Source organism: Trichosurus vulpecula, chromosome 3 (assembly GCF_011100635.1).
Source record: "Trichosurus vulpecula isolate mTriVul1 chromosome 3, mTriVul1.pri, whole genome shotgun sequence".
Taxonomy (NCBI): domain Eukaryota; kingdom Metazoa; phylum Chordata; class Mammalia; order Diprotodontia; family Phalangeridae; genus Trichosurus; species Trichosurus vulpecula.
In genome coordinates, this window is record NC_050575.1 from 404,270,095 (window position 1) to 404,414,273 (window position 144,179).

The 144,179-nt window shown below is 41.6% G+C and overlaps 1 protein-coding gene, 1 non-coding gene and 1 pseudogene across 3 annotated transcripts; 1 reads left to right on the forward strand and 2 right to left on the reverse strand.

Annotated features, from left to right (window-relative positions):
- Positions 1–33,163: 33,163 nt before the first annotated feature.
- Positions 33,164–96,948, reverse strand: ST3GAL5 (ST3 beta-galactoside alpha-2,3-sialyltransferase 5). Of its 2 annotated transcripts, XM_036750844.1 has the most exons (7): positions 96,816–96,948; positions 74,436–74,556; positions 64,316–64,427; positions 54,618–54,961; positions 48,003–48,189; positions 45,490–45,648; positions 33,164–35,762 (listed from the first exon to the last, which is right to left on the reverse strand). In XM_036750844.1, the coding sequence occupies exons 2-7, from the start codon at positions 74,552–74,554 to the stop codon at positions 35,514–35,516; spliced, it is 1,170 nt and encodes a 389-aa protein (XP_036606739.1). In that variant the 5' UTR covers positions 74,555–74,556; positions 96,816–96,948; the 3' UTR covers positions 33,164–35,513. The 2 variants fall into 2 exon arrangements, with proteins under 2 accessions (XP_036606739.1, XP_036606740.1); XM_036750845.1 differs by lacking the exons at positions 64,316–64,427; positions 74,436–74,556; positions 96,816–96,948 and adding an exon at positions 51,122–51,177 and having other exon boundaries at positions 54,618–54,706.
- Positions 96,949–114,647: 17,699 nt separating this feature from the next.
- On the forward strand, positions 114,648–114,749 carry LOC118845165. The gene has a single exon (XR_005010031.1). It is a non-coding gene; the product is annotated as a U6 spliceosomal RNA (small nuclear RNA).
- Positions 114,750–118,826: 4,077 nt separating this feature from the next.
- LOC118844067 lies at positions 118,827–119,503 on the reverse strand (annotated as a pseudogene).
- Positions 119,504–144,179: the final 24,676 nt, after the last annotated feature.

Consider the following 144,179-nt stretch of genomic DNA (forward strand, 5'->3'; position numbering starts at 1 on the left):
AGAGTGCTCTGGGCAGAAGCTCTGACCCAGGCATCAGCTCTCAGGAGCTCCCTGTGTTTTCAGTTTCATTGCTCACAGCTTCTGCCTGGTGACAAGTCAGGATGAGGTGGCCTGTTCGTGAGAGCCGGATCCCAGGACATCTCATGACAGCTGTTTTCTGAAAGCATTTGGAGGTCCTCACTGCTGGGGTGTTGGACCCGTTTATCATCTTACACCAGAGGGCAAACAGCTGCTGTGCTTCTGATCAAAGTCATTGCATCGGCCTATGATCTGAGGCTGGTAAAACAAAACAAAACAAACAAAATAAAATAAAATAAAATAAATTGCTTCCTCGACTTTCCCTGAGATGGTTATTTTTGGGAAGATGCTGCCCTTTGGTGAAGTGGAAACAGCTCTGGACTTGGAATCGGGAGGCTGGCATTTGAATCCTGCCTCAGACACTTCACAGCCCTAGGAAAGTTATTTCACGTCTTCCAGCCTTCGTTTTTTCATCTGCAAAATGGGAAGAATGATAATACTACCTGCATCACAAGGTAGTTGTGAGGACCAAACGAAATATTTGTGAAGCGCTTCACAGACTACAAGCCCTATGTCTGTTGTTATTGCTTTACAAATTGCCTTATAAATAGAAGCTTTTGTTATCATCGTGGTCAACATCATGATCATCATCCTCGGTCCAGACTTGTGATTTTATTGGTGTAGGGAACTCTCAGAAAGAAAAATCCTTCCGTAAATCAGAAATTGCTGTCACACAGCCAGTATGTGTCAAAAACAAGACTCGAATCCAGATCCCTAGGTCTTCTTGACTTCAAGACCAGTTTTCTACCAATCACACACTTCAGTCATCATTATCATCACCATCATTCATTTTTCCTTTCTCTTCTCCTTCCTTTACTCCTCCTTCCTTCCTGCCTCATCTTCTTCTTCTTTCTCCTCCTCCTCCTATTCTTTCTCTTTCTCCCTTTCCTTCTCTCCTACTTCTCTTTCTTCCTCTCCTTCACCTCTTTCCCCTTTCCCCACTCCTCCTTCTTTTTCTTCTTTTCCTCCCTCTCCCTCTCCTCCTTTTCCTTCTTCCCCTCTTCTTCCTCTCACTCTATTCCATTCTCTCTCTCTCTCTCTCTCTCTCTCTCTCTCTCTCTCTCTCTCTCTGTCTCTCTCTCTGTCTGTCTCTCTGTCTCTCTCTGTCTATCTCTCTCCCTACCTTCCTCCCCCCCACTCCATCCCCCTCCCACCCCTTCCCGGATGGAGCGCTTGCCCTGGAGTCAGGAAGACCGGTATGACCCTGGACAAGTTACAGAACTTTGTGTCTCAGTTTCCTCCTCTATAGATGAGGGACTTGGCCTCGATGGCCTCTGAGGACCCTTCCTGCTCTAGTCCTGTGATGCCAAGTCCATTCTCCATGGTCAGCTGTGCACTCTTGAGGAAATTGCTTCCCCTCTCTGGGCCTCAGACTCCATGCCATCGAATGAAGGAGTAGGACCGGATAAGCTCTAAAGCTGCTTCCAGCTCTCATGTCTTTGATTCCAGCCCTGGTTTTTAGAAGCCAATAATCCTGTGCACAATAAATGAATACTCGTTGAAGAAATTCCTTTTCTTTGACAGTTTTAAGGGGATGAAGAGAGGGAAGACAGGGGAGGAGGGTAAGGTTTGGAAGATAAGGTGAGAGAAAGAATCCCCCTCTCTGCCCCCCACCCCCATCACAATGGTGTAAAGCCCATTGAAGACAGCTGTGCTTGTCTCTGGGGAGCAAAGAAGCTCCCCAAATGAAGTGGAAGTGGCTTTCAGAGAATCCTGGCTCCCAGGATCACCCCTCCCCCTCCCTATAGCCTCTTCCTCCCTCCCAGTCCTTAACGCCACCCCCCACCTATGTTTCTCAGTTGCTCATCTCCAGAGGAGGTGGGGGTGGGGGAACGTGTGTGTCTACACGTGTGTGTGGCATGTGGGTGTTTCTGGGCCTTGATTGTGTTTGCGTGAGTGAGTGTGTGTGCGTGTGTATGCACTGTGTCCCCCACCAGATTTACAGCTCCGCGGTTACTGTGTGGGCTGTTTTGACTCTGTGCTTGTAGCCAAGCCCAGACAAACCACGTAGGGCTGGAAGCCATTCAAGCTTTTACAGGCCTTCAAATTGGGGCTGGAGCCGGAGAGGAAATACTAAAATCCTGTATATACAACTTCTGTCTGTGAGCGGGAGAGAAATTCCATGAAAATGAGGAACACAGTGGTGGTGAATGTGCGCTGGAGTTTAAAGGCTTCTCTCTCTCTCTCTCTCTCTCTCTCTCTCTCTCTCTCTCTCTCTCTCTCTCCCTCTCCCTCTGCCTCTCCCTGTCCTTCTCTCTCTCTCTCTCCGTCTCTCTCCTCCCTCTCTCTCTCTTCTCCTCTCTTCTTCCTCCCTCCCTCCCTCCCCCCTCTCATCTTTAAAATAATAAGATAAGATTAGTAATAGTGGGGTTTATGAGTAAGTAGGGGTGTGGATGGCTATTTAGACATGGCCAAAGAGTTTGATCTGCGCTCTGTAATTAACGAGTCTTCTGAATAGATTTTGTAAGAAGCTGATTTGATTGAAAAGCGTTAGGTGAGCTCAGCTAGTTTTTTCCTCCTCCATCTCCACACACACACACACACACACACACACACACACACATACACACTTGCACACACTCACTCCCACCCCCACCCCTGCCTCCCCACTACTCCAAAAACATGCCAGCTGCACAGAGTAAGCAGGATTCTACAATCCTTTGGACCCAGTGGTCTCTCCTAGTAAACTATGTTCTTCCTAGACATCTCCCCTCTTTGCCTCCTCTTTTCCCTCAGCAAGAGGAGACTTGGAAGAGGCTGGGCCAGGAATGATGTTCATAGCTGTAGGGAATGTCAGAGCTGGGAGGGGTTACAGATAGCATCAGATCCAGGCCGAAGGCCCCCCAATGCAGTAAGCTCCCCAGGGCCCACACAGATAGCTAATGGGAGACCCAGGAGAAGTGAGAACCTTGTCCTTCTCTCTCCCAGAGCAGACCCATCTCCATCAAACAATGGCGCTTTACAAGTACAACCCAAGGCAATAAGGATTTGTGAAGAACCTACCATGTGCCAAGTAACGATAATAAATAATAATACTAATACCTAGCATGTACATAGTATTTTAAGGTTTTCAAAGTGCTTTGCAAACATCATCTCACTTGAGCTGAACAATAACTGTGGGAGGTAGGTGCTATTATCATCCTCACTTAACAGAAGAAGAAAAGGAGGTCAAGTGACTTGCCCAGGGTCACACAACTAGTGACCATCTAATGGTAGATTTGAACTCAGGACTCCCGGTCTAGTGCTTGTTATACTCTGAGAGTGAGGGCAGGAATTGAGCCATGAGGCTATGAGAAAGGTAGATTGGAGGAAACTGCTGCTGTTCAATCATCTTTCAGTTGTGTCCGACTCATCGACACTCCGTTTGGGGGTTTCTTGGCAAAAATACTGCAGTGGTTTGCCATTTCCTTCTCCAGCTCATTTGACATATGAGGAAACTGAGGCAAACAGAGTTAATTGACCTAAGTGTCTGAGGCTGGATTGAGTTGGCCTGACCAGGCTGGGCACTCTATGCCCTCTGGCGCCCCCTAGCTGCCTACTTGGCACAGAGAGCCCTTAAGTCTTTGTGCCCAATTGACTATGTCCTCTTTGGTAGCTGTCATGCAAAAGCGCTAGCCTAGGATTCAAGAGACCTGGGGTCTAGTGGCAATGGTGGCGCCAACTTTCTGCGTGATTCTGGGCAAGCTGCCTCACCTCTCTGTTCTCACCTGCAAAGGGGGTGCGGTGATGGGGCGGGGGGAGGGGGGCTGGGCTCCATAACCTCTCAAGTACCTTATCGTGCTAAGATTCTCTGATTCCCAATTACCTCAAGCCTCCCTTAGCTCTGGCTGACAGCCGGTGACCCTCCCTTTATTTTTAATACCCAACTTTGCCCTTCCTTCCATTACCCTCACCCCCTCCCAGTAGACAGAGTGCCTGTCCACTTCCCACCCTCATTCTCCAGTCATGAGAACCTTTCTTTTGCCTTATAAATATAAGGATAAAATGCAGACCCCTCTGCTAGACACTTAATGGGCTGGCTCCAATCTCCCTTGCCAGGCATGCATTCCTCCCCTTTTCATGCTCTGTGGTCCAGTTAAACTGGCCCACTTGTTCCCTGTATATGCTATTCTATCTCTTGCCTCCGTTCTTTTGCACAGGCCGTTCCCTCATGCCTGGAATTCCCTACTTCTCACTCCCCACTTCTTGGAATCCCTCCCCAGCTCCCTCCTAGGCTCAGCCCCATTGCTGCCTCTGACAAGGAGTCCTTTCCTGATTGCCCCAAGTTGCTTCCCTGAAAAATTACCTATATAGTTTGTGTTTACTTTTCTGCCTGCACGTTGTATTCTCCTAGTAAAAGGAAGCTCGAGGGCAGGGACTGTTTCTCCCTTGTCTTTGTATGCCCAGTACCCAGCATGGTGCCTGGTGCATCGCAGGTGCCAAATAGATGCTTGCTGAGTGAATAGTGGATGAATGGCCATCCCGGGACCTCTGCCCTGGTATCAGACAATCTCCAAACATTGTGAAGTGCCAACTGTAAGCCAGGGACCGGGAACAGGAAGACAAAAGGAGAATCCCTGCTCTTAAGGAGATCCAGTTGAGTTCTAGGAGAAAACTTCACCTGTGGATGTTGGAGTTCTTCCAGCTATAGTTCTTCATTCTTTTTTTGTCATGGACCCCATTGACAATTGGTGAAACCTGGGAACCTCTTCTCTCAATCCTGTTTTTAACTGCATAAAATAAAACAAAATACAGAGTATCACGAAACCCAATTCTATTGACATAAAGATGTCCTTCCCTGCCTCAGTCAAGTTCATGGAACCCCTGAAATCTATCCACAGACTCCTTGGAGGGGGAGGGACTGTCGACACTAGGTTTAGGGCCTCCGCCTTATTGGATCATCGATTTAGAGCTGGAATGGAACTTGAAGACCATTAAAATCCAACTCCATTTTCCAAATGAGGAAACTGAAGAATAAAGAATTAAGCGACTTAGTGTCATACAACTGTAAGTGGAACCTGGGTCATTTTAGGTCCAAGTCTACAGCCCCATCTAGTGCTCCGTACTCTTTCTCCCTAATTGATTCCAGGCTGCTCAAGAGAAAAAAGGCAGAAAACCACTTGCCTCTGCCCTGGGGGGAGATGATGCCCAGGGTAGAGAGATGGACAGACAGATAAATGGACAGATAGATAGATAGATAGATAGATAGATAGATAGATGGATGGGTGGATAGACAAATATATAGACAGACAGAAATAGATAGGTAGGTAGATGGACAGATAGATGGATAGATAGATAGATGGATAGATGCACATAGAAACATGTATGTCTACATATGGATGGATGGAGAGATGGATGAACAGATAGACAGATAGATGTAAGGCTAGACAAATAGATGGATAGATAGAAGGATGGACAAATGGATAGATGGATGAACATAGATAGACAGATAAATAGATGGACAGATAGATGGACAGATGGATATACAGAGAGACAGATGGACAGATAAATAGATAGATGTATGGGTAGATAGATAGATGGACTGATAGATGAATGAATGAAGGAAGGAAGGAAGGAAGGGAGGAAGGAGGGGAGGAAGGGAGGAAGGAAGGGAGGAAGGAAGGAAGGAAGGAAGGAAGGATGGAAGGAAAGAAGGAAGGAAAGGAGGAAGGGAGAAAGGGAAGAAGGAAGGAAGGAAAAAAGGAAGGAAGGAAGGAAGGAAGGAAGGAAGGAAGGAAGGAAGGAAGGAAGGAAGGAAGGAAGGAAGGGGTTGAACTCAGTGACCTCTGAGGTTCCTTCTAGCTCCAAATCTATGCTCCTTCAATAGACGGCAAAGCTGAAATTTGGATCCACATGTCTGTCAAACTGAATTAATCTCATATTATGGATCCCGAGCACTTTTCACCAAGCCCCATAAACCTCACTCTTTCACCCTATGGAGAGAGAATAAATTGCTAGCCAGGAAGCCTTTAGGTTAGGGTATCACCTTTGCCCTTTGTACGTGCATTGTGCCATGGTGCCTATGTGCATGCCAGGCTGCCTAGGAGTTTTTCACAGCTTCTAGTAATAACTCCAAGTTCTATCCTGCCTTTCTGGTCTTCTCTCTTCTTTCTCTGTTTCTCCCCCTCTACTCTGGTCTTTTCTCAGTGAACCACGCCAGTAATTTTGAGTCAAGTAGTTCTGACTATTCAAACAAGGTACTGGCTCCACCTGGTGGCAATGTGCTAAAATTGTAGATTCAATTCTTTTAAAAGGGGTTGAATGGAAGTCATGGAGGTAGGAGCTGTTAAACGAAGCCTCCAGAGTCAGAGAAGACACAAAATGCTTAAGGCAGAAGGGAACACCTATATCATCAGGTCCTCGTGTTCTAGATGGGAGAGGCGAAGCTTGCCCAAGGTTGAGTGGCATTTGCTGTTCCAGCTCCATGTCTTTGCAAGGGGCTGGCTCCTACACCTGGAATGCTCTCACTCCTCATGTCTGACTTTTGGAATCCCTACTTTCCTTCCTACAGGGCCAAGAAGACCTGGGTTCAAGTTCTGGTTCTGACACATGACCTTGGACAAAACACTTAACCCGTCACAGCACCAGGCAACTCTGTAGGGCTAAATTATGGATGCCATTGGGGAGGGGATTTCCACCTGGGAAGTTCCCCATACTGATGAAATCACAGATCCAGACCTGAATGATGAACAATGGAGAGGGCGAAGGGAAGGGAACGAGCCTTTAGTAGGTGCCCACTATGTGCCAAAGACCATACTAAGCACTTTACAAATGTTACCTCACAATGTACTGGTCTGGGTCTGGGTACTAGGAATAGATTTGTGCTTTTTTTAAAAAATAAAAGCTCCAGAACCTGGGCTTCTTAATGGGAGATGGACCACTCCCTCCCTGTTCCTGTCTCCCTCCCACCTTGCAGGTCTTAGCTTAACCTTGCAGGTTAGCTCCCACAGACTGGGTTCCATCCTGGGAAAGTGTGACCTCTAAAAGAGGGATGTCATGTTTTTTTTACACTCTCTGGCTCATTATACCCCAACTCCAGAGCTCCATGGAAAATATTCATTTTGGTGCATGTCTAGGATCGCCCCAAAGAGATTAACAGGGTTATTTCTAAGAAGATGTACAAAATAAGTCAGGTATAGTGGGGGACTGGACACAGAGCCAGTCCTTATGAGCATGCCAGGGCACCATTGATGCGATTTTTAGCCACTATTTCCTCACTGTCTATAAATACAACATGTTTCCCCTGTCCTCAAAAACCCATTGCTTGATTCATCCATCTCCATTGACTATCATTTCAGATTTCTCCTACCTTTTACAGCTGGGATCCTGGCGGAGGCCATCTACAATGGGCGCTTATACTTCCTTTCCTCTCCTTAACTCTCTCCAGCCCTACTTCCAACCTCATTGTTCCACCAAAACTGCTCTTTCCAATGTTACCAATGATCTTTCAATTGCCAGGTCCAATGGCTTGTCCTCAGACCTCATCCTTGACCTCTTTTTAGCCTTTTGATGTTGCCAATCACTCTCTCCTACATGATATTCTCTTTTCTTTTTTAGTTTTCTTAATCTCTCCCCCAAATTTATTCTGTCCTTTTTTTCCCTACTGAACAGTATTTTATTTCTTCCAAATACATGTATTTCTTGGAGGCTTTTGGTGTAGGCTCTTGGACTTTGTTGACTTCTTCAGGCTGTATGTTTTGGTCTTCTTTGTCACCAAAGAAGGATTCCAAAGTCTGAGACTGAATCTGGGTGTGTTTTTGCTGCCTGGCCATGTTCCCAGCCAACTTACTTGACCCTTGAGTTTTTCGTCGGGGTATGACTGCTTGTAGAGCAAAGAGTACTTTGTTCCAAGCTTGAGGGGATGCACTGTTGATTTCAGAGCTATTTCTATACAGCCAGCTCTGCCACACCAGCACTTCTCCTTCCTCAAGAACCACCAACCTGGACCTGACACAAATCTTCAGCAGGCTCTGCACTCCTGCTCTGATCCGCCACTTAATTCCTCCCACCACGTGGGCCTGGGGCCGGAAGTAACTGCAGCTGTAGTTCTGTAGCTGCACCTCCCCCACTGCCCCTGGGGCGGTGGCTGAACCTCAAACTCTGTCCCCCCGCAGCTTTTCCCATTAACCTTCTCTGTTGTCTTTGGTGTTTGTGGGTTGAGAAGTCTGGTCACAGCTCACTGATTCAGGGTGCTAGGGCCTGTCCTGCCCACCTCCTGGTCTGGTTGGTCCTGCTGCCTCCCACGCTGAGCTCTGCTCCGCTCTACTCCGTCCCAGCGACCATCCAGGCTGTCCTGGGCTGGGCTGGATCCCTGCTTCCCTCTGCTATTTTGTGGGTTCTGCAGTTCTAGAATTTGTTCAGAGCCATTTTTATAGGTTTTTGGAGGGATGTGGTGGGGAGCTCATGCAAGTCCCTGCTCTCCAGCTGCCATCTTTCCAAATACATGTAAAGACAGTTTTCAACATTCACTTTTATAAGACTTTGAGTTCCAAATTTTTTTTCCCTTCACCCTCTCCAAGATGGCAAGCAATCTGGCATAAGTTATACATGTACAATCATATTAAACATATTTCCACATTAGACACTCTCTTTTCTCTAGGTTTTTGGGACACAGTTCTTTCCCAATTCTCCTTCTACCTCTCTGACCACCGCTTCTCAGTCTCTTTGGCTGGACCTTCAACCTGATCATACCTGCTAGCCATGGGACACCATGGGGCACCATGGGACACCACAGGACACCACAGGGTCCTCTTCTCTCCTCCCTCTGTAATATTTTAGATGGTGATTTCATCAGCTCCCATGGATCAATGATCATCTATGCTGATGATTCCTAAATCTACTTATTCAGTCCTAACTTCTCTGCTGACCTCTAGCCTTGCATCTCCTGTTGGACATCTTAAACTAGAGGTCTCAATGACATCTTAAACTCAACATGTTCAAAACTGAACTTACTATCTTTACCCCTGAAATCTCCCTCCTTCCAAACTTGTCTACCACAGTGGAGAGCACCACCATCCTTCTGGTCTTCCAGGCTCAAAGCCTAGGTGCCACCCTTGACTCCTCATTATCTCAACCCCCCCCCCTCCAATTTGTTGCTAAGGCCTGTTGATTTCTCCTCTGTAACATCTCGCGAATGTATCCCCTTCTCCCCTCTGGCACAGCCATGCTCTAGTACAGGTCCTTGTCTCTCCACACCTGGACTATTGCAATAGTCTGCTGGTTGTTCTGCCTGCCACAAGGTTCTCCTCACTCCAGTCCATCCTTCATTCAGCTGTCAAAGTGATTTTCTTAAAGGTCAGACCACCTAACTCCCCCACCCCTCCAATTCAATATACACAAGCAGTCCCCTATTGTTTCCCAGATCAAATATAAAATCCTCTGGCTTTCCAAGCTCTTCATAACACGCCTCCTCCTCCCACCTCCAATCTGCTTACATAGTACCCCCTACCATGGATTCTTCATTCCAGTGACACTGGCCCATTCCATGAACACAGCATTCCATCTCCTGACTCTGGGCATTGTTTTCTGGCTATCCTCCATTCCTAGAAATACTCATTTCTGCCTCTTAGCTTCTGTCAAGTCCCAGCTAAAATCCCACCTTCCCCTCTATTGATTGTTTCCAATTTAGCCTCTCTATGCTTTGTTTGCACATAGTTGTTTGCACTAGCCTGCGAACTCCTTATAGATAGGAACTATCTTTTGCCTTTCTTTGTATCCTTAAAGTACATAAAGCCTTTAATAAATGTTTATTGACCAGCTGACTAACTGAAAGAGCCTGGGGAGTCTGTTTCCCAAAGAGTCGTGATGTTGCATAATAAAAGTGCCTTAGAGAGACTTTGGAGTACGAGTGGGCATTCTATAACCACTTCCAGTCTGTTCATTACATCTGAAAAGGAGCCTTTTGGATTGGCTGAGGATGCATTAAAAATGGACTAGCTGGGCAGAACCTTGGCCTTTCTTGGTTGGTCTTCTTCCAGTGTGGCAGAAACCGAATGAGACAATGCTTCGAGGGGAGAAGCTTTAGGTCCTTCCCATCTGAGGCCAACGTGTGGCTTGCTGAATATTGGCTCAATTTGTTTTCCCAAGAATCTGCTCTTTCATTTTATGTGAAGACGATGGATTTGACCTTGTGCATTTTGAAAGGACAGGAGGGAAATGCTCTTGAGACCCAGGACGTCTGGGTTTTGCCACCAATTCAGCTTTGAAGCTCCAAAGAATAAGGAACTGCCTTTGAGATACAGCCCAGCAATAGATGAGACAAGATAGAGAGCCCTTCAGACTTGAACTGGGTGGAACCAAGACTTACGTAGAAATGGAATTAAATCTGAGCCTGCTCTCCTTAGAGATCAAAGTGGTGTAGAGGAGAGTGTGCCCTTCGAATATTGAAAAATATGTTTGTACTTCTGTTCATGCTTTTTCTGTGAAGTAAATAAACCTTTGTTAAAGCAAATTGGTGTTAATTGGATAAATAAAACTGGAGCATTAGTTATTGGTATCTACAGTTGTGGGGGGACATCTAGAATAAGGACCTGGATTAATGGCATTAGAGAAGAAACACTCTGATCTCTCAGGGGCACCCTTAGAACTTTGAGGAAGAGATGTAGTAGTCTGTCTCTGAGACAGTAAACCCAAAGCATATTTACTACACACTTATAGGATAGCTATTCATTTCCTCCCACTAAGGAAATGCTTAAAACACAAGAGATTCATAAGTATGCATTGAGAAATACTTAAAATATGAAACCATAACCTTTAACTACTCTCCCAGGAAGTTGACATTTAAAACATTAAAACACAAAACATTTTGCGATATTGCTAAACAGAGAGGGTCAGAGATGATAAAATGAACTATTTTGGTTACGTGAAATTAAAAAGTTTTTTACATAAAAAACCCAATGCTCTAAAATTATAAGAGATAGAGTTAAGTGGGAAAAAAATCTTCACAGCAAGTTTCTCTCATAAACACACACACACACACACACACACACACACACACACACACACACAGAATCAGTTCAAATTTATAAGTAAATACCATTCCCCAACTGGATATGACTAGGCAGTTTTCAAAGAGAGAAACCCAAGGTGTCAACATCCATATGAAAAAAATTCTCCAAATCATTAATTATTAGAGAAATGTAAATTAAAGCAACTCTGAAGTTCCACCTCATCAAATTGGCTAAGATGACAAAAAAGGAAAATGGCAAATGTTGGCAGGGCTGAGGAAAAATAGGCACACGATTGGTTGTCTCAACTTTCCTTCTGGAAAGTAATTTGGATTTATGTTTCAAAGTCACTAAATTGTTCATACCTTAAACAAATGATGCTACTATTAGGTCTATACTTCATTTATTCTTTGAGGAGAGAAGGCAAGGCAATGGGGGTTAAGTGACTTGCCCAAGGTCACACAGCTAATAAGCATCAAGTATCTGAGGCCGGATTTGAACTCAAGTCCTCCTGACTCCAGGGCTGGTGCTCTATTCACTGTGCCACCTAGCTGCTTCTAGGGCTGTACTTCAAAGAGATCAAAACAAAGAGGAAAAGGACCCATATATAGAAAAATGTTTATAGCAACTCTTTTTATAATGTCAAAGAACTGAAAACTAAGGGAGTGCCCATCATGGAGAACGGCTGAACAGGTTATAGCATATGAATATAGTGTAATACTATCGCACAAAAGAATACTGTGGTTAAGAAAGGGATGGACTCTATTATGGGGGCCCAGCTGATACACCTTCTTCACAGGTTAGCCATTTCCTAGCCATGTTTCAGTCTTATACTTTATTCTCTGCACTCCATGATACAGCGACAATGGCCTCCTTACTGTTCCTTGAACACGACAATCCATCTGCCTACTCTGCTTTTGCGATGGCCATCCGTCATGCCTGAAATGGCCTCCCTTCTCCCTTCTGCCTCTTCATTTCTCTGCCTTTCTAAAAGGCTCAGCTGAAATCCCACCATCTGTAAGAGGCTTCTTCTGTCTCCCTCCTCCCTTTATCCCCACCCTCTCCAGCTGATAATGCTTCCCCCCACCCCAGTTACCTTTTAGATATTTTGTATGTTTCTAGTTACTTACATTTTATTTTGAGATAGTTAGGTGGCACAGGGTAGAGAGTTCTGGGCCTGGAGTCAGGAAGACTTGAGTTTAAATGTAGCCTCAGACATTTCCTAGCTATGTGACCCTGGGCAAATCACTTAACCTCTGTCTGCCTTGGTTTCTCCATCTGTAAAGTGGGGATAATAACAACACCAGGGTTGTTTTGAGGATCAAATGAGATAAAGTGCTTAGAACAGCGCCTGGTATGTAGTAAGAGCTCTAAAAATGATGGCTATTATTATTGTTTTTTCCATTATAATGTAAGCCCTTGAGGGCAGGGACTGTTTTTGTCTTTCTTTGTATCTCCAAAACCAAACATGGTACACTTAATAACCCAATTGTATTATAAGCATAAGATCATAAGATGTTAGCTCCAGAGTGGAAAAGGAACATAGAAGTCAACTGATTCAATTCTCTGATTTTACGGATGAGGAAACTGAGGCAAACCAGGTTAAGTATGTAGCTAGTATGTATCTGAGGCCACATTTGAACTCAAAAGATGAGTCTTCCTAACTGTAAGCCTATTACTCTGTGCACAATGGTGCCACCTAGCTGCCCGGACCTCTTAGTGCCTTCAGGAAGCTCTAAGAGTATAAATTACAGATGTGTGGCCAATCTGCTTTATTTAGTGGGAGTTTCCACACATTGATTTTGCCAATGAAAATTTCCATAGCTGAAGAGAAATACCAAGTAATAATTAATTGTTGTCTTTATAAGGCCCTTTGTTATAATGTATGTGTGTCCTAGGAAATGGAAGAAGGGTCCTGTTTCTAGCTCAATCCCCTTCATCTCCATACCCCAGGCATTTTCTCTGGCTGCCCCCCAAGCCTGGAATGCCCTCCCACCTCCTCGTCTTGATTTCCCGGGCTTACTTCAAGGCCCAGCTAAAATCCTGCCTTCTACAAGAAACCTTTCCTGATCTCCTTTAATGTTAATGCCTTCCCTCTGATAATTGATTACCTCTTTTATCCTGTCTATATCTTGTTTGTACCTAGTTGTCTGCATGTTGTCTTCCTCATTAGACTGGGAGCTCCTTGAGGGCAGGCACTCTCTTTTACCTTTCTTTGTATTTCAGTGCCCAAGGTCACACAAGTAGTAAGCATTAGAGGCAGGATTTGAACCCAGACCCTCTGATTCCAGAGGCAGGGCTCTTTTCCAGTGTACCATGATGTGTTCAAATCCTGTTTCCAATGCTTGCCACCTGTTTGAACTTGAGCAAGTCTCTTATCTCTATAGACCTTGGTTTTCTCATTTGTAAAACGGACTTGATGGCCTCTGAGATCCCTTCCAGCTCTTAAACTATATTTTTGGTCTTTGGGTTTCCATAGCAACTTGGTTGGTTTTTGTTGTTGTTTTTTTTAATCCCATGATACAATCCTGTGATCTATAATCCAATTAACATTACATGCCAATTTGCTTGATTGTCTTCTTCATTAATAAGCATCTTATGAACTGGAAAATTTGAATTTTGAATTGAATTGAGTTGGGACATTAAGGCAAAGATGGAAGCATGTGAGAGCTCCAGGCATGAACTCTGCCTTCTTCTAAGGCTAACAAGTAAGTCTTCATGAGGGATTTATGTGTTGATGATTCAAGAGTCAGATGTAGACTCTTATTTGTTTTGGCAATAAAGAGCTGCCTAGATATATTTAAGGAGCTAAATGTGGTTCATGAATCACTGGTACCTAACCCTTGCTTTGGGAGATCTAAAAATCTTAGTTACATTAATCTTTTGACCCTGGTTTCTGACGCAACTTAGCTGATTTCCCTTTTACCAGAACCACAGACTAGAGACTCTGTAGAAGAGGCCTCAGAGGTCAACTAGTCCACTGTTTCTTAAACTGTGGGTCGGGATTCCACGTGGTCGTGTAACTGAATGTGGGTGTTGAGAAAAGTTTGGCAAAGACTTCTGAACATGCAATGACCAAAAATTAATTCAAAATCAAACTAGTAATGAATCTGTTTTTGGTAGCACTCACCCTCAGTGCACTGAGCACATGACTTCACAGTAGCCTTGGTTCTGAATACACAGCACGTGCACTTTGCACTGAGCATGCTGTCATGCCACGCAACGCCAACAAATGCTACCAGAAACACCTCAGCTCAGATTTGAGACTATTGTATGTTATAAATGCAATGTTTTTAACGTACATACAAAGTTTTCTGCTCTTATAGAAACATAATGGTTTAATTACAGAAAATAAAGAGTTCTAAGATTTTCCTAGCATTACTTCTCAGCATGTAAGTATCAAATTAGTATATCATTGGATTATATTGTATCAGAATGTTTGATTTTTAAAATTGCTGTTGTCTCCTTCTTTTACAGAAACGTCAGTGTTTAATTGCAGTAAAGACAAAAGCCCTTTATTAATATTTCTCCACATCACTGCTGTATGTACATGTAAGTATGAACATCAATTTTTTAAATTAAGCACAAATGTAATTTCATAAACCAAAGCTAGTATTTATTTGAGAAATTATTCTCAATATTTATCTATATTTTAAGACAAAAATATTTTCCAGTTATGGATAAGTGACTAAATTCAGACAGAAGAGGTTAAAAATACTGATGACAATGTGATAGAATCTTTGCTATCAGGTTGTAGTACACCTAAATTGACAAGAAAAAGAAATTATGTTGGATAATTTTTGCAATATGGATTTACTTCTAATAATGATGATGGTGTAGAAAAACCTCTTTGCTTAATTTATAATGAAGTTTTGGCTGTGGAGAGCATGAAATCAGTCAAACTAAAATGATATCTTAATATCAAGCATGCAGTGCACTGCAGTAACCCAATGGAATATTTTGAACGACTTTTAAAATCTTCAAATAAAGAAAAACAATGTTTTGAGAAGTTTGTTAGTCAATGAAACGTATTTACTTGCATTTTGTGAAACTTCTTATTTAATTGCAAAAACTAAAAAGCCATATGCAATAGGAGGAGCTGTTGTGTTATCTGCTGCTATTAAAATGTCAGAAATGGTTCATGGGGGGAAAAAAGTATGGGGGTGAAACTCACATTTCTTTATCAAATGATACTCTTTCCAAAAGAATTTCTGAAATTAATAATGACCAATTCCAGCAGCTTATTGCCAGACTTAAGGGCAGCACAAAATGTGCAATTCAGTTAGAGGAAACAACTGATATTTCTAACATGGCACAGTTGTTACTTTATGTAGGATATGTTTATGAAGGAAGCATACATGAGGAATTATTGTTTTGTCACCCTTTGGAAAGGCACACAAGAGGGGAAGATACGTATCTTAAAGTCAATGAATTTTTCACAAATGAAGGTTTACAGTGGGAAAATTATGTGGGAGTCTATACAGACAGTGCTGGAGCAATGATGGGCAAGAATGTTGGATTTGTAGCAAAAGTTAAAGCTGGTGGCAATGAACATACCACTTTTACTCATTGCATGATCCATCGGGAAGCACTCATAGCCAAAGAAATATTACCAGAGTTAAATGTTGTGCTTTGTGATACTATCAAAATTATTAACTTCATTAAAAACCATGCCTTTAACAGTCATTTGTTTTCAAACCTTTGGAAAGACATAGACTCTGATTACAAAAGCTATATGCAGAAGTAAGGTGGCTCTCAAGAGGGTGAAGTTTAAACGGATTATTGAAATTGAAAGATGAAGTTGTTACATTTTTGACTGAGCAGAAATTCAATTTTTTTTCATAATGACTTATAGCTTTTAAGACCGTGTTATTTGTCAGGTATTTTCAAAAAACTCAATGATTTTTTTCAAGGAAAAAAAACTATAACCTATTTATGTTAAAAGATAAAACTGAAAGTTTTACTAAAGAAGTTAACATATGGAAGAATAGGATGGAAAATGGTTTTTTAGAAATATTTACAGCTACAGATGATTTTATAATTGAAAATAACCTTCCCAAAGATTGAATTCTAAGAGTTATAATTGATTATCTAAAGTGCCTGGAAACTGGAGACACAGCTTCAGAAATACTTCCCTTCAAATTTTGATTCTAAAAAACTAAGTTGGGTTCATGAACCATACTCAATTGAAATGAAAAACATTAGTCATCTGCCATGAAAAGTTCCAGAAGAATTTGCCAAGTTATCAAGCAACACGGGTTTAAAACTTGGATTTCCTAAGAAATCATTAAATGAATTTTGACTTGGGATTAGGACAGAATTTCCAAAGATTTCTGAAATGGCCCTAAACATAATACTCCCACCATTTTGTACTATGTATTTATGCGAAGCAGCGATCTCAGCATTGACTATTATAATATCAAACTATCGATCAACTCTGAAAAAACAGTGAAGATGCTCTACGTCCCACAGAATCAATATTTAATTCTTTATGTAAAAATAAGCAAGCACATCCATCTCATTAGTATGCAAATTTGCTTTCATCTTTAATAAATGGCAAAATTATATGTATACCAAAGAATTGTTTTAAAATAAATTTCTTCAGATTTATCATCAGTAAATGTGTGATTTGTGTACCTACTTTATAGACCTATGTACCCAGGGTCACATAAAAATTTCTTGGGCAAAAAGGGATCACGAGTGGAAAAAGTTTAGGAAGCCCTGATCTAGTCCAACCTAGTCATTTTAGAGATGAACAAACTGAGGCCAAGGGAGGTGGACTCACTTGCTCAAGATTACACAGATAATAGGTAGCATGGGTAGGATCTGAATCTAGAGTCAAGTGTGCTGTTTCCAGGTTCTTTTTCTTGCCTGACCTTGTTGCTTAATACCTTGTGAGTCATACTGGCTGACTGAAGAACATGCAGCCCTCAGTAGGCACTCCATGGTGTCAGGCTTATGCATATTTATAACCAATGATCTCTTGAGCAGTGCAGGAGCTTAATAAATATTTGTTAATTGATTAAGAAAGCTTCTTTGGGGATGTATCATATTTCATTTAGCTTGAGCTTGCTACTAGAATTTTACAGTAACTTCTCTATCGGCCAACACCAAATACTGGTGCTTACTCCCCACATGCACACATGATGGGAACAAAATCTAACTGTTGAATGTGTGATTAGACAAAGAAGAAACCACTAGTCATTTGTAGCCCAAAACTGAGAGCCTTTTGATCTAGAAGTCCTCCATGAATGTCTCAGGCAAGTTTGAAGGTCTATATTCCCTGAGTGATGCTGCTTCTAGACTGTGGCCACCTTTATCCAGTTCTTAGTCAGTCATTAAGCAAGCAGTTCCAGGCCTGTGCTAAGTGCTGGGCATGGAAAGAAAGTCAAAAGAGAGTTTCTGCTGTCAAGGAGCTCAAAGTCTAATGGAGGAAAGAATAACTATGTACAAAAAAGATATAGGTGGGACAAATTGGAGATATTCCTCAGCCGATGTCCTCTATCATTGCGTCTCCAGGGGCTTCCAAATAATTTCTATTGGGCCTCAGCTCATTCCCATAAATACAAGAGAAAAGATACTAGGGTAATAAATTATGCAAACCATGATCTGAGCTCCAGTTCTGAAGCTCTATTACCATGGCCACGGAAGAATCACCAATCCAATAGCAAAAGCATTAAATCAGGATATAAAAAACATTATAAAATATAGCATGAGGGAATCAAGCGGCAGAGAATTATTCTCTGCACCCATTCGTAAACAGGTACACCCTCCCCCAGTTCCAAACGGGATGGATGGCGAAGAAACTTCCCAGGGAAAAGTTACGAGAGAGTGTGAAACCTGCCCACGGACAGATGGAGGCACCGAGTGAAGAAGCTGCTTCGGCTTTCTCTTCCCAGCAGGATGACGATAATGAAGATAATAATGATGGTGCTAATGATAATAGTGTTTAATAGTAACAATTAAAACTCACATCTATATAGTGCTTTGCAATCTACAAAATGTTTTCCGTGAGTTATCTCATTTAATCCTCTCATGATAACCCGGGCTGGTAGGTCCCCATTTTGGAGGGGAAAAAGGAGGATATGAAGTGACTTTCCAGGGTCACACAGATAAGTAAGTGTCTGAGGCTAGATTTGAACTCAGGTCTTCCTGACTCCAAGCCCAGTGCTCTATGGCACTATCATGGGTATTGCCCTCTACGCTAGTCCAACTCTATCTAGAGTGTTGAGTGTAGAGTTCTAGCTTCCACAATTTGAGGAGGACATGGGCACGGTGAAGCAGCTAGGGGAGTGAGCAGGTGACGGCATGTCACAGAACATGAGACTTGGGAGGGACCTCAGAGGCCATCCCATCCAAACCATCCATGAAAGGAATCTGCCTGATCCCTCTGCAAAAGCTAATTGCTATTAATTGGCTAAATGGAACTGAGGCTTTAGTCACTTGTGACCAACTACTCAGGGGCATCCCTGCCACACTGAGGGGGTTATTTAGGAACCTGGCATTGAAATAGGGAGTTCATGAAGCATTGACTACATACACTCACAACAAGTCTAGGAGGTAAGTGCCCCATTTTACAGTTGAGAAAATTGAGGCAAAGGTTAAGTGACTTGCCCAGGGTCAAAGAGTTAGTAAGCATTTGAGGACAGATTTGAATTCAAGACTTCTTGACTCCAAGGCCAGCTGTCACCTAAATGTAAGAAAAAGAAAAACTGAAGCAGAATTAAAGAAAGAACTGCCTGATAATTTAAGCTGTCCTCAAATGGGATGGATTGAAGTAGTGAGCTCCCTGTCCCTGGAGACCTGAAAGCATTGAGGATGGGATAAAGGCAGTCAAACTCACAGGTGTTTGATGTTGCTTTCAGCTCTAGAATTCTATAACAAGGGGATAGCGTGCATATGTAGTTTGCAAAGTAGTTTCTTCACAACAAGGTTGTAAAGCAGCTGGTTCAAATATTATGCCCATTTTAGAGATTAAGAAAATATGGATTGGAGAGGTTGTGACTTGCCCATAGGTCTAGTAAGGAAGAGATACAGGACTCAGATCCAGGGCTTCTTACTCCAGGTCTAATGCTTTTTCCAATGATCCACCCCCTATGACTCCAGGACACTAAATTCAAGGCTTGATACACAGGAATTAGGAGCAGTTTGGCTAAGCAGTGGATAGAACGTTGGGCTTAGAATCAGGAAGATTCAGCTTCCTGAGTTCAAATCTGGCCTCAGACACTCACTAGCTGTGTGACCCTGGGCAAGCCCCTGCATCCTGTTTGCCTCAGTTTCCTCATCTGTAAAATGAGCTGGAGCAGGAAATGGCAAACTACTCAGTATCTTTGCCAAGAAAACCCCAAATAGGATCACAAAGAGTCGTACACAACTGAACGACAACAAGAAGCAGGGAAAAAGGTGTCCACCATAACTTACACCTATTTAAACCTTGTCCTAGTTATCTTGCATCTTTTTAAAAATAGTCTTATTAATATTGAACATTGATACTAATAGTGACTATTAATGCTGATTATTAAAATAGCAAAGCATGAACATTGAAAGGCTAGGCTTGGAAATCAGAATTGAAAACATAACTGAACAGGTAAACTGTATTTGTTTCGCTGCTCTTTCCCAAGGAGCCTTGTTTAATGGAAGCCTAGCTCTTCAAATTGAAAACATAACAAAAAGTATCTGGTAATAGCCACTCCAAATTGCAGGCAAAGTTACTAAGAAGAAAATAAATAAATGTATGATGCAGATTGATTCCAGAGGTCAGATGATGAAACGCACCTTCATTCTCCAAACAGAGAGGTGGGTATATGAATGTATACACTACCATGCTGTTTTTTATTTTATAACAAGGAAGGGGTCTATTGTGGAGTATAGAGTTTGGAACAGTTGTGTAGCATAAAAAAGTACAAAAGGCATACACAAAGCTTGGGGAAAAGAAGATAATCTTGACTCTGAGAACAGAAACATGTATCAGAGAAAACACAGTTAATGAGCCAGCGATAAAGGGAGGGCTGAAAGGAGCCCTGAATTCGGACTTTCAGTCCTGATTGTGCTATTGCGTGATCTTGGGTAAATCATGTAACCTTTCTGGGTCTCAGTTTCCTCATCTGTAAGAAAATGGGTTTGGACTCAATCAAGTTCTTTTCTAGCTAAAAATCCAGGATCCTATGAAGCATCTTGGGCCTTATAAGCCCAAGTCTGGGGTGATGATCAAAATGTCTGTTGAATGACCGCAAGATGGAGCTATTGTTCCATGAGACAAGGGTTAAAGCTGAACAAGGTCTGGGTAGAAATGCAAGTTCTGGAACAAGGAAAGAATGGGATGAGCTAGTAGGATGTAAGGGATCTCTGTTTTCTTCTACCGGAAGGACTTTTTACTCCTAACCTGAACCCAGGACATGGGTTGTAAACCTTTCAATTGGTTTAGAGATTCAAGGCTTAGGGAGTTAGAGAATTAGGTTAGGAAAATCATTGGATCCCTAGGCAGAGGATTAACTTAAGTCCCTTTACCTTAAGATTCATTCATTCATTCGTTTGTTCATTCATCAAACATTTATTAAGCTTCTAATATGTTTTAAACACTGTGCCAGGAGGTATCTAGGTGGCACAGTGGTTAGGCGTGCTAGGCTTGGAGATAGTGCAGTCTTGAGTTCCGGAAGGATTCTTGGAAGCCTTTTCTTGCGGTCTCAGGCCACATGGCCTCCAGAGAGGAGAAAGTCCAACTGCTGGTAGACAGGAGGAGGGCATTTTGTCACAAAACTAGAGTTAGCCAATCTGGTTAATAATTGTTTTGGAGATAATTTTTATTGATTTCTTTTGTATTTGGATCACCTATATTTCCCAATGTATCCCTTCCCTTATCCTCTTTAGCTATTTCATACAACAAAGAATGAAAAAAAAAATTAAGTTCAGTGAAACTAATGCATAAAAAGTTGACATTACAGGGAATGCTCCACACGCATTGTCCCTCACCTCTCCAAAGAAGTCTGGGGTATGGATTGTCACATCTCTTCTTTTGGTCATAACCATTTTGTAGCACTCAGTTGCAATACTTTCATTGTTGCTTTTTCTATTTACTTTGTTGCAGTCATTGCATATATCGCTGTCCTGGTTCTGCTCGTTTTACTTTGTATCAGTTCATATAAAGCTTTCCAAGCATCTCTGCATTCATCACAGTAATACTCCAATTACATTCCTGTACCACACGTCATTACTCAATCAATGGACATCTCTGTTTTCATCTCTTTGCTTCCATGAAAAGCGCTCTTATAAATATTTTGGCATATTTGGGGTCTTTCTCTATACCAGTGGTGTATGCCTCGTAGTGGAATCTCTGAGTCACGGAGAACATTTTAGTTATTTTGTTTTTGTCATTCCTAATCACTTTCCAAAATGGTTGTCCTGAATCATAGCTCCACCAACAATGTATGAATGGTGCTACTGGTTTTAGCGTCACCATCTTTAGTTATAATCACCAGCACTCACGTAATGCTTTAAGGATTGCAAAGTGCTTTACAGATACTATTATTATAACCACTTTGTAGATGAGGAAACTGAGACTCAGAGAGATTCAGTGACTTGCCCAGGGTCACATGGCTCATTCCTAAGGCCAGATTTGAACTCAAATCTTCCTGACTCTAAGCGTTCTAAGCATTGTGCCACCTAGTTTCACCTCCTTCCAACGTTGACTAGTTCTCTTTTTTGTCACTTTTTGCCAATTTGTTGGGAGGAATTTGAAACTTCAGGGTTGTTTTGATATATATTTCTTCATTACTACTGATTAGGGGTATTATTTTATGACTGTTAATACCTCTTCTCTCCCACACTTTCTTTTGGAGCGTCTCAAACACTGAGCTAGGTCTGGCAGTGTGTGTACATCAGCCTCATCACCGATGTCTCCAGAAAGTAGCCAAGGTAATGGGGCAGATGAAAGTAAACTGGCTCCTCACCACCTCTCCTCAGGAAGATGGAAGGCTTGGGATCAGAGGAAGGTCTGGCTCCTCTTCTCTGCAGCTATGCCCCTGTTGCTGTTTTCCTTCCTCATACTAGCCTCTCAAAACAGAACCTCTTAGCTAGAGACCTAGAGCTTGCTCTTGCTTCTAGCCTAGACAGGATTATGACAGATGCTTCTGAGGATGAGATCTGGAAATAAAGGCTCAATGAGTTGGGAAGGGGAACTTTGTAAGAAACTTTAAGGCTCAATTCTTGTTAACCTGCTACCTAGATTGCAGATAGAACAAGAATTAAGTGATAGAACTTTTATAAACCCTATCGATCCGTAAAATTATTGTTATGATTTTATCCTTCTAAATATCTTTATGGTTCTTTTTTTAAATTAAAAAAAGTTAATCTGCTTCTTATATCATTATAGTATTCCAGGTATCCCTTCTCCTCCCCTTCCACAAGAGCCATCCCATATGACAAATACTGTGGAGGAGGGGGGAAAAAGTCAGCACAACTGATCCATACATTCAGAAAGTTGAAAACATGTGAAATGTGTGATGTCTCCATGAATTCACCTTGAAGAAGGGATGAATTGAAGGTGTTCTTTTATATCTATTCGTTTGAGTAATCCTTGATCTTTATTATTTTGTTACATTGACTTTCGATTTTTTGGTGTGTTTTTCTGTCCATTTACATTGTTGTAGTTGTTGTGTATATTATTTTCTTGGTTCTGTTTACTTCACTCTGCATCAGTTCATGTAGATCTTTCCATGCTTCTCTGTATTCATCACACACATCATTTTTTGCAGCACAGTAGCATTCTAGTACGGTCATGTACCGCAATTTGTTTAGCCGTTCCCAAATCAATGGGTATCTACCTTGCTTCTGATTCTTTGCTATCACAAAAAGTGCTACTATAAATATTTTGGAGTATAAGGGGCCTTTTTTCTTATTGATGGCTTCATTAGAGTATAAGCCCAGCAATGGTGTCTCTGGTTCAAAAGGTATGAACATTTTTGTCACTGTATTTGCATAATTCCAAATTGCTTTCCAAAATGATTGTACTATTTCACAGCTCCACCAATGATGTATTAGTGTGCCTATCTTCTCACAACTCCTTCAACATCGACTGTCGCCCTTATTGTTAGTGATTTGGTATATTTTTTTCATGTAGTTGTGGAGTTCTTTTTTTGGAGAACATTTTGTTCATATCCTTTGGCCATTTATCTATTGGGGAATGGCTAATTTATATTTCATATAAAAATTTCATATAGATTGGATACAAAACCCTTATCAGAGAAATCTGATACAAAAGGTTTTTCCCTCCATTTAACTTCCCTTCTTATCCTAGGTGCATTAATGTTGTTTGTGAAGAAGCTTTTAAGTTTCAAGTAATCAAAGGTATCTATTTTATCTTTCGTAATTGCCTCTATCTTTGGTTAAGAATACATCTCTTACCTATAGCTGCAAGAGGTTTATAACCTGTTTCTCTTCTATTTTTTTTTTGTAATATTAAGTTTAAGGTTAATTAAATTAAGGTTACACTAAATAAAATAAATTAAGGTTACAAATCCATTTAGAATGTATTATGGAGTATGGTGTAAAGTATTAGTCTAAGCCTAATTTCTGTCAGGCTGCCTTTCAGTTTTCCCAGCCATTTTTATCAAATAGGGTTTTTCCCTCTAGATAACTTACATTTTCTGCTTTATCAAACATTGGATTATTGAGGTTTATTATTTCTGAACCTCCCTTGTATAGTCTGTTCCATTGATCTCTCTATTTTTAAACCAATATCAGATGGTTTTGATAATTGCTGCATTATAATGTAGTTTGAAGTCTAGAAGTGCTATTCCCCCTTCATTCTTCTTTTCATCATATCCCTTAATATTCTAGATTTTGTTTTTCCAAATGAATTTTATTATTCTACCAAAGTCTGTAAAGTATCCTCTTGGTAATTTGATTGATAGGGTATTAAAAGTATAATTAATTTTGGTAATATTGGCATTTTTATTATATTGGCATGGCCCAACCATGAGCACTTACTATTTCTCCTGCTATTTAGGTTGTTCTTTAATTCTTTAAGGAGTACTTTGTAATTTAATCTATGTAAGTGTTTCATGTGATTTGGGAGGTTGATTCCTAGATAGTTAAGCATTTTGCAGTTATTTGGAATGGGATTTCCTTTTCTATTATTAGATCTTGTGTGTTGTTATTATTACATAGAAATGTTCTTGATTTTGAGGATTCATTTGGTAACATGGACTTTTGCTGAAACGTTTGTTTCAGTTAGTATCTTTGCTGATTTTCCTGGGGTTTTCTAAGTAAACCATCATATCATCTGCAAAGAGGGATGGTTTTATTTCCTCTTTATCAGTCTTTATTCTTTTAACTCTTTTCTCTCATTACTTCTAGCATTTCCTGAACTTTATCAAATATAGTGGGAGACTGGGCATCCTTGCTTCACTCTCATATTTATTGGAAAAGGTTCTACTGTATCCCTGTCATATAAGATGCTTACTTCTGCCTTTTTACATACATTTGCAATATGTGACTTATACATGGTCAATTTTTATAAAGTTCCATATAGTACAGAGAAATATGTATACTCTGTTGCTGTCCCATTTAGAAGATACCATAAGTCATAACTCTAGTTTCTTCAGAAACTTGTTTAGTTCCATATTTTCTGTTTTGTTTATCTTTGTTAGACTTATCCAAAACTGATAGAGAGATATTGAAGTCTCCTGTCACTGTTGTGCTACTGTCTTTGTCTTCCTGAATCTCAGATAATGTTTCCCTTAAGAATTTGGATGCTAAGGTATTTGGAGGGTATAAGTTTATTATTGATATTGGTTTATTGTCTATGGTTCATTTCAGCATAATATAGTTTCTTTGTTTATCCCCTTTTATTTTTGAATGTTTGTTTTGTTTTGTCTGATAACATAATTCCTGATTTTTTTGGAGTCACTTGATGCATAGGAAAATTTTTCCCCATCCCCTCAGTTTTATTTTGTGTATGTCTTTATTTTTTAAATGTGTTTCTTGTAAGGAACATATTGAAGGGTTTTGTTTTCTTATGCAATGTCACTCTATTTTATTAGATTGTTTAATCCATTCCCATTTAAAGTTATGAATTAGGTTTATATTTTCCCTCTATCTGTCTGATAGCATGATTACAGCTCTTACTCTTTAGAATCACCTGATGCATAGTAGATTTTGTTCTGGGTCTATCACTTTCATTTTGCAGGTCTTTATTTTTAGATGCTTTTTATTTCTGTGTGTGTGTTTTAAATCTGCTTTGGCACTTTCATGTTGTGAGGTATTTAATCCATGCACATTTAAAGTTATGATTATCAGGTTTGTATTTTTTTTTCAAAAAATTATTCTCATCCTTTAAGATAGAATTTTTCCCTCTGCAAATATTTGTGTTTACACTTTGCTATTTATTCCCACAAGGCTCACATGCCCAAAGTTGGGTTTAGTCCCTTATCACTTCATGTCTACATGATCACAATAGCCCCCAAATTGGTCTCCTTGCCTCCAGTTTCTCCCTATTCCAAACCATGTTCTATATGGCTACCAAAGTGATTTTCCTAATGCCCAGGTCTGACCATGTCGCTCTCCTACTCGATAAACCCCAGTGTTTCCCTATTGCTTTTAAGATCATGCATAAATTAGATTGGCTTTTAAAGTCCTTCATAATCTGACTCCAAATTCCCTTTCCAAATTGTTATACATCACTCCCCTTCTTGCACTCTGCTTTCTAGCCTGACTGACCTTTGTGCTGTACCTGACTCCCCAAACCTACCCATTCCTATGCAATTGGAACGGGCTATCCCCTATGGCTGTAGTGCATTCCATCCTTTTCGAATCACTTGTTGTCCTTCAAGTCTTAGCTCAAATGCCACATTTTGCAGAAGAATCGCTTTCCTGGTTCCCTCAGCTGCTGTTGGCCTCACCCGAAACAATTTGTATTTATTTTTATATACATTTACATATGTTTAAAGATATGCATGTTGTCTTATCTGACAGAATATAAGGTCCTTGACAGCAGGCATTGTTTTCATTTTTTTTTCTTGTATCCCCAGAATGTAGCACAATTCCTGACAGAGGAGAGGCATTTTTATGTGGTTAGCTCATACCCAACAAATAATTGGAGGGTCCATGAGAAATCTTTAAAGGTACACCTATTTCATATTTTTTATTTTTAATTTGTGCTTTGGGGACTTTATATAAGGCACTGATTAAGAGCATATAATTAAACCTGTATAGTATGCTCTGTTCATTTTTGTTTCTTTTTGTAATTTTACCTTGCTCATTTTTCATTTTGGTAATTTGGTTTTCCTCCCTCTTTTAAAAAAAAATCATGCTTGCTAAATGTTTCTTGATTTTGTTGGTCTTTTTAAAGAATGAGCAGTTAGTTTTCTTTGTCATTTTATGTAGTCTTTTTGTCTTCCATCTTATCTTTATCTCCTCTCATTTTCAAGATTTATCCTTTGGGCTTTGCTTTGGTTTTACCTGATTTTCTAGTTTTAAAAAATGCATAGAGGCAGCTATGGTGTGATGGGTAGAGAGCTGATCATAGCATCAGCAAAATCTGGATTCAACTATCACTTCACACAATTGGCTGTGACACCAGGTAAGTCACTTGACTTCTCAGAGCTCTCAGCAAGTCTCTAAGTCTATAAATTGCAGAAGAGGTGCCAACCTGCATTTGCTGAGGAAGTTTCATGATCCTAATGCTCTCCATATCAATCACAGGCCCATTCTCTATCCGTATCCTAAATTTCAATTTCAAGTCCATTAATCTCCATTTTTCTATTTTGTCAATTTATATCTTCTGAGATATAATCATTTCCCTTGAGGACTTTATTGGATGTATCCTGGAAATTCTGGCATTTTGACTCAAATCATCATTCTCCTTCACACAAGTATTGTTTCTATGATTTGTTTGTTGACCCACTCATTATTCAGGATGTCATTATGGTCTCTATTTCCATCTATATCTTTTGTGAAAATTCCTGTTTTATTATTCGTGTTATGGTCTGTAAAGTGCCACATGTTGCTGCGAAATGTGTATTCTTCAATACTCCCATCTAGAAGGTGACATGAGTCTTTCAAATTTAAGATCTCCAAAGGGTTATCTAGTTTTATATTTTCCTTTTTATTTTTCTTTTTTATTAGACTTATCCAGCCTTGGAAGAAACATTTAAATCTTTGGTTCTTACCAAAATCCAAATTTTTTGTTACTATCTTTGACTTTTGCCAATTCACTTAACTTTCCCTTTATCGATTTAGATTCCATGCATTTTGCAGAATATATTCAGTGTTAATATTGGTTTCCCTAAGCATTACATAGTTCTCCTGTTTAGCTTTCTTGATGCTCCCAAATACTCATCTTGATTTAACAACTTAGTAATGCAGAGCATAGCCCATGTATAGCTGTTGATGCTGTTCAGGAGTCCAACCAACACACTGGAGGCCTTATATGCTTTGTCCTGACATGGTGAAGGCATCAATGAAGTTCTCTGGTTCTCCAATTCCGTGATGACATCTTCTACTCCTGTTCTTCTTTGTAGTTTCTTGGTGGTTCTAAGTTTTACCCTGTTCAGGCTCACTATGTACCTTTCCATTGGCTTTCTCTTGATGTATTTAATTTTTATTTTAAAAAAAAATTCTACTTTGTCTGGTAGCATGATTGCAATTCTTACTTTTCTGGAATCATAATAGATTTTGTTCTATTTTATCATTTTCAAGTTGTATGTCTTTATTTTTAGATGTTTCATATTTATAGATTTTTAAAATCTGTTTCTACCACTCATTATATTTTAAGTCATTTAATCCATGCACATTTAAAGTTATGTTTATCAGATTTGTATTTTCTTTTATTAACTAAAAAATATTCCTTTCTTCTTTTAAGATAGAATTTTGTCCCTGCAAAGAGTTTTGCTTACACTTTATATTTATTCCCACAAGGCCTCCCTTCCATGCCCTCATTTATTTGCTCTATATAAAACCCTTTAAATTGCTTACTACATTGTTAATTCTTTTAAAAAAGTATCTCCTGTAGTTTGATGCTTTTTTTCCCCATCCAGTTGTGTGGCTCAAAATCTGCCACCCCAATCTACTATCTTAAGTAGCATTTTTTTGCTGCATCCTCCCCCTACCAAAAAACAAAACAAAACAAAACTTTCATTTGCTTTATCCTCATTATTTCTCTTTCCTTCTAGTCTATTCCGAATTGTATTATTTAGTTTATAGGTTATATACCCTTACATATTCCTACTTAACTCTTTCCCTTTTGGGAGTAAATTTTAAGTACCAAATTTGAATTCTCTCTTCTATCCCATGTCTATGTATGTTTTTAGCTTTTCCCTGACCTTCCCTGTATTCTGCTATTCCTCACCCTTAAAAATAACAATTTATAAAAGAAGCATTCTCGGAGGCACCCTTTGCCTTCTCACTTGCTTCTTCTCCCGATGAGCCCCAGATTCTATTCAAGATAACCTAGGAAACAGTAGAAAAATGTGCTTCCACTGAGGCACCCTTTCCCTCTTGCTTTTCCCTTTCCCATGAGCTATCTGAGTGCTCATAGAGCTTAGATAATAGTCAACAACTATTTCTTTGGATGTGATGAGGGATCTTCATTTCCCCTGCCTCTATGCCCTGGAGTTTCCAAGCACTGCCATTCAGCTTATTTATGGACCTTAAGAGCTCCTGGGTCTTCCCAGCTGAATTTTTGTTTAGTATTATCTCCCTCAATTAGAGAGTGAGCTCCTTGAGAATAAGAACTCTATTGATTTTTCTATTTGTAGCCCTAGTGCTTAGCGCGGTGCTTCATTCATTCACCAAATGGAAGCAGCATCCTATGGTGGGAATCACTCTGGGTCCTAAGTTATGATGCCTGCTCCTGCCCCTCCCCATTCTTATCATAAGCAGAGCCCACTTGTAAGGTGTATTATTATCTTACCTCTGCATCTATGTTCTGTCCCTTTGCCTACTCTCCTCCCACTTGGGAACTCATAGGTCCTTTCTCCTGATGTAGGATGCAGTATGGGGGGGGGGCAATCTTTTCTAGGAAAAGACGGTCTTCTCATGTGCAGGTACTCCTCCCCCCCCTGAAATGAAAATGCCTCACAAGGCCCTCTCACTTCCATATGCTTCCTTCCCCATGTTACCCTTTCCTTTCCCCTTTGGGGCAAGCTCCCCCTCCCCAGTCTGAAACTCTCCCATTTACTGCTTTTATGTTATTCTCCCACATCCCCGACTCTTATACCCTTTCCACAGTGTCAGATTCAGTATCTGCTGCCTCTCATGGAGTGGGAAGGGGGTGTGTGTGTCAGGCTATGTCACTGACATGAGGGGCCGGGGCAGGAATCCTCACCATATCCAGCAGTGGGTTGAGGGGTAAGGACAGTGAGGAGGACTTTTGAGTACTCAAATTATCTATTGGTAATTTCATGCTTTTATCTGATGTGGTAATTCTGACTTTTAGTCTGGGGAGTAGGGTTCAGCTTTAGGTACACTTATATTTGGTGCATGGTTTCATTCCATGAGGTTTGTGGATTTGCAAGAAAACAACTACTTAGTCATTTTGCTGGTCACCCTAAAGACAACTTCTAACACCCAAATATTCCTGCAGACATACCCAAAACAAAAAATTCCATTGGAAAATCAACCTTTATTTAAAAAATAACCTTTAGAAACAAAAGGAGAAAAGTAATTCTCAGTACAGAAAAGGCTGTATTAATTGCTGGCGATTCCATGAGCTTTTAAATAGCAAGGAAGACGGTGACAATGGACCATTGCCTATAATCAAAACGAACTGTACAATGTGATTGAAGTAGATTCAGCACACAAGCTCCTTAGTGCATCTCGTGTCTCTTTCATCTCTTGGTCTGCAGATAGATGTGCGTGTCTGTTTCCTGTTCTCTTAACCTGACCACACTTTAGTACTAAAATAAGTTTGTTGTACTTAGCAAAATTTTGTTTTTCACGTTCTTCATTTTAAAAGCCAATGAGAGTGACTTTTCACATTTCTTTATAACAACATCACAATCAGTCACGCTGTTCTGGCTGCTTCATGTGCTGTTTTCAATGATGGTTGGAACCAGTCCTTTCTTAGATCTTCCACTGGAGGAACTCAAAGCACATTAACAATAGTACCCTATTTTCTGAACATTTCTGTGAGGTAGATAGAATTATACAGGATGTACACTAAAAAACTAAGTTGGGCCATTTGGCAGGATTATACATAGTTTAAAAAAACCCAAGGGCACTTTCTTCTACCCCCACCACTTTCTAAATTACTGCATTTGTCCTGACAAAGGAGAAGTGCCCAGAAAAGATCGTCCCTTATTTTGGGCCTTCAATAACTAAGAGAGGATGCTGGAAACGAACAGACAAGAAATGATCAGACCACAAAAAGGCATGCTGGCTTAGTTTCTAAATACTGTACGATAAATTCCACTATTAACTACCTTTGATGCAAAAATCTAATTTCTCGTACAAAAAAAATCTTCCAGTTAACAGTCTGAATGCCAATGCAACACATTTCCATTTAATTTTTCACTTTTGTAAACCTTTCAAGAGGTAGGGTAAATCTCAACTCCACATGTAATGTCTAAGCTTTATTCACAGGATGCCTGGATCCTTATTCGGTCATTGTAACTACTCAGTTATTTTTTTCCCCTTTAAAAAGTCACTGTGATTTCCAGACTTAAGGGGGAAATAGTTTCATTATTTATTGCTTTCTCTGACCCACACTCCATCCTTACCCTGTGAGTGGGGGAGTCATGTTCAATACAATTGGTTAGTATGATATGTACCATTTTAATCCAGATTCAACTATAGTTTTTCAGCTGATAATCAAACCTGAACAAGTGTTTGCTGAGTATCCACAATGTACAAAAGATATGAACTCTCGAGGAAGTTCAGATCTATGTTGTTCATTTAGGTTCAATGGTAATTAAAAAAAACACACACAACTAAACTAAAGTAAATCTCCAATGGTCCTGCTAGGGTTGACTGTTCATTTACTATGAGTAACTGTGCTGTTCTTGGGGGACTCTCCCAGCACTTTCTTCCAGACCATCACAGAAGTTAATAACACTGTCTGGAAGTTAAGGCTAATCCTTTCTTCCAGGGCTTACTCAGCATTTTAAATGGACATACAATCTTGTTTACAATTTTCCCGGGAACTGGTTTTCTCCTGAATGAGGAAATACTAGATAGATACATAGATCGATAGGTAGATGGATAGATAGACAGAAAGATGACAGAGTAGACAGATAGACAGACAGACAGGCAGACAGTCAGACAAATGATAGAGTAGATAGATAGACAGACAGATAATAGAGTAGATAGACAGTCAGACAGATGATAGAGTAGAAAGACAGACAGACAGATAGACAGATAGATAGATAGATAGATAGATAGATAGATAGATAGATAGATAGATAGATAGATGGATGGATAGACAGATAGATAGACAGGCAGAGATAGACAGATGATAGAGTAGAGACAGATTGCCATTTTAAAAGTTAATTCCCAACTGTTAGCAAACAACCAGATCTCATAGTGTTGCTGCCATGAGGTGACATGGCGGAATATACAATTTGTCCAACAGCCTACTTTCTGAAAAACAGATCAGCTTCATTCTTACCCCAGAGTACAATAGATAGAAACCATTGTATTTGGCAGGTCTCAGGCCTCCTAACACATAAAAGTAACACTTTCCATTTTCTCTGGGTAGAAAATGATTTAAGAATGATTCCCAGATGCTATTTTCTTAATATAATATCTTTAAACATGCAAACCTTAATCAGAGGGTTTTTAAATTAGAAAATCAAGAAATTCCATTCTATCAATTCCTTTCTGGTTGTTTGCCATATTATTACTAAGGTGAATAAATAAATATTGACTATTACTCAAATTAGAAAGACATTTCTTTCACTACAATTCTACTTCTGTGCCTTACAGTGGCACGAAGATAAGCCTGCGTCTCTGTGTCAAGGTAACACAAACTCTGTCAGGATCTGCAGGCCTGGCTGTGTTTAAAGAGGCTTATTTCCACGTAGTTGGACATTAGGCAATGTAGCTTTTCAGCTACAGAAGTTTGTGAAGAGCCATCTCTGACGTGGAGAAGGGTTGAGAGCTCCATCCAAGGGAGAAGACTCATTCACAAGCTGAAATCACAAGTCCCTGAAGCACAAAAGACGTCAAGGCTAACCTTTAAAAGGACAGATAATGATTTGCCTATGGGTTCACTGTGGTTTCCTGATAATTTCCAGTCCATAAAAGCTGCCCACATGTGCATTGATTCTGATGTCACTAAGCATCACTAGCCTGTTTTATGTATCTCACACACTGGTTTTTTAGATCGCAAGGAACCAGCATCCTGCGTGGCTTTTCTTGCTTTGTAAGTGCGAATGTACCTGGGATACATGGTCATGTCTCAGCTGTGAAGTGAGACGTAAGTGAGCTGCCATCTGGTAGGATCGTATCACTGTGGTGTGTACCCTGAGATCCATCCACCTTTTTTCATGCTGCTTCGTCAAATTCTTCATATGACATTCAAGTCATCACCCTCTAAACAGGAAGCATGAGAGGTCTGGCTAACTCACTATGGAGGAGGGAGACTGAAGAGGAACCAGGGGCTAGCCTTGCTCTAAAGCTGAAGAAAGTCCCCTTTCATCAAGGGCATGGGAGCAGTTGAAATAACCAGGAGCAAACAAGGGGGGCCTTTGTTTGAGGGTGACCTTGGTTCTTCAGCTCTGGATGTGTGTGTGTACATGTATGTGTGAGAGCACAGATTCACCATTATAACATTCGGACGGTGCTAAATAATTACACTAAGGAACCTGCTTCACACAAAAGGAGTTTTCACTTGCAAAAATCATCGCAAGAATTACGAATTTTTCCTCCACTCTAAGCTATTTATCTTGGTATAGGAATCATTTTTGAAAACTGAAGAAATAAATTCCACATAAGGTGATTTTGTAAGAATGAAAATAAGGAATGATCCTGAGAATAACTGACTAGTTTTCAGCCTAGTTTTAGCTATTCATACCTTTGCTTTAAAAGTATCCGGAGCAATTAGCAACCTACAAAGAAAATCCAACAGTTCTTTGTGTAATATGCCAAAGAGTCGCTAGTCTATTATTGAAATAAACAGATATCCTTTGTCAACTGTTTTTAAAAACATATCATTAGACTCAAAATTCTGTCATGGCATTCTTTTTTATGAACGCATATCTAGACACACAAGTCCAGGTGACCATTTTTGACCAATCTGACATGTCATATCAAAAAACTTGTTTGACTAAGAAAATGAAAAAGGTTTTTTTTTTTTAATTGGCTTATGTCAATACTATTTGTGCATATAAACATAGTTTCTATTATATTAATTTATAAAACAACATAAATAAATGATAAAAACGTCATTTAACAGACACAAGTAGATTTCTAGAAAACTAAAAGTGCTTTGTTAAGAGCTTGGCTTAATTCTGCTTTTAAAAAACTAAGAGACTATATTTAGATCTATTTATCCCCTTATCCCCCAATGCATTTTTCCAAGCCCTGTTCAGGGTTCTGAATACAGTCTTTTAAAAAATAGCTACTAATTAGTCTGTATTTTCTAGTGCCATCAAAATGTAGCCTGAGATAGAGAAAAGGAAATTTTTTCCAAAGATGTTTCAGAACTAACTTATTTTATGTATGCCAGGTTGTTTTGTTTTGTTTGGGGGCATGTATGTGTGTGGTAAACAACACAAAATGATCATAGTCATATTATAGCTGTATAGCACCCTTAAGAATCCATGATGGCTCTAGACTCTCAAGTAAAAAAAATATTAAAGGGAAGAATTTATGATTAAAAGACTAAGCTTCGATAAACAAGGAGCAACAGAACAATAAGAAGAGAGCTAGACTCAAAAGATTCCAGTGAGAACTGCCAAGAGGCTGTGAAAACCCCAGCCCTGTGTGCTGGGCATCCACGGGCTGGTAAACATCCACAAAACTGGCCTCAAAGAAATGACCCCCAGCAGCCCAGGAGGCACAACGAGAGGAAGCAAGGGAGACAAAAAGGAAAGCGGTCTGTGAGCCGAGGGAGAGAGCAGCAGCTGGGGGGAGGTCAGGGGCACACGAGGAGCAGCCGTGGGGGTGGCAGAGAAAAGATTCAGCGACTGAGAAATGAGGGCATCTCAGGAGCCCGAGGCGGTTGGCTGCAGAGGAGAGGACTGTCTGTACTTCAGCATGATATAGCCCAAGACGAAGCCTAGGCAGAGAACATGTGCGTGGGGAGTGGGGACCTGGGGACATGGGGCAGGAAGAGAGTCAAGTGCACTTCCCCAGGAGTTCACAGTCCGCCACCAACCAGGCCTGTTGTTTACCAGACTAGGGAAGTCATTCGCTGCGTGTGTGTGTGTGTGTGTGTGTGTGTGTGTGTGTGTGTGTGTGTGTGTGTGTGTGTGTGTGTGTGTGTGACAGGGAGAAGCAATGAAGTGAGTTCATACTGACTCTATCTGCTTCTATCCTTATACCTCGAGCAAAACAACATCTGAAGGTCAGGAAATACCTAGCATACTCTAGAAAGATTTCCATCAGCTAGAAAAAGCTGCAGTGGAAACTCTCATCTATATAAAAAAAATTTATTTTTTCTGGAATGGATTATTCTCTAGAAATTCTGGATAACAGAAGTTTCATTGTACTTAACAAAAGCAACAGTAACCAAATAAAGGTCTTGTTTATGAGCACAAAGCAGGGCATCTTGAATTAAGAGAGTGACGTAGAATTATCAGAAGTGAAAGGGAAAACAACAAACTACAAACATTAACCTAATTCAAGTCTCTAGTACCCCCATTTTGGGCTGCCAAACAGTCACTATTTCTGGGAAGACTGAGGGTTTGTCCTAGTCAGTTATTTAGGTGAAGATGGGGAGACTGTCCCAGCCATCCTGGACTCCCAGTGCAGTATCCCTCAGCCTCATCCAGATAGGGTATTACAAGAAGTGCTGTGGCCATCATCAGGCAGGATGGCTCTCTTTGCTCCACTACCAGCCTGTACCCCAGCAAAGCTGCACCCCCAGCTCTGCTGGCCTTTAGCCCCTCTCCACAGAGCCTTGGCAGAATTCCATGAATTCATACAACCAAGTAAAATAACACATTAGAAAATAAACATGTAAAAACCACCAGAGAATGACTGACACCTTCTCCCTCCTTCCACCTAATCACATGGTATGCTATGTGCAGTATAGAGACAGATTTCAAAAATGTAAATTATTTTCCAAAATAGAATAAAACAATATCACATAAATTCTCTTTAAAAATCTTTCCAAGTTCAGTTCTTAAAATCAACTTACACAAATATTGTGCAAAAACACAAACACTGACCTCAAATAAATAACACAAGAAAATAAACTTATTTTTTTAAACAGTAAGAAACCCCCCCCAGCAATTTTTCAAACTGTTAACACAATGAAAAAATATGAAGAAGGTGGTCAGCAACCTGCTTGCAGAGTCCTATTTAAAGCTGCCCTCTCGGGTTAAACGGCAAGGTTCCTCTTTTTCATCTTTAAAATTCACAATGTATCCCTCCACTCAGGTCTGTCACAGTTCCTTCTTTCACGAGCTTTTGCAGAAATCTGGTTTCTGTTGTCAGGTTATGCATTGTTTGTTCATTCATTGCGGCCATGCAGAGGTTGTCAAAGTAATGTAAAGGGGTTTTGGGCTGATTGAGATCATATCCAAAACCTGCCAAACTGACTTCATCACACAGATGGGTGGCCAGGACCACAGCAACGATACCCATGGTGGGAACATTCTGGAAAGGGAAAGAGAAGATCTTTTATTAAAAAGATAGCCCAGTTCACTCCTTTAACATAGTTAGCACCACACCACACCACACCACACACCATACCTCAATAACTCTTATTAAATGTATACAAATGACATGTGTCTCAAATTGCAGAATGTCTCCCTGCAGTCTTCTCCTCTTCATGTAGGGCACATCTCTGTTCCTTTAAACACTCTGCATTTGTTAGGGTTTCTAGGGCCTTCAAAATCCCGTGTGCTCCAATAGCTCTTAAAATGGAGGTGGTCTGCTCAGAGCCATGTATGATGGGATCCTCGCTCCCCCCACCTTCATGCTTTCCTTAATGTGACCTATGATTCTGCTTGATGTTCAGCTGCCAGTGTACACTGTTGACCCCTGCTGAACATACGGTCAACTAAAACCTCAAATTTTCACATGAACTGACCCCCAACCTACCTTTATGCAACTGATTTTCTGAACCAAAATATAAGACTTTACATTTAGAATCACAGTATCAGACCTTTAGAACTGGCAGGAACCTTGGAGAACACCGAATCCAACCCCTTCATTTTACATATGATGCCTCTGAGATGGAGAGAGATTAAATGATTTGCTCAGGATCACACAACTAGGATATATCAGGGGAAGGATTTGAACTTGGGTATTTCTGATTCCAAGTACATCACTCTATTCTCTGTACTGCTGAACTGAAATTTATACCCATTAAATTTTATCTTCTTGTTTTAAAGCTATCATTCCACCCACTAAGGGCTTTAAAAATTGTTTTCCATCAAATTACTTATCCCTCCAAGCTCCACTTTATCTGCAAATCTGATAGACATGCTGTCAAGTCTTTGACAAGAATGGATAATGGGAAAGATGAACAAGACGGGGCCCAAGGAAGAATCCTAGATCATGTTAACAGAGACTGCCCTTCCAGGGTGAGTGGTCCAATTAACTAATATTCTTGGTACAGCTGTTCAAGCAGCTTCAAATGTACTAACTGTACTACTATCTTTCAACCTATATTTCATCAATTTCACAAGAATATCATGATGCTTTATCAAAGATCTTACTAGAAATCAAGACTCATTTGTCATTTCCTTGATTAAGATTCTAGTAACCCTGTCTGAAATGAAAATGAGATTTGTTCATCATCAGTAAACCACACAAACTCCTTTATAATCCATTTTATAATCCTGCCAAGAATCAATATCGTGGTCTGACATTTCCAGAAATCACCTTTTCTTCTTTTTTTGAACAACAGAACAAGAAATTCTCCAGATTCCCAGTTGTTGTTCAGTCATTTTTCAGTCATGACCAACTTTTTGAGACCCTATTTGAGGGTTTTTTTGGCAAAGATACTGGGGCAGTTTGCCACTTCCTTCTCTAGTTCATCTTACAGATGAGGCAAACAGGATTAAGTGACTTGCCCAGGGTCACAAAGTTAGTGTCTGAGGCCAGATTTGAACTCAGGAAGATGAGTCTTCCTGATTCCACACCTTGTACTCTATCCACTATGCTACCTAGCTATTCCTAGATTCCCAGTACACAAGGTCAACCGGCCAAGAATTAAATTGTTTCCTGTTCCCTGAGAGACCAGCCCTGTTTCTCCTTTCCAGCTGAACCTGCAGATGTCTTGAGGAGAGACAGCTGGAGAGGATCACAACATGCTGAAGAGAGATTCAGACCTAACAGGAGCTGTCTCTCACAAAGAGAAATAATTCTGATGAAGAAAGTAAAAGTTTTCTGGAGATGCTGCTGCAGGTGCAGAGTGAGCTCACCAGCCAAGTTAGATGTTAAAGGCTAACAGTAGAAGAGGAAGCAAGTTTATTCTATTCTATTCTTTTTTTTAAGCTGTAGGAAAAAAGAATCAACAAAGAATGGGTTCTGTGGCTTGGGGGGTGGCAGAGGGGGAGGAGATGATGATACTGATAACTGAAATAAGATGGGGTGGCTGAATTCTTTATTTTACTTCAGTTTTCTCTACTGATAAACTGTAAACTTGAAAATGAGAAAGGATAGAACAAGAAAGGGCTCCAGCCAAGAAGGACACTCACACCTGATGAGTCAAGGCCCAGAAGAGGAAGCAGCTGTAACTGCTGAACCACTGTCAGGGAAACCTGAAGGATCATGGAGAAAAGGAGAGTCCATTTCCTGAGGAAGGTTCACTACTTTCTCTTCTTAATTACTTATCCTCCTGCCAATTCTTTCTTCCAGGGGCTTTTATTTCATTTGTTATCTCTTCCTTCATTTCTTCTAGGTATTCATATAGTATTTGTGGAGAATCTATTTCTTTCTTTGAGTTTATGCTTGCAATTATCACTGAGTTATTTGCTCCTTTGTTTTTGGGATCCCTACATTTGCAATAATAATTTTTGATACAGGTTGAAATGCCCTTGATTTTCTCATCTCTTCAGCTTTAGTTCCCGAATTGGGGCTTTGTGCCAGGGCCAGGATCCTGTCCCGCTGCTGCACTTTTGGGTGGAATGGTCTGCCCCTCTTTCTCAACCTGGGCTTACCTCCCACAGTTAGCATCTCATATGTTAGGATTCTCAGAGCCACTGAGCCACTTTGTATGAAGGCTCTGGCCATTACCATCACTGCTTACTGCCTCTATTCTCTAGCACTTCCAAGGTCTCCACCTTGGGGCTTTCTTGGGGCCCTTCACTCTTGCTTCCTGCAGGCATGGAGCTTTGCAGGCTCTATGTGTTTCCTGGCTTGTGTTTCATCACAGTGGAACCTCTTCTGTGTTGGCATGGGCTGTGTTGATAGATCCCTTTTCCTATTGCCCTCTGGCTTTGAGGTGGGAAAAATTAATTACTGTAGTTTCTCAATGGATTTCTTGATTGGAGAAGGGAGCATAATAGCTTTCTTCAGTCATTTGAAGGGCTGACACATGGAAGGATTAGACTTGTTTTGTCTGGTCCCACAGGGAAGGATTAGGAGCAATGGATGGAAATTGCAAAGAAGTAAATTGAGGTCTGGTGTCAGAAAAAGCATCATGACAATAAGAGTTGTCCCAAAGTGGGATGGACTTATTGAGGACATCATGGGATTCCTTTAGTGAAGGTCTCCAAGAAAAGGCTGAATGGTTACTAGAAGAGGATATTGTATGAGCAATCTTTGGGAGGAGGGATAGATTGAATTAGAAGGCTGCCAATGTCTCTTTGGATTTTGAAATTCTGTAACTTAACCAGAAGAACAGAGAGAATATTAGAAAAGGAAGACTTTGAAGAGAACTGCTCGTAGCTTTTAAGAGAATTTTTTTAAAAATAAGGAACAAGAGCTAGAATCAGGATAACACAAGATTTAGCAGCTTCTATATTAGAGAATCAGAGGACATGGAATACAATATTCCAGAGGGCAAAAAGAGCTAGGATTACAACCAAGAATCACCTACCCAGAAAAACTGAGTATAATCCATGAAGGGAAAACATAGACATTCAATGAGATAGAGGAATTTCATGCATTATTGAGAAAAGACCAGAGCTAAATAGAAAATCTAACTTTCAAATACAAGACTCAAGAGAAACATGAAAAGGTAAACAGGAAAGAGAAATCATAAGAGACTTATTAAAGTTAAACTGTTTACATTCCAACATGGAAAGATGACATTTGTAACTCATAAGACCTTTCTTATTATTCAGGTAGTTAGAAAAAGTATATATAGGCAGAGGGCACATATGAAGGGATGATATCTAAAAAATAAAAGTAAGGGGTGAGAAAGGAATGTATTGGGAGAAAAAGTAAGGGGGAGGTTGAAGAGGATAAATTATCTCACATCTTGGCAAAGAAAAAACTTTTACAATGGAGGGAAAGAGCAGGGAGGTGAGAGGGAGTGAGTGAACCTTATTCTCATCAGAATTGGCTCAAAGAGAAAATAACACATGCACTCAATTTGGTATAGAAATCTATCTTGCCCTACAGGAAATTAGGGGGGAAAGAGATAAGAGAAGGGTGGGTGATAGAAAGGGGGGGCAGATTGGGGGAGGGGATAGTCAGAAGCAAAATACTTTTGAGGAGGAACAGGGTGAAAGGAGAGAGAGAATAGAATAAATGGGAGGTTGGATAGGATGGAGGAAAATAGAGTTAGTCTTTCACAGCATGACTATCATGGAAGTGTTTTACATGACTACACATGTATAAGCTATATCAAATTGTTTGCCTTCTCAATAAGGCAGGGTGGGGAGAGAGGAAGGGAGAGAACTGGGAACTCAAAGTTTTTAAAAAAATGTTAAAATTGTTTTTACACGCAACTGGGGAAAAATAAAACACTAAATGAAAAATTTTTTAAAAGAGTTAAGGAAAAAAAAAACAGGAACAGATTCTCCTATGGGTGAGAGAAAGCTTTTAAAATAACATACCATAGTATTCAAGAATAGTTTCATCCCCTTAGTAGCTTATCCTCATAATTTATAAGTAATTTAGTAATTTGTCCTAAAATGGGGAGAGTATCTTGTCCTGAAATATTGGATGAGGACTCAATGAAATTGCCTTTTAAATGAACAAGCAATCTGATAAGCATTTGTTTAGGATAGTCATTCAGACTTTATATTACAAACAAAGGAAATACAATTCAGTTAGAAAGAAGAACAATTTTAAAATACAGCTAGAATTTGAAATCTTAAAAGCATAGGATTAGATGAGATCTTCAGAGGTCTTTAACACGTTTTATAGTGAAACCATTTTATTCAACTTAATTTTTTTCAACTACCATTTACTGTAAGCCTTGTATAGTGCTAGGCACTGGAGATACAATGACAAAATATGAAACTATCACTGCCCTCTAGAAGCTTACATTCTACTGGGGAGGGAGACAGTATATAGATAGATACAGAGATTGACAGATAAATAGACAGATAGATAGATAAGGAATTACACGGTTATTTGTTGTTGTTTGTCCTTCATTCTCCAAGAGGACCATGACATCAGGGAGGTGATGCCATGGCATGCAAGCGAATTTGATTTAAGTGAGGGAAGCTTATACAAAGTCACCAGCCTCACTTTCTTCTCCGGAGCCATCTGGTTTTTGAGGAAGCCACGAACATTAACTGTGGGGCTCAAGAATGTTCTCCTGCTACGACTTCAATGAGACTGAGGCAAAGAAGGGGGAGGTTCTCAGTTCAGGGACAGACTATGCAAAGGCACAGACGGGACATGGCAAGTCCAGTGCACACAATGATTAGTTGGCTTGAGAATACCTGAAGGGGAATGAGGAGCTGCTGCAGTAGGTCTGGAGAGGTATATGAGAGCCAGATTGTGGAAGGAGGAGGAATTTAGAGTTTATTCCAAAGGTGATCAAGATCCTCTTAAGGTTTTGAGCAGGGGAGGTTGATAGGGTCAGATCCATACCTAAGACAGATTATTTTGTTGATTCTATGAAGGAACAATTGGAGAATGAAGCAAGGAGTCTAACCGTGAGGGCTGTCAACAGTTTAAGTGAGAGGTGGTGTCTGTGAATGGAAAGAAGAGTGAGAGGGCGAGAGATGTGGAGGCAGAATCGGCAAAAGTTAGCAAATGACCAGATATTGGGAGGCGGGGAAGAGAGAAGGGAAAGTCAGGAAGGAGACTCTAGGATCACAAGCCCAGCTGACTGGAAGGGTGACAGAAAGAAGCAAGTTTGGAGAATGAACTACAGTCGTTTGGGGAGGAATACGGGGACCATCTGGGATATGCTGAGATCGAGGTACAATCAGAGAGTCAGGTGGAAGTCAGTCCAGCAGACAGCTGGCATTACAGGACTGGAGTCCAGAAGAATAACAAGATTTAGGGAGTCTCCAACACAAACAGGATCAGTGAATCCATGGGAACTGATGGTCTCACCAAGAGAGACTATCTTTAGAAAAGGTACAAGAAAGAGATTCGGGGAACCTAAACTAACTAGGCCTTGGCAAGGAGAAGGGCCCTTTGGTTGAAACACCTTAAGATCTATTTAAATGCTGTTTCAATTGTGATGCTCATAAATAAGTTGACAATTTTATAACCCTAAGCTCTGTATAAGAAATTTTAATTTAGAAATCGTTGCTGGTTTTTTTTTTTAAACCTCACTAAGTGGGAAAGCATGTCAACCACCTTTATAGGAAGTTTGGCTATTCAGCCCAGAAGGTCATGACTCTAGTACTACTGCTCATTTAAAATACAGCCAGAGACTCAGATTCAATCTAGCTCAGTAGATTGAGTCTGGCCCACTTGTGAAAACAGGCGTCACAAAGGGTGGGATTTCTTAAGACAACCCATTATGGCAAACCCTTAATAAACTTTGTCTTTTTCCTTGGCTGAGAAGACTTGGGTCAAATTCTTTCAGCAGGCCCTGGCATGTCGGTATTTTGGGGTCTCGAGCACCCCTCAACCCCAAACCTCTTCATTTGGTTCCCTGACTGGGAATGCTGCCAAACTCAAGTTCTTCTCCAGCCAAGACTGGAAGTTAGAATTATACTGTCACAGAGAAAGAAAATGGATAGAAGTTGCCTACATGATGACGTTCATGGAGCTCTCTTGGAACCCATCCTCAAAAAAGACTGTAAGATGCCTGTAGCTAGAGCTGCCCCACAAAGGGGCAATGAGGGTGAACAGGACATTTTGGATGACCCCCTTCTTATGGCCCCCAGGGCTTCAGCCCCTCCCCCTTCAGCGACTCCTGTTCAGGTCCCAGCCACCAGTCTAGCTGAGGCAGCTCCCCCTTCAATCCCTCTCCCAGAGGTGGCCCCTACTGAGGTTCCAGCCCCAGGCCCTGCCCCCATGGCAATATCTCTACCCCTAGCCTCTCTCTCTGAGGTGGCACCCACTCGGGTCTCTGGGGTATCTTCTCTTCTGACCCCTACCCTTCCTCAGGTATCAATTGATTTTCTCCCTTGTCAGCCTGATCCCCTGGCCTTGCAGTCTAATCTAGTTCAGCCAGCACCCCCCAGCCCCTCCCTCACAAGAAGCAGGACTTCCTATATCCCTCCCCAAACCTCAGTTCCCATAGCACCTTCAGGGCTTTTTTCCTTGAGGAAAGTACCTGCCTCCCCTATTGGGACAAGGAGAGTACGTATTCCATTCTCCATTTCAGATCTCATTCAAGTTAAAGAGAGACTGGGGAGATGCTCAGAATATCCCACTAAGTTTACAGAGGGTTTTAGGGATCTGTCCCTACAATTTGAGCTTTCTTGGGGTGATTTGCAAATCCTTTTCTCTACCTATTGTACCACTGAAGAGAAGAAGAGAATCTGGGAACAAGCCCAAAAATTTGGGGATAGTTTGGCTAGCGATAACCCAACTAAATACCTCCCAGGGACACCTGCTGTTCCCACTAGTGACCCAGGATGGGACTATCAAAAGTGAAGATGGGGAAAGAGAGATCATACGGTAAATTGCCTGTTAAAAGGCCTAAGAATAGCCTTTCAAAAGCAAATAAATTTTCAAAAAATTGGAGAGGTAACTCAGGAAGAAAAGGAAAACCCTGCCCTTTTCCAAGACCGGCTAGTAGAAGCTATTAAAAAGTATACAAATTTGGATCCTGATTCTATAGAAGGGATGGCAATCCTTAGCATGTATTTCATTGATCAGTCTGCCCCAGATATTAGGAGAAAACTGCCAAAACTGGCAATGGGACCCCAAACACCTCAGGCCCAATTACTGGAGACGGCCAACAACAGAGACTTAGTCAAGGCAGAGGAAAGAGCTAGAGACAAAGAACATGCTCAACTCTTGGCTGCTGCCATGGCCAGGAAATGGCCTGAGGGTGCTTCTGACAACTCTGGCAGAGAGGAAACCTGCTTCCCATGAAACAAGGAAGGCCACTGGTCCAAAGAGTGCCCCTCCAGGGCACCCCCCAGGAGGAAGCCCCCAGGACTGTTGCCTCCAGGACCATACACAACATGTGACCAGGAGGGACACTGGAGGAAGGATTGTCCCCGAGGATGGAAAAGTGGTAGAGCCACCTCCCAGTACCCTGTCCTCCAGTCTTCACAGGACTCGGAATGATGGGGAAGCCTAGGGCTTGGCATTTAGGGTTAGGGTTTCTCCATCTCTCTCGCTGAGCCTTGGGCAGATATCGAGGTCGAAGGGACTCCAGAATATACCTGTGAGCTCTTGGAGGACCTCAAGCTACCGTTTAGAAAGACTCCAGTACCCTCCAGGGAACAGGTGGATAAGAAGAGGCTCCAAGCCATCAACTTCCTGATGACTGCTCAGACTATGTACCCCTTGAATGGGACCCATTACCATGCCCCTTACCAGTAGGAAGAAATTTCAGAAGCTGAGACCTTCACCCTTCACCCCAAAGGAATTTGGGTCCCATTTGTTTGAGGAGGGAATGATGAGGGCACAGTCTCTGGGAACCCCTTTGAACTCTCCTTGAATCTTCCCACTTGATCTGGCCTTGGCCTGAGGCTATATCCTTACATTATCACTAGGCCCAAATCTTTACCTAGCCTTACCCTGTATTGTCCAGCTACTTCCCACCCTTAATTCCATTCTCTCAGTTCCTGGAGGCTGACCTCAGGTCCCATCAACCAGGTCCCATCAAGCTCCTCCTTAGATTCCTCCTCAAGACCCTCCCTAAACCCCTCTTCTAGTCACCCCAGACCACCCCTCAATCCCTCCCACAATTTTTGTGTATATAGGTTTTATCTTGCCTCCATGAAGGCGCTCAGATTCAATCTAGCTCAGATTGAGTCTGGCCCGCTTGTGGAAACAGGCATCACAAATGGTGGGATTTCTTAAGATGATCCATTATGGCAAACCCTTAATAATCTTTGCCTTTTTCCTTGGCAAAAAATAAAATAAAATAAAATACAGCCAGAGTATCTAAGAGAAAATAAACAGGCTCCTGAGTGCTGGACACTAAAGTGACACCAAACATCATGCATCCTACAGAAGAAAGTCAAATTTCAATTTAGCAATCAAGGTCCTTTACAAACCTGGCTACAACCTATCTGTCTAGCCCTAATATTCTCCTAAAAGTATTTGATATTCCAGACAAACTCAATTATTTACCTGTTCCCCAAATACACTCTACGTTTTCCTTTGCACGTGCTGCTCTCTATACTGATATCTCCATCAGCTGGGTTCTAATGATTTCTATTCCTTCCCTGATTCCTCCCCATTCCCAATCAGCCACATGTGATCTCTCTCCTCTTTTTCTCTTTCTTTCTCTCTCTCCTCTAAATTCCCGTGAGACTTTGTATCCCTTATCACGCCCTGCAGTGTGATAACTATTTATATTTCTATAACAGGACTGAAACAACTAAACAACAAAAACAAAGCTATTTTTCCTACTAGATTCTATGTTCCTCAAGGGCAGGGTCTGTTCCGCATTCATCTTTGTATACCCCACACAGGCATAGAACCTTCATTAAACGCCCCTCTGCTTTCACACTTGATACACACTGTATGAGACAAAAGTTGTATTTTATTTTTCAAACCAATAGGCACCTTTTAGTGTTCTGCACAGTCATGTACAAAATTGGGTCTTGTAGCAATAATATCCTAAAGAATACAATAGTGATATAAAAGTTATATTGTGCTTACCCTTAGGAGTTCCCAGTCACTGAAGCCCAATAATCCACTCAAATAGTAAAAAATGGAGAATCTTCTATTTAAGCCACGGAGTTATGGACATCCACATGTTAACAGATGTCCTGGGGTGACCAGCAAGCACTAGGCACTAAGTCTTTACGACACAAGTGCTAACTGTGGTCTTCCCCAGAGATGACAGTTTTTGTTTTTTTTTTTTTCAAAAGGACTTTACCTGACTCCAGCCCCAGATTCTTGGTTGAGGTTCTGAGTAGTGCAGCATGTCCATGGCAGTGTTTTTAATGATGACCGGATTCAGAATCCTAAACTGTTTTGATTGAAGTGGTATTTTCTCAGCGACATGCTTCCAAAAGAACAGGCGTACCCAAAGTGGCTGAAAAGAGGAAGTAATTTTTCATAGTATCAACAATAGTGATTTGTGTTTACATAAGAGGCAATGCACAGAGTGCTGCCTTGGAGCCAGGAAGATCCGGGGTCAAGTCACACTTCAGACATCTACTGGCTGTCTGACCCTGCACAAGTTCTCAGTATCACAGGTCACTAAAAGTTGCAGAGACGTATCCACTACATTGGTGGCCATTTCCTCATTTGAGAATATCATATAACAATAAAATCCCAAGTCTGGTCCCTATCCCCTATTTATAGAGCATATTTTTGTCATAAGGGGATCATTTGAAGGGGCAGGGATTACTTAACTTGAAAAAGCAATGTGAGGGTTGAGGCGGGGAGTGGGGGCATTACATGAGACAGGTAGTAAGCATGTTTTTGGCCCTGGGACGGATCTAAATGGATGGAAGTTGTACTGCAATAGATATAGGTGTGATAAAAGGAAAGACTTCTAACAAATTAGAGATACCCAAAATAGGCTCCCTTTGAAGACAGGGCCCTCACTTAAGGTCTTCAAGGGTAATACAAGTGATCACTCAGTGGAGTTTTGTAAAAGGTACTTGCAATCAGGTATGGATTCAGATTAGATAGCATTGAAGGTCTCTTCCAACCTTGAGAGGCTGTACCATGCCACTCTGCCCATTTCTCAAAACAAAGTGCATTTCTCAAATCTGTGAGGTTGGTACTTCAAGAATTATTACTTCCAAATTTATAGACGAGGAAATTAAGACAAGTGATTTGAGCACAGAATGAGTTAGTATCATACCTGGTACTAAAACCTTGGTCTTCTAACTCTAAATTCCATGCCTCTTTTCACTTACCTACAGTGTTACACTACAACTCAAACCTACAGAAAAACTTTATTGTTCTCATGATCGATCTATGCCTAGTTTATCAAGAGGGGTTATTTGTACAGAATAGACTGCCTTCCAAATGGTCACTAGCAATTTAGGTCAAGCAAACAGTATATATTATGCTTTTCTTTTTACCACTGCCCCCAACTTTGGAAGAAGGGGGGCTATTTTTTCTTCCTTCCTTCCTTCTCTTCATTCATTCCTCCCTTTCTCTTCCTTTCTGATTCTACTCAAGGTTTTTTGTAGAATGGTATAGATCGAGGGATATATAATTCTGATTTCTAATTTAAAATCTTCTTCAACGCCAGAGAAAATAGCATCCTAACTGTCTTATAGAAAAAGATGACAATTTTGAAAAACTTTGAAAATCTAAGTTCCCCATGGGTATATAACAATCTGGTATGCATTTGAAAGGTTAAATAGAGGTATATTTTAAAACTTTTATATCAAAGGCTCCAATTTCATATGGATAATACTTACACATATCTATAAATATACAAAAATATATTTGTTGTTGTTCAGTCATGTCTGACTCTTCATGACCCCATTTGGGGTCTTCTTGGCAGAGATACTGGATGGGTTTACAATTTCCCTCTCCAGCTCATTTTACAGGTGAGGAAACTAGAGCAAACAGAAGTGACTTGCCAGGGTCACCCAGCTGGTAAGTGTCTGAGGCCAGATTTGAACTCAAGTCTTCCTGACTTCAGGCCCAGGACTCTATCCATTATGCCACCTCACTGCCCCTCAAAATATACAGACATACAAAAAACCCCAAAATGTATAGACGTACATATATGCCCCTGTAAAAAGTTACTCTTTTACAAGCAATATTATGACTTGGGTCACATATATGAGCTGTGACAATAAAACAGTGCATCTTTTTATGTAAAAAAAAAACAACTCTAAATGATGTTTGCTTTCCTAAAAAATATTTTTGCAAGTTTTCTTTAGGAACTGTCTTTATAACTTGTATTACATACTTTTAAATATACTCAGTGGCAGTATATTTTTATCCTCTGAGGGTAGACTCAATTTTTGAGAGTGGCCAAAAGTCATTTGGAACCAATTCTGATAAATGACAGATGATTAAACTGGGGAATGTAATTTTTTTTTATACAACTAATGTAGTGATGAGGCTAGTTTTTTTCTTTATTGGCTCAATCAAGATTCTGAAAGCAACTGACAAAGAAACATCCCCCCAAAATAAGTTGTACAAACTCTTCATCTTCAGGATCAGTGTATAGCCTCCCCAAGGGGACCACTTTGAAGGATAATTCATTTAAATGAACAAGGTCTGGCATGTTTGTTTTTAAATCAGTCCACTGCTACTTCAGACCCAGGTGATAGTGAAGTCTTAGTGTCAATTTCCTCATGGTAAAATGAAGCAGTTGGACTGGAGGGCTCCTAAGGTCCCTCTTCCAGCACTAACTCTCAAACTTTATTTTAATCGAAGCCTATATTTTATAGATGAATTTTCATTCCTTACCACTGTTTCATTTTTTATCATTGCTTCAAGCCAGTTGAAGTCAACACTCTTAAATAAAACCGCAACAAACAAGTCATTAGAATAATACTCGAGGTCAGACAGTGGAGCTCCCTCTGGATAAGTCATCCTTATAGTAGTTTTGTTCCCAACATGGTCTGTGTATCCCTGAACTGGTGCACTGTTTAGCCTATTTTTAAAAAAAAAAGGAAAAATAAATTTTAAAATAAATACTACACCTTTATCACACTAATTACCTGTCATTGACCTTTGTGTTATTCAAACAAGCTGTGCCAGTTAAAATCATAGACACACATTTAGCAGTCCTTTCCATATCATACATAAATTTAAGAGTACCATTTAACTCCGCTGAATCAAGTTTTCTTCATTTTTGTTTTTTTGTTCTTATCATCAACAACAATCTAACAGTGGGATGGTGTACTTTCTGCACTTCTCAGTCAGCTAAAGGTGTGGCTGGTTAGAGCAAATCTTTACAGAAGCCTGACTGTTTCCTTCTCATGTTTTCACAAATAATACCTGACTCATACACAGACCATCCTCAAAAATTTTATTTATACAAAAAAGGAGGCATGTAGGTCAGTAGTTGTTAATATTGTCTTGGTCACCACTTTTTTTTGGTAAGACTAGTAGGAAGGAAAGAAGGAAGGAAGAAAGGAAGGAAGGAAGGAAGGAAGGAAGGAAGGAAGGAAGGAAGGAAGGAAGGAAAAGAAAGAAAAGAAAGGAAGGAAAGAAAAGAAACACAAAAGTATGTATGTATAAATTATATATACATATACTGTGTTGTTATTAACCTTCTCTCATAGATACTACTTTCTAATCCTGTAAATCAACATTCTGGTTTTCTAATTTTGCCTCTCAAAGTCTAAAAATGGATACCGTCCTTTTGTCTATATTAATTGTTTCTGCACTCCTGTTTATTCATTTCAATATCACACACCCCTTAAAAATATCGCCCTATTATTTACCATCTATATTCTTTTTCAGTCTTTTGAAGTATTATAGTCTTTGAAATATCTTGAAAATCAGTCCCTGATTATCTTTAAAATGGTGCTGTCTACAGCATGGATTTCTTCTGTTTGTATATATTTTGGTCATCTTTCCTACAATCTCTTTAAGTGCCTTTTTACCTTCCTTACTAAGAACTTCAGGCACTTAGGCAGTAAAGTCAAAATTATGAAAAGGGGCGGCTAAAGAAATGCTGGCAAATCTGTCCCATTTCGCACCTATGTGTCATCCTACTTGTCTGGCAAGTCCTCAGTCTTTGCTGGATTCTTTACTGACATCTCATTTTCTAAGTGTGAATGCCCCTCAGCCTCTGCCCTGGGTCCTTTTCACTATCCAGTCTTTCTCTTGATAATCTCAACCACTTCTGCAGGTTTATGATATTCCTGTATAGTAACTCCCACATTTGGATAGCCAACCCTAATCCTTCTCCTCAATTCTAGTCCCACAGTCATAGTCTCATAGGCTCATAGATCTTCATCTTCATATCCACATAGGTTCATAAAGCTGGAAGGGACCTCATATCATCTATTCCAATTTCCTTCTGGTCACCTATCTACAGTATAACTTCACCAGGATGTTCCATTTGCATCTCAAACTCCAAATGTCTCAGAGACGACATATCATCTGCCCCTCCTCCAAACTTTCCTACCTCTGTTAAGGGCATTACTTATCCCTCAAATAGGTTTGTAACCTCAAAGTCATCCTTAACCTTTCACTTTTCCCTTATCGCCATAGCTAATCCCTTGTTGAGTCCTGTCAAGTTTATCTCGGCAATACCTGTAAAATCACTCATCTTCTCTCGAATGACATATCCAAAAGCCTAGTTCTTGGCTCCCATGACCTCTCTCTCCCCTAGACTAATGTCATAGTCTCCTGGCTTCCAGTTTATCTTTTTTCCCATCCATTCTCCACAAAGCTGCTATGATGATCCTAAGGCACATATCTCACTATGTCACTCACTCCCCTGCTTTGCCTTCCCCAAATTTGGCTTTAGGGTAAAATACAAATGCCTTAGCTATGCACTGAAGGACTTTTACAATTTGGCTGTCACCTTATTTCACATTACCGCCCCTCATAAACTTGAATTTTTAACCAAAGTTATTCTTCATAGTCAACATTCCATTCCATCTCTTTGTGTATTTGCACAAACTGTGCCCCACAAGCATGGAATGCATTCCTTTCTCACCTCTGTTTCTTGGAAACCTTATCTTCCTTCGAGGCCTCATTCAGGGGCCTGTTCCTCCATGAAGCCTTTCCTGATCCCTTCAATCGCTAGTCTTCTGTCCTCAAATTGTCTTATATTTGTTTGTTTTAAGTCTGCCTTTTCATAGAAGATTGTACTCTCCTTGAGGGAATGGATTGTAATACTTTTTTCCTTTCATTCCCAGCTCTAGATGCTTGCACATAAGTCAGGGCTTTGGTGAATAGAACTAAATCTCTAAATGTTTTGGGGATGTCTTGGCTTTGCTATGATTAATGTCAAGTTTTCTGTAGGCTTCTTTTCCCATATGCTGACTTTTACTGTTTTATAAGGCAATACTTCTCCATCCTCCTCTGGAATATTTTGAAAAAGGAGCTTGTTCCCTAAACCAGTGCTGCCTTTCGTTGCTAGATATCCCTTTTCCGCTGAGCCAGTTTCTGGGTTCCTTTGGTCTCCTTGCTGTGGCATCTGTTTCACATAATTTAAACTTATCTCAGTAAAGGTGATAATCAGTCAATGACTTTACTTCTTTCACTTTCCATTTTTCCCAGTGTTAACAGTTTGTTTAAATCAGTTGGACTGGAATTGTGGAAACTGCACAAAAGATTTTCTTCTCATTTTAAATTTTTTCTTTTAATTTGGTTTTATTTTGACTTTGCTTTAACCAGTGGATGCCTATGACCAACAGCTAACTTGGGACTGAATCCCATATTGGTAGTTATTTCCTGTCTGCAAAGATAGTTTCATTTGTGCGTGAAATTGTTTACCATGTTTACCACATTTAGTGTCTTCTTTCTGAAGAAGGTATTTGTGATATAGAATGTATTGTACAGTGCGGAAAGCCTGTGTGACCTCAGGAAAGTCACTCAAACTCTGTGAGCCTCATTTTCCTCACCTGAAAAACTGCAGATTGGACTGGATGACCTCTAACATCCTTCCCAGCTCAAAAATCTATGAAACAAACATTTGAGTTCTTTAGTTTTGTATCTTAAATCTTATTTCCCAAAAGGAGTTTTCATTCTCCACTTTTTTTGAGTGAATGAAATGAATGAAAAAAGTGTTTATTAAATGCTTTCTATATGCCATACTTTGTGCTAAGCACTGAGGATACAAATTCAAGAGTAAAGACAGTCCTTGTCTCAAGGAGTTGATACTCTGATGAGGGAGGGAGGAAGAGAAGGAAGGAAAGAAGGAAGGAAGGAAGGAAGCAGGGAGGGAGGAAGAAGGGAGGGAGGGAGGAAGGAAGGAAGGACAGGAGAAGGGAAGGAAGGAAGGAAGGAAGGAAGGAAGGAAGGAAGGAAGGAAGGAAGGAAGGAAGGAAGGAGGGAAGGAAGAATGGAAGGAGAGAAGGAAGGATGGAAGGAAGGAAGGAAGGAGGGAAGGAAGGATGGAAGGAGGGAAGGATGGAGGGAAGGAAGGAAGGAAGGAAGGAAGGAAGGAAGGAGGGAGGGAGGGAAGCAGGAAGCCTTTAATTATGTGCAGCAACTGTGCCAAGTGCTTTACAAATATCTTATTCAATGAAGACAGTCCATATAAGGAGTGGTGACTGAGGAGTGTTATTTCGATTGGGAAAGTTACAGAAATGGTGAGTGGAGCCACAGGAGAATAGAATGTCACACACACCCTAAGTGCAATGACAGTTGATTTGATACCAGAACTAGAAAGCAAGGGTGAAGAGTGTGGGGGACTTGGAGGGGGTATGTATATAGGACCATGCTAGAGTTGGGCCTAAGTGTAGTGGGCGACTGAAGTAACCACTAGTGCGGACATCTTGTTCATCCCCTGTTCTGGGGGTGAAGGGCTCATATCCTTTGGGGCTTGGTTTCTGGTCTGGGTTGCATGGTGGCTGACAAGATGGCCAAGGAGTAAAGTCATTGTGTATTAAGGAATGTGGTAATTTAGTTTAGAGGCCTTTGTGAAGTTTTTGAGAAAATTTTTCTCTTCCTCTATTCTCTGCAACACACATTAAATACAATTATCTTCAGAATATCCTTTTTGCTTAAGCTCATCACAGACACAAGGTCGAATGACCAAATAAGCCATGAAGTGGTTTCTTATTACTTTGTGAAAAATGGAGAATCAACTTCACCCACTCCTAACACCAGCCCACTCAGAGGAAAACCTGTGAACAGTCAAGTCCTGTTTCTCAGTCCTCATCCTTCTTGGTCTCTTGGCAGCCTTTTCAATCACCCTTTTCTCCTTCATACTGTCTTCTCTCTAGGTTTTCATGATCCTATGCTCTCCCAGGTACTCCTCCTATGTGTTGGACCATTTCTCAGTCTCCTCTGCCGAATCTTTGCCCAGGTCACACCCATTAACTGTAGATGTCCCTATCCTGATACTTCTTCCTTTCTCCCCACATACTGTTTTCCTTGGTTCAATGACCATTTTGTGCTGATTATTCTCAGATCTACTTATCTATTAACCATCCATCACTGGATATCCCATAGCCATCTTAAACTCAATATGTCCAAAACTGAACTCATTAACTTTCCTCCCAAGCCCTCTACTCTTCCTAACTCTCCTATTACTGTTAAGGGCACTATTATCCTCCCACTTACTCAAGCTTGAAACCTAGGTGTCATCCTCAATTCCTCACCCTCTTTCTCACCCTCATATTCAATCTATTGCCAAGTCCTGTCTATTCTACCTTCATTACATCACACACACACACACACACACACACACACACACACACACACACGTATATGTATCTTCATTACACCTCTCCTCTAACACTGCCACTATCCTAGTACAAGCCCTCATTAACTCCCACCAAGACTACTGCCATAGCCTCTGAGTGGGCTCCCTAAGTCAAGTCTGTTCCAACTCAAGGCCACTCATGAGTCTTTATGAGTGGAGACTCAACTATCAAATTGATCTTCCTAAAGCACGGGTCTGACCGTGTCACCCCTCTATTCAATCAACTCCAGGGGCTCCCTATCACCTCCAGGATCAAATCCCCTCTTTGGCATTCAAAGCCCTTCATAACCTGGCCTCTTCCTACCTTTCTAGTCTTCTCATATGTTATTCTTCAAATGTACTTTATTATCAAGTGACACTGGCCTTCTTTGCCACTCCTCTCATAAGATGCTCCATCTCCCAACTTGGGACATTTTCAATGGCTGCCCTCATGCCTGAAATTCTTTCCCTCTTCATCTCCATCTCCTGGCTTCCTTCAAGTCCCAGTTAAAATCTCGCCTTCTACAGAATGCCTCTCTTCACCCACCCCCCCGATTCTAGCACCTTCCCTTTGTTAATTATCTCCAATTTATTATATATATGTGTATATGTATGTATATATATATATGTGTATATATATGTATATTCCTCCATTAGATGGGAAGCTTCTTGTTAATTATCTCCAATTTATTATATATATATATGTATATGTATGTGTATATATATGTATATATATATATATGTATATATATATATATATATATGTATATATATATATATGTATATTCCTCCATTAGATGGGAAGCTTCTTGAGGACAGGAGCTGTTTTTTGGCTTTCTTTGTATTCCCAATGCTTAACATGGTGCCTGGCACACAGTAGGTGCTTAATAAATGACTGTTGACTTCTTTAAGCTTCATGGTCACATCAGTGGTGAGCAAGTCAAAATAGTAGTGGTTCTGTATTTTTAGGACTACATTAACACTAACAAATTCTTGTCCCATCCTGCCCCCTTTTCTACAACCCTTCCCCTGCCAAGGCAGAACAGGGTAACAAAGGATGGAGGGTGATCATATCTGGTTCATGGGTCATCATGATCAGAAAATTTATTCCTTGGGGACGACCTGTTGGTGATGAGGTTTTCTACACTTACTTTGGCCGGTCCTGAGGAAGCAGACATAGTCTGTTGCTAGGGCTGAACCCCAGACCTTTCTAGCTTGGTGGAATCTGATACGTCTCCACCGGCAGAATGTTCAGAACCTAAGGCTCCCCTCCATGGTGGCCCCATGAGGAAGTGGAGAAAGAGACTGTGCTACCTGAATCATCTTTATAAAGCACCAGATTCAGTATGGTGCCCCTCTAAGAACTAACTGCACCAAGCACCACCTCCTTGGCCAGGCTCTCAGTACCTGCCATGTCTTGGTCCCATCTTTATTTTCTACAAGTCCCTAATAAGAGCCTCCCAGCTGCTTCTCCCACATTTCTGTCATTTTTCCTACTGTATTTATATCTGGGTTTGTTATACCTCTAATTACCTAATGTCCTCAATTATTTCATGTGTATCACACCTTTGTCTAATTAGGGAGCAGGACTCCGTGTGTCCCACACAGCGTTTAGTACAGTCCTCATCACACAGGAAAGACTCAGTAAGCACTTACAAATAAAATTCCCTAAGAAACAAACTCAATTTTAATAGCAGACTAGCACATACCTGATCACAATATCAAACTGATTCAATATGTGGCCCAGTCCAAGTCCATTTAGGATTCCACCATTTCCCATAACAACACAATGTTTACAATGTTTTGCTTTCAGGTTTTCGGGCAAATCGTGCTCAGGCAAAAGTTTTAAAAGGTTTTGCAGTTTACTGGAGAACTTGCGAAATCCAAATGGAGGATCATATTTATATATGTCTTCATTTGTTTCCATATTTTCTTTCACAAAGGGAGATGAGTCCGTGCCATATTTCTGACCAAATAATCGTTCCATCTCCTTTTTCACAAAACGGGGTCGACATTCCCCTTGCAATACTTGGCGAGCATATTTCTGCGCTCTCTAAAATAGGGAAAAAGCAGAACTCGATCTGAGAATAAGTTTTAGATATTATAAGCATTCAGTTATACATACCAAATGTCTTAAAGACTGGCCTATCTTCTATGTGATTCTTTTCATTTAATAAACATAAAATGTATTTTTTCTCAAGCTAACTATGAGGATTTATGTATAAGAAAAAGAACTTAGAGGTTTAGAGCTATAAACAGACAAAACTATTGATCACTATTTCATGAGTACCCACTATTAAATCGATGGTGTTAGGTCAATTACCAATTAAACTAAGCGAGTACAATCCAACCCTGATAAGAATTTTATGAGCGCCTCTAAAACAAACTGAGATTTAAAAAAAAAATTTACATTTAAGTGTTAAAGACTTTCAAGTTTGCTGTTTAGTGTTATAATATCCCATAACAGGAGTGGGGAAATCGCCATAGAAGCTTCCTATTTTTAGGGCATGTCTTAAATTCATTCAGGCTGTAAAACAGAAACAAAAACAAAACACAAAAAACCCCTCAGTCATCACCAACACCCTTGGGACCTTTGTGTTGACAACGTTGGCATAACTGTCAAAGGAACAGAGTTTCACCCATAAAAGGTATCAAAAGGTATCTATCTTCTTCATGACTGTCAGCAAGGTAGACAGATCCACCTGGTCATGCAACTTAACAGCTTCATGGCCCTTGTACCCACAGGCTTACTCCAAATAAGTATTAAGAAGCACAGGCTTTGCACATAACTGGGTTCACATCTCCATTCCCCCTGCCTTCAGTTGCCACTGGAATCTACCTTTGCACCATTTAAGATTGAGAGCTACGTGTACCTGGGGCCAGATCTGGGTCAGATGGCACCATCCAAACTGGCACAGTCTGTGTCTGTGAAAGGCCAGAGATAAGGGCAAACTGTAGAAGCAGGAAGGGATCCATTACCAAATTATCTGGAGCTGGGGGGAAAGGGCAAAAGGTGCATCTATTTGTGGGAAGGACATGGCAGTAACGAATGAGGGGGATCTAAAGGAAAGAATAGAAGGGCCTTTGTGAAGCCAAGGAAGAGTCAACAAAATCTGGACTCCACATCGATCAAGGCAAGGGGTCTGAGGCTGAGCCAAGGGTCCCCCACCCTTCACCACACAGCTGAGTGTCCTGGCAAGGGCTGGGTCTTGGGTAGATACAACTTTGTCTCCCCTCAGCTCCTCCTTTCTCATGAGTCACAGATGGCTGAATAGGCAGCAGCTACCAGCACAGGCACGGTCCAATACTTAATATGTGGTTTTTGAGGGAGTTACAATAAGGAAAATAAATCTATAATACTCTGCGTATGATACATACCTGAAGCAGCCAAGTGGCTCAGTGGATAGAGCACCAGGCCTGCAGTCAGAAGACCTGAGTTCAAATTTGGCCTCAGATACTTCCTAGCTGTGTGACCCTGGGCAAGTCACCTCACCCTGTTTGCCTCAATTTCCTCACATGTAAAATGGTTGTTGTGAAGATCAGAGATAATAAATACCATGTATTAGGTGCCATATAAATGACAAACAGGAGGAGGAAACAGAAAACCTGAATTCTAGTCCCAGGTGTGCCACGAGCTAGCTGGGTGACCTTGGTTAATAATCTCTCTCTATTTCACTTTCCTCAGCTGTAAAAGAGAAGTGAGCTATGAAAATAGGTGACTTGCCTATCACTGTTTTTCATGCTCCAAAGCAGCGAAGGGTTTTTTTTCATCAGCTCACATTAATTTAATTGAAATTCCTCTTGCTTTATCTGTAAACAAAGCCACACTTGCATTCTGCCTGGAGTCAGACAGGACTTCACAATTCTTTCGGGAAATACTCTCCTGTCCTGTTGCAGCAGGAATTTACTGGAATGTGAAACAATATGCAAAATTCAAGTGGCCCTACGGCCATGGCGATAGGACAAAAAATTTTCCCTTGTCCCTATTTATTCAGTGATGTGATTCTGCAACTATCCAAAAAACAGACAAATGAGAATCTATAACTTTTCAATAGAGCTGCTGTCATTCAGTTGTGTCTGACTTTTCATGATCCCATTTGAGGTTTTCTTGGCAGAGATACTGGAGTGGTTTGCCATTTATTTCCTTCTCCAGCTCAGTTTACAGATGGGGAAACTGAGGCAAACAGAGTTAAGTGACTTGCCCTGGGTCACACAGCTGGTAAGTGTCTGGGGTCAGATTTGAACTCAGGAAGATAAGTCTTCCTGACTCCGGGCCTAGCGCTCTACGCACCATGGAACACCCTGGCCGCCACCTTAAAAGGGCTACTCTATGCTTAATAAAGCATCCTGAAGGAACTAAGAAGCACTTTGCCTTAGACAGATAAAAGAATAAGGACTCATCACATTGACAGGAAGAGCCCAATTGGCACACTATGGACTTACTAAAATATACCTGCACAGGTACCAATAGAATCAGAAGACTGAAAAGTAACTTCAAGATTACTGACTTCAACCTGAAAGATGAATCTCCTCCAAATCTAAACAATATGGGAGACGCCTATAAACAATATGGGGACGCCTGCACACCTGTGCTACCAGAAAACTCCCAGTCCTTAAAGTCTTGCGCAATATGCAATGTTAGGGTTAAAAACAGAAGAAATTACCTGGTTTTCTTCCAAATATTTTTCAGAGCAATGTTCTTCAATCTTCCAGGTGTGGGGAACCTGTGGTCCTGTGTGGCCTCAAGGCCACAGGTTCCCCATTCCTGGACCAGACCATGCAAGAAGATGGATTTCTGACGTGTGATGACCTTTATGAGATCTCCACTCACAACACACACACACAGTAAAGGTTTGACTGATGGAGAGTACTTCCCAATACAAGCTACAGGTCTTTGGCTTAAGTGATCCTTAAGAGACCACATCTCAGAGAGGGCCCGGTGATGATGACTTCAAATCATAGCCCAGCCGTTATCTCGCTGTGTTCTTGAGCGAGTCACTTTACCACTGGGATTTCCTCATTTATAAAGTGAAAGGGATGGATATGATCTTTCAGATCCCTTCCAGCTTTAAATCCTATGACCTTAGGCATACTACTTAGGGTTTCTCAAAAAAACCATTACAAAAAAACCCCAACTAATTGAAGTTCTACATTGCCATGTTAAGAGTTAGGGATTTTTTCATTTGTTAAGAAGTTATTAGCTAGCAAATCCCCATGTCTCTGGAACAGAATTTTGGGTTGTAATCAAATAAAACTCACACAGTTATTTTGTCACATGTTTAACAGTAAGCATAATAGTAATTGTGCCATACATGAGCTGTCAAGCTCATGGACCCAGACTACATGTTGTGGCAAAACTGAACCAGATAAAAATGTAATTGAGAAGTGTTTAATAAAATAAGTAAAAATACAGTATTACGCAGACAAAGTTAATTTGTGGTTTTCTAAGTCAATATGTGGCCTGCAGGGATCCGTTTCTCTTTGAGTCTGATATCACTGTGGGTCATGATAACTGAGCATAAACAGTAAGGAGAATTTGTCTAAAGGAATGTAACTTCTGAATGTGACTTTTACACAACCAAATTGAGATTTTGCAGTTTTTAGAAAATCTTTATTAGCCGTTCAGAATCTATAAATAGTGTCAGTGAATCTTTAATCCTCATCTCGTGTGGGCATTCATCAAAAGACAAAGGTCCTTGATCCCATAATAATGATGACACCAACAGCAAGAAGAGGCAGTGACGTAATGTTTTAAAATTGTCCAAGTGCTTTATATATGGACGAGAGCCGTTGTGGCAGTGTCTAGCACACGGAGGAGCTGAGCTGGGAAGACCCGCTTTTCAACCTGTCTTAGATATTTGCTATCTGCGTGTCCCCCCAGAAGTCGCTTAACTACTTCCCTGTTAAATGAGGGAGTCCAGATGGGATGGCCCATCTCCTCCGAGCCTCATCTCGACCTTAGGAGGCAGACAGGAACGGGCACTAGCCTTGTGATTTCTTTGGTCTAGCACCTTCTCAGCCCGTTAGAGAAGTCCCGGATCACGCAGCCACTACGTGCTGGAGGCAGGGTTGAACCCAGGTTCCCACTGTGCAAAGCTGTAATTATCCCTATTTTGAAGGTAAGCCTCTCTGAGGCTCAGAGAGGTCAAATAAGAGTCCATGGTCACACAGATCGCAAGTCGTCCTCACCCCAAGAGCAGTATTGTGCTTACTACAGGATTTCCCACACAACCTCCTGGATTCCCTTTTCCTCTCCTCCTAAAAGAGCTTTCTGAAGTCTTCCCTGGTTTTCCTTCTTTCTGGCCCCATCCTCTGCTTCTCTCCTTTTCCATACTCTCTCCTCCAGAACCCAGTCTAGTCATCCTTATGCCCTTCCCACAAGGCCCAGCCCTGAAAGTCCTGGGCCCTGGAAGCTTAAGGCATAAAAGCTTTGGGGTGGCAGCCTTTGGACAGATGAACAGTGGGGTGACAGACAGACAGAAAACAGAAGGGGCAGAGAAGTGGAGTTAGAAACTGAGATCTGGGATGAGTGAGCTCACAGATAAGTGCTGGAAGGTATAAAGCTCTTTTCCCAGAGCCCCCTGCGACAGTGGAGAAGGACTCTGGGGCATCCAGAATATCGATTCTGGATCCTTGGGACTTCCGGGAGCTCCAGCCTACGCCCAGGCATGATGTGTGGAGGCCCAAGAACCAGCTCATTCATATCAAACTACAAGTTATAGCTCTCAGGAAAAACAGGGCTGAAAGTTTACAAAGAGCTCACCCTAAGACGCTCTTAGGAGGCAGGAGATGCGAGTGCCATTATCCCCCCTTTATAAGAAGGGGCTAAGACTGAGAGGGATGAAGTTCCTCACCTCCCTGGCCTTCAAGTCAGTACAAGATGCCAGGTCTCATGGCTGTGAACCCAACACCAGGTGGTCTTTCCATTTCATTCTGAACGTCTGACATCAGCTCAGGTGAGGAGGAGAGAGGAGTGGGGCTGAGTGTCTGGAACAGACACATGAAGGATCCATAGGGCCAAGAGCTTGGGGCGAGGACTTTCACCTTCGTCTTCACAGCTGCCCCATTCTTTCCCTAACCTGGCACCTGGACAACCCTGGGCTGGCAGCACAGTGCTCATGCTCCTGGAGGCCAAGGCTGCAGAAAGCAGCCCCAAACCTGCAAGATGCTGTTGGAGTCAGGTTTCCACTAGATTTACCTCTGCATCAACTCGGGCAGAACCAAAGGCAAATTAAGCTTCCCTCCCAGGATATTCCACGAGGATAAGAAGGATGGAGGAAATGGTGAAGACCCAGACAGAGTCACACCTTTAACCAAGCCTACCGTACCCCCTTTCTCAGACTCCAGCTTTCCTCTGAGGCACTGCCGTCCACATCCGCCTCCTGCTCCTCAGTACCCCAGATTGTATTCCTGAGTCATGAGGATGCAACGGCAGCCAGATCCAGACCTAATGGCACTCTGTACCAGGTAGGCTCTCTCAACACTCCCTCAGTCTCCAAGGCAATATGCCCTGAAGGTGGAACCTCTCTGAGAATAGGAAGGAAACTTTTGCTGCTCTTCTCTCTTAGGGTAAGTCTTCTCTTCCTCCTCTCTGTGTCTCTTTCTCTCTCCCCATCTTTCTGCTGTGTCTCTGTTGTCTCTCTCTCCCTTCTGTCTCTGTCTCTGTCTCTCTCTCTCTCTCTCACACACACACACACTCCCATTTCCCTCAGGGAGAAGAGTCACTCACTATACCAACGGAAGAAAAGGATACAGAAAGAAAATATGGAAAACCAAACATCTACTTGAAATCTTGCCTAGGGCTGGGTATCTTTAACCTGGGGTCCATAGACCCCCAAAGAGTCTGTGAACATTAATGGGAAAAAATTACATCTTTATTTCATTAAAATTGGTTTCCTTTGTAATCTGCTGCATTTTATTTTATGCATTTAAAAATATGATTCTAAGAAGGGGTCTGCAGGGTCTACCAGATTATCAAAGGGGTCCATGACACAAACAAGATTAAGAATCTCACCTTAGACAGATAAAAGCTGTGTGCAGAGCTGTATGAGGTCGCAGGTAACTGTGCACATGCACATACCAGAGGAAATGCTGGTAACAAGTTGGCTATGCACAAAATGCAATCCCAGGCCAATGTGTGGCCTCCAGCTAACTGAAGAGAAGGCCAAGTCTCTCACTGACCACAGGGCCAAAAACTTACTGACATCGACGTGCCCTTCCCCCCAATAACATTTCAATGTACTTTCATATTAGAGCCACCCTTTCAAAGTACATGGACTTCTTCCCTTGAGAGACTGGTGTTGGTCTTTAAGACAAGCCAAGTAAGAGACACAGAAAACCACAATCACCACAACAATGCATCCTCTTCTATTAATAAGGTGCAGCCTGGGAATATCCCCAACATCCTGTGAGAGAATGGCTCAGTCTTTAGAGATTCTTACAGCATCCTGACAACGCTGGCCTTGCTTCTCTCCCAGCATCCTCCCTGGCCCCTCTCCTGTCAAATGCTTCTGATGAGATCAGGCACAGGGTGAGGGCCAGGTGACACAGCTTTCCTTCTCCGTATGATTTCTTATGTTAAACTTTCCTCCTGGCACAAGGGGCCCAAATCACTGTATGTTAGCTTTAGAATAAAGCAGGATGCCTAGATTTTCCCTGCACTCATTTGTTTGGGGTTTTGTGAGAATGTTGAAAATCATTTTATTTGTTTTTAGCCTAAAGATGGAAAGCCTACAGTACAATCGAGAAGCTACTTTTTGGTGGGTATAACATCACCATTTAAAAAAAAACTGTTGTATAAAACCATATAAAAATGTAACTGGGAAATGTTTAACAAAACAAAGTACAATACCACATAGAAAATGTTAATTTGTGGTTTTCTAAGTCAATATGTAGCTTCCGGGAACGTGTTTCTTTTTTAGTTTGACATTACTATGCTATATGATAAGTAAGCAATCAAGAAATTTGTTTTAAAAACAAACCTTGGCTGTACTAATAAGGGGCTAATAATTCCTATGGAAATACAGGAAACTATGTCAGGTAAGAAAAGAAGAAAAAGAAATTCCTTCATAAAGAGGGAACACAAGCGAATTCTAAGTCTGAGGAACAGAGTCTTGAAGAGGGAATAGGGGTGGCCAAATCGCACGCCCCTCCATAGCTGTCTTTTTCTCAAACACTAGTCTATGGCTATGTGCTATTGGGGGTGGGCTGGGGGAAAGGTTAACGCACACCTCAGTTTCCCCAGTATTCTGGCCAACAACTACTCCACCAAAATATAGAAAAGATTATTGGTTTTAATTTGTAATATATCATTTAAAATTTGCCCTGAGGGATGCAACACCATTCAGCGAGTACTTGTTAAAGACCTAGTATGTGTGGAGCCCATGATAGGTACTAGGATGAATAAAAGACTACCTCCATCCTCACGGAACTTCTGGTCTAGTGGAAGTGGTGAATGCACATGTCCAAATCACTACATAAATATGTAATGTACTATTTTATTGTACATGTTACTATTCATCTCTTTCTGCTGATGGAGAAGTTGAAACTCAGAGAAATTAAGCGGCTTAAGATCAAAGATACAGCGACTGCAGGCTTGGGTCTTCTGACCCCAATGCCATTAGTATTCCCACTATACTATACCACATTGTGTGTCCCTAAGCCAAGGACCTGGGCATGGGTGACAGAAACAGGAAATCTGAGAGGAACAGGGCTAGGATGAGTTCAGTTCCAGGTGCTGTTAGGACACGCAGCTGGGTATCAGCAAGTGTAAATGTAGGTCTAGAACTGGGGAGAAAGCCAAGGTGAAGCTGCACCCGTAGATTTGGGAGTCAGCCACATAAAGATGAGTTAAAGCCATGAGAGCAAGTGAGGCGGCCAAGGAGAAAATGGAGAAAGAAGAGGAGAGGGCCAGGAACAGAATATCAGAAAACGCTAATATTAAGAGGTGGGGAAGAACATGAGTAAACAAATGAGTCAAGATTAGGAGTAGAAGGAAGACTATGAAGAAGGTAAAGGTCAACAGAAGCAAATGCTACAGAAGTGGAGGAGAGAAGGGAATAAGTGTTTATTAAGTACCTACTATGTGCCTCTTCGAGAACAAAGGACAAACACAACCTGTGAGTAGCCGCCTTGTCCTCCCCTCCCCTGTGCCCTCCCACTTCCACACCCGGGCCTCCTCTCCATGCTCCATTTCCATGGCGAAAGGCTGCCTCCTTAACTTTGGGTTTACTGGCTAGATTTCTTTCTCAAAAACCAAGCCTTAAACCCAACTCACTCTGCAGCTTAGAGACTGGACAATAGGTCCTTGCCCTCCTAGCACAGAGTGAATGCAAATACCAAAAAGTAACTGTTTCTCTTTTGGCCAAGAATCCTGAGGGTCTTCTCCTCCCAGTTAGATTTTTTTTAGAGGAGCTTTGATTAAAGGGGCCATCCCTTGATCAAATTCTTAAAGAGACCTATTCACTGAACAGGTGTTACCTCACTCAAAGAGAGAACCTGAAAAGATCTTGGCCTGAAAGGGCCAGGATTTCCCAATGCATCCTGGGCCATCTCCGGTCATCCTAGTGAATATCAGGCCACTGGACCCAGATGGCTCTGGAGGAGAAAGTGAGGCTGGTGACCTTGCACAGTCCTCCCTCACTCACTCAAATCAAAGTCAACTGCAAGTCGTGTCATCATCTCCCTGCCGTCATGGTCCTCTTTGGGAACAAAGGACAAACACAACAACTATGTGCCAGTCACCATGCTAAGTGCCTCACAAATACTTTCTCATTTGATCCTTACAAAAACTGTGTGATGAAGGGTTACTTTTGCAAAAGTATTTTTTCAAAGAGTTTGGTGGGGACAAGGAGGGTAGAGATGGGCTAATTACCTGAAAGAGTAGAAAGATTGAAATAAAGGGTGGGTTTGTAGTTGTTTTGTTCATTTGTTTGTTTACTTTAGCTTGGGGAGACCAAGACCAGTAACTGAAGGAATTTATTGAATATTTGAAAAAAATTCATTGTAACCTTTTGGTCATGGCATTAACTGTTCATATAGTAATCCTGAAACATGCTTAGCTCATCCAACCATTAGCTCAATGATTCAATAAAGTGCCTCCCTAAACTAAACTGGCCATAGATGCACTTCCGGGAAACATTCTGATGGAACCTAGAACTACTGGTTAGGAAGGCTGGGAAGTATAGAATACGATGAGGAAAAATGAAGAGGGATCAGTGACACTTTAGAGCAAAAGAGGAGATAATGTCTATTTTCTTACTAAACATTTACCTTATATAATAAACATTTAATATTTTAGAGGCCAGATGCTACTAGCATTGGAGTCTTCTTAAGGAAAATCAATTCACATGCATGGAACAAAGTTTCAAAAATGCAGACAAAGCAAAACAGTTAAGAACTATCAAACCTTTACACGCTCAGGATCCACATAATGCACTCTTTTCATGTCACATTCTTCAACACTATAACTTAATTTGAGGATATAAAGGATCCACACTCCAAACACAAGTAGCAAACATCTGTGGCAAAAAAAAAAATTTAATTACTTATTTGTGTACAATTCAAGAGTGGTAATCCTAGAATTATACATAGAATGTTAGAGATAAAGGACCCTGGAGATCATCTAATAGAAGCATACTTTCCAAGAACAATAAAATTGAAACATTAAGCAAAGAAATCATTCAAATCAAAGCTTTAACATGACATTTCTGTTTCTGTTTCTTGTTTCTGTTTCATGTTTCTGTTTCCCCTGTAAGTAGATGACAGAGCCTTGAGAACAGGCACCATCTTGCTCACGTCATGTCCCCATGGTGCTTTGCACATAGTAGAGAGACACTTAAAAACGACTTTTTTTCTTTCATTCATTCATTTAGAAGAGTTAAAATCTTTAAAATACTTCAGCTGGGGAAGCATGGGACAATTTTTTTTCTCTTGACTAATTCCCATGAGTCAACTATTTGCACGTTTCCTTTTTGTAAAAATGTTGTTAAAGGGTACATTTAATTTTGTAATACAGTTCAAAATTTGCCTTCTAACCTGCAGCCATTTCAAAATTTAGTTAGTACTCATAAAAGAATGATGAAAAACAATACACACGCTGATCCTTGTTTTAACATTCAGCATGGGCTACTTTAAGACAAATTAAAAGCATTTTAAAGATTCAATAAAAGCCAAATACTTAAGAAACAGCTTAAGTCATTCTTATCATTAGAAGAAAAAAAACACAGAGGGCAAACACATTAAAAACAAAGGTCGTCTTTATTTCTAAAGAAATTGAGCTGTATCATTGTTATGAGGCAGTCGGGCAGAATGCCTCTGTCTTTGATGATGATAGCAGGAATTGGCTTAATGGCTTCTAAGTTTCCATTATGATAGACTTCCCATGATAATCTAGATAATTCTTCTCCTCTATATTCCCTATGAAAGAGTAATAAGGGCGTGAAGACCAAGAGCTGGGATCAAACTATTCTGAAGATGAAATGTTAATGTACACCCTCCTCAATGCAACTTTCTTCTTTCTTCCACATCACACAAAACTAAAACTAAAAGATGAAAGGGTGCACGAGTTTTAAGATTACTTAACTTTTATCTTCTCATCGCTTAAGGCAATTTTCTTTGTTTATGCTGGACACCTCACTATTCCTAAATACAAGGTGATATTTAAAAGTAGGCTTGTTGAATAAAAGAAGCTTTTACATTAGACTGCTTTTCAATGACCCAACCACACTACATCCTCAGTCTTTGAATCCTTTTCTTGTAACTTTCATCATTTTAAGGCTTTTCTAATCCGTTTTACCATTTCCCCACATCTTCCTTATAGATAGCACCAAACTTAAGGATCTAATCTAGACCACTGTGCAATAGTTTTTAAAGTATTTCTTTCTTACCTCCACAAATTAAGTCTGTATAGATTTAGTTACATCTGTGTTGTACACACACAAACATGTATAATCTAAAAAAGTTCTACCACAATACCTAGTTAGGGCATGGAGGTGGCTCTGGGTTTTTCAAAAGCTTTGTCAATAAAATGGAAGCTCTGGCAGGCCCTCTGAAAAGGTTCTGTGTGGGTCAGAGACCACTACCTATATTAAAAATAGACAGAGACCGTTCTTGAGAAAAGGCAAAAAGGAATTTATTACTTTCTCATGAGAAAGGACACACCTCAGTGTGGCCCAGGATGATGCCAGCGTGTGTGTGTGTGTGTGTGTGTGTGTGTGGCATACAGCTCAAAGCAAGTTATATAAACCCTAACACAGAGTTCCCCCAACCCCCACTGGCTCCTCTTCCCATTCACTGGATTTGGAGCTCACATTCTAAACCTGGAATCTTTTCCCAGCAACAGAGAACAAAGAACAAAAGACAAGCTTAAGACCAGGGAAAAGGGAGTAAAAGCTAGATAAAACAGGACCTTGCAGGTGTCTGTCTACTGATGTAATATCTTATCTCTACTTTCCCAGCAGAGCAGTTCCTAAGAATATAGAAGGGGTGCAGGGCGGGGGTGGGGGGACGGTAGGAGAGACAAGGTTTTTTCCCATGCTGGCGCAAGCCTTCACCATTTCAGTGTTCCGTTCAATACCACACTCAGGGGGCTTCACTATTGCAGTATTCCACTCAGTTCCAAGTACGGCTTGTATGGATCATAGATTTAGAGCTGCAATTGGTCTTGGAAATATTAAATTCAATCCCCTCATTTTACAGATGAGGAACCTGAGACATAGATTTGTGAAACTTTTAAGCTTTCTATATTAGCATTCCTCAAATTTTGTTCCATGCATTCCTGGGTTAGAAAGTTCATAAATAAATGTCAAGGCTAATTGTCTCATAAGTTGATTTAGAAGAATAGTGAAGACCTCAGGGCATAAGTGTCTTAAGCTCTTTTTAAAAGAGTAAGCACCGAAGGTGGTTCTAATATCTAGCAGAGAGAACTGATAAACTGCAGATGATGTGAGTAAATCCCAGAGCAAATTTGAGGAAACTTGAGGCTTTAATGCCCCCACACAGATTCTAGTACCTTTCCTCTGTTGATTATTTCCTACTTATCTTGTATATAGGCTGTCTATACCTGGCTGTTTGCACCCTCTCCCCCTAGGCTGTAAGCTCTTTAAGGGCAGGAATTGTCTTCTGCCTTTCTTTGTGGTGTTCCAGTGCTTGGCACATAACCAGCATTTAATCAATGCTTACTGACTGACTGATTATGGGAGAAGATTCTATGCCTTTGGTAAGCAGAGTGGGAAAGCACCCAGGGTTTCACTGACTTTACTTGAATATGGAGTTGATGACAACTTTGGGGCTGCTGGGCTGGGCCCAACGGCTCCAAGGAAGACCACCAAAGTCAGAGGATGTGTTAAGGGGACACTAGGATCCTGCCTCAAGGTTAAGCTGCAAGAAGGGAGAAAGTCCTGATGTGGTTTTCTGGAGCTCGCCATGAGCTCTGCTAGGGGCACTTGAAACCCCAGCCAGACCAGCAAAGGAAGCCCTCATTTCACTTCTGCTAAAACCAAACCAAGGTTGCTTAGGGAGAACAGTAGGTCCTGGAATGACAGTACAATGTTGTGGAAGGAGCTTGGATTCCAGAAGTCCTTGGTTCAAATTCTATCTCAGGATTAATTTGTGACCATAGGCAAGTCAGTTAAACTCTTTAAACCTCAGTTTCTTCATCTGTAAAACAGAAGTAATAATCCAGGTAGTACCTATCTCGGAGGGTTCTTATAAGGATTAAATGGGATAATGTATATAAAGGACTTTGCAAACTTTAAAGCCTCACATATGGAGGTGTCAGTTATCATTATCACCCCAAATTAGCCCTGGCCTCCTTTGTGCCTGGGGTGTCACTGGCACAAGCACACAATACACATCTGTCAAACTGTAAACAAGCTGTGTTCCACAAGTATGTTTATTCAGTTGTTTGGAACTCGGGACAGTTTCCCAAAGAATACTTTACAATAAGCCAGTAAATCTGTGATCTCATCAATGTGGATACTTTCTGCAGTGGTGCAAATTGCAAACCTTCTCATCTTTTACAACTCATGTCCATGCCTTCCCATAAATCCCCCATAAAGGTTGTGCCCAACTTAACTGAGGCCTTCCTCAAGAACTCTTACCCTTTAGCAGGTACCAGGCAGCCCTAACATTATCCAGAGGTTATACTTAGCTCTTCATACCCCAACTGAATCAATCATCCCAACCTAACTAAAGTAGCCAACAAGATTATCAAGCTTGATGCTTTTAACAGGTGAGAACATCTCTACTGAATCAGTCAATCAAAAACATTAAACTAAGTCCATACTGAATTTGGAAAGAACAAAAGCCATTGGATGAAATAAGATGATCCTACACAGGATATGTATCAGGATTGTTTGAAGAGATTCAGACACGCCCTGTGGGTCCAAGATGATAAAATAGCAATCCAATATGGAACCCAAGAATTCCAACTGCAGGCCATCCCATGGTGAAAGCAATTCAGGCCAAGGCCTGGAGAGGGCATCACTTTGTGGGCAGGAGGAAGTGAGCGAGCCTCTGTTTCCTTCTCCTCACTCCACTTCCACTCACAGGGAGTGAACTTTTCCAATCCTATGAACTTCACAAGTTCAGAAGATGCTGGCCTTCCCATCTGGACCAGTAGCAGCATCCCTGGGACAGGGCTGGCTGATGGCAAGGTCTGTATCAGCAGCTAAGGACAAATTAGACATATTGAAGAAAGGCACCTTTTGGACTCTGGACTCTGTGGAAGGAGAACAGGACTTCCAGAAACCAGCAAGTGTGCGGTACGCTTTTTCCACATGTGCTTTTCAAGCATGAACCCATTTTCTTCTGAACTCTGAACGTGCTTGAGGTGAGACGGTGTCCCTGGTTGAGGAGGGAGGGATGTTGCTGTATCAACCCTGCTTATATATTCCACCTTAGTAAATATTCCTTTTCTCAAACTTATGGGGAGCTGCCTAATTGATAACAACTGATGTCAATCAACATCAGCTTACTGAGGGAAGCTTGCAGGCAATACCATTAGAAAGAAACCTCCCCACCCCCCCACTCCCCAGCCACCCTCTGGCAACCCAACCTACCAGTGCAAGTGGAGACTGCGAAAGTGAGCAGTGGTTAACTTTCTTTGTGTCATGGGCCTCTCCTCAGAATGTTTTTAAATGCACAAAGTAAAATTCATAGGATTACACTGGGAATCCATTATACTGAAATAATTATTTGATTATTAAAAACAAACAGGCTCATTCATGCAGCCCAGGTTAAAGCCCCTTTGTCTAGAGCCTGTACGGCACATGAATGAGTAGGTCATGTCTTGTTCTACACATGTATAGATCTTTGCACAGAATATGTGCTTACTCAGTTTGCTGAATTGAATTGTACATCTCCTGGATGAAATCTTTTATGTTCCCTCTTGCGTACAAGTCATCACTGCTAATATGCATTAGCTCACATCTCTCCATTGTCACGCGGATGGTCCATCATTTTGATTCTTCAGTGATTGTGGCATTCCATGATTCACAGTCAGTGAATCATAAAGGCACAATGGTGTTTAAAACCAACACACCTATTGGCAAGTCCTCTACAAAGTCTTATCCCTATGCTTTGTCATAGGGTGAAGGTGACCCTTGGTTCTCAATGGCTATGTTAGAGGAGTACAAGCTCTGGGAGATTCTACCCAGCTGGAAAGGCTTCCAGTGTGTTTCTGGTGACAGACTATGTCAGCTCTCTGAGGAACAACAGAACTAGAGAAGTCCATAACCAGTTGCTTGGCCACCAGATGATGAATTCTTGGTTATAACAACCTTCAAAAGAAAGAAAAATTAAAAGCCACCCTCAGTCCTATGTTGGCCACCTCCCACTTCTGTAACAATGGTGGGAGAGAGGCAAAAAGTGGGGCAGGGGGTCCTAAGAACCCCAGTTTGTAGACTGTCTACCAACTGGTTCTATATCTTAGGAAAACTTTATCACACGAATGTGACCAACTGGAGGAAATGCACCTTTTAAATGTTGCTTTCCTCAGTCTAAATAAAGCTGGAAGAGAGGAGGCTGTGACCACAACATGGGAGGACTGCTCACAGGTTCTTGGGAGAGATAAAGCAGCCAGGGGAGTTGATTTCATCACAGACTCGAGGGAGATAAAGAAACAGCTTGGGGTCCTTTAATTAAACTGAGGAAGCCACCGCACAGTGGATGTCCCCTGCCTCAGAGTTAGCAAGACCTGCCCCAGACTGCCAGTGAGACCTCAGGCAGGTAGCTCTACCTCTCCATGTTCTGGGTCACTCTAAGACCATACACTGCAGAGAAGATGAAGTTCCAGGCCCAGGACTTATTCCCTCTCCTCTAATTAGACTGAAATGTCACCACTGAACATTCAGTTTTTTTGATCTGCAGTGATTATAATGACCATCAGTCCTTCCCCAAGAAATCCTCTATGAAAATAACTCTTTGCATGCCAACAGCCGCTGCAGAAGATTATGATGATGTAGAAACATCTCACAGAGAACCTCCAAACCAAGTAAACAAACCACTTAAAACTCAGTGACTATGCTCTGAGAGGACAGTCAAAAACAGGTGGGAAAATAATCTGGTTTAAGGATAGGAAGAAAAAGAGGCCAAAGGATCGTAGATCCCCCGGCTCCATGTCAGTGTTTCACGAATACTCTCTTCCAAAGAGAGTCAGAAAGCAGTATACATGATGCAGCCCAAACATCAGCTATGACTGCTCAGAGATGTGGTCGTCCACACGCAGACAGAATGTCAAGTTATACCTGACAGTAGCTCCAAGGCTGGAAAGTACATTAGAACATCAGAAACCACTTATTCCAGCCCTCCCATTTTAAAGAAGAGGAAACTAAGACTCAGAAATGTTAAGTAACTTGTCCAAAGTCACGCGGGCGATGAGCGGCAGAGCCAGAATTCAAACCCAGGCCCTCCGACTCCCAAACCCACAGTGATCTTTCCTCCACTATGTCTCTGTAGCAAAAGTCAAGATCAACATCAAAATGGAAGAAATGATCAAGATGAAAAGATAGGGCATGCAATCACAAAAGTTCCACACTGACCTAATTTAATAAGCTACTGGTACCAAAAATGGGAAATGGATAAAGAAACATCACAAGCTATCCTCGCTGTGAAACAACAACCACAAAAAGGGCCCAGAAAACATGTCAGCCCACAAATGCTGGTCAACAGCAGATAGGAAGGCCAACAACAGCAGCTTAGGAGATAAACTCATTGAAGAAGACAGATGGGGAAAGATTAGAAGCAACTTCCCACAGAAACAGTGCTATTAAAAATGTGTGTGTGTGTGTGTGTGCCCGCGCGTGCGCGGCAGGGGGATGGGTAGGTGCCCAGGCAAGTTCTGGGGTGTACTCAAGTCTCTGTGTAATGGAGCTATAGTAACATGCTACTATCACCTCACTCCTCAGCTGTTACTGCTCTTTCACTCTTCTCAAGTTACCTTAATTTTATCTGTATGTGTGTATCCATGCCACTACTGCCCACCCCCCCTCCAGGAGAATGGACGCTCCCTGAGCTCTGGGATGGATCCACTTTGTGTTTGCAGCCTCAACAGGCAGCATAAAGACTTGCACATAACAGATACTTAATACATGGGGCTTTTTTTCTTTTAATTTACAACTTTGTTTCCATGGAGAAATATAGGGTAAGTTATATATCAGGACCTAGTCAGTGAGAGTAGTGCTTTCTCTCATATTCTTCCCCCAGGCCCCTAAATCTACAATTGACACATTATCTGAAGTACAATTCACAGGGGTTCCAAGAGGCAGGAAGGAGGGTTAGTGACAGTAGCAGAGGCAGAAGAGAGGAGGCTGTTACAACCCAGAGGAGTCACAATGAAGCGCCAGTAGTAACCCTAGCAGTGAGGGGAGACAGTGGCTAGTAGACAGAGAAGTAAAGCCCTAACTGGAGCAGCTATTTGTATATACAGCTGCATCTCTGCAAGTTATACCTTCCATTAGTATTGGTGGGAAGGGCAAAACAGGAGGGAGAACGGAGTCAGAAAGGAAAGAGGATAAAAAAGAGAGGGGAGGGGAGGGGGGGGAGGGGAGGGAAGGGGAGAGAAAATGAAGGAAAAGATGATGGATAGAGTTTAATGGACAGCAATAAACACCCAGCTGATTTTAATGTATAAATTAGCGGCAGAACAACTAAAACTATGCTAACCATGGTGAAACCGCTACAGTTGTTCAAGAAGCATTTTCTATTTCCTGCCAAATATTCTGCTTTTTCATATTTGCTCAGCTGAAGGGAGATTACTGTTACTATGCATGGCTGAAAGTGTATAGTGTTGATATCCTACTTAGATCAGAAAAACCCCAGTCCACCCCCACTCCCCAAGTAGAATTATTTATTCTCCAAAGGCCGTCTGGTAGGTGGGTCTATATATAGCACAGTGAGAGCTGCTGGGCAGTGTCCAGAGAAGCAAGAATGACCTAATACCATGGCTTCTTTATTGAACAATTAAACACGAGGAGCTATCAAGCCCAATTAATAGACAACATTTAAGAATAAACAGCTCCGCTATAATCAGAGAGCCCATCCTTTGATCTGCTTGTATCTCTTGTGTCCGCCTCAAAGGGTCACAGAGTCAGAGCTGAGAAGGATCTCCAGGGTCAGTAAGTCCAACCCCCTCATTTTACAGATGAGGAAACTGAGGCCCACAGAGGTACGTATTTGCCCCAGATCTTGTAGGCAATCCATGGCCTCTGAGCTAGCATCTCTGCTCCAATCCATCTTATGAGCATTGCTGGAATAATTTTGTTGTGAAAGGGGCTTCGCAGAGGAGGGAGCAAATACCCAAGGTGAGCCCAGAAGGAGCCTAGAGGTTCAAAGAAACTGAGAGAGGTGGGAAGAAAGGGCACTCTAGGCATGGAGGACAATCCACGAAAAGGTCAAGAGAAGGAAAGATTAGAGAAGAGTGAGGATGAAGGAGGGATCTGAGAGATCACCTCATTCAATGCCCTTGTTTTCCATGAGTAATCCCTCAAATTCCAAAAGTTTGGTGTCCATTTAAATCAGTTTCATCATTTTTCAAGCCAGGTTCTATGGATGCATTGATTGAATTTACAAAATTTGATCAGTGGTGGGAATTTCCTGGTGGGAAATTCCAAGTGTGTTTTTATAAAATTCTGTTTTATTAATTAAGGGATATGGTGATAGACTCAATGTCTATTCTATACAGTCTACCAAGTTGTAGCTGAATTGCAATCTACGTCAGCAGAGAGAAAGCCTGTGCCTTGGAGGTACTGTTAAGTGACACCCCAACTTCCTACCTCATTTAGGCTAATCTGGCAACCTGATTCTGAGGAAGGGCTAATAATTAGGATGTGCATGTAATGAGATATTGTGTCATCAGAAATAATAAATAAGAAGCTTTTAGAAAACCATGGAAAAGGTTGTATGATTTCAGAATGAAGTAGAACCGAGAGAACAATCTGCAAAATGACCACAAGAATATAAAGAAAATGATAGCGAAAACACCAGAACGCTGATCAATGTAGTGCCCAAGCTTGACCTCCAAGGACTGACTGATAGCAAAGGGTGCCTCCTTCTTCCAGACAGAAGGTCTGCCAAAGGAAGGTGCCAAAGGAAGACTAAGTTGACAGACAAAGCTGATGTGTTCATTTGTTTTGATTTATTGGAATGCTTTGTTACGAAAAAGGATGAAGAAAATCATCGAGAAGTAACAGTTCTAAAGGAAAGAAAAAAGCATGAGGCAGGCCCTTCTTTCTTTTCTTTTCTTTTTTTTTAACAAGAACCAATCTTTAGGTACGATACGGATGAGCTTCACCAATGGCACCATATGTTAACATACGTCACCTAGGTCACTTCATGCCCACCTGTAATCCTTGGGCAAGCATATGGTCAGAACAGTTTGCAGGGCCCCCCAGAGGGTCCCCATAAGGACTGGGCCAATGGAACATGTTGTCCCCAAAGCACTGCTGCTGTGGACACTCTCCCCAATACAAGCAGCAGCACACATCTCAGATTTTGATGCAGTCCTTTACAGGAGACTGTTGAGGTCTCGAATGTCCAGAGTTTGCTGTGCCAAAATCCACATTTTCCCCCCAAGCAATGATTTTTTTTTGTTCTCCATAGCTCCAAGGGATGTAGAACCCATGGACAAAAGAGAAGTGATTACATAAGAACGGAGGTTGGACAGCATGTAGCTGATGGATGGACTGCATTAATTTTCTTCTCTGGTAGATAGAGTGAGGTAGGGGAAATGGAGGGGGGTGGATAAAGGAGGGGGGAAATAGAGAAGGGAGAATGGAGGAAAAGGCCAGTTTTCATAATTCAATTTCAATCACATAAAATGCTTACTTTCCTTATTAGCTATGTAAGTAAATTAAAGCAAAGTATCCTGATTAACATCTATAAATACTTGAATTTCTGATAATACATGTCAAACTAGAAACAGTTATCAAAATTAATTACCATCAAAATTCATGATATTTAACATTCAAAATTACACAGAATGATTTTTTTCTAATCCTTTTCAGGATTTCTATGATAAACTGACTTACTTGAGAATGTCTTTTAATAACAGGCTGGGTCTTCTCATTTTTTTTGGAGGTTGGGCATACCATGGCAGGGAAGGAGGGCAATCACTCTTCAGTTTCATAGAGTTATATTCATTTGGCATTGCTGTTAATAGATAGAAAAGAAGAGAATGAAAAATAGAGAAAATGGAAGAGAGCTAGAAGAAGGAAAAGAGGGAGAAAGGGGAGGAAAAAAAGATGTTAATTTACTTACAATTTACAAGCAAAATGATGCTTCACATTCAAGGTCTTCTCAGAATATTTATTTCAACTGAACAGGTTTATTTGGTAACCACTCCATTATAAATGGTGGATTTTCTGCCTCAAAACAGAAACCCTAAATATGAAACGGCCTTTTTAAGGCACCATCATACCAGCCACAGGCCAGACCAGACCATTGAGCAGAAAGATTTCCATCCCACACTAAAATGATAGGCTGCCCTCCCAACGATCTACAGCCGTGGAGAATGTCCAGTCCAGCTTCCTTTCCCAAGCCCTCATGAGGAAGAATGCAAAGGATTGAAGGAGAGTCTAAAGTCCTTTTGCTCAAGCCTTGGCTTATTGCTTCCCAGTCTGTCCTCAGTGAAGTTACAAACGTTCTCATCAAGTGCATGAAGCTGCCTTTCAGAGCATCCTTGAGTCAGCTCGGCAAGGAACCTGAGAAAACCAGCTAGTCCGATGCTGTCATTTTACAGACAAGGGCACTGAGGCCCCAGGGACAGCAGGTGTTCCTGGTGTGAGGCAGTAGGTCCCCAAACCCAGAGTTTGCTCCATCCTGTCAAAGTTGCTACAGGTCTCCATGCGGCCTTTTCATTGCTAGACTCAAAAGCACGAGAGGCAATACAAGAGTATAGCGGAAACACTGCTGCCCTTGGCGTCAGAACATGTGGGGATCTGAAGTCCACCTCAGATTCTTCTTCTGGGACCCCATATATGCCATTCAGAGCCTCAGTCTCCTGATCCACTGCGGCAGCATTGACTACACCTAAATTGTTAAAATGCTTTACTTGTCTAGTCTTGGAGGCCCTATATCTCTGTTAATAATGTTAATAATGCTCAGATTTGGCATGGGGAATTTTAAAAAATACACATATTTTTTCCAACATTTGCTTTTATAAAATTTTGAGTTCCAAATTTTTTTCTCCCTCTCTCCCTCTCCCTCAGGCCATGACACTAGAATTCTTTAGCTGCAAACGCAAACCTTCCTCTGAGAACATAACAGAATGACATTACTTGCTAGAGAATGTGTGTGTGTGTGTGTGTGTGTGTGTGTGTGTGTGTGTGTGTGTGTGTAAGCGACATTGGTAAACTGAAGCCTTATCTCCCTAGCAGAATCCTTGTGAACTCTCCCTCTCCTCTCTTCCCACCCCCCTCTCTTGCTTTCTCTCTTGCTCTCTTTTTCTTTCTCTCCCTCCCTTCTACCCTCTTCTGTCTCTCTGACTCTCTCTCTCTGTGTCTCTATGTGTCTCTGTCTGCCTGTCTGTCTCTCAACACACACACACACACACACACACACACACACCCCCTGCTACCCTCTCCCACTCCCACCCTCTGCCCCTCCTCCCTCTGGGGAGCATTGGGATGTAGAACCCAAAGTGAACGCAGTCATTCTGAGCCAAGGCTCCACTGTTCACCCTAGACAGAAAAAAGCCCAAGGCTATTCACTTAGGCTCAGGTCAAGCTACTTAGAGACAACCAAAAACTCTTTAGGATACTTGGATTTCCTCCTTAGTCCCCCATCCTTACCTAAGCAAGTTCACTATTTTGCCTAACAAAAACAGGTGGGTGGCTTAATGGATAGAGAGTTTGATGAGAGCCAGGAAGACCCAGTACAAATGCGGCCTGGCACACAGCTAGCACTAAACAAATGCATGCTTTATTTCTCTATCCACCCCTCAAGTCTGCACAATAACCTTTCCTCGCTCACTGCCTCTCCTCAGAATTGTTATTATCCTCCCTTTCCAGGGCTGATCCAGGCGCCTTGGTCCCTGCCTCACCCCCACCACCACGCCCCGCCCCCCCAGCCGTCAGAGCTTTCCCCCTCCTCATGCTCATCCTGTAATCATGTGTACACACTGTAGCCCCTCTCCTCTTTAGGAACTCTTGGATGGCAGAGACTGTTTCACGTTTGTCTCAGCAGTCCAAGCGCCTTGCACGTAGAAAGTGTAGAATAAATGTTGGTTGATTTGAAATTTAAGGCTGAAGGGAAAAACCAGAAAAACAGCCTACACAATAACAACATAGAAAGAAAGGAATCCTATTCAATGACAGTGAGCAAGACTGGAAAAGGAAGACATCCACCTCTCTCCCACTCTTCAGAGGCAGCACCCCTCAGCGGCCCCTCAGGCAACTCAGCACAAAGGAAGACCCACCCTAACACACTCCACAGTGGGCATGAAGGCCCACAGGGCAGAGAGTGTGGCTGAGCCATTCCCTTAGGACAGCTCTCCTGTCAGGAAGCTTTCTTTGACGCCCAGCTTTACAATTTCTACCCATCGCTTCTGGTTCTGGGCCAAACAGAGCCAATCCCAGGCCTTGCCCACATGAAAGCCATTCAGATACTTGAATACAGCCATCATGTCTCCCCTTCCTTGTTCCCTGCCCAACCAAGTCTTTTTCCCAGGCTAACATGCCCTGTTCTTTCAACGTATCCTCATGTCATGAACTCACCATTCAGGTGACATTGTCCAAAGCCAAGGTGCCTAGAACTGAGGTGAGACAACGGCAGAATACAGTGGAATTATGATTGACTTGTTCCTAGAAATGATGCCCCCTAATGCAGCCCAGTATTGCTACCACGCCACACTGCTAACTCCTATTGAAAACGTATTAAAAACCCCCAGACTCTTTGCAGAACAACTGCTGGATCTCCATGCTTCCCCCATCCTCTACTCGTGAAGTTGATTCTTTTGCAGCCACTGAATTTCATTTTGTTAGATTCAGCCCAATACTCCAGCATGGCAAGGTCCATTTGGATCCTGATTCTATCATCCACTTGTTAGCTATCTCTCCCAGCTCTGTACCACGTGTAAATTGGAGGAGCTCACCATCTACACCTCTATCCATGACCTCAATAAAAGTATTAAGCAGCACACAGCCAGGTACAGATCCCTGGAGTTCTCCACTGGAAAGGTCTTGCCACAATAACATTAATGATGACTCTGAATCCGGCCATCTAAACCTATCTGACTGTATTATCACCAAATTCCCTCTCATCTACTAGTTTAGTAATCATGTCAAAAAAAGGAAATAAAGTTATTCTGATATGACTATGGATGGGGAACAGAACATATATGGTCAGGCTGGCTGGGTAGTTTGGCTGACCTGCTCCCCTGCTTCTTTGTTATGAGAGATGGCTCCACTTAGGTCTGTGGGGAGAATGGGTCTATTTGACAATAATGGTCATAAAAAAGATATCAACAAAATTATTTTTAAAAAATAAATTAAGGATGATGCATCCCAAGATGCCTAAGCTTGTAAAAAGTATAAGGGAAATCCCTGACTAAGCCAAGTTCTCATACCGCATAATTGTGTGCTAGAGAAGTAAATTCTAGAAGCCAAATCCACCGCAACAGAAACTAGTTGATATCAAGACCAGACCAGAGAAAAAGGAGGCTAAGAAGAGTAGGTCATGTGTTGGAGCTGAAGACCAAGCTATGACACAAGAACTTTTATAACTTATGAAACTGGTCAATCTCAAGTACGAACATCATACTACCTTATCCCTAATACATGGCACATCTGAATGTTCCCCAAAACTTCTTTACCATCCCCTTTAAAGCTCCTAAGACAGTGGCTCCCTTCCAAATAGGAAATCCCTCTAAAAAATGTCATGGACTCACCCTTCCCAGAGGAGGACCAGAAGTTGGACCAGAAGTTATCTGCTGGTTGAGAATAGGTAACAGCAAAAAACAAACAAACAAACAAAAAACCAAAAAACTACCATGCTTAAATTATTTTGTATTTTATTAATCACTGTAGAGTTACATAAACTTTAAAATAACTATATGGCTGTGAGACATTTCTCATTCAACCTTGAGATGCCTGAGAGCTTTGTAGAGTGTCTGATACAGAGTAACGATTAACTAAATGTTAGATATTATTATCATCACAATTATCACCATCATTATTATTATTTCTTATGCTGAGTCATTTCATGAGATGGACCCGTTAAATGAACTTTCCAGCTCCTATAGGTAGGAAACCAGTAATTGAAGGACTCAGTTGTGCTATTATGGGGGAATAGTAGAAAGTGTGAGTGAGGGTGAGGGTATGGGGGATGGAAGCAGGAACATGGCAAGTGAAAACTCCTGTCATTTTTCCCTTGAAAGGATCATAAGAGGATAGATTTAAAACCAAAAGGGGCTTTAGAAGTCATTAAGTCCAAGCCACTCACCCTGCAGATGAAGAACCTGAGATACAGAGAGTTAATTTGCCCAGGATCACACAGGTGTGTCTGGGTCTCGGTCTCGGTCTCTGTCTCTCCTTCTGTTCTCATTCTCTCCCTCTGTTCTCGTTCTCTCTCTCTCTCTCTCTCTTTCTCCCTACCCCTCTCCTGTGTCTCTGTCTCTCTCTGTCTCTGTCTCTGTCTCCCCCCTCTCCCTCTTCTGTCTCTCTGTCTCTCTCTCTCCCTCCCTACCTCCCCCCACCCTTTGTCTCTTTCTCTATGTATTCATTTTCTTTGTGAAGTGAAAGCAGGAGAATGGATAAGGGAAATAAAACCTGTCAGAAAAAATCTCCAATCTATATGCCCTCTGCTTTCACTGTACTCCAGGAGTATATTTCTAATTCCCATTCAGGGAGATAACTGCTGTTTAGATGTCCAACAAATAAAAACCAAACATGTGAAATGAGGATAAAAAAACCACTCTGCCTACCTCACTGGATTGTTACCAATCAATCGATCAACAAGTGTTAATAAACTTAATAAAGCACTTTCTATGCACCAGGCACCAGGCTGAGCACTGGAGATACAAACACAAAACATCAGCAGTCTCTGCTCCACAGGAACTCCCATTTTAATGGAAGACAAGATATGTAAACAGAGAGGATGGATGGTCACTCTTGAAGGGATAGCACTAGCACCTCACAAGAAAGGCTCCCTGGGACTTCCAGCCAAGATGGCGACCTGAACAGAGGCAGCCCATCAAAAACCTAAAATCTGCACCAGACTGAATACTGACCAAGAAATACAGTGAGAAAACCAGTGATTTCTTCCACCCTAGAACTGAACAAAAAGTTAGGAAGCCCCAAAAGGAAAGGGAGCCACTAGCAAAGCTTGCACCAAAGAAGGCAAACAAACCAGCAGTCTCTCAGCAGGACTCACGAAGGGCCAAGGTCACATGTGCAAGACTTGGGAAAGCCCCAAGCAAGTCAGAATATACCAGAGTGGGAACCTCAGGTGGGAGCAGGCATAACCAAAGCAGAATAATAGTGCTCAGGGCAGGTCCAGGGACTCCAAGGTCCCTGACCCCAAAAAAGGTCCTAAGCATCCAGCATTCTGAACCTCAAAGATAGGGAAGTACTAGCACTGGGAGGTAGAGGTCAGCACTGAAATCCAGGGGATCCAAACCAAAACTAAATAGGGCTGACCATCCCTCACAAATGTACAGTAGAGGGAGGAGCCTCGGCCTCCCCACAAAGTTCCAACTCAGGAACTAAAGCTGAAATGATAAGTAAATCAAAGAACAAAATACCTCTCAAAAATTATAGCAAATCTAGAGATCGGGGCAGCTAGGTGGCGCAGTGAGTAGAGCACCGGCCCTGGAGTCAGGAGGACCTGAGTTCAAATCCGGCCTCAGACACTTGACACATGTACTAGCTGTGTGACCTTGGGCAAGTCACTTAACCCCAATTGCCCTGCCAAAAAGCAAAAAAAAAAAAAAAAAAATCTAGAGATCACCAAAAAAGAAGTAAGAAACTCCATAATAATTGGAATAAGAGACTCAAAGGAAAAAATGGATTTTCCATGAGAACAACATGAATACCTAAAAGAAATGAAGCAAGAAATTTTTAAAATAAAAATAAAAAGCCTCTGGAGGAAAGAATTAGAAGAATAAATAGTTTAGAATAGAAATGGGTAAACTTTACCCAAGAAATTGAATCCTTTAAAGTTATACTAATCAGACATAAATTAATGCTTCTGTGGGGGCAAGAAACATTAGGACAGATTGAAAAGATGGAAAAAAGTAAAAGAAAATATAAGAAATCCTAGATCGAAAATACCTGACTAGGAAAATTAGTGAAGGAGAAAATTTAAGAATCACAGACCCCCTAAAAACTATAATAAAAAAGTCTGGACGCTATATTTCATGAAATCATAAATAAAAACTGCCCAGTTTTGCCAGAGGGCAAAGACAGTGTCCACCAATCACCTCCTGAAAGGAATCCCAAAAGGAAAAGGTCATAGAAATGTCCTAACCAAAATCTAGAGCTTCCAGGTCAAAGGAAAAAAAAAAGATGACCAACATTCAGAAAGGAACAGTTCAAGTACCAAGGAATCAGAATCAGGATCACACAAGATCTGACAACTTCTAAAAAAAAAAAACCTAACAGTGATCTTAGAATATAGCATTCCAAAAAGCAAAAGATATAGGCTTACAACCAAGAAGAACTTACCCAGAAAAGCTTGCTCTAATTCCCCAGGGGAAAAAAGTAGCCTTTAATAGAATAGAGGTTATTGTTGTCAGTCATGTCTGACTCATCATGACCTCATTTGTGGTTTTCTTAACAAAGATACCGGAGTGGTTTTGCCATGTTCTCCTCCAGCTCATTTTACAGATGAGAAAGTGAGGCAAGCAGAATTAAGTGACTTGCCCAGGGTCACACAGCTAGCAAGTATCTGAGGCTCAATTTGAACTCTGGTCTTCCTGACTCCAGGCCCAGTGCTCTGTTCCCAACACCATCTAGATGCCTCTAAAGTAGTGAAATTTCCTTCATTTCTGATACAAAGCTCAGAGCCTGAATGGAGATTGAGAAAATAAGGAAATACAAGCACAAGAGTTCCAAGAAACCTAGAAAGGTTAATTTGTTTAGGAAGATGATGTATGATGAGCTAACATTTCGATAGGGGGAGAAGAACCCAAAAGCATCCTCAGAACCTCAATGTACCAAAGGATATTGAGGAGGTTAAATAAGGAAAACAGAGGACCTGGGGTAGATTAAGTTGATTAGTTTTGAGGCTCTGAAGAGGAGAAAGAGAAGGGAAAGTAAAAGGAGGAAGGCAGGAGTAGAAAAAAGGAAGCAGAAAGTAGAACTTGTATTTCTCATAAATGGATGCATGAGAAGAGTCTACCAACATGGAATAAGGGGTGGCTGATGATCCTAACCCCCATCAGACATAGACAACGGAGAGTTGAGCACACATACACAGAGTTGTAAAAATGCATCAAACTCAACAGGAAAACAGGAATGAGGTGTGAGGGGTGGGGGTAGTTAAGAGGAAGGATAATGAAGAAGATAGCCACAAGCAAAACAAACTTCCTGATCCTGAAGAGGAAATGAAAAGGGAGAAAATAGAATTAGAAGAAATAGAAACAAAGTTAGAAACAAAGTGAGTGCTCATCAATTGTGGAATGGCAGAACAAAGAGTGGGGTATGATGAAACACATTACCTCCCTTCTAACAAAACAGTGATGGGCTCAAGGTATAGAAAGAGACATGCATTTGGACATGTCCATTATGTGGATTTGTTTTTTCTTGTTTCTTTGTTTTAAAGGATTCTCTCTCTCTCTCTCTCTCTCTCTCTCTCTCTCTCTCTCTCTCTCTCTCTCTCTCTCTCTCTCTCTCTTTCTCCCCCCCCCCTTTCTCTCTAACTGGGGAGGGGTGGATTTAGGTTAGCAATGGTGATGACAAAACAGAAAGCCATTTTTTAAATGGCAGAAGGTAACATGAGCAAGCTAGTTTTCAAAATAACATGTGGAATTTTTAGATACTTTTTTTTTAAACGAGGGTTGTGAATATTCAGTTTCACATACAATCCCCTTTTATGTTCTGCTGTGTATACAGAAATGCTCTTTTTTATTAAAAAGTTAAAAATAAGATTAATAAGGCATTACCCCCCCCCCAAAAAAAAACCATTAAAAAAGAAAGCTCATGAAACAGGCGCTGCTTGAGTTGTCTTAGATTGTAAGAGTTAGAAAATGGGAAGAAGAGTATTTGAGGCATTAGAAATTGCCATTGGGAAGGCAAGGACAAGGGAAGAAGAAAAGCAAGATGGTCAATGTAGCTAAATCCTAGAATTCATGGAGGAGAATAGAATGTATGAAGCTTGAAAAGGTAAGAAAGGGCCTGGCTATGAAGAACATTAAATGCCAAACAACTGACCCCATACTTAACGCTGGAGGTACCAGGGAGTCACGAGAGTTTATCGGTGGGAAAGGGAGAGAGGGAGAACTCCGTTTTAGGAAAATCACCTTGGCAGCTCATGGGGGATGGTTGGGAGCTGGGAGAGAATTACTACAGGGAGACCATTTAGAAGACCACAGCAATGGTTCAGGTGAGAGGTGATGAAGGCTGTCTGCATACAGAGAAGGGCATATGTGTTAAGAGATGTGATAGAGAAACAAATGACAAGATTTAGCATCTGGTGGACCACGGAGTGACTGAGAGAGAAGAGTCAAAGGTGATACTGATATTATGAACCTGGGTGACTGGAGGAAGGATGGTCATGTCCTTGACAGTAAGATGGGAAGTTCAAAAGAGCAGAGGCTTTGGGGCAAAGATAGTGAATTATGTGTTCAATCTGAAGGTAGTTATCATGCATCCAGTTCAAAATGTCCAATAAACAGCTGGTAGTGCAGGATGAGAGATTAGGACTGGATATATAGGTCTGAAAATTACATACATAAGTATGATCAAATGAACCCATTAGAATTGATGCAGGGATCATCAAATGAGGAGTACAGAAAGAAAAGAGAGGAGGACCCAGAGAAGGATGGGGTCGATTGGATTAAGAAGGGTTTGACCTGGCAAGAAGGGCTACTTCATCCTTGGAGACCAGAGGGAAGAAAGAGATAGTGAGAGATAACGTCCCAGGGATATGAGATGAGGAGTGAAGAGAAAGTTTTTATGGAATGGTCTTAACTTTTTATGGGGGGAGGGGGCAGAGGGGGGGGAAGTATGAGCTAGGCACTGAGCTCATTGAGCAAGGAAGAATGTTCTGGGAGTCAGTGGATAACAGCTACCAGAATATGGGCTAAATGACAAACTTAGATTGAATGAACCTCAGAAGAGAGAGTGCTGACTAATGTTGGTAGAGGGAAAGTCTGGAAGTGGTGATGGGGATCAAGATGTCTTCTAGCTCCACCACAATGACCAATGAGTCAGGGAATATGAATGAAAGGGCAAGCAGTCCTGGGAAGGGTAGCCAGAGAGGATGTGACATCGGCAGGCAGACGATTCTCAGTGGGTGCTAAAAGAAAGAAGAGATGAAAGAGCAAGAAATTTAAAATAAAAGAAAATTTGTTAATCATGGAACAGGCATTTTAGAGGGCACACTCGAGTGGGTAGGCATACATCTGGAGTGCAACACTGAGAGGAGGGAGAGGACAAGAACGAAGAAGCAGATATGTGAAGTCTGGGAAAGGAATTTGTCTTTTGGCAACTGGGACGTCAGTATCACAAGGATGGGGAGAGTAGTAAAGGGGAGGTGTATGCTAACCATTGGTGAATGAGTCCAAACAGAGTAACGCTGAGGTCTACTGGTGAAGGCAAGGTTGTGGAAAAACACTGTGTAATGTGGGCAGTTAGAGGCAGCCGCATGATACTCTAAAGTGCACTAGATTCAGGGTCAGAGGACAGGTATTTGTGTCTCCATTTTCTCGTTCAGTCATTTCAGTCGTGTCCAACTCATTGTGACCCCATTTGTAGTTTTCTTGGCAAAGATACTGGAGTGGTTTGCCATTTCCTTCTCTGGCTCATTTTACAGATGAGGAAATGGAGGTAAACAGGGTTATACTCATACAGATAATAAGTGTCAGAGGAGGAATTCAAACCCAAAGTCATCCTGATTCCAAGCCCAACACTCTATCCTCTATGACAAAGGTGTCAAACTCATGGGTGCCCTGCAATACTCTCAAATGCAGCCAGAACCAGATTAAAATGTAATTGGGAAATGTTTAACAATATAAATAAAAATATAATCAATCAGAAAATATGTTCATTTGTGGTTTCCTAAGTCAATCTGCAGCCTGCAGGGATCCATTTCCACCTCTACACTATTGCTCTCTGCCATATTAAATCAATGGAAGGTTTTTAAAAAGCTACTTTTTAAAACACATTTTATTCATCTTACTTCTTGGAGTCCTGTATCAACTTATTTTGGTGGTAGTGTTTCTTTCTTTCTTTGTTTTTTAATTTGGAACGGAGTCAGTCCCATTTAGGAAATTAGATACTTCCATGCCATTCAAAAGTGGAATGGGGCCTGTGAGTGGTCACTGAACATGGGTGAGATTGGAAGACCTTGTCTCAAAAAAAAAGATAATGAAAAGGAGAATAAAAGCAAGTTTGAAAGAAATTACCTGATTTGCCCAAAGTCACAGACCAACATATTTTCTGGTTATTAGTCAGTTTACAGGGCAGGCTGGGTTTGCTGTCCCTGCTACACAGCCTGAAGGTGGGACGGGAAGGAGATGGTACTTCAGGGATCACAGTGCTTCCTCATGGCCTTTATTCTCTGCCCTCCCATGGTTTGTATTGATTGCTTGTAACTCACATATAACACTGCTTAATCTTGATAATATTTTTCTCTTTGGACTCTTCCTTCGAATTCCCAGCACCACCCCTGGGGGGACCAGACAAAGGCCTTCCTGGTATCTTTAATGGAAGTGAGTGTGTTTGTCTTCAACCTTTTGTCATCTCACATCCCTGGAACAGGATCCCTTCTAACTTCCCAAAGTAATGCCTGGAGCAGAGCTCCTTAAAATTCCTATAATTGAACATCTCTCCAACACTGAGGATCTAGATAATGCCTTAACTTGATGTGTCTAAGAGCTCCTGTTACTGTCTTGGAAATTGGAGCAAGAATTCCTAACCTGGTGTCAGTCATTTTTTTTAAAAAATGCTTAATTACTCCATTTCAATATAATTGGCTTCATTTGTATTTTATTTTATGAATTTAAAAATTATTCTGAGAAGGGGTCCATAGGCTTCAACCAATTGGCTGTCAAAGGGCTCATGATACAAAAAGGTGAAGGATCCCAGTTTTACAGAGCTCTGTAAGATCCTGCTGGCTCTGGGCTAGTCTGAGCTCCAAAGCTCCAGGACCCAGGTCATCCTGTAATGGGAAAAGGCTAAACCAGGAATGTTGCCCTGATACATTGTTTCCTTTTTCAAGAAATTCAAAGGTTCAGTAAATTGTAAACAGGCAGCACTAAACTAGCAGAAAATATTTTTTCCCATGAGCCCAATACTTTGCTCATTTCCCTCTCCTCCACCTCCCTGCCCCCCTCCATGAGGCCTCAAGCAAATGAAACTTTCGGAGGACCCTAATGGAGTAGGATCCATTACCATGCTGGGAGGGCTCAGCCCTTTGACTGATGGGACTCACATTTCTCTGATTTGTTGTACTCTCCATAGGTCAGTAAACATTAACTTACATCTGCTACACAAACTCCTGAGGACTGTAGATTTGGAAATACAACAGACGTTAAGTGCCAAATCCAACACCCTCATTTTAAAATGGAAGAAAATGGGTCTTTGATTTGGTTAGATGACCTCTTTAGGATCACACACACCAGCTACACACGGAGCCAAATCTTAGAATTTGTAACCCAAGTCACAAGGAGAACAAATATCTGTTTGAAAGAAGATGGGGACCAATGAATTCCCAGCTTCCCCAATGGTGTATTCATTGGCGGGCCTGTCTTTCCACAGCCCCTCTAACACTGACTATCTGTGCCAATCTTCTGGATATGAGCAGAAACCTCAGCTGTTTTGTTTTGCATTTATCTTGTTAGTGATTTATGGTTGTTAACTGTTTGCAAGTCTTTTGAGAACTGTTGGTTCATACCGGTAGACCACTTATCCACTGGGGAATGAATTGTGGCATGATATATATTGCCTAAGTTTCCCCTAGAACTCGGATATCAGACAAAGGTGACAACAAAGTACAAAATGTAACAATAAGCAAAAATCGACCTGCTCTTTGAATGAAACTGGTGCTATGGAGGAAGCATGCTGAAGACAGCCCTTTGGAATGTTCCCATTGTTGTGATGTGGTAATGTGCTAAAAACAACGGGTGCTGCCCCTAAAAACTCTAAATAGCGTCTCTCTTAAACTTGGAAATGGAATTTTCTAACTCTTCTAAATATTTAAAAAATATTCCAAGTGAAGAGTTTCAGTAGGTTTTGAGCCCATTTGTGAACAAGTAAAAATGAACTCAGAAAAGTAAAAAAGAATTCATCTACCAGATAAGGTTTAACAAAAGCCTCTTTGTTCACAGGAGGATAATGAGTGTCATAACTTACTAAGTGCAGCCAACAAGACACTTCTTCCATTAGAGCTTGGTCAGATATTTTTTGGTCCCACCTAAGACAGACATTAAAACTAAGTATTGAAATAAATTAGCCAACCATAGCGGAGCCTCTCAACCCACTAATGAATGGAGAGAGGTGGAGGCCGGTGGATCTCTTGAGCTTGGGAGTTCTGAGTTGCAGTAGAGAGAAGGCGATGCATGATTGGGAGTCCACACCAAGTATGGCATTAGTAAGATGAGCCCTGAGAGCAGGGGACCACCAGGCCACTTCCAGAGGGACAAACCAGCCCAGACCAGAAACTGAGCAGGTCTGAGCTCCCATGCTGATCGGAGTGGTACCAGGCCCTGCACTTCAAATCTGGGTGAAATAGGGAGATGCAGTCTTAAAGGAAAAAAAAGAAAGAAACTAAATTTCAAACCTCATACAAGGTTAAATAAACATATACTGGGTGCATGCTCAAAGGTTTGGAGTCCAATTGTCTGGGGTACAGGATGCCATCTCCTACCTATTATCTGGGCAAATGGATTAATTATAGACTTCCCAAAGGTTACATATTGTCTATACCAGGGGTGGAGAACCTGCAGCCTCAAGGCCACGTGTGGCCCTGTAGGTCCTCAAGTGCAGCCCTTTGACTGAATTTCAATTTCACAGAACAAATCCCCTTAACACAAGGATTTGTTCTGTAAAACTTTTACTCACTCAAAAGGCTGCATCCAAGGACCTAGAAAGACACATGTGGCCTTGAGACCACAGGTTCCCCACCCCTAGTTTCTACCTTCTCCACCTCCTCAGGAGAGTGCTACATGTTTTATACTGTTACATCACTTAGGCTCCAGTCTTCACTACTTCACTATATGATTACAATCCCCCCCACCATGCCGCCGTCCTCTTCCTTGGCACAAAGTTCACCAGTGCCCTGACCTTGGTGGGGAGGGGCAAGGGGCAGTTTTTATAAAGACTTTTTTCTTTTTTTTTTTTTTTGCAGGCTCTTCCATTCTTTCTTCATCCGTGGCATAGATTGGTTGGAGGTAAGCACCATCATGGAAAACAATTCCAGGAAGTGGGAAGTTATATGAGTAATATGTGGGGGAAGGGATTGCCCTTCTTCACTCAAGTCCTCCTGAAGCTCCTAATGTTCTACGGACATTTCTAAGGGGTCTCTTTTGCAAGGATGCTCTCTCTCCTCTCAACTAAAACTGACAATCCCCTATAGTTCTGTCCATTGAAGGGGGAACCCAGAGGACACAAATACCAGTTTCTCATTCTAATTTAGGATTATGTCTCAACCAATCTATTTCTGATCCCTCTCAGCTACTGCCATCCATTGCAAACTACATAACCATCACGCATAGCCTTTTATTTACCGAGTAAGGGGGAAGTCTTTGGCAAGACAAGGGAGGTCCAACTACTGTCCTGTCTTGTACAGTCATCCCTTCTTTGAAAGCATATATTCTTCTCTCAGTCAAATGCCCCAAGTGGAGCACATGTCCTCAAACAATATAAAAACCAAATGTACAGGTGTTAACCAGGTGTCCATGCCCCTGGTATAGTAACCACCTGCCACCATCTGGCTACCCTTCCAGCATTGGTTTCTTTTGATAAGACTTTGGAGCATCTGGTAAGGATCACTTCCTCTCACCCAGAGCTCTTCTGCAAGTCAGGTTAGTAGAATTGATGGAGCCCAGCATGGCAGGAGCTGTATCTTGCCAGATAGCAGGGTAACTACGGGCTCTAAAAATTTAGCTCAAGATGCTTCTAATTCTCCAGAAGGGGGTTCAGTTTTTCTATCACTATTAAAAACCAAACCAAAACCAGTTCTTCCTAAAAGGCCAATCACAAATATCATCTGTATCTAGTTCATGATAAAGGCACAAGTCAAATAGGCAATATCAGCTCCCAGAAAATCCCAGAAACCTTTGCTCCTCCTCTTTGCTTCTAGGGAAAGAGGGTGCTTATCAAGTATGGTATAAATGACTGGCATATCCTTTATCAACTGGTCAGGGATATAATTATGATTTTTTTAAATGAACAAGCAGATAGGATTGTGAGGATTTACATCCCTTGGCTTCTGGATTTGTGGGGGAGGGAAGGGAAAGGCATGAAGAAGTGAAAGAAAGAGCCTCAAAGGAAGGAGACAAGGTAGGAGATGATTAAAATAGTCAAGCCTTCCGATGATCCCTATCTGAATGGTGGCAATGGATCAAGGGGATGGAAAAAAGAGATGAATGTGAGAAAAAAACTTAAAAACAGAGAGATGTTGGTGACTTACCATGGGGGGTGAAACAGGGATGAGGAGAACGGAACAGATGAAAAGGAGGTAACTATGAAGGGGTCCAATATGATTCCAAGGTTTGCAAGCCAAATCACTAGAAGAATGTTGGTACCATTTACAAAGACAGGCAAGGTGGGAGGAGAAGGTGATTTGGAGGGGAAAAAAATAAGAACTTGGACATTTAAGATGTCCATCTCTTAGAATAGTCGGCTTCTTCAAAACTTGGGCAAAGTAAGTACTGGGCGTAATGGTATGTTCCCTGTAGTCCCTGTTACTGAGATGGAGGCTGGTGGCTTGCTTAAGCTTGGGAGTTCTGAGCAACAGGAGGCTAAACTGATTGGGTATCCACACCATGTGCTGCATCATTATATATGACAACACCCCCCCCCCAAAAAAAAACCAGGGGCCACCAGGCTGCCTAAGGAAGGGTTGACTGGCCATGGTCAGAAACAGAGCAGGTCGAATTTCCCTATCAATATTGATCAAATGAATAAAAGTGCTTGGCAAACCTTAAAGCACTATGCACTATATAAATGCCATCTATTACTATTACCGTTACTGAAATTGGGTCTAAGAGTGGCCAGTACACTTCTGGGCAAGATAGGGAGACTCAATCAGAAAAGGAGAAAAGAGAAAAGGGAAGGAAAGAGAAGGGAAAGAGAAAGGGAAGGGGGATGTGTGTGCCCGTGTGTGCATGCGCCATTGATTCATTTTGAACAGGCAGCCTACTAATACCCCTAGGTCTTTTTCACATAATCAATGTGCCCGAGTGTGCATGCGCCATTGATTCATTTTGAACAGGCAGCCTACTAATACCCCTAGGTCTTTTTCACATAATCAATGTGTAGGCACACCTCCCCACTAACACCCATAAAGTTGATTTTTGTGGGAAATCCTTTTCCTTATTAAATGTGATCATATTTGATAGATCCCTTGATCCAGTCCGTTGAGATCTTCATAGGTCCTGACTTTGTCATCCACCACATTAACTATGTCTCCCAGATACACATAATTTGAACACTCAGTGAGCACCTTCAAGGGTTTCACTGAAATCACTGACTAAAAAAAGGACAGATCCCTGGAGTACACTACTAGTGATCACCCTCTGACTGACATAAATTTGACTTAAAACTCATATTCCCTGTACCACAAAACCATGGCTAACTCAGCTAAGCCTATACTGATGGTTTGCTTCTCCCACCCCTTCCCCCCAAGAATGAAAGTTTCTCAAGGGCTTCTCATTCTCCATCTCCATGCATCCCCAGGGCAGTGCTTTGCACACAGTAGGTGCTCAATCAATGTTTAATTCATTTTGCTTATTCCATATGTACATAGTTTGTCTACTATAATCTCTACCTTGCTTAGACCTCTAGTTGCTTTCTGTATTTTTTTTCCTTGTCTCCTCAACTCTTGGAGGGTATGGACTAATAAGTGATCACAGTAAAAACTTAAGCTATTACTGAGTGAATTTCAAACATTCAATGAATGATCCTTCATTATAATACCCGTTGGCACAAATAAACCTACTCCTACCACTACTGTCACAGAGAACCCAAACGAAATGTCTTCTCACTGCCATCCTCACACTAAGTGAAGCCATGACTTGAAAAAAGAACATGTCTGTCTTTAGGGTACCCTAGTGATTCTATTCTCGATACGCTAAATAGCAGAGAAGAGAAGAGGCTAAAATAAAGGAAGAGGCAGGAGAGCAAAAATACTTTGTTTTATTCAGCTAAGATTTCTACCTTTAATTCTTAAAACTTATGACAATCGTATTTTTGACATGGTAAGGCAATTCTATTGCTGTTAAACGAAATTCTTATGCTCAATAGTCTCTGGGTAATGCCATCTGGCTACAAACCATAGCATACCATAATTAAAATTACAAATAATTCAAAGGAAGGAGAGCTCACTACCTTATGAGGAAGAATAAAGATATATGATGGGCATAAGCAAACTATTGCACGTTGTCAATAAAGACTTGCCCTCAAAAAGGCACAAAAGACACGTACAGCCACAATTATCCAAGCCATGGCTGCCCAGAGAAGACAGTAGGCCATTCATACAATAAGAATGCGAGACAGCCTGAGTAACACACTAGCGTACTTTCAAGATGCCCAACAAACCACATGGAATACCACTTCCCATTCTTTCTGTCTCTGTACCTGTGTCTCTCTCTGATTTGGTCTCTCAGAAGAAAAAAAGAGACACAAGTCACCCAGGATGAGAAAGCATGGAAGGTTTACAACATGAAGAAATCACAAACTGAAAGTATCAAGGAACAGTTCTTCATGGACTCTTGGAGCCAGAAGGAACCTTACAAGTCCGCATACATGAAACAAAAAGCATCCATGTGGCACAACAGGAAAAGTGATGTCTTTGAAGCTAGAAGGTCTGGATTCAAATTTCTGCTCTGTCACCTATTCTGCGATCCTGGGCCCCAATTCCCTGCTTCATAAATAGAAGAGTAGATAAGATACCTGTTGGCTTCAAGTCTATGATTTTATCATCTCCATCAAGCAGCCATTTAATTTCCTCTGAACACCTCCAGAGATGGAGATCTCGAACGCCATGGGACAGGCCATTCTATTTGGAACAGCTCTAATTATTAGCAAGATCTTTCTTAGAGTTGGCCAAAAGTTGCCTCACTCTAACTCCTACCCATTGGTTTGAGTTAATTGTGCAGGTCAAAGTCAACAAAGATTAAATCTATTCTATGTAATAGCTCTTCAGATATCATGTGCTTCCTGTCACCTTGTATTTAGGTTAAAGATTCCTAGTTCCACCCTCCTCACGTGGGCCTGTTCTGAGCCTTCTTCCCATTTCTGCCTCTCTTCTGAATACACTTCAGCTTGACAATGGCTTTTTTATGTTTCACACATACCAAAAATTCAAAGAAGTATCTTTTTGTGATAGCAAAGAAATGAAAACAAAGTAGATGTCCATTGATTGAGGAATGGCTCAATTATGGCACACAAATGTTGACTGATGAATGTAACTGAAACATTACTACGTCATAAGAAAAAATTCAGATAAGCATAGGGAGACATACGAACTGATGAAGGATAAAATAAGCAGAACCACACATATAAAAATTATTTCATATGTATGTGTGTTTATATATGTGTGTACATATACATGAATAAAATAATGTAAATAGAAACATCTAAGAATATTCATTATGATAAACTGGATGAATTGGTACTGGAGAAGAGATTTTTTTAACAAGTCCCTCCCTCTTACCTTACGGAGGTGGGGGATTATAGGTGGGGAATATCACATCTACTATCAGATACAGTTGATTTATTGGTTGGTTTTGCTGAACTGTTTTTTTTTTCCTTATTTCTACTTTGATTGAAGGGAGGGCTCACTGGGTGGAGAAGGAAAGCTTGTGTTCAGAAATAAATGTGATATAAAAACAAAAGATATCAATAAAATTTGTTTTTAAAAATTGTTTTTAAAATGTTCCTCTTCAAACACAATGCCAAGAAGCAAATACACTGTCCAGATTCCTAGGGATTAAATGATAGGTGTGGATTCAGGAGACGGATGTTCAAATCCCCAACTGTGACACTTAGTTTTGTGACCATGGAGACTCGAGTTTTCTCATCTGCAAGATGATGATCATTCTGCTTGCACTACCTACATCATAAGGTTGTGAGTAAATAACTTTGTAAACTTAAAGAAATATATAAATGAGAGTTAATGTTATCTGACCAGAGAATTCGGTAGGATTATCAATTCCCTCTCCTTGGCCACTAGGATTTTTAGGAAGGGTTTAAAAAATTGAACATTTTTGTTAATATTTTTGTTTGCCAAGTAACACTTCTTTCTCATATTGAATTTGCTGTTGATTAAAATTTTCTTACAAGTATTTGTTTTCTGACCATAACTCTCATATCAGTGCAGCTGATTTTTTAAGATACTTAAGAACTTTCCCCCACTTTTTTTCCATTCTTTGATCTCACTGATTCCTCCTTTTTCTACCTTTTTTCCACCTTGAGGAATTTTGACCATTTTCATAAATTTCAGGAAGGCCACTGGGCCCAACAAGGAACAATCCTGGATTCTTCAAGTTATCCTAGGTCCAACTGAACTAACAGATATGAAAATTCTAACTACAGTCAATAAATAACCACATTTATAATAAAGGGTCAAAGCATTCTAGCAACTTAATAATAATAATACTCTCTACTGGGAAGGGCACTAGATTTGGAAGTCATTTGGCTTCTCTGAGCCTTGGTTTTCTCATCTGTAAAATGGGGGATAATATTATCAAAAGAGGATCAAATGAGAATGCAGCAACAGCCCCTTGTAAGCTTTAAAGCTCTAGGTAATTATTAGTTAATGATTCTTTCAATTAACATATTGTAGCATGTGATGTGGAGTGGTAGGGAGGAAGGAATAAGCATTTATTAAGTCATTTATTAGGTACTATTATGTGCCAGGCACTGTGCTAAATGCTTTACAAATATTATCTCAATTCTCACAATGACCCTGTAAGGGAAGTCCTGCTTTTATTCCCATTTTATAGTTCAGGAAACTGAGGTTGACAGTATCTGAAGAGAATCTGAACTCAGGTCTTCCTGACTCCTGTGCCACCTAGACCAGAGCAATCTGGAGACCCTGGCTCAAGTTCCAGCCATTCAGCTACCTAGTCAATTTGATCTTGGGGCTAAATCTACCTGGCAGCTAGGTGGCTCCAGAGTACACAGAGCACTGGGCCTGGAATTCCTGAGTTCAAATCTGGTCTCAGACTCTTACTAGCTGCGTGACCAAGAAACGCTCAGTTTCCTCATCTGTAAAATGGGCTGGAGAAGGCGATGGCAAACCACTCCAGTATCTCTGCCACGAAAACCCCCAAAGGGGTCACGTGGATGCTTTGGAGCCAGAAATATAGGAAAGCTCTCAAAAATGTCAGATTTTCAGAATTATGTAAGTAAAAGCATAAGTTCAGCTGACCGATGGAAAAGGCTCCCTCCCACTTAAGGATGCCCTGACCAGCATGGTTTCACAATGTCAGCGGTACACTATAACCCAAATTCTGTGCAATGTTGAAAATCTCTGCTGTAACACTGTTTGGTCAACCACACATTTGGAACATTGTTCCTATGAACTGACTGCTCCCTGTAACACTGTGTCACTCACCAGCAGAAGCTATAATTGACAACAGCGTGTGACTAGATTTTTTTTCCTCTATGTAAGTATGTAAAGCATTTCTGGAAATTCTTCCTTCCATAGAAGACAATTTACAATAACGAACCAAACACTCAGATAATAAGACAATGCAACTTTTACAAACCTAGTGTGTGGATGGGTAGGGTTCTGGACTTAGGACTTCAGGGAAATGAGTTCGAAATCCACCTTGGATGTTTATTAGCTATGTAAACCTTGGTGAGTCATTTAGCCTTGTTGAGTCCTAGTTTTGTAATACAACCTCTTCATCCAACTACTAGAAAATACATCGTGGTATATAATTGTAACAAACAATGGCTATTTTAATTATGCAGAAACATATCCTTGAAATGAATGTATCATGTGGTCACTTAATTGCCACAGAAATTTCTTACCAGGTAAATATTCTACATCAGTGATTCAATAACCATTTATTAAATGTTTGACTATTTGACTAGCATTATTAGTAAGCCCTGCAGATATAAAAAGCAAAGGTCTATACCCTCAGGGAGACATTCTAACATGGGACATGTTTAGGTATGTATATGTATGTATATAGTCTTCTAATTAAATTTCCCTTAATTCTATTGCCTTCCCTCTGTTAGTTATCTCCAATTTATCATGTCTATATCTTCTCTGTACATAGTTGCTTACATGTTGTCTCCCCCATTAGACATTGAGAACCTGGAGAGCTCCCGGCCTCCCCCCACCCCATTCCCAGCACCTATCATGCCTGGCACATGGTACTTACTAAATGTTTGTAGACTTGACTTTCTTGATTTAACTAATTAATGACAAAATGGCCATAAGAAAACAGATCTCAGTTCATGTTTCATTTTCAAAGTTTTTTTTTAAAACTGCATCTCAACACATTTTCATTTGCTTAAAAAAATCCTTTATATATGTGTGTTATTTCTAAAGTCAAACCACAATTTAAATGTGTCAAAGATGTCAAAATACTCATGGAACTAATGAGCATATTTAAAGTCAGGATGAAGGGGAGTAGGGGTGGTTCTCTGGCTCCTCTGTATCTATCATCAGACAAACACACGTGACAGCCTTACTTATTCTTTTAAAAGGCAATTTTAAATGCACCTTGAGAAATTGTATAATGTTTCAACATTATTTCTAGTTTCTCCCAGTTATTAATTCCCCCCAACATTCCATATTCATTTTGTGTATATCCAGTATTTACATATTTGTGGACAGGTACCCCACTCCCTTAATGAAACAGAAACTCCATGAGGGCAGCTCTGTACCCCAGAGCCTGGCATTAGTAGCCAATTTTTGTTCTATATTGATGAAAGGATCTGTATATTTTGGGGGGCTTTTTGTTTTCATTTTCCCCCACAGTATGTTATTTTTTCCAATTACATATAAAGATAGTTTTCAACATTTACTTTTAGAAGATTTTTGTGTTCTACATTTTTTCTACTTCCCTCCTCCCTCCCCAAGATGGCAAGCAATCTCATATAGGTTATACATGTACAATCATATTAAACATATTTCCACATTAGTCATGTTGTGAAAGAAGAATCAACACCAAAGGAGATAAGCAGGAGAAAGGAAAAACAAAATAAAGTGAAAATAGTACGCTTCGATCTAGCAACCAATTTTAATAAATGCCTGCTATACCATTAGAAATTCCCCCAGAACCTGTTCCAAATGTTTTCTACAGTCCCTTGCTACCTCTGAATTCCACAAGCAGGCTATTTAGCCATGACTTATAAATCAACAACAAGCATTTATTAGGCGCCCATTATGTGCCATGTACTGGCTAAGCAGTAGGTTTTTCAAGAAAAAGCAAAAACAGCTCTGATCCTCAAGTCTTACATTCTAATGGTGGGGGGCAGGACAAGCATCTCAAACCACATCGAGATAAATCCCGGAGAGATGCAGGTAACTTTGGCGGGGAGGGCACATCGCTAGGGGCAGCTGCTAGGCACAAACATTAAACCAGCTGGAAAGGCTCCACGTGAAAAGGGGAATCTTCTAAGAAATCTGTAACTGGTGGCGGTTACTCTCACTCCCTCCAACCAGGTTCTCTGCAGTTAATCTCACTTCCTCCGCAACAAGGAGGCTTTGACACCTGGCTCCGACACCTCCTTAAAAGCCCTGTTCCTCCCAACTACGCAGCTACACAAAGATGCGTGCACACAAGCACACATATGCACATGCACACACACCCAGGTACACGCACATGCATGCACGCACACACATCTATGAAAGAGCAGCCTCCGGGGATGGTAAGAGGGCAGGGAAGAGGTGGGTGCAGACACGCTTCGCGAGCTCACTCAGCTCCGGAGGCTTTTCTCAAACACTGACACCTCCTCTCCCTGCGGGATCCCTCGGACGCCCGCACCCCCAGCCCCGACCCGCTGCCCTTGGCTCCTTCGTCTTTTCCCTGCCTCCCGGAGGAGCGGACCCCGGCGCCCTCTCACCTGCCCCGCGCCGCCCGCGGCAGCCAGATCGCGGTGCTCCGTGCCATACCGCCCGGGCCGCGGTGCCCGCGGTGCCCCCGCGCCCCGGCTGCCGCAGCTCCAGCACGAGGGGAGAGCGAGGAGGAAGGGGGAGGGGGGCGGGGAAGGGGCGGATGGGGGCGGCGCGCGCAGGAGGCCGCGGGGGCGGGGTAGGGGCGCGTCCGGAGCCTTGCTCTGAGCCGGCTCTGCTCCTCTCCGCCCCTCCCCACCGGCCCGCGGGGATCCCCGCTCGCTCGACGACCCAGAGGCCGAGCCGCGCGCGCCACGCACGCGGGTGACCGCTCAGGGGGCCTGGGAGGCCGGGCCGGCGGTGTCCGCTACCCGGCTGGCCCGCGGGGGCACCACCCACCTCGGTCGGCAGGTGCGGCCGCCGCAGCCTCCGGAGCCGGGGCCGGGTCCCGCGCGGGCCGCGGAAGAGCGCGTCCCACTCCGCCGCCGTCCCTGGGCTTCCTCCTCATAATAATGCCCGGAAGGGTCCGGGGCCCGCGCGGCTCTAGCGCATCCCCAGGGCGGCCGCCCGCCCGCCGGACCCTCCGGGACGGGTGACCCAGCCTCGGCACGCGCTGGCTCGGCAGAGCCGGGTGACCGCCGAGAGGCGCGCGCGAGCCGCCACCCCCTCCTCCCTCCGCCCCCTCCCTTCCCTCTTCCCCTCCCCCTTTTCTCCTCCCTTCCCCCCTCCCCTCTTCCCCTTCCCTTCTTCTCTTTCCCTCCTCCCCCTCTCCTCGGGGGCTCCCCCGCCTTCCCGAGGATCCCTGCACTGAGCCAGAGAGGGGCGGTCACGGGGAGGCAAGCCAGCCACTCAGAGCCCGGAGTGGGCTTCTGGACCCAACCATCGAGACTGATGTGGGGACCCGCTTGTTCATCCAAGTTCACTCATTCGTAATCGACCCGATTAAGGAGAGCCCCGAATGGACACGGGGGGTCACGGGCGTGACCCAAGTCCTGCTTCCTAAAGAATTATCACCGTCATCGGCGGCGACAGCAGCAGTTATTGTGACAGCTAACATTTCTACAGAGCTTGGAGGCTGGCGGAGGGCTTTCTTTGCAGACCTTCCCAGTTTCGAGCCTCATGACAGGGAGGGGCTGTTATTCCCATTTTTAAAATGAAGTCCTGAGGCCACCCCTGAACGAGAAGCAGCTGGTCGAGGGTTGCACACAGGGATGTATAACAAGCCCCTCTGGGCGTGTGGGGAGGATTACCCACGACACACTTTTAATGTGCTTTATTAGCATTTTTCTATCACTTTCTTAAGTCTAAACACCCAATAAATTTTTTAAAAGCCCCAATTTGTAAGAGTTGCGGATTTCCCGGATGTAGATGTTCACACTAAAAATTAACATTCGACTCTTGAGAGTCCTTTCGAGCTGGTTACGCAGAAAGTGACAAAAGCAGGTCATCCTGACTCACCTCTTCAAGCCTCGTTTGCTAGACGAAGGGATTGGATTAAATGGTCTGCGAACCCCACTCTCTAGTTTTCCATCTCTATCTACTGACTGCTTGCCTGCTAACTACGAACACGCCCCCTCGTCTCTTCCCCCAGCCATCCATCCTTAAAAACTCGCTGGACCCGAACATCTCCACTGCCGTTTGCATTCGCTACCTCCTCCTCTTCGTAGCCTCTTACTGGATTTTAAATCCTCTGGCTTCGAAGCTCATCAACTTAAAGACCAGATATGATGGTCTTTCTCAAGCCTCATCCTTCTTGCCTTCTTTGAGAGCAGGGATTGTCTCCTGCCTTTGTAGCCCTGATATATAGCAGAGTGCCTGACACACAGTAGTCGGTTAATAAATGTTTGTTGACTGACCTACCAGCATTTGACAAAGTTGATTTCTCTCTCCTTTCTGGATTTTCCTCCTAAATATTTGTCTGCTTTTTCGCAGTCACCATTGCTCTATTTAGAAGACTATTGCAATGTTGTAGGTAAGAGTTGATCAGGGCTAAACTAGGATGTTGACTAAGAGAGAAGGGAATGTATGCAATCCACCTCAAGGTAGAAGAAACAAGATTTGGCAACTGATTAGATACGTGGGTTGAGGAAAAGTGAGGGATTGCATGTGACACGTCCAAAAAAAAAACTCATTATTTTCCCCCTTCTCTCCCTTCCCCCACAAAAATCACTGCTCTTCTGAATTTCCCTGTCGTTATCAAGTGCACATTCCAATCACCTAAGTCCTAAAAACCTTTCTGTCTTGTAAATGATCCCGCTACCTTCTCTCCCCCACCCCGCCCCGCCCATTCTCCACACATTTGCCAAAGTGACTTTCCTAAAGCACAGGTCTGACCATACCCACCCCACCCTCCACTCCATTCAATAAACTCCAGATTCTCCCTGTTACCTCTAGGATCAACTATAGACTTCTTTTTGGCATTTAAAGTTTTTCACAACCAGGCTCCTTCCAATCTTCCGGTTTTTTTGTTGGTTCCTCTGTTAAAATATAAGTTCCTAGAGGTCAGGCTCTATGATTTTTCTTTGTTTCCTTAATAAATGCTTATTGATCTTTACCTCCATGTCTTTACACAGACTGTCCTTTTGCCTCTAATTGCACACCCTCATCTCACCTCCTCTCTTGGAATCCCTGGCTTCCTTCAAAACACAGCTCAAATACCACTTCTGCATGAAGCTTTTCCCGGCAGCCTATGCTCTCCCTCCAGGTCAAATTGAGTATTGTTTTTGCCTAGTTGTTTTACTTTGTCACCGGGAAAAGGTTAAACCTGGTAGGAGATGTTAAAATGATGTGAAGTCCCCAACTATACCCCATTAGAATGTAAGCTTCTTAAGGGCAGACACTGTGCTGTTTCACTTTTGTCTTCCTATCTCCAGGTAGTACAGTGTCTGGCACATTAGTAGGCTCTTAACAGATGCTTTCTAGTGATCGATTGACTGATTAATTGAAATACTATTCAGCCTTCCAGAGCAAGCTCAAATACTACCTCCTTCAGGCAGCCTTGACTGTTCCCTCTCTATGAACTATAACAGCATCTTATTTGTGTCTTTCATATAAGGACCACATTCTACTTTATATTCCAACTATTTGGTTACATAAGTCAACTTGAAATAAAGAAGACTACCAAAATAGCAGCAACAAGGATCTTTAATTGAGGTAAAAGGATTGCAATTCGAGGCACCACACAGGACCAGAGTGCAGGAGAGCTGGAAAGGAGCAGAAGGGGCAGGGTTTAAATAGACTTCAATAGGGAGGAGTTAAATTGTTTTGCAAAATAGCCAAAGGCTGGGTAGTAGCTGACATCTGGTCAGAACAAAGGGCTCCAGGTACATAGTTTCCAGAGATATCACAAGACCTGCTCCAATCCTGGTGTCTGCAAGTTTTAGATAACCCCATTTTGATCACCACATTCACCATATATTCACAGCCCTACTAAATTGTCAATTGTTTGAGAGTAGGGATCGTATCGTTTTTCTTTGTATCTCCCTGGCACAATTCTCCATACATAGAAGGTGGCCAATAAATGTTTGGTGCACTGAAATGAATTCTTGCATTTGCCTAGCCCTCTATCACCTAGTATCCAGTGTGTGGGCAAAACCAGTGGGGAAGATATTTGGAGGTGAAACCACCCTTTTGAAACTTAAATCGCTAGACAGAAGCAGCTGCCTATTCTTGTAGATAGCACTGAATTTCTATGCAACCTTCCCCTCCTTAAGGAGAGTCTTTCATTCTGCGTTAGCCACCAAATATGTCTTTGATCTCTAAGCTTCAGAATTCTAATTCTTCAGAATTTCAAAATGTCAAGCCAAGGTTAGAACACCAAGTTTTGCAAACATAAATTAATCTGTCCCCAGATGACCATGGCAACTAGGTGGTGCAGTGGATAGGGATCTGGGCCTGAAGTCAGGAAGACTCATCTTCCTGAGTTCAAATCTGGCATGAGACACTACCGTGGGCAAGTCATTTGACCCTATTTGCCTCAGTTTGCCTATCTGTAAAATGAAATGGAGAAGGAAATGGCAAACCATCCCAGTATCTTTGCCAAGAAAACCCCAAATGGAGTCATGGAGAGTCAGGCACGACTGAAACAACACAACAACAAATGACCATGGCTGATTTCCACTCAGTTTCACAAAATTCACAACAAAGAATGCACAATTCTCGCACCATTTTGGTTGCTGTTATAAACCTGGCAATATTGGTAAAGGATAGCTCAATCAATTGATAAACTGATTGATTGATAAATTGATAAAATTGATAATTATTATGTGCTAAAGTGCTGGGGATACACTTTAAAAAAAGAAAGACAGCCCTGTCTTCAAGAAACTTCCAATGTAAAGGAGGCATACAACACACAAAAGAAATCTTAAAAGGGGGAGAGGAAAAGAAGGTACCCTGTGGTACCTTCACTAGCCAGTCTTTCTCTTCTATGAAAGCTTACAAATCTATCAAATGACTGCTGCAGACTAGGGTGCATATAAAGATAACTGAGAGGTTCTGCACTGTGCAAAGTGGAACTCATATCTGCCAGGGCTGATCATTGCCAATCCTAAAATGCTGATGTAGTTCCTGGGGATCAGCCTTAGGACCCTGTATGCAGTCAGTTTCAAGATCTGAAGCAGCTTTGATAGAATTCCAAGTACAAGCAGTACAGTTGGTAGGAAATGAAGAGTTGGCTGGTCTGGGAGCCCTTGAAAGGCTTCCAATTAGAGGGGCAGAGAGTCCTGAGGGGCCTGAAGAAGAGGGGGTGCCAAAGCTAATATAATCTCACTGGATATTGAGTTTACTAGTGAAGAGGTTTCTGGGGAGCATGATGATGATGGAGTCCAAGTCTAAGGAGGTGGGAGAGATTTTGCATGGGAATGGCATGGTCATGCATTTCTCCCACTTATTTTCAAGATGGTTCTTAGCATGAAAAATGTCCCTTTTCTGTCCTGGAAGTCGAGGCCTGTGATTTCACAGGGTTAGAAAATTCCTTCTACCAACATAGTTTAGCATCTTTGCTTCAACTTAAGAGTCCCAGAGGGTTACTTGTCTTAGAGCACCAAAATATTATGAGATAGTGTGTGTTGAGGCAAGACTTGAACCCCAGGTCTTTCTAGCTCTGAGGTTGCCTCTCTCTTCTCTGTGCATGGGTAGAATAATGGATACAAAAAAGAGGCTCAGCCAAAATCTCCCTTATGATAACTAAATTCAATGGTGAAACAAGTAATCACATGTAGATCCTTTATGGAGCTGGGAATGGGCAAAGAAAATGCTAAAACCAGGTGAAGTAGGCATGCTTCAAACCTTGAAATGAAATGCATCCCAGAACCCAAGGCTGATCCCCAGGGGCTGTATCAGCTTTTTAGGATTGGTGGTTATTAGCCCTGGCAGATGTGAACTCTTCTTGGCACAGTGAGGAGGGCCACCCCCACCCAGCATTGTCTCCATATGTGCTCTAGTCTGCGGTAGTTGCTTGGTAGTCTTAGAAGCTTTCACAGAAGAGGCAGATTGGCTAGAGATGCTAAAAAAGCAAGAGAGCTTTATTATGGATATGTTTGACCACCTCCTCACTAGACACACACACACAGAGAGAGAGAGAGAAAGAGAGAGGGTGGGGCAAACTTAAGGATTAACTTGAGACATCCAGGGGCATTAAGGGGAGGAATCAGGAAGAAGGGCTCAGAGCAAAGGATATGTGCAAATTTTGGTCCCTATAGGGGTGGGATACATGTGACTTTCAGATACCAGATATACAACTTGATCTTAATCACAGGAAGTGAGTGACAGGTCTCAGATGTGATGATCTTTAGGCCACAGAATAAGGAAGAAGATGATCTTGTTGGGGAGGGGAGGGGTTGCCCTTTGCATTTGGCAAAAACCAAGGTTCTACCAAACTCTTTACTCTTCTTTTACTAGTTTGTTAGGAGAGCTGGGTTCTCTTCTGTATATATCAGAACTGCTCAGAGGTATAGACAAGGGCCAGGAGGGTTATGGAGAGAGAAAGTCTCACTTAAGCACACCTGATGGTTATTCATCTTTAATGTGAGAGGTAAAGAGATCCTGGAGAGTGAGCAGGGAATGTCCTCTTCCTATCCCCTCCCAAATCATGACACATAGACATTTCCAGTATGGAAGATCCCAAATACAGAGAGTTCTAGAAAGAAGGCAGAGTTAGGGACTTTGTTTTATTTTAGAAAAGGTGGGGGGAGGGAATGGAACCAGTTTCACTATGGAGAGATTGGTAGAGATGGGGTAGAACCTGGAACTCCAGCTGTTAATTTAGGAACTGACAAAGCAGCAAAAAAGCCTGGGGCAAAGCATATGGAACACAATACATCCCCATTACTGTTTTGGGGGGAAAAGGGAACCAAGTGAAGAGCCCAGAGCCAATCAAGCCAGGGTGCATGAAGCTGAGGCAGACAAGATCATCTGGCACGGATTTAGAGAAAGAAAAGCTACAAGAATCATACTTTGGCAGGAAAGGTGTGGAGATTGGCAAAATTTCATCTTATAAAATGGAATCTGAATAATGGGGATTTTAAGAGGAATGCCTGGGAATGAAGAAGAGCTCCAGAACCTGCCAGGGGCAGTGGTGAGCCACAACCAAAGAGATGGCCTAGGGGAAGAATAAAAGTATTCCAAGTAGAGAGTTCAAGGAAAGGAAGGGTCCAATGATATGGAAGGGAAACAGGTTACTGTTCAGTGGAATGAATGTTGGCTATGGATGGCCATTGGACAAGGGTATAGATCCTATCTCTGCTACCTAGCAATCAGTCAACAAGTATTTAATAAGGGTTTACTATATATCAGACCCTGCCTCTAAGCTCTGAGGATACAAAGAAAGGCAAAAATACAGTCCCTACTTTACACAGGAGCTTACGTGACCAGGAGAGAGACAATAATTGAATGTAACCCCAGTCCCAAAGCCCATTGGTATGGGGTGCATTGATAGAGATGAATGCCCTACCCTATATGACGGGCAGGGCAGAGCAGGAGAGGTCCAGCCTGCTTCAGTCTTTTGGGGAATTCTTCAAGCTTTGAGTCACTTAGAGTGCTTTTGGCTTTCAGCTTTAAGAGGAGAGATAGAAGAAGCCAATTCTACTTCAGGTTGCTGAAGGAAAAGATTTTTGGAAGGCATAAGAGGAGCTGGCAGGCTTCATTTCATATATATGTGTGTGTACATATGTGTATGTGCATGTGTGTATGTGTATGTATCTGTATCTCTATATCAATATCTCAATATCTCTATATCTTTATCTATGTATGTATATGTGTATATATGTATATATATACATATACACACATGGGCACGCGTGTGCACACGTGCGCACACACACACACACACACATATCCAGCTTGATACTCTAGAGACTTTAGAGAGTTTCCATTTAGGTGAGATCTAAGACATTCTCTTGGTTGAGCCAAATTATCTTGCTCCCAATGGCAGAATTCCTTCATTCTGTGTTGTCTGGCATATATCATCTTATCATACTTTCTCTCATTTCTATTTTGCTACAATTTGGATAAATGTATTTCTTTGCTTTTCACTATGTGTGTTATTGTGGAACTTGTATTTGGTGGGAAAGGGTCAAGCCTTGGATATAGAGCTTGGGGTCCTGCTTCCCCCCAATAATGACACAACAATGAGGAGTTAGACTGAACCCGATCACATTCCCTAGATTAACAATATTTAAGAGAGCAAATTCTAGCCTAGTATCCCCTCTCTCTGAGGAAAGCAGAGTGGCTACTGGCCCCGACTACCTGCTTCCTCTCCTGGCAGGAATTAAGGCTTGGAGTAGAGAATGGTGGAGGGAGAAGAGTCTAGAGATATCTACTCTGCTTTCCCACTGAACCACAGAGATGCTACATGTGGAGGGACAGGCCCTTGCTACATGTGAGACAATCCTCTACACAACTATTTAAATAAAAGACATACAGTGTAAATGAAAAGTCATCTCAGAGGAAAGAATTCTCTTTTCCCCAGACCCTACATTCTTTTGAACTTCTGTATGATTGAAGTGGTAACCCAGGTACCCGATCTATATGTTATCCTTGGCTCCTCCCTCTCTCTCTTACCTTTCATATCCAATTTGTTGCCAAGTCCTATTGATTTTACCTTTGAAACTTCTTTAACATATATCCCCTTCTCTCCTCTGAGCACCCCCGCCCCCACTCACCCTGGTGCAGACTCTCATTACCTCCCACCTAAACTATTGCAATAGCTGCTGGTGGCTCTGTCTGCCTCAAGTTTTTCCCATTCCAGGCCATCCTAGACTCAGTCTTCAAACTAATCTTCCTAAAGCACAGGTCTGACCCTGTTATCCATCTATTCAATAAACTCCAGTGGCTCTCTATCACTTCCAGGATCAAATATAAAACCCTCTGTTTGCCATTCAAAGCCCTTTATGACTTGGCCCTCTCCTACCTTTCTAGTCTTTTTAGAGCGTACTATCCTTCACCTCCACATACTGTGCAATCCAGTGACACTGGTGTTCTTGCTGTTCTTCCCATAAGACATTCTATCTCCCAGCTCCATGCATTTTCACCAATGAATGTTAACTCCAGTGACTGAAATGTTCTCTCTCTTCATCTCCACCTCTTGGCTGCCTTCACGTCCCAGCCAAATTCTACCTTCTACAAGCAGTTTCTCTATATCCCCTTTGATATTAATGACTTCTCTCTGTTGATTATCTTCAGTTTATCTTGTATAAATCTTGTTTGTACATAGTTTTTTTATGTTGCCTCCTCCATTAGGGCTTTTCCACCTTTCTTTGTATCCTTAGTGCTTAGCATCGTGCTTGGCACATAATAATAGGTATTTAATATTAATATTAACACACCATTAACTTGATATTAATAAGTAATATTAATGTTAGTAACGATAATATTAAACTTGATATATTAATCATGAATACGTTATTGTAATTAACTTGATATTAACATAATAATAGATACTTAATATTACTACCAACAGAATAATATCTCAATACCAATAATTAATATTAATGGAAATATTAATTTTTCTATATTAATAATTAATATATTATGATTAACATAATAATAAGTTCTTAATGCTTGCTGATTGATTGACTGACCAAGTTCAGGCAAATGTGAGGTTTCTGATTGACATAGTTGCAAGCCCTCAGTGGTTTCCACACAAGGAAAGAGAGGACTCAGGGACAAACCAACAGGCCCAACCTTTAAAGTCATGTGATTAAGCAAAGGGAGTCCATGTAATCTCTTTTCTGATCACTAGTATCTATGCCTGTCTGATTGAGTCACAAAGGACTGCTCTGCTGAGCCAAGAGCCTTCCCTCTTCTCATCCCTTGGAATCATTAATGAACTTAAACATCCCCTATAGCCTTGATGGAACCTCCTAATTCCCAGGCTCCAGCTGTAGCACATGACACATCCTATAGGTCCAAGCCAAGTTCAGAAAAAAATTTCCATTCACGTGTACCACAATAATTATCTGCTTTTAAGCCCAGAGGAATATAATGGCCCCTTAGGTCAATATATTTCCTTCCTTTGCTGCTTTAGAGATTTATATTAAATGAAGTACAATTAGGAAAATTCCTAATATCTAAGCAGAGGTTTGGTTCTCTTTCTTAATTTACATTTGTATTTATCTCTAGCTAATCCTTGCCTTTTTGTGATTGAGGCAAAATTTGGGTTACTAGAAACATTTGGCTAAAGAAGCAAATAAAATATATTATAATGTCTGTTAACAGACAGACACTAGGAGGGAGAGCTAGGGAAAGAGAAGACCTTTTTTTGGAACTTCATGAGGCAAGTACAATAGGAGGTTTCAGCCAAGGTCCTCTACTCCAAAATGCCTGTAAGGCCAATGACCCTTCTTAATCTCTCATTTATTTGGCATAGTTCATTTCTGCTTTCTCTTTCACCTTTTGCCTATTGCCCTGGCTCAATCCCTACCTCTCTACTGCCCCCATGAAATCTGATTCGGAGATAGCTCCTAGTTTTTTCAAGTTCCTCAGAGGAAACCTCTCTGGCCCAATTAAAACAGACTTCCTGTTACACTTAACTGAAATGTCTTTGATTGACAGCAATAATAATAATAATAATAGCTGTCATTTATGCAGTACTTTACTCTTTCTTGAACTTACAGCCTATTTTCCCAGGCAGAATGGCCTCTAGTGACCTAGCCCTCAGGGGTTCAATAAATTTGGATAGGGAAAAAAATGACATTGTTTTCACTAACCTCTAACTAAAAAATTAACATTTCCTTCCATTATAAATATAGTTGACAATTATTCTGAGAAATGGTCTTTAGGTTTCATTGGAGTGAAGGCACAAAGGTCCCAATGACCCTCAAAAGGCTAAGAACCCTTGTCCAAGTACTTGAGCTGAGTCTAGAAAGAAGGTAGGGCTTTTAAGAGGTAGAGGGAAGGAGAGAGAGCATTTCAGACAGTTCAGTCTTCACTAGGAACTTTGGTGTTTGAAGTAAATTCAGTGGAATACGGGGAAGAAGAAGGGGCTAACTCCTGGAAAGGGTTGAGGTAGGCAGACTAGAGACAGAAGTTCTGGGAATCAAGGAAGGGAAGAACTGGGAAGCCAGGGTGTTTGAAAAGGCAAGATCTGGCTCAGAGCCAGGTGCATGGCCGAGTCCTTCAAGGTCTATGTGCCGGACTAGTAAAAAAGAGAAAACTGCTTAATGGACTATTTGCTCAGCTATTTACAGGTTAAAAAAGATTCCAGAGGACTTAGAGTAGGTTGCTTATAAAAGTTGCAAAAGATAAGTTCCCACATGGGAGGTCCTGTGTCTTGATAACACTCTAGTGAGTCTTGGAGGTAACTTCCTTGAGATAACATAGATCCTGACCTGTAACATTCTACACAGAGGAGCTTAACATGCTCCTGTCTGTCCCCCAGGTTCTTGAGGTGACTCTCTTTGCCAAGCTGAAGAAAATACTATACTGTGACTCCAATCAATGCAGTTCAGTCCATCACTCAACAAGTATTTATTAGGTACCTGCTGTGTGCCTAAGAGAGAAACAATGCCTACTATATGCAAGGAGGAGATCTGTTTCTTCATGCGGAGGAGGAATGACTTAGAGGTCATTTATGTTCCCAGCGCTTAATACAGGACCTGGCATATAGTAAATGCTTGAAGGATCTGGACAGGATGGAGGGACCTCAAGAGGAAGAGAGGTGATTGCTGAGTAATGGGAGGGTCCAGATGTGACAGTGGAAGAGCAATGAGCAGACCTCCACCTTCTCTCATCCTGGTATGTCCTGGGAAGGGAGAAAAGACACTGCCAGCCATAGAGAGGGGGCCAAGAGATGTGGTGTCTCCAGCACCAAAGATGGTGCTGAGATAAAAGAGAGGAATTTGTTAACCCTAGAGGAGGGCTCCTGAGGGAGGGCAGAGGATAAGGCCTTGGCCTAAGACAGTTTTTACTAGGCAGGAGTGATGAGGAAGTCTAGGCCAGCCTCACTCCAACTTTACCACAATAATGTTCTTGTCTGATCTCTTGCTTACCCTGAAAGTGACAGTCCCACCCCCCCCCCCCATCCACCCCACTGTGAGGTCCTTGGGCAAGGTAGACCTAGTTGTGGTACTGCCACGTCAAAAGGTATACACAGTTGTACAAACTTTTGGGCATGGTCCCAAATTGTTCTCTAGAATGGTTAGATCAGTTCACAAATCCACCAACAATGCATTAGTGTCTCAGTTTCCCCATACCCCCTCCAACATTTGCCATTATTTTTGTCATATTAGCCAATCTGATAGTTGCGAGGTAGTCTCTCAGTTGTTTTAATTTGCATTTTTCTAATCAATAGTGATTTAGAGCATTTTTTTTTCATTTGACTAGAGATAGCTTTCATTTCTTCATCTGAAAACTGCCTATTCGTATCCTTTGACCATTTACCAATTGGGGAACAACTTCTATTTTTAGAAATTTGACTCAGTTTTCTATATATTTGAGAAATGAGGTCTTTATCAGAAATATGTTTCAAAAAAAATTTTCCAGTTTTCTGCTTTCCTTTTAATTTTGCTTGCATTATTTTTGCTTGTGTAAAACCTTTTTTATTTTATATAATCAAAATTATTTATTTTACATTTTGTAATACTCTTTATATTTTCTTTGGTCCTAAATTCTTCAGGGACATTTCTATAGCAGCCCTGGAATTCCTTGGAAGGGGGCTATAGGCATAGAAGGAGGTTTAAGAGTAGAAGAGGTCATGCCAGACTAACTTCATTTCCTTTTTTGACAGGAATTTTAAGATTAGGATTCCTAAACCAGCAGATGGTAGATACACTGGGAGAGGGGTGCTGTGGATATAGCTCATTGAGATTTTCACAGAGTTTATGATAAAGTAGCTCGTACCCTTCTTGTGGAAAAGATGGAGGGATACAGATCAAGCAATAACAATTACATAGACACAGAACCAGTTAAATGACTGAACTCAAGAATAATTGCTAATGGTGCAATCATCACATCTGCAATGGCAGACCCCAGTGATCTATGTGTACTTGGCCATTTGCTGCTTAACATTTTTATCAATGAATTGAAGAGTTTACTTAGATGGGTGCAGTGGATAGAGCACTGGGCCTGGAGTCAGGATGACCTGAGTTCAAATCCAGCCTTAGACACTTCCTAGCTATGTGATCCTGCGCAAGTCACTTAACCCTGTTTGCCTCAGTTTCCTCATCTGTAAAATGAGCTAGAGAAGGAAACAGCAAACCACTCTGGTATCTTTGCCAAGAAAACCCCAAATAGGGCCAGAAAGAGTCAAATATGACTGAAAATGACCAAACGACAAAAAGAGATGGAGAAATGACTGAGACACTTCTCAAATATAAAATAATAAACACAGGGACACCAGGTGGAAAATTTAACACAGGTACTCCATCAGCAGAGTAGAAGGAGGAGAGGGAGCTCGGATGTTGTCAGGTGTTGGGAGGAGGGGACAGTTGTGGCTCAATCCCTCCCTTTCCCTCCTTTCCACAAAGAAATTCCCAACCTGCCCCAACCTGTTCTTTTCTGAGGCTGTCCCTTCCCTTTCTCCTTTTCAGGCAAAAGAACTTCTGTCCAGCTGTCCCTCTGAAAGCAGCAGGGTTTCATCCAAGTAAGAATGAGCAATAATCCCAGCATTGCCTTCCTCGACAAGGCTCTTCCAAGGGACAGAAATAGCACAAAATTATAGATCTTGTGGTTTCAACTCGATGCCCTCTGGGCAGCAGGGCAAGGTGGAAAGCCTCCTAAATTTGGAGTCTGAGGACCTGGGTTCAGATCCCAGCTCTGTCACTTACTACCTTGGGCAAATCACAAAATCTCCCTGCATCTCAGTTTCTTCATTTGTAAAACGAAGATAATGACAACATCTACCTCCCAGGGTGATTGTGAAAATAAAATGAGATGATACTTAGAAAGCACTTCGTAAACCTTAATGTTTTGTATCCATACTTTTCTAATTTCATAACATAATAATTTTTTGTAATTTTTACAATTTTATAAATTATTTTGTTTTGTATAAATTCATTTATAAAATGAAGTGATAAGAATGGATGGCCTCTGAGGTTCCTCCCAACTCTGTACGTGTATATTATCTATGTGTATGGGGGGAATGTCCTTTCCTACTCAAGAGATTTTATCCCTTGAGTCACTATAGTAACAGATTCTCCCTCTCCCTTAATTGAATGTTTCTTAATTCTTGTGTGGTTTTCACATTGTCAATTGCAGAGCCAGTTTAAGGGTGTATTTCATGCTGCCCTCCTCAGGCACCAAAATTGATAGTTATGTTCTCCCTATTTACTGCAAAAATATATTCCCACAGAAGTTCTCAGGGGACCTGTTTACTCTTAGTCTGTCCACTTAGCCCTCTCCAAGTACTTTCTACAAAGTGCTCTTCGATTATGAACTGAACACATTTTCCTCTCCAGTGGCCTGACCCACGCCAAGGGCAATGGGAGAATGACCTCACCCTTCCTCCCTTCTCTGCTCTTCGAAGAATGTCACAGATGCAAGCTGTGTCTTTTCCCCCTCTTCACTGCAGCATTACACTGATGGCTTGTTTTTAGCACTGTAATTTACTCTGATTTCTACATCCTTTCTGGCTGCATGTGCCTACAACCATTACTTCCTGATCTTCTATTTGCGCGCTTTATTTCTCATTTCAGATGGTCTGCCCTGTAGACTCTATCTGAATTACATTCCAAGTGTCTTTGTATGTACTTCTACAATTTACCAAGGTTGGCTTTAATCCTGTCCTATGCTCCTAGGTACCCACAGTAGTTCTGTGATTTTATTTTCCACTTACCCCAGTACAGGACTGATTCCCCCAGAGAAGGTCAGACAAATCTGAATACGAAGTGTCCAGAAGTGGCAGGACAGCTGCTACTATCCCTCACCCCCTCTCCCTACTTATCCCTCCTAGCCACAGACCTTTAGGGTTCTGTAATTCCATCTCTTTGGGTATTTCTTTCACTGATAAAACCCACGACCCCTGGGGAGGCAGTTAGTAGGTGGTCTTTAAAAGTTGCAGTGGTTGAAAAATTCAAGACCCTGTGACTAACAGTTCAATGAGCTCAGCTAGTGCTTGGATAATATACATATATATGGTCCATCACTGGGTCTGGACTTGATGACTGCCCAGCTTTGAAGAAAACTACCAGAGAATCATTTTCCCCCAGTATAGCCTGCAAGAACCCAGGACTATCTCTAAGGTTTAATCATATATAAGGAGAAGACTGTATGGAGGAATTCCACCTTAGCCCCTTCCCCAGTTTTCACCTTTAAAAAAATGTAGAAAAGGTAGATTACCTTATATGTCACCGGGCAAGTCATTACAGGCAGCTAAATGGTATGGTGAACAGAACACTGGGGCTGGAGTCAGGAAAACCCAAGTTCAAATACTTCCTCAGACACTTAACAGCTGTGTGACCTTGAACGAGTTACTTAACCTATCTGCCTCAATTTCTTCACCTGTAAAACCAGGCAAGAAACATTTATTAAGCACCTACTATGTACCAGGTACTGTGATACATTCTGGAGATATAAATTTGAAAAAGAAACACAGTTCTTGTCTTCAGGGAAGATACCCCTTCAGGGCAATGATGGGAGAGTCCAAAGGAATGCAACTGAGTGGGAAATGAAGACATGGCGGCCTGAGCACCCTCCTCAAATGGAGGTTTGAGGAAACATTCTCTGTGCCTTCCCATTAGAGGGACCCCAGGGACCCAGGTACTGATAAGTTGTGAGTACCAAGGCTGACTAGATCTTGCAGGATGATGATGTTTCCAAGGCACAGCGGGAAAGTTCAAAAGCGCATAGCTAAGGTGAGAAACAGGAATGATAACAACACCTCCCTCTTAGGGTTACTGTGAGGGTCAAATGATGTAACACATATAAAGTGCTTTGGAAACCTTCAAGTACAGTTTACATATGTCTGTACAAAAATATATGTATGTATTATGTACATATAATTCACCTTTCTCTGTTATCTTGCTGAAAGTATTTAGAGATATAAATTTAGAGACTAGAGATAAAGTATTTAGAGATAGAAATGTCCTCAGAGCTCTGGCTACAACCCTAAAATTCTGGTATGTTGTCTCCTTGTTTTCATTAACTTTATCGATGATAATGATTTGTTCTTTAGCCCACCAATTCTTTAGGATTAAGTAATTTAGTCTCCAATTAATTTTTAATCCCTTTTTTGCAGCCCTTTATTGAATTTTTTTTTGCATTGTGATTAGTAAATAGGTAGGCATTGAATTGGGCAGCTAGGTGGTGCAGTAGATAGAGCACCAGGTCTGCAGTCAGGAAGATTCATCTTCCTGAGCTGAAATTTGGCTTCAGATATTTACTAGCTGTGTGACCCTGGGCAAGTCACTTACCTCTGTTTTCCTCAGTTTCCTCATCTGTAAAATGAGCTGGAGAAGGAAATGGCAAACCACTCCAGGATCTTTGTCAAGAGAACTACAAACAGAATCATGAAGACTCAGATATGACTGAAAATGACTGAACGACAACAACATAAAGGAATGGGATAGGTGAAAGAGGAGACAGAGGACATGTCCTGGTGAACAATAAGAACAAAGACATGGAAGGGAGAGAGTTTAGAGTCTGTTCAAGGGTTATCCAACTTTCTGATCTGGCTCAAGTGTAGAGGCTGGGGAGAATAATAGTATGAGATGTCTGGAAATTAGGGTAGTGCCAGGATTTCAACTTGGAAAGCACCAGGTTATCAAATATCAGAGCTTGAAAAGAACTTTGTCATGATCTATCCAAGCCTACCCTCCTACTCTGCAGATAAGCAAACTGAATCCGATGGGGTGACTTGTTCAAGGTTCCCCAACAAGGATACCAATGAAGTATTCTTTCTAGGTCAGCAGTAAGCAAGGAACACGTTCCTGAGGGAATGAGGAGCAAAACTGCGAAGTTTTGACGGGTAGTGGAGCTGTACGAGGGCATAGAGAAAGGAATCTCAAGAACATGGGGTTCCAAGTAGGGAATGCACACTAAGTATCCAGGGCATGGGGCAGCCCTTTCTTCCTTGTTCATAACCAGGAGGCTATGTCAATCCCTGAATTCAATCATGCCAAGCTAAAAGAGAGCCTGCCAGCTCCTGGGGCAGTCAGCAGCCTGAGAGACATTGGTACCTCTCTCTGCACAGGGAGTCTCCTTATGCATCTGGATTCCTGCCTGCCCTCTGGGAGGACTTGGCATGGTTCTTCTCAACTGCCTCTGCCCTCGCATGGCTTCCTGCCAAGGTCGAAACTCTCTCTTTCACAGACCTCTTCTCGTTTGCTGAAGGAATATACCACCAAATAACTCCCTTAGCAGAAATCTTTGCAGTCCCTACATGAGATAGGCTCTATGGGGATTATTATACCTAGTTTTGCTTTGGTTTTTTTTTTTTTTGGCCTGAAATTTTTATTCCATTGATAGAGAGCTCCTTCCATGGAAATAGATCAGTCTTCTACAACTGGTCATCTTAGAGAATTGCCTGTAGGTGTCAAAGTAAGGATTCGAACACAGGTTTTCTTGACTCTGGCGCTATGCCATGATGCCTCTGCAGTTTTACAGATGAGGAACTGAGGCTCAGAGAGATTAAATGTCTTGTGCCTGGTATGTGTCAAAGGCAGATCTTCCTGACCCCAAAGTCACCCTCTATCAACAACATCAACATCACCACCAGCACCACCAACAACAATGACAGCTACCATTTCCAATGTGTTTTAAGATTTGTAAAACTCTTCATCTGATCCTTACAACAACCCTGTGAGATAGGTGCTTACAGATGAAGAAACTGAGGCAAATAGAGGTCACACAGGTAGTCAGTGTCTAAGGAAGTTTCAAACTCAGGTCTTCCTGACTCAAAGTCTAGCATTCTACCCACTTTTATCACACAGCTATCTATTATTGCACAGTGCCTCTGCCATTTCTACAGATGAGGAAACGGACTCCGGGAAGCTAAGGGATTTGCCCATGGTCATATAGCTAGGAAGTATAAGGGGCAGAATTCAGACTCAGCTCCTCCACACTCCAACCCCAGTACTGTTTCCACTCTCAGTCCTATTATGAGTAGAGAATTGTCACAACTCTCATTTACATGTTTCTTCGTGCTTACAAAGTACTCTCTATATATTATTTCATTTGACCTTCATAAGTGAGGGAAGTGGTGCAAGTGTTATTTTACAGATTAGGAAAGCCAGTGGATAGGCAACTTACCCAAGGTAAGGACTCCTAACGAGGCCAGCTTCCAGACCACTGAGCCTTGACTTTCAGCTCAGTCAGACCGGATTCCCTTGTTCTCCCAGGCATGGCTGTCTCCCCAGTGCCAGGAGGAAACAGAATATTAGACTTTCACCTTGGAAAATGTAATCACTGGGGCTCAATTCAGTAGTATGCGGACTAAAATCAGAATGAAGCAGAAATTAGCATGGCTCCTGTGCAAAAATGACACGCCAATTCTTGAAGCATTTCTTATTTTTCAGAATAAGATATATTTTCAGATACAGCCAATGTGGGGATTTGATTACTAAGATTAGAAGGAAGGCAGAAAGTTGAGAGAAAATTTTTACAGCAAGTTTCTCTGATAAAGGTCTCATTTCTCAAATATATAGAGGACTGAGTCAAATATATAAGTATAGAAATCACTACCCAATTGATAAATGGCCAAAGGATGTGAACAGGCAGTTTTCAGATGAAGAAATCAAAGCTATCTCTAGTTATATGAAAAAATGCTTTAAATCACTATTGATGAGAAAAATGCAAATTAAAACAATTCTGAGGCACCATCTCACACCTATCAGATTGGCTGATATGCCAGAAAAGGAAAATGATAAATGTTGAAGGAGATGAGGGAAAATAGGTACATTAATGAACTATTGGTGGATCTGTGAACTGATCCAACTATGCCCAAAAGGCTACAAAACCGTGCTTACCCTTCGATCCAGCAATACCACTCCTAGGTCTATATCCTAAAAAGAGCAAAGAAAGGGGGAAAGAACCTGTGTATACAAAAATATTTATAGTGGCTCTTAAGTGGCAAGGAATTGGAAATCGAGGGGATGCCCATCAATTGGGAACTGGCTGAACAAGTTGTGATATGTGAATGTAATGGAATATTGTTGTGCTATAAGAAATGAGGGGCATGTAGATTTCAGAAAAACCTGGAAAGACTTATATGAACTGATGCTGAGTGACGTGAGCAGAGCCAGGAGAACACTGTACACAGTAATACCAATATTATATGACAAACAACTGTGAATGACTCAACTATTTTTAGCAATACAATAATCTAAGACAATTCCAAAGGACTTGTGAAAAATGCTATGCACCTCCAGAAGCAGAACTGATAGAATCTGAATGCAGATTGAAACATACTATTTTCACTTTCTATATTTTTGTGGATTTATATTTTTTGTCTGTCTTTTTTTATAACATGTCTAATATGGAAATATGTTTTGTACAATTGCACATGTATAACCTCTATCAAATTGCTTACGATCTCAGGGAGCTAGGAGAAGGGGAAGGGAGAGGGAGAGAGAATTTGGAACTGAAAATTAAAAAAAATGAATGTTAAAAGTTATTTTTATGTGTAATTGGGAAAAATATTATTTAAAAATCACAGCTAAATTGCATCAACTTATTTTTTTAATTTTAATTTAATTTTTGCATCAATATTCATTAGGGAAATTGATCTATAGTCTTCCTCTGTCTTTGCTTTTCCTGGTTTAGGTATCAGCACCATATTTGTGTCCTAAAAGGAATTTGGTAGGACTCTTTCTTTGCTTATTTTTCCAAATAGTTTATATAGCATTTGAATTAATTGTTCTTTAAATGATTGGTGGAATTCACCTATGAACCCATCTGGCCCTGGGGATTTTTTCTTAGGGAGTTCATTGATGGCTTGTTTAATTTCTTCTTCTAAAATGGGGTTAAGTATTCTATTTCCTCTTTGTTAATCTGAACAATTTATATTTTTAAAAATAATCATTCATTTTGCTTAGTTTGTCAGATTTATTGGCATATAATTGGGCAAAATAGCTCCTGATCATTGCTTTAATTTCCTCTTCATTGGTGTTGAATCCATTCTTTTCATTTTTGGTACTGGTAATTTGGTTTTCTTCTTTCATTTTTTAAAATTTATTTAATATTTTAGTTTTCAGCATTGATTTTCACAAGAGTTTGAATTACAATTTTTCTCCCCATTTCTACCCTCCCCCCAACTCCAAGATGGCATATATTCTGATTGCCCCATTCCCCAGTCAGTCCTCCCTTCTGTCACCCCACTCCCCCCATCCCCTTTTCCCTTACTTTCTTGTAGGGCAGGATAGATTTCTATGCCCCACTGCCTGTATATCTTATTTCCTAGTTGCATGCAAAAACTTACTTATGTTGTGAAAGACTAACTATATTTTGCTCCTTCTTATCCTATCCCCCTCTATTTAATTTTCTCCCTTGACCCTGTCCCTTTTCAAAAGTGTTTGCTTTTGATTGCCTCCTCCCCCAATCTGCCCTCCCTTCTATCATCACCCCCCTTTTTTTATCTTCTTCCTCCTTTTTTCCTGTGGGGTAAGATACCTAGTTAAGTGTGTATGGTATTCCCTCCTCAGGTCAAATCCGATGAGAGCAAGATTCACTCATTCCCCCTCACCTGACCCCTCTTCCCTGTCAACAGAACTACTTTTTCTTGCCACTTTTATGTGAGATAATTTATCCCATTCTATCTCTCCCTTTCTCCCTCTCTCAATATATTCCTCTCTCATCTCTTAATTTGATTTTATTTTTTTAGATATCATCCCTTCATATTCAACTCACCCTGTACCCTCTGTCTATATATATATATTCCCTTCAGCTACCCTAATACTGAGGTCTCATGAATTACACACATCATCTTTCCATTAGGAATGTAAACAAAACAGTTTAACTTTAGTAAGTCCCTTATGATTTCTCTTTCTTGTTTACATTTTCATGCTTCTCTTGATTCTTGTGTTTGAAAGTCAAATTTTCTATTCACCTCTGGTCTTTTCACTGAGAAAGCTTGAGAGTCTTCTATTTTATTAAAAATCCATATTTTGCCTTGGAGCATGACACTCAGTTTTGCTGGGTAAGTGATTCTTGGTTTTAATCCTAGCTCCATTGACCTCCAGAATATTGTATTCCAGGCCCTTCGATCCCTTAATGTAGAAGCTGCTAGATCTTGTATTATCCTGATTGTGTTTCCACAATACTCAAATTGTTTCTTTCTGGCTGCTTACAGCATTTTCTCCTTGATCTGGGAGCTCTGGAATTTGGCGACAATATTCTTAGGAGTTTTCTTTTTGTGATCTTTTTGAGGAGGCGATCAGTGGATTCTTTCAATTTCTATTTTACCCTCTGGCTCTAGAATATCAGGGCAGTTTTCCTCGATAATTTCTTGAAAGATGACCTGCAAACTCCTTTCACTCTGTCCCAGCAGCTTTTCCCACTAACCTTCTTTGTTGTCTTTGGTGTTTGTGGGTTGAGAAGTCTGGTAACTGCCACAACTCATTGATTCAGGGCACTAGGGCCTGTTCTGCCCAGCTCCCAGTCTGGTTGGTCCCGGTGTGGCCCACACTGGGCTCTGCTCCACTCCACTCCCAGGTCCGTGCGATAGACCTTACCCAGCAACCATCCAGGCTGTCTTGGGCTGGAGTCCTGCTTCCCTCTGCTATTTTATGGGTTCTGCAGTTCTAAAATTTGTTCAGAGTCATTTTTAATAGGTGTTTGGAGGGTCCTGGGGGAGAGCTTTAGGCAAGTTCCTGCTTTCCAGCTGCCATCTTGACTCCGCCCCCTTTCATTTTTTTTAAATAAAATTAACCAATGGTTGGTTTATCTATTGGTTTTTTCCATAAAACTAGTTCCTAGTCTCATTCATTAGTTCAATGATTTTCTTACTTTCAATTTTATTAATCTCCATTTTGATTTTCAGGATTTCCAATTTGGTGTTTAATTGGGGATTTAAAATTTGTTCTTTTTCTAGTTTTTTAGTTTCCAATTCAGTCCCTCAATACCCTGCCTTCTAGCAATCTCCCCACCCTTCTGCCTTCCCCTCCCTTCCTGCTTCCCTGTAAGGTAAGATACATTTCTATACCCAATTGAGTGTGTATGTTATTCCTTCTTTGAGCCAATTCCGATGAGAGTAAGGTTCAAATGATTTTCCAGATCAGCTGTTTTTCCAATGAAGTATTTCACATTTTCTTCTATTTTTTTCATTCTTTTGATTTTGTTTTATTGTTTCTTAATGTTTCATGGAGTCATTAGCTTCCATTTGCCCAATTTTAATTTCTAAGGAATTATTTTCTTTAGTGAGCATTTGTACCTCCTTTTCCATTTGTTTGTTTATTTTGTTTTGTTTTTTTTGAGGGGGGAAGGCAGGGCAATTGGGGTTAAGTGACTTGCCCAAGGTTACACAGCTAGTACATGTGTCAAGTGTCTGAGCCCGGATTTGAACTCAGGTCCTCCTGGCTCCAAGGCCGGTGCTCTACTCACTGCGCCATCTAGCTGCCCCCTCCTTTTCCATTTGACCAATTCTGCTTTTTTTTTCTGAAGTTTTTACATAGTTTATTTATGCTCTGATGAAAAATTATCTTCACAGATAAACATCATCCATAGTGCCTTTTAATCCTTCTGTTATGAAATCTCCAGCTCACTTTTTGCCAGCACTGACATTTGCCTTTGCAGTACCCCTGACTTTCTTCATTCTGTTCTTGCATTCCTTTCACTGCTTTCTTGAAGTCTTTTTCTTCTCAGACAGGCCATGCCTTGCAAGTCTGTGCTTTTGTTCAGTTTTCTTTGCATAGTCAAGGGAATCATAAATCATGCCAAAGCCTGTTGTTTTGCCACCACCAGAATGGGCTCTGAATCCAAAGACAAAAATGACATCTGGAGTTGTCTTGTACATATTGGCCAGTTTTTCTCAAATTTCAGTCTTGGGCACTGTGGCCTTTCCAGGATGAAGGACATCTATAACCATCTGTTTATGCTGAAGAAGTCTGTTTGTCATGAACTTCCTGGTTCTGATGGTAACAGTATAATTCACTCTTGGAGTGCTGTTCCTGGCTAGTTTCAACACTGGAGTGTACAAGAGGCCTCCAAGAGACAGGCTGATAGAAGGGTCGAGAGCCAAGCCGAAGGATGGCGCAGATGTGAAACGGATGGCGTCTAGGCCCCAGGAAGATTCACCATGGTGGTAGCCGGCTCCTCAAGCAGGAGGAGAGGGAAAAGGCCCAATTCTACTTTTTAAGGAGTTGTTTTCTTCAGTGGATTTTTGTAATTCAATTCTGTTCTTTCTCTATTTTATTGATGTAAACATTTAAAGATATAAATTTTCCCCTAAATACTACTTCGGCTGCAACCTAAAATTTTGGTATGTTGTCTCTTTGTCATTCTCTTTAATGAAATTATTGATTGTTTCTATGATTTTTTTGTTGAGCTATTCATTCTTTAGAATTAGATTAGCTTCCAACTAATTTAAAATATATTTTTCTATGACTTTTAATTAAACATAATTTTATTCCATTATGATCTGAAAATGATACATTTAAATTTCTTCCTTTCTGTATTTGATTGTGAGGTTTTTATGCCCTAACGCACAGTTAACTTTTGTGTATGTTCCATATACCGCTAAGAAAAAGGTATATTCCTTTCTACCCCCATTCAGTTTTCTCTGGAGATCTATCAAGTCTAACTTTTTAAAAATTCTATTCATTTCCTTAACTTTTTTCTTTTTCATTTTTGGTTAGATTTATCTAGTTCTGAGAAAGGAAAGCTGAGGTCCTCCAGTAGTATAGTTTTACTGTCTAATTTCCTCTTATAACTTATTTAACTTCTCTTTTAAAAATTTGAATGCTATAACATTTGGTGCATATATGTTTAGTATTGATATTACTTCATTGTCTAGGGTATTTTTTGGCAAGATGTAGTTTCCCTCCTTATCTCTTTTAATTAGACCTATTTTTGCTCTCACTTTGTCTGAGATCATGATTGCTATATCTGATTTTTTTTACTTCAGCTGAAGCATAATAGATTCTGTGCCAGCTCCTTACTTTTACTCTATGCGTGTCTCTCTGCTTCAAATGTGTTTCTTATAAACAACATATTCTAGGATTCTGGTTTTTAATCCACTCTGTTTTCCACTTTGGTTTTATGGGTGAATTCAGCCTATTCACATTTACAGTTATGATTACTAACTATGTATTTCCTGTTTATTCTTCTCTCTCTGTCTCTGTCTCTGTTTGTCTCTGTCTGTGTGCGTGTGGGTGTCCACCCTGTCCATCCTCTCACAATCTGCCCTGCTTTCTATCAATTCCCGCCCCGCCCCCCTTCTCCCTTCCCTTCTCTTACCTTACCCTGTAAGGTAAGATAGACTCCTATACCCACTGAGTATGTATGTTATTCCCTCTTTGAGCCAATTCCAATGAGAGTAAGGTTCAAATGATTTTCTAGATCAGCTGTTTTTCCAATGAGGTATTAAACATTTTCTTCTATTTTTTCATTCTTTTGATTTTGTTGTGTTGTTTCTTTTCTTTTTTATTAAGATTTTTTATTTTTAGTTTACAACACTTAGTTCCACATGATTTTGAGTTCCAGATTTTCTTCCCTCCCTTCCCCTGCCATCTCCTCCCCAAGATGGCATGAAATCTGATATATCTTCTACATATAACTTCACATTAAACTTGCTGGGACATGGACTGCTTCTGGCTTGCCCAGATACCACCTGTTTAGGACTTTGCTTGCCTGAGTGAGACAAATTACTCTTACCAACCTTTTGGGCTGGCAACTTATTTCCTTTTGTTGGTTCTACCTCTCTAGAATTAATTCTGAAGTATTATTTTATAGTTGTTGAGAAGGGAACTTGGGAAGTTCAGGTGATTTCCTGGCTTACTCTTCCATCTTGGTTTGGCCCCCTAATTTAGCTAAATCTTAAAGGAAGCTAGGGATTCTATGAGATGGAGGAAAGAAGACTTCATGTCAGGCGACTTCCCTTGCTTCTAGTTCACTAGCTGGCTGTGTGGCCTTGGAAAGATTTCTTCATATCTGAGCTATATTAAAAATGGATACAGATATTTTGGAACAAAAGTCATTCTCCAGGAGATAAGTGGTCAAAGGACATTTTTTTTTCTTTTTTAAAACTTTCTTTTTTTCTTTATTAACAAACATTTATTCTCTCTCCTTCCCACTTCTCTCCCCACTCCCCAAACTAAACAACAACAACATCAAAAAATAAAACCTTTGTTATAAGCATACATAGGTAAGCAAAATAATTTCCCACAATGGTCATGTCAAAAAAAAAAATCTGGTTTATTCTGTATCTTGAATCCTTCAACTGAGATAGCATGCTCCATTGGGGCCCTGGAAGCATGCTCAGTTAATGACATTGATCAGAGTTCTCAGGTCTTTCAAAGTTGTTTTTCCACATATTATTGCATAAGTTGTTCTCCTGGTTCTACTGGAACAGTTTTCAAATGAAGAAATCCAAGCTATCAACAACCATCTGAAAAAATTCTCCAAATCACTGAGAGAGAGAGAGAGAGAGAGAGAGAGAGAAAGAGAGAGAGAAAGAGAGAGAGAGAGAGAGAGAACCTGAAGCTCCACACCACACCAGACCCGTAAGTTTGTCAAGATGACAACAGATGAAAATGGCAAATGTTAAAGGAACTTTGGGAGGCTAAGCACATAAGGACACTTTTGCTGGAGCTATGGATTGGTCTAGCTACTCTGGAAAGCAATTTGGAACTATGCCCCAAAAAAGTCCTAAACTGTCCATAACCTTTGATCCACTGATACTGCTAAGCAAATGCAGAGGGAATGAATCAATTAGTCCACATCTCTTAAGCACCTGGTATGTACCAGACTACTAATATATGCTTTAAAAACATTTTTTGACATGACCATTATGGGAATTTGTTTTCCTTGTCTATGCATATTTGTAATTTAGATTTTATTTTTCTTTTTGTTGTTTAATTGGGCAGGGGAGAGGAGGAAAGTGGGAGGACGAGACAATAAATGCTTGTTAACTAATAAAGAAAAAAAAGGAATTTTATAAAAAGAAAAAAAATTTCACATACTTTGACATATATTTACTGGAGGCAAAAATGAAAATGTCCCTGCCTTCAAGAAGTATACATTCTATCGGGGAGGACCTATGTGTCCAAAAATACTTAAAGCAGCACTTTTTGTTAAGAACCAGTAATTTAGCACCTACCACTTGGGGAATGGCTGAACAAATTGTGGTACAGGATGGTAATGGAATATTATTGCACCATAAAAAAACAGAAAACAACAACCAAAACAAAACTGATTAAAGGGTTGGATTCAGAGAGACCAGAGAACAATATGAATTGATTCAGAATAAGATGAAAAAAAAAGCCAAGAGAACAATTACATAATAATGGAAACAATTTTGGAAAAGTACAGAATGAGGCCAGTCATGATTTCAGAACATCAGCAACAGAGCATGCCTCTCGTGTCTTGGCAGAGAGATGGAAGACTAGAGGGGTAACATGAGACATACAGTTTCAAATATGGCCAATGGGTTGGTTTGAAGGGCTTCTATGTATGTGGTAGAGCAAAAGGAGGGCGGATTAATGGTTAGTGATAGATATGCAAACAAAAATGGAAAAGAACATCGAAAAAAAATTAAAAATACACAGAAGTAAAAAACGGAAAGCAGTAAAGAAGGGACAAAAAGCAATTTTGTAACAGTTAAAATTAAGGTAAACTGAGGCACAAAGTTCAGAGCACAATCAGTTATTAATAAAGCAAGAATTTACCAATAAACAGGACCTCAGCTTCCTTAGCAAAGCTAAGACCCTGAGTGAGGGGGACAGCTCTCTTTTATAGTTTTGGGAAGCACAGAAAATAGGAAGGCTAGAATCATAGTTGGAAGTAAATATGATTGGATGGAAATTGGGAATGAGAGCTAGCAATCTTCTTCCCTCCTGTGACTAAGAAATATTCATTGTTTGGGTCTAGCCACATCTGCAAGGACAGAAATAGCAAACCAGACCTCCATGGGGAACAAACCAGACATCCTTGAAGGATAAGTCAGTGGTGTAAAGATACAAGACCATCCTCCCTGGTGACTACTGCTTCCTTTAAGGGTAACAGATTTCCTTGACACAAGAACAGGATAGTGATTAAATGGATTTTTAAACTTAACTCATTACAGACCAGCTGAATTCTGAGTTCAGAGACAAAGAACCATGACTTGGGCAGTTACAAGAAAAAATCAATTAACTGTAAATAGGATCAATTAAAAATAATACAGAATCAATATCTTATAATATTTAGTATATACTTTAAAAACTGACTACATCATGGAAATTCAGTTTCACATGTAATCCTCTTTTTGTATTTTGCATATTTAAATATTTCTTGATGATTGTTAGCAATTTTAAAAAACTACAATTAAAGAATTTTGTCATCTTTCATAATTTTCCTTATTTTCAAATGAAGCAGGTGACCTGTCTAGGCTGCCATACAAACCTAATATTCAGTTCAATTCAGTTTGGTGCAACATTTATCAATCAATTTACCAATCAGCATTTATTAAATGTCTGCCATGTGCCAGGAACTGTCAGGCAATGGATATACAAAAGCAAAAATGAAGGAGTTTACATTCTATCAAGGAAAACAATGTTCTTATGAATCACCTCCTCCCAACTATTCTCGCTCCCCACTGCTCCCAAATCAATACTTACGAGTTGTGAGTTGAGTCCCCAGGAGCAATCACTGCCATATGTTCCAGGTTCTCTGTAGATCCACATTCCTAAAATTATAGCAAAAGAGCCCCTCTAGGTGCACTTATCTTTAATAATCAGCCAATAGACACAATTAGCTCAAAGCAAAGGCCTTAGCCAAAGTTGGCAGAGCAAGAACAGTAACCACTAAACAGCACCCCCTGCTCTAGACCTAGGAAACTCTCATCCATAAAGATACAAAGTATTAGTATTAAGAGTAGGCACATGCATAGAATATGCTGGCAGTGAAACACATAGGTAGGAAACATATGGCCAAGGCAGCTCAGTGCAGTGCAGTGCCAGTGCAGGGCCCCAAGACCTTTTCTTTTTCTCTTCCCACGGTGTCCTTATGTGACTTTTCCTTTGGATCACTGCTAGGCAAGTTGCTCAGTTGGACTCCTTGTCCTTATACTTCCCTACAATTTGACTCCTGACTGCCAGAGTTAATTCTTTATTGAATCCATAAATGTTTCTTCTTTATACTGCCAGGGGTCATGTTCCTTGAAGCTGTCTCCACTAACTATCCCAGTCCCTGTCAGTTTCCTACTAGGTGAGTAGTTCTGATGCAAAATCTCTTCCCAGTCGCCACTTAGCAGTCAATCCCCTCTCAAGAGCTGGAATCTTTTGTTACTGCCTCTCCTTTGGACTGGACCTTGAAACTTCAGTCTTGCCTGTAGGTCCCCCAGTACTGGAAAGATTGCTTTTTACAGGCTACCAAGGGCCTGCCAATGGTGACCTGCGCTCTGATTGCATCAAAGAGAACTTCTACCCATGTAGAAAGGGGAAACCAAGGAAAAACCCCTCCTCTACTTCCTTTAAAATATCAATACATAGTTTTCTCTCTTACTTCCCTCCCCATTCTGCAATTTCATCATCTGGGTTGGAAATAGGGTGTGGGAGCTGTAGACAATGGATTAGGAGTATCTCACAAATCTCCTCCCTCCATAACATATGAACATAAATATACAACACGAACTAAGTGCCTCCTATATGTAAGACAAGGTACTTGTGATATGAAAATAGAAAACAAAATAATCCCTGCCTTTAAGAAGCTTGAGGGTAACTAGGTGGCTCAGCCCTGGAGTCAGGAGGACCTGAGTTCAAATCTGGCCTCAGACACTTACTAGTTTGTGACCCTGGGCAAGTCACTTAACCCTATTTACCTCAATTGCCTCATCTGTAAAATGAGCTGGAGAAGGAAATGGCAAAACCACTCCATATCTTTGACAAGAAAATCCCAACTCACAATGAGTTGGACACAATGGAAACCAGTGAACGACAAATTTAAGAAGCTTACATTCTGCTGGAGAGATATAACCTGTTTAGGGATAAGTAAATGCAAAGTAATCTGAGGAAGGATAGAGCCTTAATAATTATAGTAGAGGGGTCAGAAAAGGAAGGAAGGAAGTGAATATTAATTAAGTGCCTACTATTGCCAAGGTCCAAGCTAAACACTTCACAAATATTGTCTCATTTGGTCCTTACAACAACTCTTCAAGGCAGATATTATTATCCTCAAGAAACTGAGAAAGACAGATGTTAAATGACTTGCTAGTAAGTGTTTGAGGCCAGATTTGACTGTAGATCTTCCTTACTCCAGGACCAGTGCTCTATCGCCTAAGTCACACCTAGCTGCCTCATGGCTTCATGGAGGAGGTGGTATATGACCTGAGCCTTGGAGGAAGAGAAATAATAATAATAACTTGTATTTATATAGCCCTTTGAGGTTTGCAAAGTGCTTTATATAAATCGTCTTTGAGAAGCAAAATGTAGAAAAGGAGCATGTCAGACAAGCATGAATGAACATATGGACAGAAGATGGAACATTGAACTCACTCTTGGGTGTGGTAGCTCAGCTCAGCTGGAATGTCAAGTATGTGGAGGGGAGTATCATAGAAGCACAGTGTTTTAGAGCAGGAAGGGACCCTGGTGTCCATCTAGCCCTGCTCATACCTGAAAAAGAATCTAGCTATAATACATATTACACATAGTGTATGTATGTTATATGCATACATATACACCACAATACATGTTACATAATGTGTATGTGTTATATGTGTATATATACACATGTATTATAATTTTTAAAGGATTAGTTTTAATTTAATTGCTGCTCAGCTGTTCCAATCTTCACTGACTCTTCATGACCCTATTTGGGATTTTCTTGGCAAAGATACTCGTTAGTTACCATTTCCTTCTCCAGCTCATTTTATAGATGAAGAAACTAAGGCAAACAGGAGTCAGTGACTTGCCCAGGGTCACCCAGCTAGGAAGTGTCGGCTATAATTTAAAAGAATCATCTAGTCTTTGCCTTCAGACCTTCATTGAGAAGGAAAACTGCCACTTCCCAAGGCAGCCCAGTTTGCTTCGGGATCATTCTGATAGGAAGTTTTTCTTAGCATCAAGCCTAAGTTCATCTGTGTAACAGCCACCCATTGCTTTGGGTTCTGTCCCCTGGGGCAAAGCAAAAGGACCCTAAGCTTCTGATATTAACAGATTGCTCCTGTGCCCTCCTAAACCTTCTCTTCTCTAGGCTCAACATCTCCACTTCCTTCAAACCATCCCCAGGTGACATCAACTGGCTCCTTCCCCCTTCCTGGTTGCCCTCTCTCCACTTTATCAAAGTCTTTCTTAAAATGTGTCACCATGAACTCAATGTGATCCTCCAAATGTGGTCTTATCAGAGCAGAGTATAGAAGGACTATATATTATCTTGATTCCTAGAAGCTCCACCCCTCTTAAGGCAGCCCAAGATCAAAGTAACTCACTGAAATACTGAGTTTACAATCTTCCAGCAGGATAGAGACAAAAAATTGTCTAAGGATTCACCGGTAGGTTCTGCTACCAATCATACTTATCAATATGCAAAGACATCTTACTAACCAGTTTATTATATACTGAGCAGAGTCTCAGGGTATGCAAAAACCAATGGGCCCTAAGCAGCCATTTTCAGAAACCTCGTATGGACCTTACTTACATTAATCAGATGGATAGAATCTCATAGAGAGCAAAAAGGGAAGGTATAGGGCGGCTGGTAAGCACGGACTAGAGTGAGCTCCGTACCCGAGTCCCTCCAAAAACCTATAAAAAATGGCTCTGAACCAATTCTAGAACGGCAGAACCCACAGAACAGCAGAGGGAAGCAGGGCTCCAGTCCAGGACAGCCTGGATGGTCTCTGGGTGAGGTCTATTCCACACGGAGCTGGGAGCTGGGAACGGAGTGGAGCAGAGCCCAGCCTGAGCGGCGTGAACCATCCAGAACAGAAGCTGGGCGGAGGGGGCCCTAGCGCCCTGAATATGTGAGCTGCGGCAGTTACCAGACCCCTCGACCCACAAACACCAAAGACTGCGGAGAAGGTTAGTGGGAAAAGCTGCGGGAGTGGAAGGAGTTTGCAGTTCGGCTTCCAGCCCCAGGGGCAGCGGAGGTGGGGCAGCTACAGCTGCACTTACTTCCGGCTCCAGGCCCACCTGGTGGGAGGAATTAAGTGGCGGATCAGAGCAGGAGTGCAACAGCCCGCTGAAGATCTAAGCCCAGTCTGGACTGGGGGTCCTTGGGGAAGGAGGAGTGTGGCTCTGACAGAGCTGGCACCTCCCCCCCAAACATAGAACATAGAACTCGTTAGTCTACAAGCAGTCATACCCCACTGAAAAACTCAAGGGTCAAGTTAGTTGGTTGGGAATATGGCCAGGCAGCGAAAACATGCCCAGATTCAGTCTCAGACTTTGGATTCTTTCTTTGGTGACAAAGAAGACCAAAACATACAGCCTAAAGAAGACAACAAAGTCATAGAGCCTACAACCAAAGCCTCCAAGAAAAACATGAACTGGTCTCAGGCCATGGAAGAGCTCAAAAAGGATTTGGAAAAGCAAGTTAGAGAAGTAGAGGAAAAATTGGGAAGAGAAATGAGAAGGATGCGAGAAAACCATGAAAAACAACTCAATGACTTGCTAAAGGAGACCCAAAAAAATACTGAAAAATACACTGAAGAAAACAACACCTTAAAAAACAGACTAACTCAAATGGCAAAAGAGCTCCAAAAAGCCAATGAGGAGAAGAATGCCTTGAAAGGCAGAATTAGCCAAATGGAAAAGGAGGTCCAAAAGACCACTGAAGAGAATACTACTTTAAAAATTAGACTGGAGCAAGTGGAAGCTAGTGACTTTATGAGAAATCAGGATATTTGGAGGTAATCAAAACAAACACTTTAGAAAGGGGACAGGGTCAAGGGAGAAAATTCAATAAAGCAGGATGGGTTGGGAAGGAGCAAAATGTAGTTAGCCTTTCACAACATGAGTATTGTGGAAGGGTTATACATAATAATACATGTGTGGCCTAGGTTGAATTGCTCGACTTCTTAGGGAGGGTGGGTGGGAAGGGAAGAGGGGAGAGAATTTGGAACTCAAAGTTTTAAAATCAGATGTTCAAAAACAAAAAAACTTTTTGTATGCAACTAAAAAATAAGCTACACAGGCAATGGGCCGTAGAAATTTATCTTGCCCTACAGGAAAGGAAGGGAAAAGGGGATGAGACGGGAGGGGGGTGATAGAGGGGAGGGCTGACTGGGGAACAGGGCAACCAGAATATAAGCCATCTTGGAGTGGGGGGGAGGGTAGAAATGGGGAGAAAATTTGTAATTCAAACTGTTGTGAAAATCAATGCTGAAAACCAAATATGTTAAATAAATAAATTTAAATTTAAAAAAAAAAGGGAAGGTATAGATTTCTACAACAAAGAACAGAATGAAGAGGAAGATCTGCCTCAGGTAAAATTACAAACAGATCAGTAAACCTTAGGGGATTTAGCTAGAATTTGCAGACTAACCATTAACACTGGATCTATAAGGAGGGACAGGAAATGCTCACCACAAGTAAACAGAGTTAACAGTGCAAGCCAGAAATCCTTTCCTCAGTAACCAATAAATCATCTGAGCTAAAGCTTGATGACTCAGTTGAATTCTGTAACGTGGCTTGTCCCAAGCAAATGTTGGCAATACTAAAATTCTCTTATGATGATAGAAAGTAGTTAAAATAGGAAGTTACCAGATGCCTGGTTCTTCCTTACTGCCAAGCCATACCCCAGGAATATTCCTCCCAAACCAAGCCTACCCAGCTACTCTCAACTCCCTAGGTTGGCAGCTTCCCTAGAGTCAGGTCATATTGTCTTTGAGTTTCTGCCCACAGGATGTAGAAAGAATGTCTTGAAAGAGGAGATAAGAGGATTCTGAATAGAGTCTTCCATTACGCCCATGAAAAGGAGTTGGGATGATGATTCAGGAAAAAAAGAGACCAAGTGATTGATCAGACAAGTAGAAAATGAACCAAGAGAAGGACGTGTGTCACAAAATCAACCAAGACAGGGAGGAGAGAGCATCCAAGAGTACTGCAGGAGGATTTATCCAATCAAGGCTGTCAACAACATGTCAAAGTCAAAAGAGTCCAGAGGGCTGGAGAAGGTTAAGGAATATGAAAAGGCCATCCAATCCAGCAGTTAAGGGATCAGGGCCACCTTGCCTAGGACAGCTTAAGTTGAATGGTGAGCTCCAAATCCTATTGCAAAAGGTTAAAGAAGATGTGAGAGAAGAAAAAATGGAGGTGAATAGCAGTAGATTTTTCTAGAAGTTTGACAGTGAAACAGAGATGAGATACAGGACTATAGTTTGAGAGGATGGCAGGATCAAACACAAGTTTTCAAAAATGAGTAGATAATAATAGCTAGCATTGTTATAACTCCTTAAGTATTATAAAGTGCTTTATACTTACTATTTCATTTGATCTAGATCAAGGATTATTAAGCTTTTTTGTGTTCTGGATCCCCTTTTGGCAGACTGGTGAAACCTATGGACCCCTTCTCTGACTCTTGTTTCTAAATGCACAAAACAAAATATACAAGATTACAAAGGAAACCAATTATACTGGAGTAACCAGGGGCTACACTCTTCATTTTCCATCAGGATGCACTACTTTGCACTTTTCCATCATGGCCCTGGTGCCTTTCCTCTCCCCTCCTGGTTTCCAGCTTTCTTTTGTGTACTGTCTTCCTCCTTGCTCCAAGGAGTGTAATAAGCTCCTTGAGGGCAGGAACTGTCTTCTGCCTGTCTCTTTTTTTTTTTTTTTGCATTTGTATCCCGAGCCTTAATAAAATGCCTGGCACTTAATAAATGTTTATTGACTGACTACAAGCTTAGATCAATGGATTTATTTACTATTCACTATGAATAGTCTGTCTATAACTGGCATCTAATCATAAGAGAGTTCAAGCTTTGAAATGCTTAGGGCACTATTTAGCTACCAGGAGTTCAACTTGAATCTAAAAATTATTTTTCCTAGGCTAATAATATTTTGGGGGAAGGAGGAAAGTGATAGAGGCAGTGATATCTACCTCTTTATAACTTAGTAGATGCCTTCAAGTGTGGCCTCCAACCAACCTGCTGATGGATGCTTTCCCTCCTAACCTCCCCCTCTTGTAATCTCTGGTTTCTTCCAGGACTCACTCAGATCAAGTGCCTTCTTCTGCAGGAGGCAAAATTAATTGCCCTCTTCCCCCCTCCCCCTTAGCTGCTAATTATTCTCCCCTCCAAGGTTACCTTGTATCTCCTTTGTGTATATGTATGTGTATATATTTGTATATATGTGTGTGTATACATACATACATATAGGTGTATATATATATATATATTCATATATACACGTACAAGTTGTGGTTGTTGGTAGTTCTTATATCAATAGGTGAGATTATTGACTGACATGAGGGGAGAGACTGAGGACTTGGGACTTTTAGGAAAGAGGAAAAGGTTTGGAATAATCATTTCAGAAGAATGAGAAAAAGAGCAAAAATCAGAGCAAAATAAAAGAACAGAGGACCCTTCTGGGTTTGCCATATTAATGTAACCCTTATAAGTTTTAAGGATCCTTAACTCAATTCTCACCCCACCTGAAAAGTCAGGTGCCCAAAGCATAACTGGCTACGTATTCCCATCAGGGATCTAGGGGAGTTTTTCTAATTCTATTGGCTTGAGCTCCCGTTCTGGTGAATTCACCCTAGCATTAGATAGAAAGTATCATTTAACCAAGAACATCAATGGACTTTATAACAGGATCTCTGTGATGAAGCTACAGCAAGAACAGAAATATAAAACATTCCTCCAACACTCAGGGCAGTTTTTCCTCTACCGTCTCTGTCTCTGGAGACAAAAGGCTCAAACTTAATGCACTTCTGCCCACCGAATTCTCTTCCAAATGTGACAGAATCGATGGACAGGTCCCTTTTCCTTGCTCCTACAGGAACATCTTGTCCCCACCACTTTGCCGCAGGGTCGTTTGGTTGCTAGGCTTTTCCCCGTTACAGCTAGATGGCATAGTGACTAACCAGGCCTGGCTTCAGGAATACCTGAGCTCAAACAGTCTCATATACTTACTACCTGTGTGACCTCGGGCGAGCAATTTCTCTGTTGGCCTCGGTTTCCCCATCTGTAAAATGGGGATAATAAGAATACCTACCTCATAAGGTCATTGTGAGGATCAAATGAAATGATAGCTCTAAAGCATTTATCAGAGTTCCTGCACACAATAGGTGCTATATAAATGTTAATTATTACTGTGATCACGATCATGATCATTATTATGTCATTCTTCAGAGCCTCAGTGGCCCCTTTCACTTGACCTCCGGTCTTCCAAATTTTGGAATCCCACAAAGTTACAGCCTATTCTGTTCCTCCTCCAGTACAACTTTATGAGGGGGAAAAAAAGATATAACAAAACCAGAAAACAGCTGCGCCCCGCTCACGGGCCACCTGCAGTGCTAAGGAGAGCTCAGAGCACTCCTCACTCAAATGTACCCAGGAGGGAGAGAGAGAGACAGAGAGAGAGACAGAGAGAGAGAGACAGAGAGAGTGACAGAGGGAGACAGAGAGAGAGACAGAGAGAGAGAGAGAGAGAGAGAGAGGAAGAGAGAGAGAGACAGAGAGAGAGAGAGAGAGAGAGAGAGAGAGACAGAGAGACAGAGACAGAGAGAGAGACAGAGAGAGAGAGAGAGAGAAAGAAACAGACAGAGGGAGATAAAGAAACAGAAACAGAAGGAACATTGATCAAGTACTATGTGTTGGGTGTTGACTTTTTGGATCCCCAGAGCTTAACACAGTTCCTTGCCCATTGGTGTAACAAATATTGATTAATTAATTGACTATTGAAACACCTTAAGGACAAGGGCTGGTTTTTTTGTTGTTGTTGTTGATTTGATTTTGTCTTTGTCTCCCTTATACCCAACACAACTTTTCCCCCATTGGCTTTATAATTTTATTAGCATATGAAACTTCTGATGAGGAACAATCCTCTTTCAGTTTCCTTTACCAATATAGCTCAGTCACCAGCTTCAGAACTTACCGATAGACTTAGAGAATTGCATAGGATCACTAAAAGGTTGACTTGTCCAAGGTCACACAATTAGTACATGTGCTAAGAAGAGCTTATACCACAGTCTCCTCGACCCTGAGGCCAGCACTTCCTCTGTCTTTGTCTCTTTGTCTCTCTGTCTCTCTGTCTCTCTGTCTCCCTGTCTCTCTGTGTCTCTTTCTCTCTGTCTCTGTTTCTCTCTCTGTCTCTGTCTTTTTGTCTCTGTCTTCTCTCTGTCTCTGTTTCTCTCTGTCTCTCTCTCTCTGTCTCTGTCTCTCTCTGTCTCTGTCTCTCTGTCTCTCTGTCTCTCTGTCTCTCTGTCTGTCTCTCTCTCTCTCTCTCTCTCTCTCTCCATTATACCAATGCAGTGTGCACCCAACTAGGCAGCAAATCAGGGGTTCCTGACCTAGGATTCACAGGGGCCCCTAAGGGGTCTAGGAATAGATATTAGAGGGTCTTCGAACTTGAATGATGAATAATGACATGTTAATTTTCACTAATCTCAAACTTAAAGTTTCTTTCAATTACTTTAAAACATAATTCTGAGAAGAGGTCCATAGGCTTCACCTGACCAATTACCCAAGGGGCCATGTCATGAAAAAGATTAAGAACCCCTGCAATAAATACTTTACCTTAAAAAGGGGCCACATAGGCCAGTTGAATGTTAATGCCAACATGCTGACTTCCAAACTCAAAAAGCCTTTTGTAACATATGGTCACCAGCAAGACTGAGACATTTTCTCTTATTTACTCAGGCCTTTGGTAAATGATTTATGATAGAATTTGTGGGAAACAGAGCACAAAGCCCATCTAATTAGGTCCTTAAAATTATCCTGAAAGTGGATCTTGAATTTTGCTAAATGAGTCAAAATGTCATTACAGATGATTCTGATGTCACCCCCATGTGACAATCCCAGCGTACAAAGTAGCATTTATCTAAAAAGCCTCAGGACTTGAGCAGAAAGAGCCTTTGAAGAAGTCAGGCCATTTCTCAGAGCAAATGGAGCAGATCTCCAGCCTGAGGGAAAAAAATTCTGAAGGCCACAGGAGGCCAGAAACTCAGCCTTCTTCCCTTTGGTACCCTATTCAACTAGACTGTTAAGTCAAAAAAGCATTTTTTAAACTGCCTGCTCCATGCTGAGGTCTGTCCTAGGTACTAAGCATACAAAGATAGAAGTAAAATAGCTCCCGTCCTAATTTCGGTGGGGGAGGGGAGCAGAGGGGTATAACACAAGCTACTCTGAGATTGGAGTCTTTGTCTTTGGGACCCCCTAGGTGAAGGGGTGCTTGGGTGCCTTGTGCTTGGACCCTAATTCTAACATCACATTTTTCCTTAGTCTCTGCTTGAGTGCCTGTGCCTGGACCCCAATTCCAAAACCACATCCAGTTCTAAAATCACATCTCTCTCTAGCCTCAGAACGCTATCCGTAGTAGTTGCTCTCTAGCAAAGCAGGATAGCACGCCCTTATTTCTCCTCCTGATACCGTGGCCAGCTGTACCTATAGAATTTATTAGTTTGACCAGCTGTATATGTGCTGAACTGGCCATGTACTGGGTCATAAAGATATTTACTACTCACTGGCCTATCATGCACATGCTAGACCCTGTATACTCCCTTACATTTATCTTGACATTGATGGAAGCAGCCTGGATATTTCCAGTTGGCCTTAATCATTAGTTGACTTAGTGACTTCAGGGCTAAAACCACACCTCCATCTAGCTCCCTGCCTTGGGCTATTTCCTAGTGAACTCTGGGTAAGATACCTGCTCAGTAGATACAAAAAGTACATGTTCCTTTAAGAACTGACCATCCCTTAACCACTCCCTAATCCCACCCCCAAATGCTTAATTAACACATTTGGCACAGGTTTCACCCCAAAATATCATATATAAACATTAACTGCACCCCTCTAAGGTTGTAGGTTCCTTAAGAACTCTCGCCCGCTGAAAAGCATAATAAATCTTTGCCATCTTGACCTGAAGAATGCTTGGGTACATGAATTGATTCCAGACGGCACCAATCCTCTCCAGGACTTGAGTTCTTGAGGGGCACTCCCCCTCAACTGCCCTGTCTGGGAACTCCAGTCTTGGGGTTCCTGGACCTCATCTCCCCCAACCCTCAACATAGATAAATGAAAAAGAAAACCTGGAGTTTGGCTTTGCTCTCCCATTGTAGCCATCCCTACAGTGTTGTGCTGGCCTTCCCTTCTGTCTTATTTTCAACAATATTGGGTGGTTTTAGGAACTAGGTAGACAAGGAATAGGGGCTAACTCTTCATCTTGTAACCTTCAAAACTTAGGTCATGATCAAGATAGACTGTGAGTTCCCTAGTTTTTCCTGGTCCCTGAGTGGCCCTTGAAGTCTGTTTCCCTATTTTATTCGTGGGTCTACCCAAAAATCATGGGACTCCAGGGCCCAAGTCTCTCTCCCTTTCCATCCCTGTCTGAAAAGTGATGAGAGCCATTTGGATTTGAATAAATTGTTAAAAGAGTAGGTGGAGGGTTTGGGGTGGGGGGTGTAGTTCTACATAGCAGAACCAAGGCCCTAGAATGTTAGGTTACTATGCTGATCTTTAAGAAAATGGTGTCAGCCTTGAGAAATATGCATGGTTATGGGTAAGAGGGTGGGAGGTGGTGTCTGAGTAAAAGCCTTCTCCTGGCATTACAATGCAACTCTGAAATTTGTCTTGATTATGAGAGAGGCTCTAGTGTTGAAATCCAAATTTGGTTGGTAAAGGCACTGGCAAAACAGAATATATAGCAATTTGTAAGAGAGAAGAAATTAGTCATAACAATTTCATAGTTTCATGGGGATCTCAGAAGTCATATAATTCAACCCCCTCATCTTATATTTGAAGAAACAAAATTCAGAGAGTTTCAATGATAAACTTGAAGAACAAATGGTGGTCAGGACTTGATTCCAGGTCTAGTAAGTGACTTCGAACTTAGGGATCTTTTCCACTGCACCTATCACTTGTTCCCAGCAGGTAAGATTAGAACCACGTATACATAGGTAAGAAGACACCCAAGTTTTATCAGAAAAGTAGATAAGGAGGAAAAGCAGTAATAGGAGTATAGCCAATTGGAGCTCCATCAACAGAGCATAGGCAATTAATTGGCCATGCCTGCTGCCTGCCCCCATGGAATAAGCTGGGACTATGTTTGTATTTTTGTTGTTGTTCAGTCATTTCAGTCATGTCCAATTCTTTGTGGCTCCATCTTGGTAAAGATACTGGAGTAGTTTGCCATTTCTTTCTCCAGCTCATTTGACAAATGAGGAAACTGAGGCAAACAGGATTAAGTGACTTGCCCAGGGTCACACTGCTAGGAAGAATCCAAGGGCCAGATTTGAAATCAGGTCTTCCTGATTCCAGGAATGATAATAGCTACCATTTATATCTACTGTGCCACCTAGCTGCCCACTAATGATAATTGCTATTTAGTATGCTTTGATCTGCATTCAGACTCCATCAATTCTTTCTCTGGATGTGGATAGCATTTTTCGTCTTGAATCTTTTGAAATTGTCTTGGATCATCATATTGCTGAGAAGAGCTAAGTCAATCATGGCTGATTATCACATAACATTGCTGTTACTGTGTGCAATGTTCTCCTGGTTCTGCTTACTTCACTTTGTATCAGTTCATATAAATCTTTCCAGGTTTTTCTGAAGTCCTCCTGCTCATCATTACTGCCTTCTCATTACAATTCATTCACATTACATTCATAAAGCACAACTTGTTCAGCCACTCCCTAATTGTTGGGCCTCCTCTCAATTGCTAATTCTTTGCCACCACAAAAAGAGCTGCTATTAATATCTTTGTACAAGTAGTGCCTTTTCCCCTTTTTGGATGTCTTTGGGATACAGACGTAGTAGTGGTATTGCTGGTTCAAAGGGTATGCACAGTTTGATTACCTTTTGGTCATACTTCTAAACTGTTCTCCAGAATGGTTGAATCAGTTCACAACTCTACCAACAGTGTATTAGTGTCCCAGTTTTACCACACTCCCTCAAATATTTATCATTTTCCTTTTCTGTCATACTAGCCCATCTGATAGGTGTGAGGTGGTAGTTCAGGGTTGTTTTAATTTGTATTTCTCTAATTAATAGTGATTTAGAACATTTTTTCATAAGACAATATATAGCTTTAATTTCTTCATCTGAAAACTGCCTATTTATAGCCTTTGGCCCTTTATCAACTGAGGAATGACTTGCATTCTTATAGATTTGACTCAGTTCTCTATATATTTTAGAAATTAGGCCTTTGTTAGGGTCTCTGGAATTACTGGAGTGGCCACTGACCCACTTTGTGAGTAGATTCTTGCTCTACTAATAAACTAATAGTACTTGGAACAGTGTCTCAGCTACCTTTGTTTACAACTATGACAGCATCTCTCCTGATTCTCTTCCTACCTCTCTGACCACTCCTTCTCTGTCTCCTTTGCTGGATCCTCTTCCAGTTCATGCCCTGTAAACATAGCCATCCCTCAGCATTCTGTCCTGGACCCTCTTCCCTTTCTTCCCTCTCTATTACTATTTTACTCGATGATCTCATCAGCTCTCGTGGATTTAATGACCAGTTCTATGCTGATGATTCTCAAATCTATATATCTTGCCCCAAACTCTCTGCTGACCTTCAATCTCACATCTCTAATTGCCTTACAGACATCTTGAACTGGATGTCCAGTAGACACCTTGAACTCATTAAGCCCAAAATGGAAATCATTATCTTTTTCCCTAAACCTTCATTCCTTCACACTTCCCCTACGACCATAGAGGGAAACACCATCCTCCTGGTTCCTCAGGCTCCCACATTAGAAGTCATCCTCGACTCCTCAATATCTCCTCCCCCACCACCACGCCCTATATCCAATCTCTTGCCAAGGCCTGTCCATTGCACCTCTGCAACACCTTTCAAATATGCCCCCTTCCCTCTTCTACATCACTACCCCTCTGGGAGAGACCTTCATCACCTCATACCTGGATTATTGCAATAGCTGCTGGGAGGTCTTGCCTGCCTCGAGTCTCTCTCCATTCCAATCCATCCTCCATTCAGCCACTAAAGCAATGTTCCTAAAATACAGGTCTGATCATGTCCCTCTCTACTCAATAAATTCCAGCGGCTTCTTGCCTCCAGGATCAAATACGGAATGTTCTGTTTGGCATCCAATGCCCTTCATAACCTAATTTCCTCCTACCCTTCCAGTATCCTCATACCTTACTCCCCAACACATACTCTTTGATCCAGTGACACTGGCCTCCAGGCTGTTCCAAGAACAAGAACCCCCATTTCTCTGCTCCAGGTATTTTCTCTGGCTGTCCCCGTCACTGTAATGCTGTTCCTCCTCTACTCCAACTATCAACCTCCTTGGCTTCCTTCAAATTGTAACTAAAATCCCATGTTCCACAGGAAGCCTTCCCCAACACCTTTTAATTCCAGTGCTCTCCCTTCTTTTAATTATCTCTATTTGTCCTGTATATAGCTTCTTCGTATTTCTGTGTTTGCTTGTTGCCTTCTCCATTAGATTATAAGCTCCTTAAAGGCAAGGACTATCTTTTGCCTCTTTCTGGGTCCCCGGTGCTTAGCACAGCGCCTGACACATAGTCTTTTCTGTCTTTTGACTCATACATAAATTGGATTTAAGTGAGGCATCATTGTGTGAAGTTATCAGTCCCACTCTCTCTTCCAAAGTCATTGAAGTTCAGTGGCAGGACAGAAGTCAGGATGATTGGTGACAGCTCCAGAGGCAGTGGATGTCCTTGATATCTTTGATGTCTGACCAAACTCTAAGGACTCCATATCACCTGCTTAAGCAGCCTTCATGGCCCACTGGAACAAATTTTTCACATCTGCCTATTCTGCCAAGAAAGTCTCCACATACTTGGGGTAGACATCCCCCTAATTCATCAATGGGTTTGAGGCTCCTCAGTTACCCTCAGCCTGCTTTAGCCCATCTGCTGAGACAGTTTACTGAGGTGCGGCCACTTCATATGCTACAGCTTCTTGGAGCCACAGGTGAGAGCTGGGTGGCAGGTGGAGACTAAAGGTAGATGAACAGCCCTGCCCTAAAAAGGGCTTGGCAAGCCCTCATATCAGAGGTGCTGTTCCTTCCTGAACATTCCATACACCCCGTGGCACATACTAGGCACTTAATAAAGGTTTAATGATTGATTTAGAAGCACAAGCCATTAGTGGATGAAGGCTTTGGAAGGACCTCATATAGGAAATAGAACTTGGACTGAGCTTCAAAGAGAATTAGGGACTGCAAGAGGGCAGAATTGGAGAGGGGGAACATCCCAGGAAGGGGAGACTGGCTTTACAAAGGAGATGAGAGAAGGAATATCTTGTATGGACATAAGAACGCCAATTTGGCTGTACTGGAGAATGAAGGGGAGTACTGCAAAATAAGGCTGAAGGTAGGATGGAGTACCAGACACCATCCTAGGTCAGAGCTTTATCAATGTTCACTTGCATCATTTTCATTTCCTTCTTAGCTATGTAGTTCTGAATCTCAAAGAATTGAGACATAGACAAAGTCACCTCTGATCTAAATATAGGTTGTATTAATGGTATACAAATAGTATACAAGGAAATACATGGGATACAAGGAAACATGGTGTTTCACTTCGGTTCCACTTAATGGTCTTGTTCCAGTAGGGTTCTGAGAAATTAAATTGTGTATATGTGTACCAATACTGATTTTCCCAGAACTATAGATCCACCAGAAGAGGCCCTATAGGGTTAGGTTTGGTGAGCTTTTATGCTAAAGTAGACAAGGGAGTTGGGGGGGGGGGTTGTTTTTCGTTTTGTTTGTTTGTTTTGGGAGGCTATTGGGGTTAATTGACTTGACCAAGGTCACACAGCTAGTAAAAGTCTGAGGCCAGATTTGAATTCATGAAGATGAGTCTTCCTGATACCAAACCCACTGTACCACCTAGCTACTAAAAATCCAAAACAAAACTCATTGTCTTTCCCCCCCTCAAAACCTCCCTTCTTCTCAACTTCCCTATTACCATGGAGGATACCACCATTAGCACACTCTCCCAGGCTTATAACCTTGGGGTCACTCTTGCCCCACATAATCTGATCTGTTGTCAAACCTTGTCATTTCCACTCCAATAAACATGTATTAACGTGCCAGGCACTGTGCTAAGTGCTGGGGATATAATTATAATCAAAAGAAAGCTGATCCCTGTCTTCAAGGAGCTTACAATCTAATGTGGGGAGGAGGTTACAACAGACAAAAGGAGACAGGAAGAGGGGAACATAGCAAGTGAAGGGCATCTTGTTCAGTGAAGTTGAAAGCAGGCAGAGCAGAAGATGCAGAGTGGAGTGAGCCCCAAGGTCCAGATTCTGCCCTTTCTTAACAGAAGGCATTGGGAGGAGTTTGATACTCAGCCCTCCAATCCGAGGGGAGGGGAGGCTGAAGGATGTCTGTCCAGGGCTGAGTTAGCAGCATGGGCATGAGATCAGAGGTGATGAGCTAACCTTGGAGCTGAAACCCAGCAGAGCCTAGTTCTGGCTTCCATCATCTCTTGCTTAGACTATTACAATAGCCTTCTAATGGGTGTCTCTGCCTCCTATCTCTTCCCACTTTAATAAGGCCTGCCCTTAGCTACCAAAGTAATTGTCCTAAGATATAGTCTACATCCCCACCCCCCTACTCAATGGACTCCAGTGATTACCAGCTGCCTTCAAGATCAAGTGTAAAGACTTCGGTTTGGCATTTAAAACTCCTTACAAGCTTGCCCCTTCCCACCTTTCTGTTCCCCCTACATTTTACTTCCCTCTGCAGCACATCCTAGTCCAGAAACAAGACAATTCATCTCCTGAAATGCCAAGAATGGTATTTAATGATGACTCTTCTCTTTCCCTGTATTTTCCTCTAAAGAATGGGCAGGCTGTTATTTTGGCCCAATCACGCATCCCTGGGCAGGGCTTTAAATGCAATAAGCTACCTGCCAGGTACTCTGCTGGCTGCTGGGGCTACTCTCAAGGAAGATGTGGGCACCCCATTGAGACTGCCTCCACCCAGTGAGCATGCTCCAAGGCATGGCAGCCCAGGTGGGCCTGCTTCTGGGAATGGGTGATTGAGGGGCAGGTTCCCTCCCACATCATAGGCAGATATCATCTGGACTGCTGCTTCTCTGTCATAGACTCAGGGGTTCATACTGTGTGAAGAAAAATCTTTCAACTGCCTGCTGGGCCAGAACTGTACAGATACACTAAAGGAGATCCTTACCCTCAGGCCTCTCTTCTTGCCAGCTTCAGAGTATGAGGAGCATATTTGGGCAGGTTATAGAGATGTGTGGGAGAAGGAAGCCCTTTCCAATCCCTAACCCAGCCGCCTGTGCCTAGGATAGTGCCACCTCCCATTTCAGTCTTCTTCCCTTTGGTACAGGGTGTTGTGGCATCTCAAAAGACAGCTGGGCTCTCTTCACTATGGGGCACCCATGAAGCAGGGTAACAGCTACCAAAGCAACTATGACAGCAGCCTGAAAGAGAAAGAGTAATCCAGAGGATTACTGGAGCCAACTCTTTCTGTAAACTTTACAAATTAGGGCGTAATTTATCATTCCATTGATTGTCTAGACTCTAAAGCAAGGATGTCAAGCTCATGGCCCAAAGGCCCTGTGAGGGGGTGGCTGAAATAAATTAAAATGTAATTGGGAAATGTTTAACAAAATAAATAAAAATACAATACAACATAGATAATGTTAATTTGTGGTTTTCTAAGTCAATATGATGCCCCACTTTTCTGAGTTTAACATCACTAGTCTGGACTTAAGAAAGGGATAGAGAAAATATTAATAGTTCAGAGTAAAATTAAAAGTAGGGCAATTAGATAGAATGCTGGGCCTGGAGTCAGGAAGACCTGAGTTCAAATCCAGCCTCAGATACTCATTAGCTATATGACCCTGAGCAAGACATTTAACCTTGTTTGCCTCAGTTTCCTCACCTGTCAAATATCCTGGAGAAGGAAACAGCAAACTACTCCAGTATCTTTGCTGAGAAAACCCCAAATCGGGTCAGACACTATTAAAATGACTGAACAACAACAAATTAAAAACATGTTGTCCAGTTTCTTTATTAAAGAGCCCATTTAGTGTAGATAAGACAGTGTTCGGCAGAGGTGAAATGTCATATGTCAGGTGAGAAACCCTGCTAATGGAACTATTTGCAAATGAGGCTTGAATGGTAACCTCTCAACTGGCTATAATAATGGGATAAGTTATTGGATCCTGTTCTAAGCATTATGTTCCTTTATTGCCTAGCATTCCCTTTTCTGTGTGGGAATAAAGCCATCTGTTCCATATATCATTTGTGTTTGTATTGTGGGCACCTTTTTATTTTCCCTTCTTCTTAAGGACAGCCCGTAGACTAGAGCTCCCCTCCCCCCCAAAAAAGATAAAAGAATTACTCCATGGGAATGAATCTGAGGTAGGGGATAGAATTGAAGCACTGAGGAGCCCAATTAATTCCCTTATTGAGAAGACAGGAAACTCCACAGCAATGATTTAAAGGACGGATTAGCACTGGATGAAAGCCTCTGTGACTTCAGCCAAATGTTGCCTGGCTAACCACTGGACTGGAAATGAGTAAACAGATAAGTAACAAGTTTAGTGAGTCACTGGAGACATAGCCCTCAAGCAGATATCGAGTCCCCAATGTCTATCAGGACCACCCCCGGGGAGGCATCAGAACTGTAGGATGGAACCTAAAAAGATTGTTCTCTCTTCTTTTATCCAAAAGGAGAGGGAAGCGGAAACCTCACAAAAAGCAAGGAGTGAGCGATGTCTGAGGGGTAGGACAGGGCATCCTTATGCTTGTGGTGGGATGACCAGGACAGAGGACAAAAAATCTGGTCCCCTCCGAGCGCCGTGTCCAATCCCGCCCCTCTGAACCTGCAGGAGGGACAGAGAATATTAACAGCAAGAGGGTAAAGAGTGTGGCTGCTTCCTGCTTGCTTCTAACCACAGCCTGACCCCCCACCCCAACCCTACTTCTTGCTGGCTCTCTCTGTTTCCCATTCCTGGCTGCTTTTAAGCACTTTGTTTGCTTTCTGTATTGGCCAAGGGTTCTCCAAGTGAAACTGGTTTCTCTAGGATATTGATCGCCCAAGGGTGTGTCCTTGGGGAGATTATAGGAAGCTGTAGAGCTAGAGGTTATGCTTACTCTGAAACACACACACACACACACACACACACACACACACACACACACACACGAGGAAATTATCTTTTCAAATCACTGGGATGTCTGAACAGAGTTCCATTATGAACCAAAGAGATTTTTACTGATAAAATCGTGTTATGATTCCCACAAACTCAGGAAAAAGAAAAAGCCACACAAATTCAGACCTAATGGATTCCTCTAGGCATAGCTGAGCCAAAATGTGGCATTAGGGGAGAAGAGGCTTGGTCTTATCAAATGAGATAATATTTGTTAAGTGCCTGGCACATTCCTTCTTTCAGTTGTGTCAGATTTTTCATGACCCCACTTGGAGTTTTCCCGGCAAAGATACTGCAGTGCTTTGCCATTTTCTTCTCCGGCTTATTTTACAGATGAGGAAACCGAGACAAACAGGGTGAAGTGACTTGCCCAGGGTCACCCATCTAGTAAGTGTCTGAGGCCAGATTTGAATTCACGAAGATGAGTTTTCCTGACTCCAGGCTCAGTGCTCCATCCAATGCCCATCTAGCTGCCTGCCTGAAACATAGTAGATGCTATATTCCTTTCCCTTTCCCTTCCTTAAGATCTCTGAGACGCCACTGGCCTCAGTCAAATCACCTTTCCCATTGTTCTCAATCAGTTTAAAGAGCCTTATCCCCTCTACCAAGAACAGAGTCAAGGATAACTAAGGGAAAAGCTGGGCCTACAGGGAGGAGGAGAGAGTGGCTCAACCTACCAAGGGTTGGAGCAAGAGAGAAAGTAATTGGTTTGTCGTTAACCAAACACCTCCAACCTCCGGCTGCTGCTCAACCCGGGCCATTTAAGGAGGGAGAGAGCATTAAAAGTAGGATAATGGGTGGAGGATGGGAAAGTTTCCCCATTGAATTTGACCCCTGAGATGAGAATCAAAGTATTTGTTTCAATAAAATGAAATTCTGCCTTAAACAATCTCTTCCAACAAGTGTTGGCTGGACACCCTGGGTCATGAGGAAGTCAAATAGCCAGATGTGTGCCCCCAGGTCACGTTTTCAAAAAATTCAGGGGAAAAAAAGCACAGAAAAATTAGGTCTGACCCTATGACCAGAGAGGAAATATGGCTGGGAGGGAATGGGGGGTGGTAGGCTCTGGGAAACAAGAGTGTCCTGGCCGTATCTCCACAGAGAATCCCAGTGAGGAAGTCAAAATAGGGACATCCTTTAAAACAAATGGCAGTGTGACCACACAGGAAGTCCCCAAATAAGCTCAGATCATAAAATGAGTTATAGAACAGGAAAGGAAATGGAAAGGAGGCCTCTTAACCAAGGCCAAACACAAAAGAATGTCTTAGCAGGAATTGTCAGGAAGTGGGAAGCACAGAACTGACTGAGGCTTGCAAAAAAACCGAAGGATGAGAAAAACAAAAAAAAAGGCATGGGGAACCTTTCTTTAAAAAACAAACAAAAAAAAATTCAAAGCTGGAAGAAGACAAAAAAACATGTAAACTCACAATTTGAAGTAGTTGAAGCAGTATGATGGTAACAGACTTCAGAAAGAAAACAGACCCTCTCAACTCATTTGTTTTCATCAAAGAGAGTGCCTTGTAATATCAATCAT

Bases quoted from the DNA above. Each gene is read 5' to 3' on its own strand.
- ST3GAL5 (XM_036750844.1), bottom strand. From the start codon at position 74,554: ATGCCAAATGAATATAACTCTATGAAACTGAAGAGTGATTGCCCTCCT. The intron at 64,428-74,435 runs GTAAGTCAGTTT...TTTTTGCCACAG, and splicing joins TTATTAAAAGACATTCTCAA to ATGTTTGCTACTTGTGTTTG. The intron at 48,190-54,617 runs GTATGTGCTAGT...TTTTAAAAATAG, and splicing joins CAGTTTGATATTGTGATCAG to GCTAAACAGTGCACCAGTTC.